This window comes from Coregonus clupeaformis, chromosome 16 (assembly GCF_020615455.1).
Source record: "Coregonus clupeaformis isolate EN_2021a chromosome 16, ASM2061545v1, whole genome shotgun sequence".
In the NCBI taxonomy this organism is placed as follows: domain Eukaryota; kingdom Metazoa; phylum Chordata; class Actinopteri; order Salmoniformes; family Salmonidae; genus Coregonus; species Coregonus clupeaformis.
The window spans coordinates 52,970,150-53,080,177 of NC_059207.1; the positions used below are offsets into that span (position 1 = coordinate 52,970,150).

The 110,028-nt window shown below is 44.3% G+C and overlaps 3 protein-coding genes across 6 annotated transcripts; 1 reads left to right on the forward strand and 2 right to left on the reverse strand.

The window, feature by feature from the left end:
- Positions 1 to 35,406: 35,406 nt before the first annotated feature.
- On the reverse strand, positions 35,407 to 85,383 carry LOC121585165 (SEC14-like protein 2). Of its 2 annotated transcripts, XM_041901552.2 has the most exons (12): positions 85,034 to 85,383; positions 83,986 to 84,061; positions 66,786 to 66,829; positions 59,111 to 59,173; positions 58,734 to 58,922; positions 52,843 to 52,938; positions 52,654 to 52,714; positions 52,080 to 52,163; positions 51,160 to 51,266; positions 41,652 to 41,791; positions 39,864 to 40,033; positions 35,407 to 37,329 (listed from the first exon to the last, which is right to left on the reverse strand). In XM_041901552.2, exons 1-12 carry the CDS (start codon positions 85,085 to 85,087, stop codon positions 37,094 to 37,096), a joined length of 1,320 nt encoding a protein of 439 aa, XP_041757486.1. In that variant the 5' UTR covers positions 85,088 to 85,383; the 3' UTR covers positions 35,407 to 37,093. The 2 variants fall into 2 exon arrangements, with proteins under 2 accessions (XP_041757486.1, XP_041757487.1); XM_041901553.2 differs by lacking the exon at positions 66,786 to 66,829.
- Positions 85,384 to 86,232: 849 nt separating this feature from the next.
- Positions 86,233 to 94,064, forward strand: rnf215 (ring finger protein 215). 2 transcript variants are annotated; one of them, XM_041901555.2, is made up of 10 exons: positions 86,233 to 86,608; positions 86,872 to 87,033; positions 89,961 to 90,032; positions 90,283 to 90,368; positions 90,509 to 90,563; positions 90,712 to 90,816; positions 91,082 to 91,198; positions 91,369 to 91,494; positions 93,402 to 93,504; positions 93,784 to 94,064. In XM_041901555.2, the coding sequence occupies exons 1-10, from the start codon at positions 86,366 to 86,368 to the stop codon at positions 93,804 to 93,806; spliced, it is 1,092 nt and encodes a 363-aa protein (XP_041757489.1). In that variant the 5' UTR covers positions 86,233 to 86,365; the 3' UTR covers positions 93,807 to 94,064. The 2 variants fall into 2 exon arrangements, with proteins under 2 accessions (XP_041757489.1, XP_041757488.1); XM_041901554.2 differs by having other exon boundaries at positions 93,402 to 94,064.
- Positions 94,065 to 95,218: 1,154 nt separating this feature from the next.
- ascc2 (activating signal cointegrator 1 complex subunit 2) lies at positions 95,219 to 109,079 on the reverse strand. 2 transcript variants are annotated; one of them, XM_041901556.2, is made up of 19 exons: positions 109,001 to 109,079; positions 108,389 to 108,512; positions 107,891 to 108,049; positions 107,572 to 107,745; positions 107,156 to 107,285; positions 106,976 to 107,043; positions 106,668 to 106,781; positions 106,230 to 106,342; positions 105,929 to 106,003; positions 104,954 to 105,058; positions 104,702 to 104,770; positions 104,391 to 104,465; positions 103,704 to 103,968; positions 100,542 to 100,738; positions 100,201 to 100,320; positions 99,722 to 99,949; positions 99,407 to 99,497; positions 97,265 to 97,359; positions 95,219 to 97,107 (listed from the first exon to the last, which is right to left on the reverse strand). In XM_041901556.2, exons 2-19 carry the CDS (start codon positions 108,473 to 108,475, stop codon positions 96,930 to 96,932), a joined length of 2,343 nt encoding a protein of 780 aa, XP_041757490.2. In that variant the 5' UTR covers positions 108,476 to 108,512; positions 109,001 to 109,079; the 3' UTR covers positions 95,219 to 96,929. The 2 variants fall into 2 exon arrangements, with proteins under 2 accessions (XP_041757490.2, XP_045081722.1); XM_045225787.1 differs by having other exon boundaries at positions 108,389 to 108,535; positions 109,001 to 109,057.
- Between the last annotated feature and the right edge of the window lie 949 nt (positions 109,080 to 110,028).

Here is a 110,028-nt window from a genome sequence, read left to right on the forward strand (position 1 = left end):
CTGCACTGTTGGAGCTAGGAACACAAGCATTTTGCTTCACCCGCAAATACATCTGCTAAAAATGTGTATTTGACCAATAACATTTTATTTGATTTTATGCCTACTGTAGATTCAAATTATTTGTTTCAGGCGCAAACCTCATGCTGTCGGGTGAGACACATGAAGCTCAGACTATTTTAGGAAATATCTTCTTGAAGTGGAATAATATTTCCAGAAGCTGCTGGGTAGGTACTTTGCCTTGTTTATAAGCATATTTATTGCTAGATTTATGAGCGTTATGTTTCCACCATTACTACAGAGAAAATTGCTTGTTTTTACCAGTTCAAAAGATTAACCATATTTTTTTCACATTGACGGGCCGCATTTTACACATAAACCGCGTTGTGGGCCGTTCTCGCGAGCCGCTAAAGCTGATGCGAATGTCCAGTGCACCATATTGTATCGAGGTGCCTGCCGACCTAAGTCAGCTGTAGCCTAACGCAGCTTACACAATAAATAACTAATATTGGTAGCCATCTAGACGTCACCGTGACATATTCAACTCAATGGGGAGAGCATAAATGGACAGTGTCCTCCTTAGCTGTCTTAACCCTATGTGATTCGGTTCACTTGGCTCTCATTTGCGCGACATAAATCATTGTTTTGTCGGCCAGGATTGTCCATACTGCCTCTCGTGCTAACAATTTCTTTAATTTATAAAACATTGTTCCATAATGTTCACTTTACCAGTAATTCGCAAACATTTGGTGGCACAGCTAGAAAGGAAATGTTGTGAGTCTGGTAAAATATTCTGTTATATTGTGTAGGCTATAGCAATGTTGTATTAGATTGCTAGGGTTTGAAGTAGGTGTATCTAGCTGCCTTATTTGTATTTGTTCAATGTATTTGTTTTGCCCTGGCTGTGTGTTTCGGGTCGTTGTCATGCTGGAAGACCCAGCCACGACCCATCTTCAATGCTCTTACTGAGGGAAGGAGGTTGTTGGCCAAGATCTCGCGATACATGACCCCATCCATCCTCCCCTCAATACGGTGCAGTCGTCCTGTCCCCTTTGCAGAAAAGCATCCCCAAAGAATGATGTTTCCACCTCCATGCTTCACGGTTGGGATGGTGTTCTTGGGGTTGTACTCATCCTTCTTCTTCCTCCAAACACGGCGTGTGGAGTTTAGACCAAAAAGCTATATTTGTGTCTCATCAGACCACATGACCTTCTCCCATTCCTCCTCTGGATCATCCAGATGGTCATTGGCAAACTTCAGATGGGCCTGGACAGCTTGAGCAGGGGGACCTTGCGTGCGCTGCAGGATTTTAATCCATGACGGCGTAGTGTGTTACTAATGGTTTTCTTTGAGACTGTGGTCCCAGCTCTCTTCAGGTCATTGACCAGGTCCTGCCATGTAGTTCTGGGCTGATCCCTCACCTTCCTCATGATCATTGATGCCCCACGAGGTGAGATCTTGCATGGAGCCCCAGACCGAGGGTGATTGACCGTCATCTTGAACTTCTTCCATTTTCTAATAATTGCGCCAACAGTTGTTGCCTTCTCACCAAGCTGCTTGCCTATTGTCCTGTAGCCCATCCCAGCCTTCTGCAGGTCTACAATTTTATCCCTGATGTCCTTACACAGCTCTCTGGTCTTGGCCATTGTGGAGAGGTTGGAGTCTGTTTGATTGAGTGTGTGGACAGGTGTCTTTTATACAGGTAACGAGTTCAAACAGGTGCAGTTAATACAGGTAATGAGTGGAGAACAGGAGGGCTTCTTATTTATTATTTTTTATATTAAAGAAAAACTAACAGGTCTGTGAGAGCCGGAATTCTTACTGGTTGGTAGGTGATCAAATACTTATGTCATGCAATAAAATGCTAATGAATTACTTAAAAATCATACAATGTGATTTTCTGGATGTTTTACCTATGATAAAAATCACAGACCTCTACATGCTTTGTAAGTAGGAAAACCTGCAAAATCGGCAGTGTATCAAATACTTGTTCTCCCCACTGTATATGGAGGGTACGGGGCAACAGAAGACGAACAGCAGAGGGGCTAAGAATCTTGGAGAGGGTTGATAAAACGGGGTGAAAGTTTGTGGGACTCTATCCAGAGGGGCAGATCCCGAGTGGACAGCCATACCCTCTGCCCGAGATGATAACGGAGAGCCGGGGTCCGGTGGCGGTCCGCTTGTCATCGATACCAGGAGGTGGTCTGGAGAAGAGCCGACCGGGCTCTCTTCCAGGTACGGCAACAATGGCAGATGAACATCTGGGCCGAGGGTATGCTGACCTCTTCCTCTTGCTCCGGGAAGAGTGGGGGATGATTATCCTAGGGAGCGTACTCTTCTGTTGAAAAACAAATGATAGTCCCACGAAGCGCAAACCAGATGGGATGGTGTATCGCTGCAGAATGCTGTGGTAGCCATGCTGGTTAAGTGTGCATTGAATTCTAAATAAATCACTGACAGTGTCACCAGCAAAGCACCCCCACACCATCACACCTCCTCCTTCATGCTTTATGGTGGGAAATAGAGATGCGGAGATCACTGTTCACCCACACCGCGTCTCACAAAGACATGGCGGTTGGAACCAAAAATCTCAAATTTGGACTCCAGACCAAAGGACAAATTTCCACCGGTCAAATGTCCATTGCTCGTGTTTCTTGGCCCAAGCACGTCTCTTCTTCTTATTGGTGCCCTTTAGTAGTGGTTTCTTTGCAGCAATTCGACCATGAAAGCCTGATTGAGAGAAATCAACTGTACATTTCGGTGTTCCTCAAGGTTCCGTTTTAGGACCACTATTGTTTTCACTATATATTTTACCTCTTGGGGATGTTATTCGAAAACATAATGTTAACTTTCACTGCTATGCGGATGACACACAGCTGTACATTTCAATGAAGCATGGTGAAGCCCCAAAATTGCCCTCGCTAGAAGCCTGTGTTTCAGACATAAGAAAGTGGATGGCTGAAAACTTTTTACTTTTAAACTCGGACAAAACAGAGATGCTTGTACTAGGTCCCAAGAAACAAAGAGATCTTCTGTTAAATCTGACAATTCATCTTGATGGTTGTAAAGTCGTCTCAAATAAAACTGTGAAGGACCTAGGCGTTACTCTTGACCCTGATCTCTCTTTTTGACGAACATATCAAGACTGTTTCAAGGACAGCTTTTTTTCCATCTACGTAACATTGCAAAAATCAGAAATTTTCTGTCCAAAAATGATGCAGAAAAATTAATCCATGCATTTGTTACTTCTAGATTAGACTACTGCAATGCTCTATTTTCCGAGCTACCCGGATAAAGCACTAAATAAACTTCAGTTAGTGCTAAATACGGCTGCTAGAATCCTGACTAGAACCAAGAAATTTGATCATATTACTCCAGTGCTAGCTTCCCTACACTGGCTTCCTGTTAAGGCAAGGGCTGATTTCAAGGTTTTACTGTTAACCTATAAAGCGTTACATGGGCTTGCTCCTACCTATCTTTCCGAGTTGGTCCTGCCGTACATACCAATACGTACGCTACGGTCACAAGACGCAGGCCTCCTAATTGTCCCTAGAATTTCTAAGCAAACAGCGGGAGGCAGGGCTTTCTCCTATAGATCTCCATTTTTATGGAACAGTCTGCCTACCCATGTGAGAGACGCAGACTCGGTCTCAACCTTTAAGTCTTTACTGAAGACTTATCTCTTCAGTAGGTCATATGATTGAGTGTAGTCTGGCCCAGGAGTGTGAAGGTGAACGGAAAGGCTGGAGCAACGAACAGCCCTTGCTGTCTCTGCCGGGCCGGTTCCCCTCTCCACTGGGGTTCTCTGCCTCTAACCCTGTTGCAGGGGCTGAGTCACTGGCTTGCTGGTGCTCTTTCATGCCGTCCCTGGGAGGGGTGCGTCACTTGAGTGGGTTGAGTTACTGACGTGATCTTCCTGTCTGGGTTGGCGCCCCCCTTGGTTTGTGCTGTGGTGGAGACCTCTGTGGGCTATACTCGGCCTTGTCTCAGGATTGTAAGTTGGTGGTTGGGGATATCCCTCTAGTGGTGCGGGGGCTGTGCTTTGGCGGAGTGGGTGGGGTTATATCCTTCCTGTTTGGCCCTGTCCGGGGTTTCTTCGGATGGGGCCACAGTGTCTCCGGACCGCTCCTGTCTCAGCCTCCAGTATTTATGCTGCAGTAGTTTATGTGTCGGGGGGCTGGGGTTAGTTGGTTATACCTGGAGTACTTCTCCTGTCTTATCCAGTGTCCTGTGTGAATTTAAGTATGCTCTCTCTAATTCTCTCGTTCTCTCTTTCTCTCTGAGAACCTGAGCCCTAGGACCATACGTCAGGACTACCGGGCATGATGACACCTTGCTGTCCCCAGTCCGCCTGGCCTTGCTGCTATTCCAGTTTCAACTGTTCTGCCTGCGGCTCACGAAACCCCTACCTGTCCCAGACCTGCTGTTTTCAACTCTAAATGATCGGCTATGAAAAGCCAACTGAGAGACCTGAGCCCTAGGACCATACGTCGGGACTACCGGCCGTGGTGACTCCTTGCTGTCCCCAGTCCGCCTGGCCTTGCTGCTATTCCAGTTTAAACTGTTCTGCCTGCGGTTATGGAACCCCTACCTGTCCCAGACCTGCTGTTTTAAACTCTAATGATCGGCTATGAAAAGCCAACTGAGATTTATTCCTGATTATTATTTGACCATGCTTGTCACTTATGAACATTTTTGAACATCTTGGCATGGTTCTGTTATAATCTCCACCCGGCACAGCCAGAAGAGGACTGGCCACCCCTCATAGCCTGGTTCCTCTCTAGGTTTCTTCCTAGGTTTTGCCTTTCTAGGGAGTTTTTCCTAGCCACCGTGCTTCTACACCTGCATTACTAGCTGTTTGGGGTTTTAGGCTGGGTTTCTGTACAGCACTTCGAGATATTAGCTGATGTAAGAAGGGCTATATAAAATAAAATTGATTGATTGATTGAATGCCAAGAGTGTGCAAAGCTGTCATGAAGGCAAAGGGTGGCTATTTGAAGAATCTCAAATCAAAAATATATTTTGATTTTTTTAACACTTTTTTGGTTACTGCATGATTCCATATGTGTTATTTCATAGTTTTGATGTTTTCACTATTATTCTACAATGTAGAAAATAGTTTAAAAAATTAAGAAAAAACCCTTGAATGAGTAAGTGTTCTGTGTATATTTTAGCAATTACATTTACTCTTCATATTTACGTATATTTAAAACCAAATACTTTTAGACTTTTACTCAAGTAGCATTGTACTGGGCGACTTTCACTTTTCTTGAGTCATTTTCCATTAAGGTATCTTTACTTTTACTCAAGTATGACAATTGGGTACTTTTTCCACCACTGTTAATTTGAGCGGGATGCTGCCGGAACAGGATCCGGCACCTCTCAGATTTGACCTAGTTTGTTTCGGCACCTATTTTCCCGGCTCCGGTACCTCACGCAGCCTTATTTATACCATTTGTTTACTGTGTTCATTGTAAGCAATCAGAGTTAAATCAAGTTGCCTCCTGGTTATTTCTCCTGCCTCCCAGAAAAAACATAATGTAAAAGTGCAGTGATCCTTCTGTGCAATCATCCTAATCCTTCCACACTGATTTCAGACCTGCTTTCTAATTTGTACAAATAGGTTATGTGGCGGGCCGGCGAGGTAAGTATCTGATCTTGAAACAGGTCTTGGCAGTGGTGGTCAGCTAGTGAAGAGGTCCCTACGTAATCACGTCACGTAGCCTAGGCTAGTCGTCTCCCTACTGAATTTGAAACTGAGGGAAAGCCAAATCAAAAATAAGAAAAGGCAATCAACTTTTATGAACCCGAAACGAGCCAGAGAACTGTCAGTGCCGGATGAGAGGAGTGATAAGCAAACTACTCCTGATGGCAATGCCTTAGCTAGCAGCGCTGCTTATCCCGCCAGTTCAGCATCACCACCGGCTGTACAAAGCTGGGCTGTACAACATGCAAAAAGGTAGGGAGTTTGGGCCTGGAAAAAACTGGAGGGATGAAACTAGCAAAAGAGTGGGTGGAATGTACAGTAACATCCTCTGCCTCCGACGTAAAAAAGCAACAAAGAGCCCTCAGAAAAAAGGTTTTTGAACATGCCCAAACCAAGGCCCATTTAGCGGCAGCAAGCATTGTAGACAAGGCTAAAGAGGACACCTTAACACAGGTTGTAGTTAACGCTCAAAATAAAAACAGACACTACAGCCAGAGATTTCCGAACAGCAAGGAGGCTAAATGTCACAGACCTGCTCACGGTTTTGAGCAAGAAATAGACTGTCGGGAATTAAATGGACTTGACATGGGGAGAATTCTCCATTCCATTGTTGCTTGCTCCAACATTTACATTGACATTTTAGTCATTTAGCAGACGCTCTTATCCAGAGCGACTCACAGTTAGTGAGTGCATACATTTTTCATACAACATACAGCAACATATTTCATCCGAAATGAAGCGAAAACTTTTTGAAAGAATAGTACAGTGCTCTCCCAAAATCAGCCTAATGCTCGAAGAGGCTACTAAATTAGTTTGAATAAAAAGAGTGCCTTGATTGTATACATCCGACTTCAGCTGGCAGATATGGACGTACCAGCAAAATCTTTTGTTGATCTTGTGGAACTGGAAGATTTATCTGCTGGGGGAATTGTCCATAATCTGTTATCTGCATTAGAGGGTGTAAAGTTTACTGAGGACTTTCTCTCCAAAACCCTTATTGGAGATTGGAATTACGTGTGATGGTGCGTCTGTAATGCTGGGACGCAAGAGCAGAGTAGCAACAAGGCTCCAGGCTCTCTTCCCTAATATAACTGTTTGGCACTGCTCGGCACACAGGTTTGAGCTCGCAGTAGGCGATGTGGTAGAGATGGGAGCTATCAATCATTTAAAAATATTTATGGACAAGCTATATGCACTTTATAGCGTATCCAATAAAAACCGAATGGAGCTGAGGGAGCGCACAGAGTGTTTAGACATTCAGCTGTGCAAAATCAGCAGGATCTTCGACACTAGATGGGGGGCATTCAGTTTTAGAACTGTAGTGTCTGTGTGGAAACATTACCCGGCTCTTCACAAGCATTTCACCACAGTTGCTGAGGATGCCTCCCGCGACGGTGTGACCCGTCAGAGCTATAGTGGCCTTGCCATGTGCATATCACAACTGGCCGTGATTGGGAGTCCCATAGGGCGGCGCAAAATTGGCCCAGCGTCGTCCGGGTTTGGCCGGTGTAGGCCGTCATTGTAAATAAGAATTTGTTCTTAACTGACTTGCCTAGTTAAATAATGGTAAAATAAAAATTATAAAATTATTTAAATTAAAAAAAGTAATATCCTTGCACGCGTTTGTTAACAATCTAGAACTATCTGAGTTGTCACTCGAGCTCCAAAAGAGAGACTGCACAATTATTACTGCACACAGAGCAGTCACCAGGGAAGCAAGGGTGTTCAGTGCAATGGCAGAGCAGCCAGGCCGACACACACAACTCAGCCAGAGAGGGATTCAGGAGAACTCTTTCCAAGGCGTCAAACAATGGTGGAAGACCCAGCATTTTTCAAGACCTTGGCGAGGAACATGGAGGCTAGAATGTTCTCTCAAGGAGGACGGGCGGTGGACAATACAGGATACAGCTAGTTCATGGAGGAGCTGAAGGTGCTTTAAGCATAGTATATGTTTGAGACGTGATGGTGGCTGTGTGAGAAGCATGCCAGTATGTCTCACATAACTAGAATGAGATTCACTTTCTATGATCTCTCTCCCTCTCTGCTCCGATAGACATGACCCTGAACTCTCATCTCTCAAGCGTTGCACTTAATCATTTATTTAGACTCTATGCTGTAGGCCACCAAAATATTTGGTGCGAGAGAGCGAGAGTTGCACCCCTTCTCAAAAAACCAACACTCGATCCCACTGATGTCAACAACTACAGACCAGTATCCCTTCTTTCTTTTCTTTCCAAAACTATTGAGCGTGCCGTCTTTAGCCAACTCTCTTGCTATCTCTCTCAGAATGACCTTCTTGATCCAAACCAGTCAGGTTTCAGGACTGGTCATTCAACTGAGACTGCTCTTCTCTGTGTCACGGAGGCTCTCCGCACTGCTAAAGCTAACTCTCTCTCCTCTGCTCTTGTCCTTCTAGACCTGTCTGCTGCCTTTGATACTGTGAACCATCAGATCCTCCTCTCCACCCTCTCCGAGCTGGGCATCTCCGGCGCGGCTCACTCCTGGATTGCGTCCTACCTGACCGGTCGCTCCTACCAAGTGGCGTGGCGAGAAGCTGTCTCCGCACCACGTGCTCTCACCACTGGTGTCCCCCAGGGCTCAGTTCTAGGCCCTCTCCTATTCTCCCTATACACCAAGTCACTTGGCTCTGTCATATCCTCACATGGCCTCTCCTATCATTGCTACGCTGACGATACACAACTCATCTTCTCCTTTCCCCCTTCTGATAACCAGGTGGCGAATCGCATCTCTGCATGTCTGGCAGACATATCAGTATGGATGACGGATCACCACCTCAAGCTGAACCCTGGCAAGACGGAGCTGCTCTTCCTCCCGGGGAAGGACTGCCCGTTCCATGATCTCGCCATCACGGTTGACAACTCCGTTGTGTCCTCCTCCCAGAGTGCGAAGAGCCTTGGCGTGACCCTGGACAACACCCTGTCGTTCTCCGCTAACATCAAGGCGGTGACCCAATCCTGCAGGTTCATGCTCTACAACATTCGGAGAGTACGACCCTGCCTTACACAGGAAGCGGCACAGGTCCTAATCCAGGCACTTGTCATCTCCCGTCTGGATTACTGCAACTCGCTGTTGGCTGGCCTCCCTGCCTGTGCCATTAAACCCCTACAACTCATCCAGAATGCCGCAGCCCGTCTGGTGTTCAACCTTCCCAAGTTCTCTCACGTCACCCCCCTCCTCCGCACACTCCACTGGCTTCCAGTTGAAGCTCGCATCCGTTACAAGACCATGGTGCTTGCCTATGGAGCAGTGAGGGGAACGGCACCTCCGTACCTTCGGGCTCTGATCAGTCCCTACACCCAAACGAGGGCATTGCGTTCATCCACCTCTGGCCTGCTGGCTCCCTTCCTCTGCGGAAGCATAGTTCCCGCTCAGCCCAGTCAAAACTGTTCGCTGCTCTGGCACCCCAATGGTGGAACAAGCTCCCTCACGACGCCAGGACAGCGGAGTCACTCACCACCTTCCGGAGACATTTGAAACCCCACCTCTTTAAAGAATACCTGGGATAGGATAAAGTAATCCTTCAGCCTCCACCACCCCCCAAAAAAAAAAAAAAAAAAAGTGTAAAGTGGTTATCCCACTGGCTATAGGGTGAATGCACCAATTTGTAAGTCGCTCTGGATAAGAGCGTCTGCTAAATGACGTAAATGTGCCCTTGAGCAAGGCACTTAACCCTAATTGCTCCTGTAAGTCGCTCTGGATAAGAGCGTCTGCTAAATGACTAAAATGTAAATGTAAAATGTATTTGATCAACTTCGAAATACTGTTTTACAAAACAGAGAGAGAGACAGGCTTTTGGCACGAGTGCATCGGCCATCCTACCTGTAGTTGATCGATCACAGCCTTGAACCACGTGACTTCCGTCTCGCTTCCGCATTGTCTCCGTGCTGCTGTGCTGTTTGTTGCTACTTGGCTACCTGCCAAACTATTCACGTTTTACTTTTAATAAACGTTTAATCAATCTCTGTGTTCAACAAATTTACCAACTTTTTAGTTTTGTCCTCACTCATCTTTTTTCGTTAAACTTTTTCACCCCGGACGTTTTAATCCCGAGACAGAAGAGTCATTTTCCTGTGCGTTTTAGCTGCCAATTTTACTTTATTTTCCATTTTTCCATCGCAACTTTTTTCCCTTATTCAACTTTTTCACGCTTTATCTGGACATGGTTCGTCAACATCTTCAACATCCGAAGCTAAGTAGTAACATTAACATGATGTCTTCTAATTGCAGTCGCTGTACTCATAATATACAGGAGAACGATCGCCTTACGGCGAGAATAGCTGTGCTACAAGCCCAGCTTCAGACGCAATCGTTAGGCAAGGGTAATGTCAGTGTAGGAAAGGAAGAAACAGCGTCTGTGCCACCAGTAAGTACAGACAGTAACGTTAGTATAAATCCCCCGCACAGTCCCGCGAGCCGGACAACTTTCTCATGGCTTCTGGAGGGAAATACTGTTGGAATGCTCAACTGGTGTCGCTCATTCAGCCGACAGAAACCTTCAACCGGTTTTCCCCATTATGTAGCGAGTCGGAGTCTGAGTCTGAGTCTTCTCTTGTCTCTACTCCTCCCGTTACGGGGTCTGAGACGCTCGAAGGCTCCCACCATTAGCTCTGACAAATTGAAAACCCTAGTCATTGGCGACTCCATTACCCGCAGTATTAGACTTAAAACGAATCACCCAGCGATCATACACTGTTTACCAGGGGGCAGGGCTACCGACGTTAAGGCTAATCTAAAGATGGTGCTGGCTAAAGCTAAAACTGGCGAGTGTAGAGAGTATAGAGATATTGTTATCCACGTCGGCACCAACGATGTTAGGATGAAACAGTCAGAGGTCACCAAGTGCAACATAGCTTCAGTGTGTAAATTAGCTAGAAAGATGTGTCGGCATCGAGTAATTGTCTCTGGCCCCCCTCCCAGTTAGGGGAAGTGACGAGCTCTACAGCAGAGTCTCAGCACTCAATCGCTGGTTGAAAACTGTTTTCTGCCCCTCCCAAAAGATAACATTTGTGGATAATTGGCCCTCTTTCTGGGACTCACCCACAAACAGGACCAAGCCTGACCTGCTGAGGAGTGACGGACTCCATCCTAGCTGGAGGGGTGCTCTCCTCTTATCTACCAACATAGATAGGGCTCTAACTCCTCTAGCCCCACAGTGAAATAGGGTGCAGGCCAGGCAGCAGGCTGTTAGCCAACCTGCCAGCTTAGTGGAGTCTGCCAATAGCATAGTCAGTGTAGTCAGCTCAGCCATACCCATTGAGACTGTGTCTGTGCCTCGACCTAGGTTGGGCAAAACTAAACATGGCGGTGTTCACCCTAGCAATCTTATTAGGATAAAGACCTCCTCCATTCCTGCCATTATTGAAAGAGATCGTGATACCTCACATCTCAAAATAGGGTTACTTAATGTTAGATCCCTCACTTCAAAGGCAGTCATAGTCAATGAACTAATCACTGATCATAATCTTGATGTGATTGGCCTGACTGAAACATGGCTTAAGCCTGATGAATTTGCTGTGTTAAATGAGGCCTCACCTCCTGGTTACACTAGTGACCATATTCCCCGTGCATCCCGCAAGGGCGGAGGTGTTGCTAACATTTACGATAGCAAATTTCAATTTACAAAAAAAAAATGGCGTTTTCATCTTTTGAGCTTCTAGTCATGAAATCTATGCAGCCTACTCAATCACTTTTTATAGCTACTGTTTACAGGCCTCCTGGGCCATATACAGCGTTCCTCTCTGAGTTTCCTGAATTCCTATCAGACCTTGTAGTCATAGCAGATCATATTCTAATTTTTGGTGATTTTAATATTCACATGGAGAAGTCCACAGACCCACTCCAAAAGTCTTTCGGAGCCATCATCGACTCAGTGGGTTTTGTCCAACATGTCTCTGGACCTACTCACTGCCACAGTCATACTCTGGACCTAGTTTTGTCCCATGGAATAAATGTTGTAGATCTTAATGTTTTTCCACAAAATCCTGGACTATCGGACCACCATTTTATTACGTTTGCAATCGCAACAAATAATCTGCTCAGACCCCAACCAAGGAGCATCAAAAGTCGTGCTATAAATTCTCAGACAACACAAAAATTCCTTGATGCCCTTCCAGACTCCTTCTGCCTACCCAAGGACGTCAGAGGACAAAAATCAGTTAACCACTTAACTGAGGAACTCAATTTAACCTTGCGCAATACCCTAGATGCAGTTGCACCCCTAAAACGAAAAACATTTGTCATAAGAAACTAGCTCCCTGGTATACAGAAAATACCCGAGCTTTGAAGCAAGCTTCCAGGAAATTGGAACGGAAATGGCGCCACACCAAACTGGAAGTCTTCCGACTAGCTTGGAAAGACAGTACCGTGCAGTACCGAAGAGCCCTCACTGCTGCTCGATCATCCTACTTTTCCAACTTAATCGAGGAAAATAAGAATAATCCAAAATGTCTTTTTGATACTGTTGCAAAGCTAACTAAAAAGCAGCATTCCCCAAGAGAGGATGGCTTTCACTTCAGCAGTAATAAATTCATGAACTTCTTTGAGGAAAAGATCATGACCATTAGAAAGCAAATTACGGACTCCTCTTTGAATCTGCGTATTCCTCCAGGGCTTAGCTGTCCTGGATCTGCACAGCTCTGCGAGGGCCTGGGATCGGGAGAGACACTTAAGTGTTTTAGTACTATATCTCTTGACACAATGATGAAAATAATCATGGCCTCTAAACCTTCAAGCTGCATACTGGATCCTATTCCTACTAAACTGCTGAAGGAGCTGCTTCCTGTGCTTGGCCCTCCTATGTTGAACATAATAAACAGCTCTCTATCCACCGGATGTGTACCAAACTCACTAAAAGTGGCAGTGATAAAGCCTCTCTTGAAAAAGCCAAACCTTGACCCGGAAAATATAAAAAACTATCGGCCTATATCGAATCTTCCATTCCTCTCAAAAATTTTAGAAAAAGCTGTTGCGCAGCAACTCACTGCCTTTCTGAAGACAAACAATGTATACGAAATGCTTCAGTCTGGTTTTAGACCCCATCATAGCACTGAGACTGCACTTGTGAAGGTGGTAAATGACCTTTTAATGGCGTCAGACCGAGGCTCTGCATCTGTCCTCGTGCTACTAGACCTTAGTGCTGCCTTTGACACCATCGATCACCACATTCTTTTGGAGAGACTGGAAACCCAAATTGGTCTACACGGACAAGTTCTGGCCTGGTTTAGATCTTACCTGTCGGAAAGATATCAGTTTGTCTCTGTGAATGGTCTGTCCTCCGACAAATCAACTGTACATTTCGGTGTTCCTCAAGGTTCCGTTTTAGGACCACTATTGTTTTCACTATATATTTTACCTCTTGGGGATGTTATTCGAAAACATAATGTTAACTTTCACTGCTATGCGGATGACACACAGCTGTACATTTCAATGAAACATGGTGAAGCCCCAAAATTGCCCTCGCTAGAAGCCTGTGTTTCAGACATAAGGAAGTGGATGGCTGAAAACTTTTTACTTTTAAACTCGGACAAAACAGAGATGCTTGTTCTAGGTCCCAAGAAACAAAGAGATCTTCTGTTAAATCTGACAATTCATCTTGATGGTTGTAAAGTCGTCTCAAATAAAACTGTGAAGGACCTCGGCGTTACTCTTGACCCTGATCTCTCTTTTTGACGAACATATCAAGACTGTTTCAAGGACAGCTTTTTTCCATCTACGTAACATTGCAAAAATCAGAAATTTTCTGTCCAGAAATGATGCAGAAGAATTAATCCATGCATTTGTTACTTCTAGGTTAGACTACTGCAATGCTCTATTTTCCGGCTACCCGGATAAAGCACTAAATAAACTTCAGTTAGTGCTAAATACGGCTGCTAGAATCCTGACTAGAACCAAGAAATTTGATCATATTACTCCAGTGCTAGCTTCCCTACACTGGCTTCCTGTTAAGGCAAGGGCTGATTTCAAGGTTTTACTGTTAACCTATAAAGCGTTACATGGGCTTGCTCCTACCTATCTTTCCGAGTTGGTCCTGCCGTACATACCAATACGTACGCTACGGTCACAAGACGCAGGCCTCCTAATTGTCCCTAGAATTTCTAAGCAAACAGCGGGAGGCAGGGCTTTCTCCTATAGATCTCCATTTTTATGGAACAGTCTGCCTACCCATGTGAGAGACGCAGACTCGGTCTCAACCTTTAAGTCTTTACTGAAGACTTATCTCTTCAGTAGGTCATATGATTGAGTGTAGTCTGGCCCAGGAGTGTGAAGGTGAACGGAAAGGCTCTGGAGCAACGAACAGCCCTTGCTGTCTCTGCCAGGCCGGTTCCCCTCTCCACTGGGGTTCTCTGCCTCTAACCCTGTTGCAGGGGCTGAGTCACTGGCTTGCTGGTGCTCTTTCATGCCGTCCCTGGGAGGGGTGCGTCACTTGAGTGGGTTGAGTTACTGACGTGATCTTCCTGTCTGGGTTGGCGCCCCCCCTTGGTTTGTGCTGTGGTGGAGACCTCTGTGGGCTATACTCGGCCTTGTCTCAGGATTGTAAGTTGGTGGTTGAGGATATCCCTCTAGTGGTGCGGGGGGCTGTGCTTTGGCAGAGTGGGTGGGGTTATATCCTTCCTGTTTGGCCCTGTCCGGGGTTCTTCGGATGGGGCCACAGTGTCTCCGGACCGCTCCTGTCTCAGCCTCCAGTATTTATGCTGCAGTAGTTTATGTGTCGGGGGGCTGGGGTTAGTTGGTTATACCTGGAGTACTTCTCCTGTCTTATCCAGTGTCCTGTGTGAATTTAAGTATGCTCTCTCTAATTCTCTCGTTCTCTCTTTCTCTCTGAGAACCTGAGCCCTAGGACCATACGTCAGGACTACCGGGCATGATGACACCTTGCTGTCCCCAGTCCGCCTGGCCTTGCTGCTATTCCAGTTTCAACTGTTCTGCCTGCGGTTATGGAACCCCTACCTGTCCCAGACCTGCTGTTTTCAACTCTTAATGATCGGCTATGAAAAGCCAACTGAGATTTATTCCTGATTATTATTTGACCATGCTTGTCACTTATGAACATTTTTGAACATCTTGGCATGGTTCTGTTATAATCTTCACCCGGCACAGCCAGAAGATGACTGGCCACCCCTCATAGCCTGGTTCCTCTCTAGGTTTCTTCCTAGGTTTTCGCCTTTCTAGGGAGTTTTTCCTAGCCACCGTGCTTCTACACCTGCATTACTAGCTGTTTGGGGTTTTAGGCTGGGTTTCTGTACAGCACTTCGAGATATTAGCTGATGTAAGAAGGGCTATATAAAATAAAATTGATTGAAAAAATTGATTGATCACCAGTGATGGGTGAGTCAGTGAAACTGGAATGACAAGAGTGTGCAAAGCTGTCATGAAGGCAAAGGGTGGCTATTTGAAGAATCTCAAATCTCAAATATATTTTGATTTGTTTAACACTTTTTTGGTTACTACATGATTCTATATGTGTTATTTCATAGTTTTGATGTCTTCACTATTATTCTACAATGTAGAAAATAGTAAAAATAAAGAAAAACCCTTGAATGAGCAGGTGTGTCCAAACTTTTCAATGTGTTTACACAGAGGGAAATGCAGAAGTATTTTATTTTTCGCTATGATCATCTCGTCAAAAATGTACGGTTAAAAACTTAAACAACTGATTATCATGACAATTTGGCCTACGGGGGGAAACTTCTGGACAGCAGTTGTGAGTAGCCTGATTTTCCATTCCATATTGGCCATTTTACTTTGACCTTTCCTGATTTTAGGATATGATGTTTGTTAACATGCCATATTCACATCAAAGTTTTTTTAGGTTAGGGTATTTGATCGGAGAAACGTGTATGATGTAAAAAGTGTAAGTCTCATGACATTGTCACACATTTTATCTCCAGCCTTTAGGCTACAGAAAAGGCCATATACTCTTTCTACCATAGGCTATAGGCTACATGATTTATGTTTCATTGAACAAAAATATAAATGCAACATGTTTTATGAGCTGAAATAAAAAATCCCAGAAATGTTGCATACGCACAAAAAGCTTCTTTCTCTAAAATGTTTTTTTTAATCCCTGTTAGTGAGCATTTCTCCTTTGCCAAGATAATACATCCACCTGACAAGTGTGGCACATCAAGAAGCTGACTAAACAGCAGGTGCACCTTGTGCTAGGGATAATAAAACGCCACTCTAAAATGTGTAGTTTTGTCACACAACACAATGCTTCAGATCTCATGTTTTGAGGGAGCGCGCAATTGGCATGCTGACTGCAGGAATGTCCACCAACATCGTTTTAGAGAATTTGGCAGTACGTCCAACTGGCCTCACAACCGCAGACCACATGTAACTACGCCAGCCCAGGACCTCCACATCCGGCTTCTTCACCAGCTGATGAAACTGTGGGTTTGTACGACCAAAGATTTTCTGCACAAACTGTCTGAAACCGTCTCAGGGAAGCTCATCTGCGTGCTCGTCGTCCTCACCAGTGTCTTGACCTGACTGCAGTTCGACGTCGTAACCGACTTCAGTGGGCAAATGCTCACCTTCGATGGCCACTGGCACGCTGGAGAAGTGTGCTCTTCACGGATCCCGGTTTCAACTGTACCGGGCAGATGGCAGACAGTGCATATTGCGACGTGTGGGCGAGCGGTTTGCTGATGTCAACATTGTGAACAGAGTGCCCCATGGTGGAGGTGGGGTTATGGTATGGGCAGGCATAAGCTACGGACAACAAACACAATTGCATTTTATCGATGGCAATTTGAATGCACAGAGATACTGTGACGAGATCCCGAGGCCCATTGTCGTGCCATTCATCCGCCTCCATCACCTCTTATTTCAGCGTGAAAGTGCAAGGCCCCATGTTGCAAGGATCTGTACATAATTCCTGGTAGCTGAACATGTCCCAGTTCTTCCATGGCTTGCATACTCACCAGACATGTCACCATAGAGCATGTTTGGGATGATCTGGATGGACGTGCACAACAGCACAACCCCCCCCACCCCGGATGTCGCCGGCCAGGAGGAACACCACGAGGACGAGGAACGGGCAAGTCAGGGCGGCGACGGTGGAAGTCCCAAATTAGGTTGGGGTCCAGAACGTCCCCAGCCGGAACCCAGCTCCTCTCCTCAGAACCATACCCCTCCCAGTCCACCAGGTAATTGAGCCGTCCCCAACGGAACCTGGAGTCCAGCAGGTCCCTCACCGCATATGCCGGACTCCCTTCAATGTCCAGGGGCGGAGGAGGCATACCCGGGGGACGGCATATGCCAGAGGACCAGGAACCACCGGCCTGAGGAGAGACACATGAAAAGTGGGTGAGACATGGTAGTGAGGGGGAAGGAGCAGCCGGTATGATAGCTAATTTATCCATCCGGAGGACCTTAAACGGCTCCACAAACCGGGGACTCAGTTTCTTGCAGGGCAGGTGGAGAGGGAGGTTTTTTGTGGACAGCCAGACACAATCCCCAGGCTGGAATACAGGGGCCTCACCGCGGTGGCGGTCGGCTTGGTCCTTCTGCCGACGAATGGCCCTCTGGAGATGGACATGGGCGGCGTCCCAGACCTGTCCGGCCCTGTGGAACCACTCGTCGACAGCAGGCGCATCGGTCTGGCTGGGTGTCCAAGGGGCCAGGGCCGACTGGTACCCCAGGACGCACTGGAAGGGAGTGAGCCCCGTGGAGGAGTGAACAAGGGAGTTCTGGGCATATTCTGCCCAGGGAAGAAACCTCGCCCACTCACCCTGCCGGTCCTGACAGTGGCAACGAAGAAATATCCCCAGCTCCTGGTTCATGTGCTCCACCTGCCCATTTAACTGAGGCCTATACCCGGAAGTGAGGCTGGCCGTGGCCCCGATCTTCTCCAGGAAAGCCTTTCTCACTCGGGAGGCGAATTGGGGGCCACGGTCCGAGACAATGTACTCCGGAAGTCCATAATGCTGGACGACCTGTTGGAACAGGACCTCAGCGACCTGGAGAGCAGAAGGAAGTCTAGTTAGTGGCAAAAAATGGCATGATTTGGAGAACCGATTTACGACCACCATGACTGTGGTGAAGCCGTCAGAACGTGGAAGGTCGGTGAAAAAGTCTATGGATAGATGTGACCAAGCTCACTGAGGCACTGGGAGAGGAACTAGTGTGCCTGCCGGGGCGTTCCGAGGTGTCTTCGTTTGGGCACATACGGAACAGGAGTTGACGTAGCGGGAGACATTAGAAGCCAAGGTGGGCCACCAGTATCTTTGGGCTAGAGAATGCAGGGTGCACGTAATACCAGAGTGCCCTGCCGTAAGGGTGGTGTGTGCCCAGATCAGCAGGCGGTCACGGACACTGGTGGATACATACACGTGCCCTGGAGGGACGTTGGCAGGCGCTGGGCCCTCCTGAGACACCAGGCGGCTGTCCTCATCCACATCCCAAACGACAGGAGCAACGATGAGAGACGGACGCAGGATAGGATCCCCCAGATCCTTCCTTTCTCCGGTATGGTGCATTCTGGAGAGTGCATCAGCCTTCACATTCTGGGATCCTGGGCAGTAGGACCGAATGAATTGGAAGCGAGTAAGAAATTGGGCCCACCTGGCTTCACGAGAGTTCATCCGTTTCGCTGCCCATATGTGCTCCAAATTCCGGTGGTCAGTAAGAATCCGGAATGGATGGACTGTGCCCTCCAGCCAGTGTCTCCATTCCTCCAGAGCGAGGACCACCGCCAACAGCTCCCTGTCTCCAACTCCATAGTTCCTCTCTGCGGGGGTAAGCTTTTTAGAGAAAAAGGCACAGGGATACATTTTCTCTGGCTTACCGTGCCGCTGGGAGAGGACCGCACCCACGCCCTCCTCCGATGCGTCCACCTCCAGGATGAAAGGACAAGATGGATCTGGGTGTTTTAGGATGGCCGCTGTGGTGAACCTCTTCTTCAGCCTCTTGAAGGCAGCGTCAGCCTCAGGGTTCCAGGCCAGCTTCTGAGGCCCACCCTTAAGGAGGGAGGTGAGCGGGGCGGCTATGGAGCTGAAGGACCTGATGAAACGCCGGTAGAAATTAGCGAAGCCCAGGAAGCTCTGTAGGCCCTTGATGGTGGTGGGAACTGGCCATGACCTGACGGCATCCGTCTTCACTCCTACCATGAACACCCCCTGAGGACTGATCCGGTATCCCAGGAAGGAGATGGCCTGTTGGTGGAATTTGCATTTCTCCCCCTTCACCAACAGGCTGTGTTCCCGAAGGCGGAGTAGGACAGTTCGGACGTCCCTGATGTGCTCCTCGAACGTAGCTGAGTAGATCAGGATATCGTCGATGCACACCACCACATGTCTACTCAGCATGGCATATTATATTATTATTTATATTTATGTCCTGGAACACGTCATTGACGAAGGACTGGAACACAGAAGGTGCGTTGGCGAGGCCGTAGGGCATGACGCAGTATTCTTAGTGGCCTGAGGCAGTGCTGAATGCCGTCTTCCACTCGTCTCCTTCCCGGATTCGGATCAGGTTGTAGGCACTCCTCGGGTCCAACTTGGTAAAGTACCGGGCCCCTCGTAGCTGCTCGATGGCCGACCGAACCAGAGGGAGGGGGTACCGGTACATGGTGGTGACTGCGTTCAGCCCCCTGTAGTCAATGCATGGTCTCAGTCTTCCGTCTTTTTTGGCCATAAAGAAGAAGCTGGCGGATGCAGGAGAGGTAGAGCGTCTGATGAACCCCTGTTTCAGGGTCTCTGCCACATACTTCTCCATGGCCTCAGTCTCCGTCATGGAAAGGGGGTAAATGCGACTCTTCAGGGGATGTTGTCCCTCCAGCAGCTCAATGGCGCGTAGGGAGACACGTAGTCTTTAATGAAGAGAAGACATCGGAGAGATCTGCGTACTCACGTGGAATGTTGGGCTGGAGGGTGGACTCCGGACTCTCCACTGACGTGGAACAACAAACCACCGGCAGGTGGACCAGGCTGTGATCCTCTTGGTGCTCCAATTGATGGTGGGGTTGTGTAGTCTGAGCCAGGGCAATCCCAAGACGATCCGGTGAAGGGGTGATGTAAAGATGAGGAATGATAGCTCCTCATGGTGTTCTGGTAGTGTGGGAATGGTAATGGTGATGGGGAGAGTGACGTGCGTAATGGTGCCTGATCCAAGGGGTTTATTGTTCAGTGAGGTGACGTGTAGCGGAGATGGCAGTGGCACGGTGGGCAACCCCCATTCAGAGACCAGCTCCCTATCTATAAGGTTCCTCGCTGATCCGGAATCTATCATTGCGGTAGAATAACCAGTCACCGTTATGGGAACTAAAAACAATGGTTTTGTGATAGGAGCTGACGTAATACTTAAGGAGTGGCGACAGGTAGTCATACCGCCTAGATAGGGAGCCGCCAGGAGATCTGTGGTCCGTGATGGTGTAGGGGGTGCTGCCCACCTCCATGGGTGAGGACTCGGAAGCAGGGTGGCTTCCATAGCTCAGCTGAGGTGAGCGTCGAGGCCCCAGGAGGTGTTGGGAACGCCGTCTCTCTCTCAACATGTCATCAAGACGGTTGGACGTGGTGATGAGGGTATCAAGGTCCATCTCGTCATCCCGAAATGCGAGTTCCATCTTGATGTCCTCCCGTAAGCCTCTCCTGAAGGCCGTGTGCAGAGCACGCTCATTCCAGCCGGAAGACGCCGCCACCGTGCGAAAGCTCAGAGCGTACTCGGACGTAGTGTCCCAATGAGTGACAGAACACTGAGCCAATCATGGCACAACTAGAGAACATTACCAACCCCTACGCTCTGTCTTTTCCGCTGGCTGCCCCACCACCACAGAAAGCACTGAACTAGGTTGAAACACCTGCATTTTGGAGCTGCCTTACTCAAGAAAGCAAAAAAGAGACCATGTTTGTATGTGGCTTTATTATCTATTTTTTTTACATTGTTTGCAAACTGATATGTGACACGTATTAATCCCAAAATAACATGCAATATTTCATTTTGTAAATTTTATCAAACTGCCCCACCTGCCCTGAATGACGGGTCGCCACTGTTGCCGAGCACTGGAAATGACACAAGTTTGATCTACCAAGTGTGGCAGGTTGTTGGCAAATGCTTTTCCAGAAAAATGGCCGGAGAATCCAATCCGGTCGAGTTATCGCGTGTGATGCAACACGAGGAATCATGGCGGAAGTGAATGACAAGAGAAGCGTGTCGAGTGGAGTTGGAGAAGAGGAATGGAATACAGTAGTGTCGAAGATAGGAATGAGAAGCAAAAAAGTGTCGATAAATGAAGGGGATTTATTTTTGGAATGCGATTTTTTGATGAGGATGTTCATCTGGGAGATCCGTTTGGGGTCTCGAAGAGGGTGAATCATATGTTGGGAAAAGTTAAATCAATCAGAGTGACCAGGAGTGGGCTAGTCCTGATTAATTGTGTGTCAGAGGAAGAGGGCAGTGGGCCTTACAAGTAGGGCACCTGTTAAGGGAGTCATCTCCGTGGTGTTGATTGAAGTTAAGGAGGAAAACCTAGACGAGAATCCCAGGTGTGGTTGCTTGACCAGGTGTGGTTGCTTGAAGAAAGGAACAAAGTTTGTCAGTTCTATCGTTTTTTTTAAATGGCGAGAACCTCCCTACGCATCTAAAGCTGGGTTATATGAGGTATGCAGTAAGAGCTTTTGTCCCCAAACCATTACAGTGTAAACATTTTAAAGGATTTGGCCATTTTTCAAGTGTGTGCAGATGGGTAGAGCAACCAGAAGATCGGAGTGAAGAATGGCTGTGTTGCAATTGTGGTGGGGATCATGTTCATAATATAATATAATAATAATATGCCATTTAGCAGACGCTTTTATCCAAAGCGACTTATAGTCATGTGTGCATACATTTTTACGTATGGTGGTCCCGGGGATTGAACCCACTACCCTGGCGTTACAAGCGCCATGCTCTACCAATTGAGCTACAGAGGACCACATGGAGTTCATGTTGTGCCCTGTTAGGGTGGAGGTGGCAAAAGTTAGGGCGGTCCTATTCACAAAATAAGAATTACAAGGGTTATTGGCGATGGAAGATGTGCCACCCTCCCAGGCTCCTGAGCCTGTGTAGGGATCAGACATGGATGATTGATTTTAACAGATGAAGCAAGGAGCATGTTGAGTGATTTTCTGGTAGACAGTATGAATATTTTTATCCAAATCCTTTTTGCCATTTGGGATCTTTTTATTTTCATCCTGGTCAATTGGTGGCGACAATATACCTTTTTGCGTGTAGTTCGCTATAAAACCCAAAGAAGAAGAAGAGCCTAAATTGTCCTAAATTGAAATCAACAATGGAACAGTAAATTGCATTTTTTAACGCCAAGGGAATCTCTGCTGCGTGCGCCTACACAACCTAGAGATGAACTGCCAATGGGGAATTCACATTGTCTTTGGGTCACCGAAGTGAACTGTGTCCAACACAATGATGCAATGTGGTAAATCCTGCAGAGTCCTTGTATTGCCAGCAGAGCATGTGAGCTGTGTTGAGCAGTTGGAAATCCAGCTCAACGCTCACGTATTTGAATAAACATGAAAAGGTGAATGTAAGAAGCTAACATAATTTCAAATAGGCTACATGTCATATTAAACAGCATATAAACACAAAAAAATATGAATTTAGGCTATATTATTTCAATTTATTCAAGGCTATAGCCTACAAAGAAATACATTGTGAAGTATTTGTGAAGAGTGAGACACAATAGACTGGTAGGGACATAAAGGGCTCAGCATTTAAACAACTTTTTGTTAAATCATTATAGTCTATAAATTGTGCATAAAGGAGGTGGCTTACTTAGAATGAAATACAAATTAAACTAAAAAATGACTTATTAGTGCTTTTTTAGAATTCATTTTTAGAAACACCAGTTTGGCCAGTCTGTGGCTTCAGTGACTCTGCGATGGTGCCTGGAGAGCCGCCCAGCAGTGGAGAATATCCTCTCCACACTTGCAGAGCCACTGGGGATGCTAGGCACCCTTCGGGACACTCTTGCCAGGCTGGGCAGAGATGCAGAGTTGTTTTTTTATTTTTCTATAGGTAGGCCTAAAGGTTTTTAGGGAAAATAACCCAATCAAAATGGAAAGCTCCTTGAACGTGGGAATATACCAGGTTTATTGGGCCAAAATTAATTATGGCCCACTGTATAGATAACAGAACGAAAACGAATGAAACTTTTAAGAGATCTGATTTTTTGTTTATAAATACTTTGCTACAATGACACACTTAGTTACCTATCAACCTCGTTCCTTTCTTTTAGCATGTTCACATAGTAAGTAGGCTACACCATCATGCTTTTCGGAAATGTGTCTTTTCAGATTCCACAATCATTCTTTAGTTGTCGACACTACATCACCGTACTCCCTCTCTTGCTCTTGGTCCTCATCTTTGTAAGTTACCTTGATTTAGCACCTGTGTGTTTTATCAGTTTATTTATGAAAATATTTAGTGAACTCCATGACAGTAGCTAAAGCAAGGGGCTATAGCAGCACACAGGTAGACTACAAATGCATGCTGGGCCAAGCATGCCCTGAGCTCTTGAAGTGAACGCTACTGGAGCAAAATTGGAGCGGGCGAGAAGCCCGACGGTCCAGCGTTTGGGAATCTTGCTCTGTGCTCCAGTCAAATTGGGTACACTCTGCTCCTTGCTCCGCTCCAGCTCCTCTCTGCTAACATACTCTGATCGCCAGCGACTGGTTGGAATGGCCATGGATGGATTGCACACCGTGGTCTGGCAGTAAGTCAGTTTGATAAGAAAACTAGCTATAAGTTAACATTTTGGATGGGGATGTCTTCATAAGCTACCTGGATAGATTAACAGTAGACTACAATTTGAATATGACAATGCCCACATTGGGAATAGCCAATAATGTCTGTCTTAATTTCTGTTATGGCTGTAAAGTCAGTCAATAGGTGAAATTAATTACTTATCAATCATAAGTTATGCTGTATTTATTTCATGACCACTTTGGTTTTCTCTTTGTTACAGGTGCAATAAACACCAAAATGATGCTCCGCTCCGGAAGTGGTGTGAGATAGCGGTTGAGCTGAGATGTATACTGCCCTAGCCACTCCTCGCCATTACCTCCACAGCATCACAGACCACCAGGAGGTGCGTGACAAAGTACTTCATGATGCAGGACTGCCTGGAGGGGGTAGAAATCCTGAAGAGAGGCAACATCCGCCTGGCTGTGAAGAGTGTCCCTAGACCCAGAGAAGACCTTCTCCTGGCTGTGTGAGGAGCTGGCTTCGAAGGGACCCACCGCTGACAAGACGGTCATATACTGGTACAAAGACTGGTCAGTGAAGAGCAGAAGAGAGCGCTACAAATGTGTAGCTCAGTTGGTAGAGCATGGTGCTTGCAACGCCAGGGTTGTGGGTTTGTTTCCCACGGGGGGCCAGTATGAAAAATTTATGCACTCGCTAACTGTAGGTCGCTCTGGATAAGAGTGTCTGCTAAATGACTAAAATGTAAATGTAAATGAAGCTGGAGGACATGTTCATAGACATGGCTTTTACAATGCGCTGGAGTACGGAGCATCAAACCAAGCAGAGAACAAAATCACCTTCTTCAATGAAGTGCTGAAAGCCAGCCCCATCCTCTTCACGTTTGAGGACCTTCTCTGCAACATTCAGGTGACCGTGATGAGGCAGGCACACAAAGTTTACAAAGTACTTCAAGAGGCCTTTGACCTTGAGGACTCAGACTTTTAATATGGGTGTAAAAAGATGAAGAGGAGGATCACATTGAGAACTATGGAATCGATGCTCTGGGAGTGTTCTGAAGCATGGAGCCAGCAGGAAACTAAAAACTGTTGTTAATACAGTACTTTAACATGTTCATTTGTATCGTAAGTACAGGTTCATTCAGACATTTGATTTGCACAATATTATGTGCATACCACAAGTCTAGGTAACAAAGACTACAAGTTAGGCAAAATGTTGTATTTTTCTTGTTCTCACCAGAAGAGTTATGGAAAAGTCAGAAAAGTTGGACCAAATTACTAGGAGACTGAGAACTCCGTTCTGTTGGTAAAACAGTAATAAGAAATTCATTTGTACAATATGTTATGTAAAAGTTTATGTACTTAATTTTTGGATCAAGTTATATTGTATAACCTAGATGTAGGCCTATAGAAAGAATACAGCATATAGCAGTAAATGTATTTACTTTCTTACTGGAAAAGTGATGGCAAATTAAGAATATTTGGACCAAATTACTTTATAATTTTTCTTCAATATAGGCTACAACTCGTTCTTCCTTTTATTTTGTTGATAACCAATAGGCAATCATTCAGGTATAAACATTCAAATCATATTGCTTCAGTGTTGATGTTGACTTCTTTACTATGTTTTATACATTGTTTATCCTAGTCACTTCTCTGGCTTTTTTTTAACCATCTTCGATGGGTTGATCACACTGGTTTTGATACTCCACATTTGTTTTTCCTTGACAAGTCGTTCATAAGCTTGATAATAAAGGAGTTTAAATTATTATAATTACTATTTGTTTAAATTTATTTCAAATTTCAGTCATCATTCATGTATTTTTCAGACCACATACTTAGGGAAGCTTTTTGGATAAATGTTCTTTACTTTCTTGATCTCACCAGAAGAATGATGTAAAATTCAGAAAATGCAGCTGATTCATTTGTTCAATATTTTACAAAAACGTTATCTTCTGTTTAACCTTTCATTGTACAACCAGTATATATAGAAGACTGCATATTTAGGCAGTTGTGCATCTTTATTTGTCACCTTTAGGCTATTTGAAGCATATCTTTGAGTAAAAAAATAATAATTTACATCTTATCATCCGGTGAATGATAATGGCAAGGAGAAGTAATCAACATTTTTAAATGAATAGATTTGGTAGATCGGTTTTCATTATGTAGCACTATATTGGATCACTCCAATATGGTATCCTTCCGCGCGGCAGGATACATTCCGAGTAAGAATTTCAGATTAGTCCCGTGTACCGGGTAGTGCTGCGGCTGACCCCCTTAAATAGCTGCACTACTTCCACCTCTTCCTTTTCTTGGCTCATTCCAGAGACGATTCGCTTGGTAAGAAAAGGGGGGAAAAGGGGGATACCCAGTCAGTTGTACAACTGAATGCATTCGTTACAGCCTCATTGCTCCGCCCTCAACATCCGGACTTGTCTCCATGCTGTTGTGCTGTTTGTTGCTACTTGGCTATCTACCAACCTTTCCGGTTTTTACTTTTAAATACATTTACCAACGTCTTAGTTTTTTCCTAACTCAAATTTTTTCATTCAACTTTTTCACCCGGAAGCTTTATCTGGACTTGATTCTACAGGACCTCCACCAGCTAAGTAGTAACATTAACACTATGCCATCTAATTGCAGTAGCTGTTTTGTAATATACAGGAGAAATATCGCCTTATGGTGAGGATAGCCGTGTTGCAAGCACAGCTTCAGACGCAATCGTTAGGCAAGGGCAATTTAAGTGTAGGAAAGGATGAAACAGCGTCTGTGCCACCAGTAAGTACAGATAGTAGTATAAATCCCCCTGCACAATCCCCACAGCCGCACAATTTTCTCAAGGCTTCTGGAAAGAAATGTTGTCGGCATGCTCAACCGGTGTCGCTCATTCAGCTGACAGAAACGTTCAACCGGTTCTCCCCATGAAGCAATGACTCGGAGTCAGAGGCCAAGCCTTTTCAGGTCTCTCCTCCACCCGTTATGGGGTCTGAGCCGCCGAAGCCTCACACCATTAGCTCTGACAAATTGACAACCCTAGTCATTGGCGACTCCATTAACCGCAATATTAGACTTAAAAAGAATAATCCAGTGATCATACACTGTTTACCAGGGGGCAGGGCTACTGACGTAAAGGCTAATCTGAAGATGGTGCTGGCTGAGACTAAAACTGGCGAGTGTAGAGAGTATAGGGATATTGTTATCCACGTCGGCACCAACGATGTTAGGATGAAACAGTCAGAGGTCACCAAGGGCAAAATAGCTTCAGCGTGTAAATCAGTTAGAAAGATGTGTCGGCATCGAGTAATTGTCTCTGGCCCCCTCCCAGTTAGGGAGAGTGATGAGCTCTACAGCAGTCTCACAACTCAATCGCTGGTTGAAAACTGTTTTCTGCCCCTCCCAAAATATAGAATTTGTAGATAATTGGCCCTCTTTCTGGGACTCACCCACAAACAGGACCAAGCCTGGCTTGCTGAGGAGTGACGGACTCCATCCTAGCTGGAGGGGTGCTCTCATCTTACCTATGAACATAGACAGGGTTCTAACTCCTCTAGCTCCACAATGATATGGTGCAGGCCAGGCAGCAGGCTGTTAGCCAGCCTGCCAGCTTAGTGGAGTCTGCCACTAGCACAGTCATTGTAGTCAGCTCAGCTATCCCCATTGAGACCATGTCTGTGCCTCAATCTAGGTTGAGCAAAACTAAACATGGCAGTGCTCGCCTTAGCAATCTCACTGGAATAAAGACTTCCTCCATTCCTGTCGTTATTGAAAGAGATTGTGATATCTCACATCTCAAAATAGGGTTACTTAATGTTAGATCCCTCACTTCCAAGGCATTCATAGTCAATGAACTAATCACTGATCATAATCTTGTTGTGATTGGCCTGACTGAAACATTGCTCAAGCCTGATGAATGTATTGTGTTAAATGAGGCCTCTCCTCCTGGTTACACTAGTGACCATATCCTCCGCGCACCCTGCAAAGGTGGAGGTGTTGCTAACATTTATGACAGCAAATTTCAATGTACAAAAAAAAAAAGACTGCGTTTTCATCTTTTGAGCTTCTAGTCATGAAATCTATGCAGCCTACTCAATCGCTTTTTATTGCTATTGTTTACAGGCCTCCTGGGCTGTATACAGCGTTACTCACTGAGTTCCCTGAATTCCTATCAGACCTTGTAGGCAGATAATATTCTCATTTTTGGTGACTTTAATATTCACATGGAAAAGTCCACAGCCACTCCAAAAGGCTTTCGGAGCCATCATCGACTCAGTGGGTTTTGTCCAACATGTCTCCGGACCTACTTATTGCCACAGTCATACCCTGGATCTGGTTTTGTCCCGTGGAATAAATATTGTGGATCTAAATGTTTTTCCTCATAATCCTGGACTATCGGACCACCGTCTTATTACGTTTGCAATCGCAACAAATAATCTGCTCAGACCCCAACCAAAAGCCGTGCTATAAATTCTCGGACAACCCAAAGATTCCTAGATGCCCTTCCAGACTCCCTCCACCTACCCAAGGACGTCGGAGTACAAAAATCGGTTAACGACCTAACTGAGGATCTAAATTTAACCTTGTGTATTACCCTAGATGCAGTCGCACCCCTAAAAACAAAAAACATTTGTTACAAGAAATTTGCTCCCTGGTATACAGAAAATACCCGAGCCCTGAAGCAAGCTTCCAGAAAATTGGAACGGAAATGGCGCTCCACCGAACTGGAAGTCTTCCGACTAGCTTGGAAAGACAGTACCGTGCAGTATCGAAGAGCCCTCACTGCTGCTCGATCATCCTATTTTTCCAACCTAATTGAGGAGAATAAGAACAATCCAAAATGTATTTTTGATACTGTTGCAAAGCTAACTAAAAAGCAGCATTCAACAAGAGAGGATAGCTTTCACTTCAGCAGTGATAAATTCATGAACTTCTTCGATTAAAAGTTAAATTACGGACTCCTCTTTGAATCTGCGTATTTCTCCAAAGCTCAGCTGTCCTGAGTCTGCACAAAACTGCCAGGACCTAGGATCAATGGAGACACAAGTTTTTTATCCTGTATCTCTTGACACATTCATGAAAATAGTCATGGCTTCTAAACCGTCAAGCTGCATACTGGACCCTATTCCAACTAAACTACTGAAAGAGCTACTTCCTGTGCTTGGCCCTCCTATGTCGAACATAATAAATGGCTCCCTATCCACCGGATGTGTACCAAACTCACTAAAAGCGGCAGTAATAAAGCCTCTCCTGAAAAAGCCAAACCTTGACACGGAAAATGTAAAAAACCATCAGCATATATCGAATCTCCCATTCCTCTCAAAAAAGTTTGAAAAAGCTGTAGCGCAGCAACTCACTGTCTTCCTGAAGATAAATGATGTACACGAAACGCTCCAGTCTGGTTTTAGACCCCATCATAGTACTGAGACTGCACTTGTGAAGGTGGTAAATGACCTTTTAATGGCTTCAGACCAAGGTTCTGCATCTGTCCTCGTGCTCCTAGACCTTAGTGCTGCTTTTGATACCATCGATCACCACATTCTTTTGGAGAGATTAGAAACCCTAATTGGTCTACACAGACAAGTTCTTGCCTGGTTTAGATCTTATCTGTCGGAAAGATATCAGTTCGTCTCTGTGGATGGTCTCTGTGTAAGTTTCTGCGTTCCTCAAGTTTCAGTTTTAGGACCACTATTGTTTTCACTATACATTCTACCTCTTGGTTTCATTCGGAAACACAATGTCAACTTTCACTGCTATGCGGACGACACACAGCTGTACATTTCGATGAAACATGGTGAAGCCCCAAAATTGCCTACCCTGGAAGCCTGACTTTCAGACATAAGGAAGTGGATGGCGGCAAATGTTATACTTTTAAAAACATCTGCTAAATGGCATATTTAAACTCGGACAAAACAGAGATGCTAGTTCTAGGTCACAAAAAACAAAGAGATCTGCTGTTGGATCTGATAATTAATCTTGATGGTTGTACAGTCGTCTCAAATAAAACTGTGAAGGACCTTGGTGTTACTCTAGACCCTGATCTCTCTTTTGACGAACATATCAAGAATATTTCAAGGACAGCTTTTTTCCATCTTGGTAACATTGCAAAAATCAGAAACTTTTTGTCAAAAAATGATGCAGAAAAGCTAATCCATGCTTTTGTCACTTCTAGATTAGACTAATAATAATAATAAATAATATGCCATTTAGCAGACGCTTTTATCCAAAGCGACTTACAGTCATGCGTGCATAAATTTTTTGTGTATGGGTGGTCCCGGGGATCGAACCCACTACCTTGGCGTTACAAGCGCCTTGCTCTACCAGCTGAGCTACAGAGGACCACATTGCAGACTACTGCAATGCTCTACTCTTCGGCTACCCGGATAAAGCACTAAATAAACTTAAGTTAGTGCTAAATAAGGCTGCAAGAATCCTTACTAGAACCCAAAACTGTGATCATATTACTCCAGTGCTAGCCTCTCTACATTGGCTTCCTCTTAAGGATAGGGCTGATTTCAAGGTTTTACTGCTAACCTACAAATCATTACATGGGCTTGCTCCTACCTATCTCTCCGATTTGGTCCTGCCGTACATACCTACAGTGAGGGGAAAAACGTATTTGATCCCCTGCTGATTTTGTACGTTTTCCCACTGACAAAGAAATTATCAGTCTATAATTTGAATAGTAGGTTTATTTGAACAGTGAGAGACAGAATAACAACAAAAAAATCACGAAAAACGCATGTCAAAAATGTTATAAATTGATTTGCATTTTAATGAGGGAAATAAGTATTTGACCCCCTCTCAATCAGAAAGACCTACACAAGGCTGGAATGGGCTACAAGACCATCGCAAAGCAGCTTGGTGAGAAGGTGACAACCTTGGTGCGATTATTCGCAAATGGAAGAAACACAAAAGACCTCCCTCGGCCTGGGGCTCCATGCAAGATCTCACCTCGTGGAGTTGCAATGATCATGAGAACGGTGAGGAATCAGCCCAGAACTACACGGGAGGATCTTGTCAATAATCTCAAGGCAGCTGGGACCATCGTCACCAAGAAAACAATTGGTAACACACTACGCCGTGAAGGACTGAAATCCTGCAGCGCCCGCAAGGTTCCTCTGCTCAAGAAAGCACATATACAGGCCCGTCTGAAGTTTGCGAATGAACATCTGAATGATTCAGAGGAGAATTGGGTGAAAGTGTTGTGGTCAGATGAGACCAAAATCGAGCTCTTTGGCATCAACTCAACTCGCCGTGTTTGGAGGTGGAGGAATGCTGCCTATGACCCCAAGAACACCATCCCCACCGTCAAACATGGAGGTGGAAACATTATGCTTTGGGGGTGTTTTTCTGCTAAAGGGACAGGACAACTTCACCGCATCAAAGGGACGATGGACGGGGCCATGTACCCTCAAATCTTGGGTGAGAACCTCCTTCCCTCAGCCAGGGCATTGAAAATGGGTCGTGGATGGGTATTCCAGCATGACAATGACCCAAAACACACGGCCAAGGCAACAAAGGAGTGGCTCAAGAAGAAGCACATTAAGGTCCTGGAGTGGCCTAGCCAGTCTCCAGACCTTAATCCCATAGAAAATCTGTGGAGGGAGCTGAAGTTTCGAGTTGCCAAACGTCAGCCTCAAAACCTTAATGACTTGGAGAAGATCTGCAAATAGGAGTGGAACAAAATCCCTCCTGAGATGTGTGCAAACCTGGTGGCCAACTACAAGAAACGTCCGACCTCTGTGATTGCCAACAAGGGTTTTGCCACCAAGTACTAAGTCATGTTTTGCAGAGGGGTCAAATACTTATTTCCCTCATTAAAATGCAAATCAATTTATAACATTTTTGACATGCGTTTTTCTGGATTTTTTTGTTGTTATTCTGTCTCTCACTGTTCAAATAAACCTACCATTAAAATTATAGACTGATCATTTCTTTGTCAGTGGGCAAACGTACAAAATCAGCAGGGGATCAAATACTTTTTTCCCTCACTGTATACGTACGCTACGGTCACAAGACGCAGGGCTCCTTATTGTCCCTAGAATTCCTAAGCAAACAGCTGGAGGCAGGTCTTTCTCCTATAGAGCTCAATTTTTATGGAATGGTCTGCCTATCCATGTGAGAGACGCAGACTCTGTCTCAACCCTTAAGTCATTACTGAAGACTCATCTCTTCAGTAGGTCCTATGATTGAGTGTAGTCTGGCCCAGGGGTGCGAAGGTGAACGGCAAGGCACTGGAGCGACGAACTGCCCTTGCTGTCTCAGCCTGGCCGGCTCCCCTCTCTCCACTGGGATTCTCTGCCTCTGACCCTATTACGGGGGAGGAGTCACTGGCTTACTAGTGCTCTTCCATGCCATCCCTAGGATGGGTGCGTCACTTGAGTGGGTTTAGTCACAGACGTGACCTTCCTGTCCGGTTTTGCGCCCTCTCTGGCTCGTGCGGTGGAGGAGATCTTCATGGGCTATACTCAGCCTTGTCTCAGGGTAGTAAGTTGGTGGTCTGTTGATATCCCTCTAGTGGTGTGAGGGCTGTGCTTTGGCAAAGTGGGTGGGGTTATATCCCGTTCTACTAGACGAGTAGCTACATCGTGGGCACTGCTCCAAGGAGTTCCCCTCAATGACATTTGCGCCTTGGCCTGTTGGGCATCGTCTAGCACCTTTTTCTCGGTACTATCAATTGTCAATTATTGTTGCCCCCACCAATAAGGTCGGAACGGCTGTGCTGGGTGTTGACTCTGCTTCCCTGAGTGAGGACGGAGGGACATAGCAACTATGACTGCCCTGAGCTCAGTCCTACGGGACTTTGCACTCTGTCTGGCCCTTACCTAGTTCACCGATTAATCTGGTATTGTGATACCATATTGGAGTGATCCAATATAGTGCTACATAACGAAGGTTACGTATGTAACCACAGTTATGTGAGCTATTGAATCACTCCAATCCTTTTTGTCTGTGATCACGGCGCCTTGAAAAGGACACAAGGTGGATGTAGTGCGGCGGCAGCTATTTAAGGGGGTCAGCCGCAGCACTACCCGGTACACGGGACTTCTTATTCGGAATGTATCCTGCCGCGCGGTATTTGATACCATATTGGAGTGATCCAATAGCTCACATAACCGTGGTTACATACGTAACATTCGTTATTTTGACCTCCCCACATTATAATTGGAAGAGGAAGTGTAAACTCTAACATAGAGCATGCCTATAGAGCTTGCCAGCTTGTAGTCCTAAAACCCGGACTGTCATTTTTCCACAGATAGAAGAAGGAGAGATAGGAGTGGGAAAAAGGTGCTCTTGCATTGATAAGCACACCAAAGCGGCATTAACAATAAGTAGGCCTAATAAAGACGGCACTTCTAAAAGCCTATTTCACACCATAGCCTGCTGAATTTGCAAGATAACTTTTCTTTCATTTAGCTTTTCAAATGAAAATGTGGCACTGACTCGCCCATGGATGGATGTTTCAGCATTGTCTCAATGAAGAGTTGGGTGTTCGACTAGCCATGTGTGACATTCATGCACAGTTACAAGCCTGCTAGAGTTAGCGGCAAGCGGACAAGCAGTGTCCACCGTCGTAGTACGGATGAAGCCTGACCTGGAATGTGAAGCGAACTGAAGCTGGCTAGCTTTATAAAAGCTTGAGTAGATCTAGCTTGCTTCGTAGTATACCACTCATTTAGGACATATTTTGCAGAGTTGTTGTGTATGCTAGTTTGCACCATTGCAGAAAATGAAAGAAAACCTGGAGTAAAAACAGAATTCTGTTTTGCCAGAAGTGTGCTCTATACATAAAATCGAGTCGATGAAGGCATTACAACTTCTCTGCTTGAACACTCTACTAAAAAAAGAGACGTTTTGAGTGGGCACCTTTGGAGCTCCGCCCAAGCAAGGCATTTAATTTGTTTGACGTGTTGCGAGGCGTCACTGATTTACACCGGGTTTCCACCCATTTTTAGCTACTTTCTACCACCGACATAACCACTGCCAAGAGCAGCTGTTTAGCTGGTTAAACAAAGGTTAGCAAAAATGAATGTCCAAGTCAAGAAAGCTTACCAGCAGCCAGTGACACTTGCCACACTTGTCGCTTATTCGTTTTTAAGGAAGGCAGCATTTTTGACAAGACTATGGTTACTAACGTAGGGCCTGATTCCGACCTGAGTTAAGCACGCATAAATGGAAAGTAATTCCCTTTTCATGCACTTTTCTCTCTATGTGTATTCTGACCTTGAACTTAAGCATGAGAATAGCATGCTATTCATTCACCCACTATTCGTTTGGGGTGGAGCTCAAATAAATGAAGGTGTGGCGGAGGTGTGTCTACAGATATGCCGTATTCTGACCTTTGACTTAATTCCCTAATAATTCCACCACATTTACGTACGAGGAAACCATGAATAAGGTCTAGCGAACCTACCGGTTCCAAGTGGGAAAAGCATCTATTAAAATGTTTTCGATAGAAATAACACCATTCTCCATTCACTGCAAGACCTATTGATAAGCGCTAGGTAAATGAGTAATCCGTTTGGATAAGGGAATTATAAATATAAATATAAATGACACTTGTTTTAGATATATTTCACCTTACAATCGCTGGAGACAAATGTGAAACCAGTCATATGGAAGCACACTGAAGCATATCAACGTTCCCACAGTACAGTTTATGAAATGCTGTGCCATTATGCAGAATTTAAATTGTAAGGTCTTAACTTGCAGGGATGGGCACTCTCGAATGTCTTAATTATAGGCTACCCCGACTTTCTCTGTTTCCTATTTCTATCATGTAAAAATGTTTAGCCATTATCAGTACTGACCTTTAGTAGGCCTAATAACCACACAGTCAACTGCCAATTTGCAGTTCCCTTCAGCTGCTATAACCTACATTATCATTCAATTGAATTACATTGTTTCGTTTACCTTCATTTGTTTCCTCTGTGAAGCCGTCACCACCATGTGGTTGTTGATGAGGATCATTAGTGAAAGATAATATTTAAAAAAGCCTGAACCCCGCAGCGCCGCTTGTATGGGACATCAGTGAAGACCTGTAGTCTATGGTAGAGAGAGAGCTGGAACAATGCAGATATGCAGAGATGGAGTGTACAAAGATGGTGAGGGTTAGGCTTAAAACAGGCGATGAAAGGTTTCATAGGAAAGCTGAGGTGCTGAGAGAGAAAGCTGGGCAGATAGACCAGCTCAAGTAACACAGAGATCCGCTAAGGAAAGTGCTGATGTCTGTTAGATCTGGGGAAAAGGAGGAGGAGGCGCGGTGCAAGGTACTGGAGACATTAAAACATTAGCGCCTAAGTCACTCAATTATATGAGTAGTGGTAACTTAGACACGCGCAGTAGTCATACTAACTTGATTACAATAAGTTATACTTAGTAAATTCCTCATAATATACAGTGTGTCAACATTTTTGGTGCTACTTACTTCATTGAGAAAATGATTTAGTTTTACTTAATCTAATTGTGTTTAATCATCTTGAAATGTAATGAGTTAAGCCAGTTGTAAAGTTTTTTAGAAAATGAAGTTAGTAGAACATATAATTTGTTTTCTGTAGAAAGGCGAGCATATATATTTGATTATGTATTGTTGTGATTCTGCTGTGTATTATGTGAGATATTGCTGTGCTGTATCCATGGGGATGTCTTATGTTTCGTGCCCATGGACTGCAGATAAAAATTTGCTATGTAGCTAAATCTGGTTCAAAATAAAATACTAATTAACTACAAAATAATGTTTTAAAGGTATCTGTCCCTAATCAAATAAATGCTTAGAAAACTAACTGTCTTACAATAGATACAACTACTAGAGAAAGACACAGACATACCTTTGCTTTTGTAGACTAAGGTACTATCAGGGCTCTAAAGTGCGATCACTTTGTACCGTACTGTACGTCCAAGTACCTGTTTAGTTAGTATACAGTATATTCAGTCCCCAGGCTTAATTGTTACCACATCTGCATATAGGTTAGACAGAGAAAGAGAGCCGGCTATTGTACGAGATTCATTCAAGTTGATTCAATCATGTATATTATTTTGCCAATAGATTGATACAGCTCAGGCTTATTTCTGTTATATTAGATATGCACTGACTCTACATGAATTCTACCAAAATAAATGACATGTTTCCAATTTTAACTAAAGAAATGAAAGACAAACGTTCACAAAAAGATAACTATTGAAATGTTTTGGAGTGGAGGTACTGTTCCCCCTACTCATTACTAAAATACATAAAGGTAACATAAATGATCTATTGAACAGTGAGCACAAACCAACGTCAATTAATGCTATAATAGCTAGCTACATTCCATAATTTTCACTGTGCAAAATACTTCATCAAGATGCTGGCAGAACACGACTTCAATCAATATACAGTACAATTTACAGATTACATATAATAGAGCGTTTGGAGTGTTTCAACTGCCCATAAGGGCCAGTTCGTTTAGTGCTGCACATTCTTTAAACACACTGACGTATTTAAGGCAAGCATTTACCAGGGCATGTATGTCTCTTGTTGTTACATATAGATATACAGGAATAGGTTTGCAAAATTCCGGTAATTTTCCCAAAATTCCTAGGTTTTCTAGATTTCTCAGTTGGAAGATTCCCGGAATCAGGAGGGGAATAAGCAGGGAATCCAGACCACCAACCAGGATTTCTGGAAAACCTGGGAAAGCTACAGGAATTTTGCAAATTGCAACCCTATACAGGAACAAACTGCTGTTGTAAGTTAAACAACAACATGGAATGTAATTCTAGTGCAATAATACTTAATGATACAGATTTTGGACAGTGGATATTAGCATTCTCAAAGATTTTTTGCCTTTCGTGTTCTAACATTTAAAAGCCAAAATATAGTTTGTTTTCCCTGAAAATAAAACTACCGGTATGTCAACATATGAATTTGAGCAGAACTTTGTTGATTGTGAAAAGAAAAGACATACTCAAAATGGCCTAATTTTGTCTTGACTCATAAATCATGACAGACAGGAGAGGAAGATTGAGAGCGAGAGGGTACATCTCAAACGTATTTCCTTATTCCTTGCCTTTTGAGAAGGATGTTGAGGAATCAAGGACATGAGAAATCAAGGAAACACTTTTGAAATTCACCCAGTGTGTGAGAGCGAGAAATAGAGGGTAATGCTCATAATGCATTGTTGCCACAGAAAATAGATTCTACTGAACAGATGGTTATGTGGGGGAGTGTTGACAAAATAAATATCTCCTGAGGTCTTGCTGCTCTGCTCTCTGCATTGCAAAATAATACACCCTGAACCCTCAATGACATTCAGATATACTATACTTCCTGGTCTTTAAAATAAAATAGATTTTTAAAAGCCATAAACTTATTGTAAAATGTTCAAGTGTTTGAATACATCTCCTCCATTCCAGGGACCCTGAGTTGTGGACTTGTTAATCTTCATTGTACGTTCTAGCTCTGGCCCAGGGCGTTACGCGTGGCTTGCTGATGTTGAAGTCTCAGCATCAGCAAGCCGCATGTAACGCACTGGACCAGAGCAACATACGTTCATTCGTGAGCAGCACATGGAATGGCCGATTGTCAGATGAAGTACCTCAGTGCTGACCAGTGGAGTCTGTTTCAGTGCTTTCAGGTCTGACTTCACTGACCATGGTGGGGCTGAGACTAGCTCTAGCTCAGTAATGTCTGTCACAATTAGCTGCTGGCCCCAGATTCTGACCCACCCTGGTTATTCGGAGACTGCGATTGGCTGCTGGCCCCAGATTCTGACCCACCCCGGTTCTTCGGAGACTGCGATTGGTTGCTGGCCTCCACTTGTGAGCAAGCCCGTTTCTTCGGAGACTGAGATTGGCCTGGGAGCAGGACCTCGACGGTGAAGCTGATGCGTTTGGACTGGAAGACACTGTAGGTGTTGTCGAACCGCAGCACATCTGAAGAAGAAAGAAAACAACATGGATGTCACCTCAGTCAAGTCCTACACCTTTACTCCAGGCCCTTGTCCTCTTTGTGTGCCTGTATGCCAGGCCTGGATCTTATTTGCCCAGTTTCTAGACCTGAGTGGAACTTGGGTCTAGTCTTATACAGTGAGGGAAAAAAGTATTTGATCCCCTGCTGATTTTGTACGTTTGCCCACTGACAAAGAAATGATCAGTCTATAATTTTAATGGTAGGTTTATTTGAACAGTGAGAGACAGAATAACAACAAAAAAATCCAGAAAAACGCATGTCAAAAATGTTATAAATTGATTTGCATTTTAATGAGGGAAATAAGTATTTGACCCCCTCTCAATCAGAAAGATTTCTGGCTTCCAGGTGTCTTTTATACAGGTAACGAGCTGAAATTAGGAGCACACTCTTAAAGGGAGTGCTCCTAATCTCAGCTTGTTACCTGTATAAAAAGACACCTGTCCACAGAAGCAATCAATCAATCAGATTCCAAACTCTCCACCATCGCCAAGACCAAAGAGCTCTCCAAGGATGTCAGGGACAAGATTGTACACCTACACAAGGCTGGAATGGGCTACAAGACCATCGCCAAGCAGCTTGGTGAGAAGGTGACAACAGTTGGTGCGATTATTAGCAAATGGAAGAAACACAAAAGAACTGTCAATCTCCCTCGGCCTGGGGCTCCATGCAAGATCTCACCTCGTGGAGTTGCAATGATCATGAGAACGGTGAGGAATCAGCCCAGAACTACACGGGAGGATCTTGTCAATGATCTCAAGGCAGCTGGGACCATAGTCACCAAGAAAACAATTGGTAACACACTACGCCGTGAAGGACTGAAATCCTGCAGCGCCCGCAAGGTCCCCCTGCTCAAGAAAGCACATATACAGGGCCATCTGAAGTTTGCCAATGAACATCTGAATGATTCAGAGGAGAACTGGGTGAAAGTGTTGTGGTCAGATGAGACCAAAATCGAGCTCTTTGGCATCAACTCAACTCGCCGTGTTTGGAGGAGGAGGAATGCTGCCTATGACCCCAAGAACACCATCCCCACCGTCAAACATGGAGGTGGAAACATTATGCTTTGGGGGTGTTTTTCTGCTAAAGGGACAGGACAACTTCACCGCATCAAAGGGACGATGGACGGGGCCATGTACCCTCAAATCTTGGGTGAGAACCTCCTTCCCTCAGCCAGAGCATTGAAAATGGGTCGTGGATGGGTATTCCAGCATGACAATGACCCAAAACACACGGCCAAGGCAACAAAGGAGTGGCTCAAGAAGAAGCACATTAAAAAGGTCCTGGAGTGGCCTAGCCAGTCTCCAGACCTTAATCCCATAGAAAATCTGTGGAGGGAGCTGAAGTTTCGAGTTGCCAAAACCTTAATGACTTGGAGAAGATCTGCAAAGAGGAGTGGGACAAAATCACTCCAGAGATGTGTGCAAACCTGGTGGCCAACTACAAGAAACGTCTGACCTCTGTGATTGCCAACAAGGGTTTTGCCACCAAGTACTAAGACATGTTTTGCAGAGGGGTCAAATACTTATTTCCCCTTTAAAATGCAAATCAATTTATAACATTTTTTACATGCGTTTTTCTGGATTTTTTGGTGGTTATTCTGTCTCTCACTGTTCAAATAAACCTACCATTAAAATTACAGACTGATCATTTCTTTGTCAGTGGGCAAACGTACAAAATCAGCAGGGGATCAAATACTTTTTTCCCTCACTGTAACATACACCCACCTTGCTAATTATTTGCTGACAGTTCCTATGCTTGATTGGCGACACTTTTCCCACGTCCGACCTTACATCCGTAATCGGTAGGTCGTAGGTTCTGATTAGGAAGTCGTCCTTTGCGTCGCTGAGCAGTGCCCAAGTAAGAATTAAATCTAATTGATATATGCTTCCACCCCCCTCCAAATCAAAATCAAACATGGATTCCATGTTATGTTCTCACTTTGCACACATGTCTGTGTTTCACACCTTTTTGTCTAGCTAATCAGCCTTGCAGACAAGAAGTAGAATGGAGTGTGTGTGCACAAACATTGGTTTTGAGTTGGAGGTGAGGTGGTAGCATCTAACAATTGGATTAAAATATTTCCTGTGCACCGCTTGGTGATGCAAACAATGCATTCTTTATCAGAACGATCCACCGACCACGGACATACCCTCCGAAGTGGGAAAAGCGTCACCCAACAGGCAAAGACACAGATATGTAAATAAGTTGCAAGTTGTTATACTGGTAGCCGGAGATCCAATCTCTGTCTAGTACCACTGGGCTAGGTTCTTATGTGCCCCTGCCCAAGTCTCCATGTGTCACTGTACCCCTGTTCGAGCCCACAGTAGGGCTTTTCACACTACTGAGCCTAATCAAACCAAGCTTTAACGTTGCTGGAACTATTTTCTTTTTTAAATACTCAAGCCAGCACAGTTTGGTTTGGGATGGCACGATAGCGTGAAAAGGGTATATGTTTAGTAATCCCTTATGTGTCTCTGTCTAGCTGCCCTGTACTCACAGACTCCAGGCTCACTGCAGGTGAGAGAGCCGTCTTCGGGGACCAGGTGGGCGTTGTATCTCTGGCTGGGAACCACCTCCTGCATCTGCCCTGCATTCTGCCTCTCTCCCATCTTCCCCTTCATAAACACCCCAAAGCCAATGTCTGCCCCATCACTAGAAAACTGCCACCTGCATGTGGGGAGATATTATGTTATATAAAGAGATGTGTTATATTTTATATAAAGGGTTTTCTGTATTGATGTAATATATTTTCCCTTTTTAGTTCAGACTAAACGTAAAGTAAAGTGAGGGACAGATAAATAGTAAGAGAGAGGGTAACAGGAGAGGAAGATAAAAAGAGAGAGCAGAGGTGTCAAACATACGGCCCGGATACGAACTCAATATACTTTAGAATGACTAAAACCAAATCGAAACTGTGTGGAAATGATAATGGACCTACGTTCATACAGTTTCTTAACTGTGTTCAGCTGGCTAATAACCACCAAAATGAAAGCTAGACAGTCAGGGAGCATCAAAAATTCCCAAACAATTTTTTGCAAATTTTAATGGCGAGGAAGTATAACCAACATAACCAATTTTCAGTGTGGCCCTCCGGACATCGTTGAATGCGTCCCCCTGACTCACCGGCATAGAATTGTTCCGAGAGCCGATCCGTGACCCGCCAAACAACATCAATTAATTTAATAGTTTTTATGACTCCAGAGTAGCAGGCTATTATTCCCCTCCCTGCATGAATTAATTTATATGCATGTCTAATCAACATTTGGATAAAATGAAACTTTGCCATGAAACCATGCCAGAACGATATAATTACATTTTTACAATGAGATGTGGCACATTGACAATTAAAATTGCTCTGGAAAAGGGCCTTCTAATTAGCCTTCTTACCTAATGAACCTTACATAAGAAAACAAGACCTTTACATTCAATATTGTTTAGATCATTAAATTGTTTAATTTAAAAGTAGATAAACAATTCCCAGAATCGAATATAGCCTGCAAAAAAACATTTATTTGGTAGGCTATAACCTAGGCCTACTTAAACTTTAACCAGCGCACCGGTTTAAACTTGATATGGCCTGCGTATGGTCTAAATAAATGACTGAAGTAACGTAATAGTTATTTGATAATTAACTGAATTAGCCTATCGTAAATAAATACCCGTAAACAAATACCTACGTTGGCCATTTTCACATGAGCTATGCTAGCCAGGGAAAGTACACCTGGCAACGTATTCTCGTGTGGGGGGATACATTTCAGCACCACACAAATAATGGACAGTTCCCTGATCAACTGCATGCGTGGCTGGTAGCTTATATGTCTGCCTCACCACTCACCGAATGGAATTCGCAACACAATGCAACACTACAAGCTCCTGGGTTTGTAAAAAAAAATTAAAAATCTGGATTTAAAACGTTTACGACACTCAATATAATTGTTCTGAACCGCGAGCCGACCCGTGGGTTGAAAGAATGTTTTCATTCCACCCGCCAGCTGACTTTTTTGTAGGTCAACCACAGGGAACCATGGGTATCCGACTCGATGCAGGGCTACCCTATACTACATTTGAGTCATTTTTAGCAGACGCTCTCATCCAGAGCGACTTACAGTTTGTGAGTGCATACATTTTTCAATAAAGGGATAAAGAGATCGAGAGGAAAAGAAAGGTGGGGAAGGAAAGGGAGGCCGAGATAGAACAGGACAGAGTGGGGTTAGAGAGAGGTAAGACAGAGGAAGAGGATGGGAGAGAAAGAGAGTAATAGCGGTAGTAATAACTGTCCACTCACCTGAGCACACAGCCAGGGAAGAGGATCTCATATTCTAGTTGCTGTGAGGAGCCACGGCTGACTGTTAGACACTGTTCATAGTCCACCTTCACTGACTCACGAACATAGTAGGACGTAGGCACTGTCCCTGCATAGTGGATCTTGAATACACACATATATAGACAGAGTAAGGATGTTGCGGGGTTAGCTGATAAAAAATGCTATGGAAGTCCGCAGGGACAATGTTAGGGAAGAACTTACGAGGAAATAAAAAAGAAAGCTTTACTTTCTACTACTATGAATCTACTGCGGTTACATGTTTTATCATAGGCTTTTGAGGTTCACATACTTTCAGTTTAGAAATAAAAGTCCAGAGTATCAGCCCCAGAGGTTTTATTTTGTAATTTATTTGCATAATAACAAGACTAACAATTGTTCTTCGACCACTGTCCTTACTGGCTAATGATCTTCCTAAAGAGCCTGAGCCCTCAGCTCAAGCAAACCAAAGATTTTGGAAATACTGACTGACCAAACACAGACAGATGAGTAAAAATGCTGGTTGCAGCAGTAATTGAGAAGCACCAACGGGAGGCAGTAAGGGACAGAAAGATGGGGTGGTTCACTTCAACCATAAGCAGAGGGCAATTAGCGTAGGTCCACAGTCAAATCACACAAGACCATTCATTACATGTCTAGGATAACACAGCAAGCCATGGGGAATGTTGAGCTGAGCACAGGTGCAGACACAAACAGGACCCTGATCCAAACGCATTTGTGGCACTGCCAACGGTAAACGTGTTAAAAATGATCTTTCAAATTTGACTGACCGTTGCATAAATCTGCCTGTACTGTACACACAGACCCCAGTCTTATCTCACTCTACAGTATATAGGCTATAAATGTCTGCACGACCTTCTAGTGCCTCACAGTCACAGCAGAAGTTGCAACATTCTACACATTGAATGTAGAACTACTAGAAGCTGTGGAAATCTTGAACCTTGACTGTGGCAGAATGTAGAGACATGTCAAAACTAATAAAATGTATCTGATGAGACTTTGGTCTTTATGAGGCCAACAAGGCCACTTTGGTCTGAGCCTCAGTTCTTCATATTCACAGAGAAGTCAAGAAGTAAGAATTGCCAGTCCCATATGAGCTACTACACAATTGCTTTAGTTTTTTCTTCCTCTTGATTGCTGTTTTATTTACTATAACTCTATTACTAATCACATGTATTGTAAGGGAAACTAAAACATGCTAGGTCTTGCAGTAGGCCTTTATAATAATGCAAACGCTATCCTTGACCCTATCCAAGTTGATGAGTGAGGGGAAACAAACTATGCCAGTCAGACTGCGTAGCCGGCCCATCAAAACTACACCTAAATGAAACTAATTTCACACATAATAAGATTTAGCCTATAGACAAGATTAAATTGACAATAGTCTGATGAGTGACAATATTATCAGTTGTCAAATTGTACATGAAGAGATGGGCACATCTTGTAATTGACAGATGCAAGGAATGGAGCATCACTTTATCAAAAATCTCCTCCTGCAGTTAAAACATTTTGATTTCTATATAGTATCAGACATATCATATTCTGCAGTTTCTATGACACTTACCTTTGTCAAAAAAATCAAAATTCAAGAGGTGCAGCTATATTTCAAAATTTCACTTTTTCCAAGAATATCTGTGCTGTTCATTCATTCAGCACATGACCACTCGCACATAAGTATTGCTCTGGCTATAAGACTAGTAATATAATAAAGTTTAAAAATGCTATTCTTTTTTCTTTTAAATACATTTTCTTATATTCACAATGTTTCTTTAGACCTGCCAAAAACGAAATTATAATGGACTTCTTTGTGATGGACTTGAACTAGTGGTTTTTCGTTTTACTTGTAGCCTAGAGTAACATAAACTGATGAAAATGCTATTATGTTCTTTGAAATAATAGTTGTTTTAGTATTCTAACGTTAGCTAAGGCTTTTATAAACACAACCAAATGATTATTATTCAGTGTCACACCCTGGCTCTGGGGACTCTATATGTTGAGCCAGGGTGTGTAGATTCTATGTGTTTATGTTCTGTGTGGGAGTTCTAGTTGTGGTATTTCTATGTTGGCCAGAGTGGCTCCCAATCAGAGGCAACGAGTGTCAGCTGTTGCTGGTTGTCTCTGATTGGGAGCCATATTTAAACAGTCTGTTTCCCTTAGTGTTTGTGGGATCTTGTTTCCGTTTGGTTTGTTTCTGTGTTAACCGTAGGACTGCACGTTTCGTTTATTGTTTTGTTGTTTTATTATCACTAAGGATAATAAAGTTAAGTATGTTTGCAACTAACGCTGCGCATTGGTCTACTCCCTCTAACGAGCGTGACAGAAGATCCCACCATACCAGGACCAAGCAGCGTGTCCAGGAGCAGGCAGCCTGGACGTGGGAGCAAATATTGGACGGGCAGGGGTCCTGGACCTGGGAGGAAATCCAGGCCGGGATGGATCGCCGTCCATGGAGTGAGACGGTAGAGGCGCGACGGAGAGAGGAGCAACGGCGTCAACAGTGTCATCGTCGGACGGACGAGAGGCAACCCCAAAAAATTGTTTAGGGGGGGGGGCATACGGCATGGGCGACGGGGCAGCAGGAGGCAGCTACAGGGCGTAGTAGGAGGTTAGGTGAGGAGGCCACCAGGTTAAGGGGGCTATTGGCGCAGAGGGAGCAGGAGTTAGTGGTGCAGAGGGTGGAGCTATTGGAGGCGATAAGGGAGAAGGTGAGAATTGAGGCACGGCGAGAGGAACTCGGTAGGCAGCTGAGGGAGCGGAGGGTTATGACGAAACCCAGTCCCGCTCCTCACACCAAGCAAGTGGTGTGCGTCACCAGTCCGGTCCGGCCCGTTCCTGCTCCCCACACTAAGTGGATGGTGCGCGTCGCCAGCCCGGCCCGGCCTGTTCCTGCTCCTCGCACCAAGCCTACGGTGCGCGTCGCCAGCCCGGCCCGGCCTGTTCCTGCCCCTCGCACCAAGTGTACGGTGCGCGTCGCCAGCCCGGCCCGGCCTGTTCCTGCCACTCGCACCAAAGCTACGGTGCGCGTCGCCAGCCCGGCCCGGCCTGTTCCTGCCACTCGCATCAAAGCTACGGTGCGCGTCGCCAGCCCGGCCCGGCCTGTTCCTGCCACTCGCACCAAGCCAGGGGTGCGAGTCGTCAGCCCGGTCCAGCCCGTTCCTGCTCCCCGCACCAAGTCTACGGTGCGCGTCGCCAGCCCGGCCAGGCCTGTTCCTGCCACTCGCACCAAGCCTACGGTGCGCGTCGCCAGCCCGGCCTGTTCCTGCCCCTCGCACCAAGCCTACGGTGCGCGTCGCCAGCCCGGTCCGGCCTGTTCCTGCCACTCGCACCAAGCCTACGGTGTGCGTCGCCAGCCCGGCCCGGCCTGTCCCTGCCGCTCGCACCAAGCCTACGGTGTGCGTCGCCAGCCCGGCCCGGCCTGTTCCTGCCACTCGCACCAAGCCTACGGTGTGCATCGCCAGCCCGGCCCGGCCTGTTCCTGCCCCTCGCACCAAGCCTACGGTGTGCGTCGCCAGCCCGGCCCGGCCTGTTCCTACCACTCGCACCAAGCCTACGGTGCGCGTCGCCAGCCCGGCCCGGCCTGTTCCTGCCACTCGCACCAAGCCTACGGTGCGCGTCGCCAGCCCGGCCTGGCCTGTTCCTGCCACTCGCACCAAGCCTACGGTGCGCGTCGCCAGCCCGGCCCGGCCTGTTCCTGCTCCTCGCACCAAGCCTACGGTGCGCGTCGCCAGCCCAGCCCGGCCTGTTCCTGCTCCTCGCACCAAGCCTACGGTGCGCGTCGCCAGCCCGGCCCGGCCTGTTCCTGCCACTCGCACCAAGTGTACGGTGCGCGTCGCCAGCCCGGCCCGGCCTGTTCCTGCCACTCGCACCAAAGCTACGGTGCGCGTCGCCAGCCCGGCCCGGCCTGTTCCTGCCACTCGCATCAAAGCTACGGTGCGCGTCGCCAGCCCGGCCCGGCCTGTTCCTGCCCCTCGCACCAAGCCAGGGGTGCGAGTCGTCAGCCCGGTCCAGCCCGTTCCTGCTCCCCGCACCAAGTCTACGGTGCGCGTCGCCAGCCCGGCCAGGCCTGTTCCTGCCACTCGCACCAAGCCTACGGTGCGCGTCGCCAGCCCGGCCCGGCCTGTTCCTGCTCCACGCACCGAGCCAGGGGTGCGTATCGTCAGCCCGGTCCTGCCCGTTGCTGCTCCACGCACCAAGCCAGGGGTGCGCATCGTCAGCCCGGTCCGGTCCGTTCCTGCTCCACGCACCAAGCCAGGGGTGCGCGTCGTCAGTCCGGCACAACCCGTGCCTGGGTCACCGGTGCCTGATCAGGTACCGGTCAGCTGCTCCACAACGGAGCTTAAGCAATCCGCTCCTTCGATGTCCAGTCCAGCTCCAGCCAGCGGGGCCAGACCGGACCAGGGGCGCTACGGGGGATTATTGAAGGGTGGTGGTCAAGCCCGGGAGCCGGAACCGCCTCCGAGGAGGAATGCCCACCCAGCCCTCCCCTGTTTGGGTTTTGTTGAGGCGCGGTCGCAGTCCGCGCCTTTAGGGGGGGGTACTGTCACACCCTGGCTCTGGGGACTCTATATGTTGAGCCAGGGTGTGTAGATTCTATGTGTTTATGTTCTGTGTGGGAGTTCTAGTTGTTGATTTTCTATGTTGGCCAGAGTGGCTCCCAATCAGAGGCAACGAGTGTCAGCTGTTGCTGGTTGTCTCTGATTGGGAGCCATATTTAAACAGTCTGTTTCCCTTAGTGTTTGTGGGATCTTGTTTCCGTTTGGTTTGTTTCTGTGTTAACCGTAGGACTGCACGTTTCGTTTATTGTTTTGTTTTTATATTATCACTTAAGATAATAAAGTTAAGTATGTTCGCAACCAACGCTGCGCATTGGTCTACTCTCTACGACGATCGTGACATTCAGATAGCATACTGTATATGAAATGTATTTTATTATTATTATTTTATTTTTTAAAACATTTATATTAGACTGTTAGAATGTTGATGGTCATTGGCTGGAAGTGTCGAAAATTGGCTTTAGGCCTACGTTTTTCACTAGGACTTTGTAGAATTATACAAAACATATCCTTGACTCTATCTAAACAAATAACTATTGTTGTTATATTTTTACATGGATATATTTCCACAAATATTTCTTCATGCAATTAATGCGTTACAATTGTTTATGCACTATTTATCAAGTATTGGTGCTTATGTTTGCGCACCTTGCGGGTTGATATGCTTCTCATGCGTATGCTAAAGGGAACGCCTGGCAACGTTCTTTAGTGGGTACCAACAGGCTCAAAGGCCAGGCAGTTGTAGTGTTAAATGCTTAACAAAAATGGAGGGCAAATTTATTTTCAAGGTCATATAAACCATATTGCTAATAATAAATTATGACAATGGATTAAGTGCTATTGCTCCTACAGCCATTCTATTTGACTGTTTAGGACTGTTATATTGACTTTTTCTTTCATTTTTCTTCATTAACCATCCTAACTCATCAAGTCTGCTAACTAAACTGTAAAGGTCTGAAAATGGTTTCTTATTTTAGCTTTTACTTTATTTCTTTTTTAATACCTTAAGATCTAAAAAAAACATGCTGCTTAAGAGACTCCATGTTTAAGGCTGCCAATCCCCGTTATGCTGCAACCCTGTAATGATAGTGCATAGCGGGGGGAACAGGGGAGGGGGGGCCACCCACTGTTCTCACTATCTTTGATAAACACAGATATTAAACTGTTTTTCAAAAAGTTGTCGTCCCAATTTACCCAGATTGGAGACTTACCCAAATTGGTCCACACAACCAAAGCGGGTTTGTTAAAAAACTTTTAACCTTGGATAACCTCCGTCGACTATTACATACTGTATCTAAAATGCTTCATCAGAAACAACAGCGTGCCAAGTCATCCCAAAGGTGTTCGATGGGATTGAGGTCAGGGCTCTGTGCAAGCCCGGCAAGTTCTTCCACACCGATCTCGACAAACCATTTCTGTATGGACCTCGGTTTGTGAACGGGGGCATTGTCATGCTGAAATAGGAAAGGGCCTTCCCCAAACTGATGCCAAAAAGTTAGAAGCACAGAATCGTCTAAAATGTCATTGTATGCTGTAGCGTTAAGATTTCCCTTCACTGGAACTAAGGGGCCTAGCCCGAACCATGAAAAACAGCCCCAGACCATTATTCCTCCTCCATCAAACTTTACAGTTGGCTCTATGCATTCGGGCAGGTAGCGTTCTCCTGTCATCCGCCAAACCCAGATTTGTCCGTCGGACTGCCAGATGGTGAAGTGTGATTCACCACTCCAGAGAACTCGTTTCCACTGCTCCAGAGTCCAATGGGGGCGAGATATACACCACTCCAACCAACGTTTGACATTGCTCATGGTGATCTTAGGCTTGTGTGCGGTTGCTCGGCCATGGAAACCCATTTCATGAAGCTCCCGACGAACAGTTTTTGTGCTGACATTGCTTCCAGAGGCAGTTTGGAACTCGGTAGTGAGTGTTGCAACCGAGGAAAACAATGATTACGCGCTGCACGCTTCTGCTCTCGGCATTCACATTCTGTGAGCTTGTGTGGCCTACCACTTCACGGCTGAGCTCCTAGACGTTTCCACTTCACAACAACAGCACTTACAGTTGACCGAGGCAGCTCTAGCAGGGCAAAATTTGACGAACTGACTTGTTGGAAAGGTGGCATCCTATGATGGTGCTACGTTGAAAGTCATTGACCTCTTCAGTAAGGCCAATTGTACTACCAATGTTTGTCTATGGAGATTGCATGGCGGTGTGCTCAATTTTATACACCTATCAGCAACAAGTGTGGCTGATTTGAAGGGGTGTCCACATACTTTTGTATATACAGTGCATTCGGAAACTATTCAGACCCCTTGACTTGGAAGACATTTTATTCTAAAATTGATGAAATTGTTTTTTTCCCTCAACAATCTACACACAATACCCCATAATGACAAAGCAAAAACAGTTTTTTTTTTAAATGTGTGCAAAAAAACCCAGAAAACAACAGAAATATACACATTTACATAAGTATTCAGACCCTTTACTCAGTACTTTGTTTAAGCACCTTTGGCAGCTGGAGTTTCTCCAGTTCTTCTCTGCAGATCCTCTCAAGCTCTGTCAGGTTGGATGGGGAGCGTCGCTGCTCAGCTATTTTCAGGTCTCTCCAGATATGTACAATCGGGTTCAAGTCCGGGCTCTGGCTGGGCCACTCAAGGACATTCAGAGACTTGTCCCAAAGCCAGTCCTAAATTGTCTTGGCTGTGTGCTTAGAGTTGTTGTCCTGTTGGAAGGTGAACCTTCGCCCCAGTCTGAGGTCCTGAGCACTCTGGAGCAGGTTTTCATCAAGGATCTCTCTGTACTTTGCTCCATTCATCTTTCACTCAACGCTGACTAGTCTCCCAGTCCCTGCCACTGAAAAACATCCCCACAACATGATGCTGCCACCACCATGCTTCACCGTAGGGATGGTGCCAGGTTTCCTCCAGACGTGACGCTTGGCATTCAGGCCAAAGAGTTCAATCTTGGGTTCATCAGACCAGAGAATCTTGTTTCTCATGATCTGAGAGTCTTCTAGGTGCCTTTTGGCAAACTCCAAGCGGGCTGTCATGTGCCTTTTACTGAGGAGTGGCTTCCGTCTGGCCACTCTACCATAAAGGCCTGATTGGTGGAGTGCTGCAGAGATGGTTGTCCTTCTGTAAGGTTCTCCCATCTCCACAGAGGAGTGACCATCAGGTACTAGTCTCCTCCCTGACCAAGGCCCTTCTCCCCCTATTGCTCAGTTTGGCCGGGCAGCCAGCTCTAGGGGACCTTCAATGCTGCAGACATTTTTTGGTACCATTCCCCAGATTTGTGCCTCGACACAATCCTGTCTCGGAGCTCTATGGAAAATTCCTTCGACCTCATAGCTCAACTGTGGGACCTTAACATAGACAGGTGTGTGCCTTTCCAAATCATGTCCAATCAATTTAATTTACCACAGGTGGACTCCAATCAAGTTGTAGAAACATCTCAAGGATGATCAATGGAATCAGGATGCACCTGAGCTCAATTTTGAGTCTCATAGCAAAGGGTCTGAATACTTATGTAAATAAGGTATTTGTTTTTGCAAAAATGTCTAAAAACCTGTTTTCGCTTTGTCATTATGGGGTATTGTGAGTAGTTTGATGAGGATTATTATATTTAAAATCCATTTTAGAATAACGCTGTAACGTAACAAAATGTGGAAAAAGTCAACGGGTCTGAATACTTTACGAATGTAGTCATTATATTGGTTGCAAGAATTTTGTATAATAATTTGAAATATAAAAGACATGTGCTAGTGTAATCATACCTCATCTTTGCAGCTGTATGACCCAGTGGGTTAATAAACTTGGGTTTGAGCTTTTTTTTGTCATCCATTTGAGTTTTTATTCTGTTTGTTCAGAACCTAACAAATGGCATCTGACCAAATTACACAATAATTTAGTTCTGGGTTAACCGAGATTACCAATTAAGTCCCTGATCTAAACACTCCATAGAACCCCATAGGATAGCTACTAATGATAAAAGCTAAAGTTCCTGTTCAATCCTGTGTTGAAAGGCTAAATGACTCAGTTGAGTAAAATGGAATCATGAAGGTAGGGAGAATTTCAGTCCGAAGAATCTTAGTCTTCTGGAAGATTCCAAAAGGGAAAAAGGTTGGTCCTGGGTCATTTCCTGGGTCTCATTTGGGATGACAAAGACCTGTCCTCCTACTCCTCCTGCTCCTCTCCGGGTTAGGAAGACATCTCTACCTATGTATCTACAGAGACATCAGACCAAGGGTCAGTTTCCTAGGTAAGAACTTTTAAAATGTAACTGCATGAGTCTGCCCAAGCCGGCATCTAGATCCAACTAGCAACTTTTATGGCATCTATTGGCAGGTAGATGACTAATGGGCCATTGGGAGGTGGTAGCTGGCTGGCTGGCAGCAAGGTCACGTGTGGCAAGGCAGAATTGAACTGAAGAGCAAAAATAAGCAGATCCATGAGATATCCAAGTGGCATTGTCTACGAAAAATACCCAATCAGCAGATTGTACCTGTTGAAGCAGACTCAGAGGAAACCATCTGGAGCTCCTATAACATCTCAATGACCAGAAGGAACAAAAAGCCTGTCAAGACTCATTGTAAATTGCTTCATTATGCTATACAGCCCACAATCTCAATGGATCATACATACAAGTCCAACAGTCTTACAGAGATTCCACTGACCTCACTAGCAGCAGGATGTAGCGTAGGAACACTAGTCCTGCCTGCAGTATCTTGTGGTTGCATGCAGCAAAGCAAAGCTGCTCTCATCTCACAGCATGGCTTCTATATTGCTGCATTTTGAGTCCTTCCTACTGCAAAAGCCCTTAGGCAGGTGTGGAGCAACTACTAATAGGTGGCACTGCAAGCCCTCTCATTTCCAGGGGGGGTTATGAAAAAAGCATCCCACTTCCTGGTGGTGTGAGCTCACCTTGGTCCTACAGCGAGAGTCCCCATCCGGGTCGGTGAGTTTCCCTCCGTACGCAGCAGGAAGCTGCTCTGGGTCTATGTAGTTCAGCAACACCTCCTGCCAGTTGGCTGCAGAACAGACAGGTAAAGAGATAGAGAGACTGATGTTACCGTTTTACGTTTGAGTCATTTAGCAGACGCTCTTATCCAGAGCGACTTAGTGAGTGCATTCATTACCTTTATCTACCTGTAGGGTTAAGCTGTGTAGCGTTAGAGACGGTGCAACCATATACTGTATGTATTCACAATGTATGGAATGTTGCTACTGTAATATAAATGCCATGCATAGCATGCATAGAGCTGACATGATTCAGCATTCTAGAACAGTATATATATATATATAATTTTTTGTTGTTGTTTTTTTTGTACTTTTTACCCCTTTTTCTCCCCAATTTCATGATATCCAGTTAGTAGTTACAGTCTTGTCCCATCATTGCAACTCCTGTACAGACTCGGGAGAGGCGAAGGTCGAGAGCCATGCGTCCTCTGAAACACAACCTTGCCAAGCCATACTGCTTCTTGACACACTGCTCGCTTAACCCGGAAGCCAGCCGAACCAATGTGTCGGAGGAAACACCGTCCAGCTGGCGACCAAAGTCAGCGTGCATGAGCCCGGCCCGCAACAAGAAGTCGCTAGAGTGCGATGGTACAACAACATCCCGGCCAGCCAAACCCTCCCCTAACCTGGACGACGCTGGCCAATTGTGCTCCGCCTCTTGAGTCTCCCGGTCGCGGACGGCTGCGACACAGCCTAGAATCGAACCCGGGTCTGTAGTGACGCCTCTAGCACTGTGATGCAGTGCCACAGGCAGCTGTGCCACTCGGGAGGCCAGAACAGTATATTCTTATGGGAACATTCCAATGTAAATAAGGAAGTCTCACCCCCCAGGACAATGATCTTGTTGCGGGTGATCTCACTCAGGAAGTGCTTGACGAGGTTGTAGGCCACGGGGAAGAGCTTGGGGGCTGAGGAGTGGAGAAGAGAGAACAGTTTGAGAGATGTGAGACACACAACATAAGTAAGTTTACTACTGGGATACTAAGGTGTAACACCTCCCTCTGGAATCCTTAATTGGTGAAAATGCCACCTCCGTTTGGGATATTACAACAACAAAGAAGTTACTGCAAACAACGAACACAGTTTTTTTTTCCCTCTGACATCATTGCACGCGTGATAGAACAGCAGAATATGTACTGCATTTTTTTGAAACGCTGCCAGACACTCCTCTTCTCCGTTTCATCAACAAAACAAAGGCGCTGGGGCAAACAGTGGCTCTGTTTCCCCAAATGCGGATTCAATCTTTAAAAAGAGTCATGTCCATTATTCATGGTTTCTTTAGGATCTATCTTTTTCAAATGCACAGAGAAACGATAGCATGGTTTGTCTTCTCCAGATCATTTCTCCACATCCAGATATAATAGCTTGATATGATGATAAAGTGGTGTTGAAACGTACCTTTAATGACAAACAGTCTCTTGAGGCCCTCAGGGTAGTTGTCTTCAAACATGGTCAGGATCTGTAAGGATACAACACTTTGATCAAACAGTATCATCTCAGATCACTTTCCCCCTCTGGATTCAACAGAACAGTGTGTGTGTTTGAGAGAGAATGTGTGTGTGTGTGTGTGTGTGTGTGTGTTTGTACCTCTCCGTAAGTCTCGATGGCAGGCTTCCACAAGTGTTTGAGACCCAGACCCTCACAGTCATAGATCATAGTGATGGCTTCCACATGCCTCCCGAGCTGGAGGAGAGAGAGAGAGCGAGAGAGACGGAGAGAGAAAGATGGAGGGCGGAGAGAGAAAGCGAGCGATGAGAGGGAAGGCAGAAAACAGAAAGTGGAAGGGAGAGGAAAAGCATTAATAAAAGTACACTACATGACCAAAAGTATGTGGACAAAAAAGATGTTGGCTCTTAGATGGCAATCACCTAACTCTCTCCCAACTCACCAGTGGATACAGTTATGTTAGAAGTTATAACATTAGAAATATCGACAGCGAGAATGAATGGTGCTAGTCAAGGAATAATTGAGGCCTGGACAAATATACTTGACTCTGTGAAGAATAACCTAAGGTAAATACAAATAAACAATCTATATAGCCCAACAAATACACACATACACATTATATATATATATATATATATATATATATATTATTGTAAAGATTGGAGAATGATATTATAGAATTTATCTGTTAAGGGTTAACAGTTCAGGGTATGTCTCTTCCACATCCAAAATCATAACTCTCCCTCGCTCAAATAACTTTTCCCCAGTCTTACTGTATTCCACGTTGCAGCTAGTGGCCAACCCAGCAAAACGTCCTTCCAAATGTCCCACACGTATTTCCACAGGTGCATATATCCAAAGGTGAGTATTTCCCAAAGGTAAGTATCTCCAAATCCTTATATTCCTCCTGGAAGTGGACGTGCAGCACTCTTGTCCTCCAGAGAGCCCAGGTTGGAGACCGTGTCTCTTCCCTTCCCACACCTTCAGCTCATCAGCTCCTCATTTGTTTCAGCTGCGTGGGAAGATTGGCCATAGAGGGGTGGAGTTCCCGACCATGCCAGCAGATGGAGCCATAGCTGTCTGGGTTTGCAGCCCCCTCAGGGGATGTAACGTCCCTCCAGGACACAGCCTCTCGTGACATCACACATCCCCCTCCCTCGGGACCGACGTCCCCGTCGGGTAAAGGCAGCGAAGAAGGCATCACGCCGGGAGAGGGCGTCCGCATTGCCGTGGTGCTTGCACAGCCTGCTCTCTCTTCAACTCCTCCACCTCTAGGACCAGGGACTCAGCCTCCTGTTGTCTCTCCTTGAGTTTCTTACTGAACGCATCAGCCTTGGTTTTAGCAGAGTTTAGCTTCTGTTGAGCAGCTTTCAGTTCCTTCTCTCTCTCTGCCTCCGCATTCTTCATCTTGTTCTCCAACACCTTGTACTTCTCCTCTGCCTTCTTCTGGACCTCCCTTACTACTGCGCAGGGTCTCCTCACACTCCTCGATGGTCCTGCGCAGCCTCTCCAGCTCCTCCTGTTGCTTATGGAAGGAGCTCTGTTGGAGTTTAGCCTGGAGGATATCTAACTCTTCTGTCTTCATGTCTAACTGTTGCTTTAACAAACGATACCTCTCAGTGGTCCCCTTCAGACCAGACAGTTCTTTGTCCAGATTCTGTAGCTCCGTCTCTGTGTCGGTCTGGGCACCTGCCATCCCTATCAAAGCCCGGGCGGGAGTGAGTAACTCGGAGGATTGCACCGGAGCCTTCCCAGGATGAGTCTTGCCTCTCTCCGTTTCCGAGGTACTCGGGTTATCCTCTCCTGAGACTCTCTCCAGAGTGGGTAAAGGCTGGGCAGTCTCGTCCAATTAGGACAGGGACGGGGAGGGAATCAACCACCCCCGCCGTCGTGTGTATGGTTCCCCGTGTGCTGGTCATTGTAAGTTCAGTAATGGGGTATTCTCTGGTGTCCCCATGGACACAGGAAACTGGGAGGACTTTCCCCGGGGGTCAGACACGTTGGGCCCACCAAATTCTTACGCACCAGGGTGGCCCGGCTACCAGAATCCAGTAAGGCCTCCACATCATGGTGATTCACAGTTACCGGGCAGGTGGGGGGTCGATCTGGGCCGCCATCTACGACTCCCAAGAGCGAGGCAAAACGGTGTGTGGGTGCTGAGCTGGAGGACTCCGCAGTGGGCATAGGTTCATCGGCTGGTTTCCCACACTGCCAGGAGATATGTCCCATCTCCCCACACCGGTAACACTGTCGAGTTTCCCCCCTCCTGGTGTACTCTTCTTGGACCCGCCTGGTTTCTGGCTCCCCCCTGGAGCCGGGATAAGTCCTGACGTGGCTGGGTTCGAGACCTTGGGGTCCTTTGGACGGGTTCTTCCCATTTGTGGTGGGGCCGCACTCCTGGGGTCTTTTCGGAAGCATTCAGCATCTCCGCTGTGGCCTGGTACTTTTCCACAGCTTCCACGGTCAGATCAGCCGTGGTCAAGGCCTGTTGACTGATGAACCGTTTTGCCTCATAAGGCAGGGCGCGTGAGTAACGATCCACCACAACGGCCTCCACCACCGCCGCTGCTGTATTCCTCTGCGGATCCAGCCATTTCCTTGCGATTCGGACAAGTTCATGCATCTGCGCCCGAGGAGGTTGGTCTGGTTGGAAGGTCCAGCTGTGAAAGCGCTGGGCCATACCAAACTTTGTGAGTCCATATCTGCTGAGGATCTCAGACTTCAGGGCATCATAGTCAGTAACCTGGTCAGGGCCCAGGTCCCGGACAGCATTCAGCGCTTCCCGGTTAGAAAGGGGCTAACAGACCAACCCACTGTTGCTTGGGCCAGGCTTCCCTAGTGGCCGTGGCCTCAAATGCATGCAGGTATGCCTCAATGTCATCGGTAGCTCCCATCTTAGATATAAAGTCACTTGCCTTTATTGGGCGGGTATTTTGGACCACCCTCTGTCTCTGCAACTGCAATTCCTCTGCCTTCAGAAGGTTGGCTTTCTTTTGCTCCTCCAAGAGAGCCACGTTTGCTTGCATCTGGGCTTGCTGGCCAGCAACAAGGGCTTTCAATATGTCCTCCATTTCAGTCGGTGGGGAGCCTACGGCCAACTTGGAAAACTGGGTGATCAAACCTTCGGTATCCTCCTCTGACATGCACTATTAACGCTGGGCGTGCCCGTATTCTCCACCATCTGTGACGTCACGAGAGGCTACACAGCTTTCAGCGGGATTGCTCAAGTAGTGCAAGGAGACCAGGTTCAACCAAAACAAGGATTTTATTAAAGGTCTTGGGAAACTAACGAAATTATAACACAATTCTGTTCTCTGGTGGCTCTTTAAGGGTTAACAGTTCAGGGATGTCTCTTCCACATCCAAAATCATAACTCTCCCTCGCTCAAATAACTTTTCCCCAGTCTTACTGTATTCCACGTTGCAGCTAGTGGCCAACCCAGCAAAACGTCCTTCCAAATGTCCCACACGTATTTCCACAGGTGCATATATCCAAAGGTGAGTATTTCCCAAAGGTAAGTATCTCCAAATCCTTATATTCCTCCTGGAAGTGGACGTGCAGCACTCTTGTCCTCCAGAGAGCCCAGGTTGGAGACCGTGTCTCTTCCCTTCCCACACCTTCAGCTCATCAGCTCCTCATTTGTTTCAGCTGCGTGGGAAGATTGGCCATAGAGGGGTGGAGTTCCCGACCATACCAGCAGATGGAGCCATAGCTGTCTGGGTTTGCAGCCCCCTCAGGGGGATGTAACGTCCCTCCAGGACACAGCCTCTCGTGACATCACAATATATATATATATATATATATATATATATACACATACATACACACTACATACTCATTCAAGGGTTTTTCTTTATTTTTACTATTTTTTACATTGTAGAATAATAGTGAAGACATCAAAACTATGAAATAACACATATGGAATCATGTAGTAACCAAGAAAGTGTTAAACAAATAAAAATATATTTTATATTTGAGATTCTTCAAATAGCCACCCTTTGCCTTGATGACAGTTATGCACACGCTTGGCATTCTCTCAACCAGCTTCATGAGGTAGTCACCTGGAATGCATTTCAATTAACAGGTGTGCCTTCTTAAAAGTTAATTTGTGGAATTTCTTTCCTTCTTAATGCGTTTGAGCCAATCAGTTGTGTTGTGACAAGGTAGGGTGGGGGTATACAGAAGATAGCCCTATTTGGTAAAAGACCAAGTCCATATTATGGCAAGAACAGCACAAATACATTACATTTACATTTTAGTCATTTAGCAGACGCTCTTATCCAGAGCGACTTACAGGAGCAATTAGGGTTAAGTGCCTTGCTCAAGGGCACATCGGCAGATTTTTCACCTAGTCGGCTTGGGGATTAGAACCAGCGACCTTTCGGTTACCGCCCCAAATACGCAAAGAGAAACGACAGTCCATCATTACTTTAAGACATGAAGGTCAGTCAATATGGAACATTTCAAGAACTTTGAAAGTTTCTTCAAGTGCAGTCGCAAAAACCATCAAGCGCTATGATGAAACTGGCTCTCATGAGGACCGCCACAGGAATGGAAGACCCAGAGTTACCTCTGCTGCAGAGGATAAGTTAATTAGTTACCAGCCTCAGAAATTGCAGCCCAAATAAATGCTTCACAGAGTTCAAGTAACAGACACATCTCAACATCAACTGTTCAGAGGAGACTGTGTGAATCAGGCCTGCTGCAAAGAAACCACTACTAAAGGACACCAATAAGAAGAAGAGACTTGCTTGGGCCAAGAAACACGAGCAATGGACATTAGACTGGTGGAAATGTGTCCTTCGGTCTGGAGTCCAAATTGGAGATTTTGGTTCCAACCGCCGTGTCTTTGTGAGACGTGGTGTGGGTGAACGGATGAGCATGGAGGAGGTGGTGTTATGGTCTGGGGGTGCTTTGCTGGTGACACTGTCTGTGATTTATATAGAATTCAAGGCACACTTAACCAGCATGGCTACCACAGCATTCTGCAGCGATACGCCATCCCATCTGGTTTGGGCTTGGTGGGACTATCATTTGTTTTTCAACAGGACAATGACCCAGCACACCTCCAGGCTGTGTAAGGGCTATTTTACCAAGAAGGAGAGTGATGGAGTGCTGCATCAGATGACCTGGCCTCCACAATCCCCCGACCTCAACCAAATTGAGATGGTCTCGGATGAGTCGGACCGCAGAGTGAAGGTAAAAGCAGCCAACAAGTGCTCAGCATACGTGGGAACTCCTTCAAGACTGTTGGAAAAGCATTACAGGTGAAGCTGGTTGAGAGAATGTCAAGAGTGTGCAAAGCTGTCATCGAGGCAAAGGGTGGCTAATTTGAAGAATCTGGAGCTTTACACCACTCCAGCCGACATTTGGCATTGTGCATGGTGATCTTAGGCTTGTGTGCAGCTGTTCAGCCATGAAAACCCATTTCATGGCTGAGCAGCCGCACTTGGCGGTCCCGTTCTGTGAGCTTGTGTGGCCTACCACTTCGTGGCTGAGCCGTTGTTGCTCCAAGACGTTTCCACTTCACAATAACAGCACTTACAGTTGACCAGGGCAGCTCTAGCAGGGCAAGAATTTATGAACTGACTTGACTTGTTGGAAAGGTTGCATCCTATGACGGTGCCACGTTGAAAGTCACTGAGCTCTTCAGTAAGGCCATTCTACTGCCAATGTTTGTCTATGGAGATTGCATGGCTGTGTGCTCAATTTTATACACCTGTCAGCAATGGATGTGGCTGAAATAGCCGAATACACGAATTTGAACATATAGTGTATGTCAGATCTGTGACCATAGGTAGGGTTTTCAACAAGGATGACAAAGATTCTACAGGAACACTTCATCGGTGGAATCGAATCTCAGTAAGGTTGGTGCCAGGTGTTTTTCCTGGTCTTGTCAAACACACTGTATGTTCATGTACAACTCCTGGCCCTCCACATACAGTACTGAAACCATAGATAATGGTCTCATTTATTTAAATGGGAATCCCCATTCTAGTAATTCTATTTCTATGAATGAAACCTTCCCATACCCTCTCAGACTGCAGGTCACACTCCTTCTGCAGCATCTCACAGTCTCTGATCTTAGACTTTATGAACTCCTGTTTAGAGGCAGACAGGAAGAGGCCCTTAGGGTCCACAGGGCCGATGACATCCCACCAGATGGGGCTTCCCTCCCGGTCGTACCCGCACATCCCACCAGACAGGTACTTCTCAATAACCTGGACACAAATACAATGGAAACACACTATTAACACCATGGTAACAGACTAATACCATGGCACTATTATACAGTCAAATTTAAACTATTTCAGTATTTAGGCCTACCTGATATTTTAGGAATGGAAAAATACACAAATATAGTCTGCTAATAGGTAAATTGAATAAGGGTGATAAAAGACTGTCATACCTCTGGAGGCTGCCATTCTGTGGTGATTGTGTCTGCTTTCATGTGTTTCCTGAAGTCAAGGTGCTGGAAATAAATCATGACAGAACATGAATGGCCCTAATAGTTTTACATGTAATGGAATGAAATCTCTCTCACGCACACAAACACACTGTTTATGTCAGGAGAACAGTGACTATGGTGAGTTAAGTGGATCAGTAGGTTTAGACTGCCAGTGTGACTATTACCTGCATAAATCCCCCATCAGCATGAAGGGGATAATACATTACACACTTCAGGAAATGGTAGTGCTGAGCGATTAACCGACATTTGGTAATTTGTTGGGTTGTTAAACAACTAATTGACCGTCATTGGTTCAATTACTTGAATTACATTTAGTGATGTTTTTTTTTGTGAGCCCAACGCGCCGTTTCTCTAGAGAGATATCAAATCATTCACGAGAGAAATCAAGTCAAGAACTATGTGGGACGCTGGGCTGAAGGGAGTTGTAGTTTTCATTAAACAAATATTCAACCTAGTTGACCGCAGAAATGTGGTAATGAACTACAATGACCACATGCCATTGTGCCAGTTTTTTTACTCAGACAGACAGACAAGAAGAGTCAAAGCGAAAAGCTTCATTCTTGCCTAAATCTGTCTAAAATAAACACAATACGTTTCTATGGGATTATTTTGGACCTAAGCTTGTTGCCTTCCTTCCGGCCCTTGGGACAACAACTCCCATTGTTAGAGCGATCTCATCATTATATACAGATCTCTGGACCGATACACTTTTACACCTGCTAAGTTAGGTTAGATAAACACAGACCGCATAGACCGCATACGAGCAGAATGTACACAACACAACAGCGAGAGGGACAGAGACAGTTCGCGAAAGTATGCCTCATCTACTTTTAAGAACTAGTCAAATGATTTACTCAGACAGTTCTGCAGCATACTTAGGCAGGCTAGCTAAATAGGATGACTAAAGACAGTACAGTATGGGGAGCACATAACGATAGATGACCTGGCTGGCTGACTGGCTGACTGCAATGCTACTGCCTGAGCAGAGATGAGATTATTACATTAAGGAATGAAAAATAATAAAGTCATCAAATAAAAACAAAGTAATATACACTAATGAAATATTTTATTATTTCATAGTAATTTCCAATATTTTCAATGTTTTATCAATTGAACGTTCACTATTTTTGGCTTTGGAATTTCCATTAAAAAGCTCTAAAATCATTGTAATGTCATTATTTCATAATGCATTTCATGTTTGTGTTTTATAATCGAAAGCCGTGATAATTTTTTTATAATCGAACCGAAACTGAACCAACCTCAAAAAGCACAAATCACTCACATCAATCAATCAATCAATCAATCAATTTTATTTTATATAGCCCTTCATACATCAGCTAATATCTCGAAGTGCTGTACAGAAACCCAGCCTAAAACCCCAAACAGCTAGTAATGCAGGTGTAGAAGCACGGTGGCTAGGAAAAACTCCCTAGAAAGGCCAAAACCTAGGAAGAAACCTAGAGAGGAACCAGGCTATGAGGGGTGGCCAGTCCTCTTCTGGCTGTGCCGGGTGGAGATTATAACAGAACCATGCTAAGATGTTCAAAAATGTTCATAAGTGACGTTTTGCCTTTTAGATCATACAGTTGATATAAAACGTATACAGTGCCTTCAGAAAGTATTCATACCCCTTGACTTATTCCACATTTTGTTGTGTTACAGCCTGAATTCAAAACTGATTAAATTAATTTTAGAAATTTTAGCATATTTATTGAAAATGAAATACAGAAATATCTAAATTTACATAAGTATTCACACCCTTGAGTCAATACTTTGTAGAAGCACTTTTTGGCACCGATTACAGCTGTGACTCTTTCTGGGTAAGTCTCTAAGAGCTTTCCACACCTGGATTGCGCAACATTTGCCAATTACTCTTTTCAAAATTCTTCAAGCTCTGTGAAATTGGTTGTTGATCATTGCTAGACAACCATTTTCAGGTCTTGCCATAGATTTTCAAGTAGATTTAAGTCAAAACTGTAACTCAGCCACTCAGGAACATTCACTGTCTTCTTGGTAAGCAACTCCAGTGTAGATGTGGCCCTGTGTTTTAGGTTATTGTCCTGCTGAAAGGTGAATTCATCTCCCAGTGTGTCACGGATGCCGCCGAGGCTGCTCCTCCTCCTTGCTCGGGCAGGCTTCGGCGTTCGTCGTCCCCGGAGTACTAGCTACTACCGCTTGATGTTTTCGATGTTTGTTTTGTCATGTCTAGTTGGTACACCTGTTTCGTATTCTGTATTGATTATGTCACGTATAAGTTCACCTGTTTTATGTTTTGTCTTTGTATGTTATTGTCCGCGTGTCTTGGATGCATTGTGTCGGTGTTATACTCATCGTGTCTTTTACGCATATGGTGTTTTTCCCTCCAATGTTGGAGACGTTTATTTTCGTGCGTATTTAGTGTTCGAGTAAAGTCATCTTTACTTATCCTCTGTGTCCTGTGCCTGACTTCACCACCGCATACACATCGACCTTTGACACAGTGTCTGGTGGAAAGCAGACTGAACCAGGTTTTTCTCTAGGATTTTGCCTGTGCTTAGCTCTATTACGCTTCTTTTTTTATCCTGAAAAACTCCCCAGTCCTTAACAATTACAAGCATACCCATAACATGATGCAGCCACCACTATGCTTGAAAATATGGAGAGTGGTACTCAGTAATGTGTTGTATTGGATTTGCCCCAAACATAACACTTTGTATTCAGGACAAAAAGTGAATTGCTTTGCCACATTTTTTGCAGTATTACTTTAGTGCCTTATTGCAAACAAGATGCATGTTTTGGAATATTTTTATTCTGTACAGGCTTCCTTCTTTTCACTCTGTCAATTAGGTTAGTATTGTGGAGTAACTACAATGTTGTTGATCCATCCTCAGTTTTCTCCTATCACAGCCATTCAACTGTAACTGTTTTAAAGTCACCATTGGCCTCATGGTGAAATCACTGAGCAGTGTCCTTCCTCTCCGGTAACTGAGTTAGGAAGAACGCATGTATCTTTGTACTGACTGGTGTTGATACACCATCTAAAGTGTAATTAATAATTTCACCATGCTCAAAGGGATATTCAATATCTGCTTTTAAAAACTGTACCCATCTACCAATAGGTGCCCTTCTTTGCGAGGCGTTGGAAAACCTCCCTGGTCTTTGTGGTTGAATCTGTGTTTGAAATTCACTGCTCGACTGAGGGACTTTACAGATAATTGTATGTGTGGTGTACAGAGATGAGGTAGTCATTCAACAATCACTACCACTATTACCATGCAACTTATTATGTGACTTGTTAAGCACATTTTTACTCCTAAACGTATTTAAGCTTGCCATAACAAAGGGGTTGAAAACTTATTGATAGACATTTCAGCTTTTCATTTTTTCTTAATTTGTGCAATTTTTGAAAAACATAATGCGTTATAGGGTATTCAAATCAAATCAAATCACATTTCATTTGTCACATACACATGTTTAGCAGATGTTATTGCAGGTGTAGTGAAATGCTTGTGTTTCTAGCTCCAACAGTGCAGTATATCTAACAATTCACGAAAATACACACAATACACACAACCTCAAAGTAAAATAATGGAATTAAGGAATATATAAGTATTATAAATATTAGGATGAGCAATGTCGGAGTGGCATAGACTAAAATACAGTAGAATAGAATTCAGTACAAACATATGGGATGAGTAAAGCAAAAATATGTAAACATTATTAGAGTGACGTGTGTTCCATTATTAAAGTGGCCAGTAATTTCAAGTCTATGTATATGGGGCAGCAGCCTCTAAGGTGCAGTGTTACGTAACTATTTAACAGTCTGATGGCCTTGAGATAGCAGCTGCTTTTCAGTCTCTCGGTCCCATCTTTGATGCACCTGTACTGACCTCGCCTTCTGGATGATAGCGGGGTGAACAGGCAGTGGCTCAGGTGGTTGTTGTCCTTGATGATCTTTTTGGCCTTCCTGTGACATCGGGTGCTGTAGGTGTCCTGGAGGGCAGGTAGTTTGCCCCCGGTGAGGCGTTGTGCAGACCGCACCATCCTCTGGAGAGCCCTGCGGTTGCGGGCGGTGCAGTTGCCGTACCAGGTGGTGATACAGCCCGACAGGATGCTCTCAATTGTGCATCTGTAAAAGTTTGTGAGGTTTTTAGGTGCCAAGCCTCCTGAGGTTGAAGAGGCACTGTTGCACCTTCTTCACCACACTGTCTGTGTGGGTGGACCATTTCAGATCGTCAGTGATGTGTACGCCAAGGAACTTGAAGCTTTCCACCTGCTCTACAGCGGTCCCGTCGATGAGGATAGGGGCATGCTTCCACTGCTGTTTCCTGAAGTCCACGATCAGCTCCTTTGTTTTGTCGACATTGAGGGAGAGGTTATTTTCCTGGCACCACACTCGCAGGGCCTTCACCTCCTTTCTGTAGGCTGTCTCGTCATTGTTGGTAATCAGGCCTACTACTGTTGTGTCGTCTGCAAACTTGATGATTGAGTTGGAGGCGTGCGTCGCCACGCAGTCATGGTTGAACAGGGAGTACAGGAGGGGGCTGAGCACGCACCCTTGTGGGGCCCCTGTGTTGAGGATCAGCGAAGTGGAGGTGTTGTTTCCTACCTTCACCACCTGGGGGCGGTCCGTCAGGAAGTACAGGACCCAGTTGCACAGGGCGGGGTTCAGACCCAGGGCCCCGAGCTTAATGATGAGCTTGGAGGGTACTATGGTGTTGAATGCTGAGCTATTGTCAATGAACAGCATTCTTACATAGGTATCCAGATGGGATAGGGCAGTGTGAGGTGCGATGGCAATTTCATCGTCTGTGGATCTATTGGGGTGGTAAGCAAATTGAAGTGGGTCTAGGGTGTCAGGTAAGGTAGAGGTGATATGATCCTTATCTAGCCTCTCAAAGTACTTCATGATGACAGAAGTGAGTTCTACGGGGCAATAGTCATTTAGTTCAATTACCTTTGCTTTCTTGAGTACAGGAACAATAGCGGACATCTTGAAGCAAGTGGGGACAGCAGACTGGGATAGGGAGTGATTGAATATGTCCGTAAACACTCCAGCCAGCTGGTCTGCGCATGCTCTGAGGACGTGGCTAGGGATGCCGTCTGGGCCGGCAGCCTTGCAAGGGTTAACATGCTTAAATGTCTTACTCACGTCGGCCACGGAGAAGGAGAGCCCACAGTCCTTGGTAGCGGGCTGCGTCGGTGGTACTGTGTTATCCTCAAAGCGGGCGAAGAAGGTGTTTAACTTGTCCGGAAGGAAGACGTCGGTGTCCGCGACGTGGCTCATTTTCCCTTCGTAGTCCGTGATTGTCTGTAGACCCTGCCACATACGTCTCGTCTGAGCCATTGAATTGCGACTCCACTTTGTCTCTATACTGAGGTTTTGCCTGTTTGATTGCCTTACGGAGGGAATAACTACACTGTTTGTATTCGGCCATATTCCCAGTCACCTTGCCATGGTTAAATGCGGTGGTTCGCACTTTCAGTTTTGAACGAATGCTGCCATCTATCCACGGTTTCTGGTTCTGGTTTTAATAGTCACAGTGGGTACAACATCTCCTATACACTTCCTAATAAACTCATTCACCGTATCCGTGTATTCGTCAATGTTATTTTCGGAGGCTACCCGGAACATATCCCAGTCTGCGTGTTCAAAACAATCTTGAAGCGTGGATTCCAATTGGTCAGACCAGCGTTGAATAGTCCTTAGCACGGGTACTTCCTGTTTGAGTTTCTGCCTATAGGAAGGGAGGAGCAAAATGGAGTCGTGATCAGATTTGCCGAAGAGAGGGTGGGGGAGGGCCTTGTAGGCATCCCGGAAGTTGGCGTAGCAGTGGTTGAGTGTTTTAGCAGCGTGAGTACTACAGTCAATGTGTTGATAGAACTTTGGTAGCTTTTTCCTCAAATTTGCTTTGTTAAAATCCCCAGTTACAATAAATGCGGCCTCAGGATATGTGGTTTCCAGTTTGCATAAAGTCCAGTGAAGTTTGAGGGCCGTCATGGTATCGGCTTGAGGGGGAATATACACGGCTGTGACTATAACCGAAGAGAATTTTCTTGGGAGGTAATACTGTCGGCATTTGATTGTGAGGTATTCTAGGTCAGGTGAACATAAGGACTTGAGTTCCTATATGTTATCACAATCACACCGTGAGTGGTTAATCATGAATGAAACACCCTTGCCTTTCTTCTTCCCGGAGAGTATTTATTTCTGTCTGCGCGATATACTGAGAACCCAGCTGGCTGTATGGACAAAGACAGTATATCCCGAGAGAGCCATGTTTCCGTGAAACAGAGTATGTTACAATCCCTGATGTCTCTCTGGAAGGAGATTCTCACCCTGAGCTCGTCTACTTTACTATCCAGAGACTGAACATTAGCGAGTAATATACTCGGAAGCGGTGGATGGTGTGCGCGCCTCCTGAGTCGGACTAGAAGTCCACTCCGAATACCTCTTCTCCGCCGGGGGTGAATTGGATCAGCCACTGGAATCAGTTAAATTGCCCTGGGGGGTACAAACAAAGGATCCAATTCGGGAAAGTCATATTCCCAGTTTTAATGCTGGTGAGTTACTGCCGCTCTGATATCCTAAAGTTATTTCCGGCTGTATGTAATAACACAAAATATTTCCTGGCCTAATAATGTAAGAAATAACACACAAAAAAACTAAATACTGCAAAGTTGCTTAGGAGATAGAAGCAGAGCTGCCATGTCTGTCGGCGACTATTTCTTTTTCAGATTGTGTGTAGGCCAGTAAGAAAACATCTCAATTTAATCAATTTTAAATTCACGCTGTAACACAACAAAATGTGGAAAAGGTCAAGGGGTGTGAATACTTTCTGAAGGCACTGTTTGAACAGAGGGGGCCTGATCATAGTACAGCACTCCTACTTTATGAATACAGGCTCTGGCCTCTGGGACACACCTCCTGAGTCTAGTATAACATGTGCAAAGATGTGTAGGCTGGTTGTACTGTAAGACTGTGGCAAACAATCTCACGCCTAACAAAAATATGACATGACATAATGAACGTAGAGGGGGGAGAGAGGTATGTTGAGCCATTTTTTCACTATGTCAAGAGAAATATAGTATTCTTTTTTACAAAGACATCTACATACATTTTAGGATGTTGTGTATCCCCTCAAATAATCTGAATTAATGTAAACATAACCGTTTTGAAAATATAGCTTGTGCAAAAACAGTGGTCTCTTAGCACAACTTACCCCGGGTATGGGGTTAACTGAGCATAGGGACAGTGTAAGTTGAGCCGCCTCAATTCGTAGGCAAGTTCTATGCATTTGAGGCTCCTAAGCCCATTAAATTGGTCCCTGAGATTCTTGATATGTTTAGTAAGCTCAGACTCCATGTCATCAGACAAGACCTTGTGTGCCTCTGCTACTCTATAATAGCCTCTCTTTTGCAGGTAGACCCCTGCTTGTTTTACTTTTGTATACATGAGGCATGATCATTTCTGCTCTGTAACAATAAAAATGCAATATTTCAGATTACTGGCTGGATAAACCATTTGTCACACCAGGGCTACTCTAACGGTAGCAATTAAAATATACAACAGATCTAGTCATATACGTTTCAATAAGAGCAACATAGGAGAGGAGAGGGGGAGTGTTAGGCCTACCTTTCGAAGCATGGCTTCTGACTTATTGACATTGAAGTTCCTGGCTGTGAGGGGAGAGAGAAGAGAGAAGAAATGGAGAGAGAGAGAGAGAGAGAGAGAGAGAGAGAGAGAGAGTGTGAATAATATCCATGGTGCCATGGTTGTAGATCAGAGCTGATGGTGATTTTGTGTGTGTGTGTGTGTGTGTGTGCGTGTGTGTATGCTGTTATTCAACATGTAACATGTGCGGGACATTCTACTTGAGAAACACAGAGCATTTTGGTCCTCCACAGCTAACGTTATAAACATGAACATCAGATAACTAACTACAAGCAAACAAGTAGGAAATGACCCCAAGTCCCCTTTTCATTTATAAGAAGAGTCTTCAGTTTTACATCTGACCGGAGAGACACTGGGTGCGTCCCAAATGGCACTATTTTCGGTCATCCATGTGACTGTGCAATTGTTTTTAAATCTCTCTTTATAAATATGTACATGACTCACTTCTTCCTCACTTCCGGGTGTCAGCGAATGAACAGGGTAGGGCTGGTGGTGTCACCATAACAACAGACTATAGCTAGCATCCATTAGGGCTCCTTAAGGAGATTAAGAGCAGCCAGTCGCCTGACTGAGAGGCTTTCTTCCACTGTGTGCCAACACCTTACATCAGACTTCCCCTGTACAGTAGCAGCACTGTACAGTATTGACCCAGAAGGGAGAGAAGACGTTAAACAGCTTATCTAATACTCGAATAGCTAAGGTGATTAAGTGGCCAGCTGATAGCAGCGGTCAGTCAGTGGCCCTGTCCCAAATGGCACCGTATTCCATATAGTGCATTACTTTTAGACCAGAGCACTGTTTCAAAGTAGTGCACTATATAGGAAATAGGGTGTCATTTGGGATTTAGCCAGTCACACTTGCTGAGGAAGAGTGGTCTAGACAGACACGCCAATGACCATTACCTCTGATGGCGCTATGCAACTGAACTGAGATTGAGATGAAACCCTGAAGAAGGCAGCAAAGCTGTCAAAAAATATGTATTTTTTGTATCTGATAGAAGAAGAAGAATATGAAAAAGAAGAAGAAGAAGAAGAACCTCTGGGTTCACTCTGTCTTCCTGTCACATGGGTCACAATAGTGTCTGTCCCGAAATCTGTTGAAGTCTGCTATGATTACAGCTACATATCTTTATTCTCTGAACAAAACATCACTATGATTTTCCATGGCATGGCTCTTTCAAACAGCCGCTAGCGACTGGTGCAATAATTTGCATCAGATGCAAATATCTTTCTACTCCAACCTTCTCAGCCTTCTAAGAACCTCAGTGAAACATAAAAATGGTCTGGGGAACAGACGTTCACAGCGACAGGAATATAACTAGGAACATTCAGAGCAGAGAATCAGCAAACAGGCCCTCATTGTACATACTTGGATCTCCCTCTCTCCCCCTCCCAACGTGAATACACCATTTTGAAGTGTCCAAATCAACAGTTTGTGATATATTTGAAAACCTAAAAATGTACTATCTACACATACAGTGGGGTCTGAAATGATTGATACCCTCGATAAAGATGAGCAAAAATGACTGTATAAAATAAATAATTTAAATACTGAGCTAAATTGTATGCTCAAAAAAATTGGGAAATTATATTATTTTATACTAATACAATTGCTCAGAGAAAGAGATTTTGTTCAACAAGTAATACCTATTTTTCTCAAAAAGGTAGGGGTCAAAATCATTGACACACCTGTTTTCAATACCTTTCAATACCTCATCTTGCGAGGATAACGGCACTGAGCATTTTTCTAAAATGTTTTATGAGTTGGAGAACACATTGGGAGGGATCTTAGACCATTCCTCCATACAGAATCCTTCTAGATCCTTGATATCCTTCGTCTACGCTTATGGACTGCCCTCTTCAATTCAAACCACAGGTTTTTCAATGGGTTTCAAGTCCAGAGACTGAGATGGCCTTTGCAAAATGTTGATTTTGTGGCCAATTAACAATTTATTTATGGACTTTGATGTTCATGATGCTGTTGACCTTAACAAGGGCCCCAGGACCAGAGGAAGCAAAATATCCCTACAGCATCAAACATCCACCACCATATTTTACAGTAGGTACAGGGTTATTTACTGCTCATGCATTCTCATTCTGATGCCAAACCCACCACGTGTGCATACGGCAACTGCACCGTCCGGGTACGGCAACTGCCCTGCCCGAAACTGCAGGGCTCTCCAGAGGGTGGTGCGGTCTGCCCAACGCATCACCGGGGGCACACTGCCTGCCCTCCAGGACAACTACAGCACCCGATGTCACAGGAAGGCCAAAAAGATCATCAAGGCCATCAACCACCCGAGACACAGCCTGTTCACCCCACTATCATCCAGAAGGTGAGGTCAGTACAGACGCATCAAAGCTGGGCCCGAGAGACTGAAAAACAGCTTCTATCTCAAGGCCATCAGACTGTTAAATAGCCATCACTAGCCAGCTACCACCCGGTTACTCAACCCTGCACCTTAGAGGCTGCTGCCCTATGTACATAGCAGTGGAGGCTCCTCAGAGGAGGAAGGGGATCCTCCTCAGTGAATTTCATAACAATTGAAACTGTAAAACATTTAAAAAGTTATCCTTATTAGGTAAAACTATACTAAATATAATCATGTCACCAAATAATTGTTTATAACACACTATTTTGCAAAGAAGGTCTACAGTAGTCTCAACAGCACTCTGTAGGGTAGCACCATGGTGTTGCCGGAGGACAGCTAGCTTCCGTCCTCCTCTGGATACATTGACTTCAATACAAAACCTAGGAGGCTCATGGTTCTCACCCACTTCCATAGACTTACACAGTAATTATGACAACTTCCGGAGAACGTCCTCCAGCCTATCAGAGCTCTTGCAGCATGAACTGTCATGTTGTCTACCCAATCAAAGGATTAGAGAATTAATCTAGTACTGAAAGCATAAGCTACAGCTAGCTAGCACTGCAGTGTATAAAATGTAGTGAGTAGTTGACTCAAAGAGAGAGAAAAACAATAGTTGTACAAATTAATTTCTTCCAAAATGAAGGAGAAGCAAGAGAGAAATAGAGAGAGAGATTGTCATTTTTTTCCACTTTCAGTTTCACTTACTTAGCTAGCAAATGCAGCTAGCTAGTTTAGCCTACTGAAACACCCTGCTCAAACAGAGGGATGCTATGTTAGCTAACTGGCTATGACTTTCCAACACAACACTGGAACTCTTTCAAGTCAAGGTAAGCTGTGTTTTGGTATTACTAATTTATTGCCACCGGGGCCCGCTGGTGTAACTTCTTACTGACTGTACACTGTAACGTTACTACATGATTGTAGCTGGTTTACTAACGCGTTAGTTCTATTAGCTTTGCTGACTATGACATTATTTTAGCTAATATGGTGACAACGATGTAGGCTGTGTGTAGCGGTTTGGCTTGGAACGTTTTTTTTGCCAGGTCACATACAGCTGATGTGTTGTGCATTGAAGTCCACAAGCTAAGGGAAGAGGTGAGGAGGACAGATGCCAGAAGGAATACAACTTGGCTGCTATGAAAGTGAACAGTGTTTACTCGTGATCAGGGGTGTATTTATTCCACCGATTCTGTTGAAAAAACGTTTCTTAAACGGAAGCAAATGGAACAAAACGGGGATAAACATACCTGAATTTGTCCAATATAAACTCTTGCTTGCAACTGTTGGTCTAATGATTATACCCTAGATCAGCTAGAAGCATGCAAGAGTGTGCAAGGCGGTATTGAATGTCATTGTCTGTCACCTCAAATTTGTCTCTCGACCTGTGTGCACCTACGTTGTGAACTTTCATTCATAGGCTAGGTTGTAGCAACCTCATGATGGGTATAGGGAAAATTTGAGTATCATGTAGTAGCCTAAACCTATCGCTGTTACATTGAACTGGGTGAATGGAATATGAATGAGAGTCATCCAATATGCTGCAATAGAAATAAGGCTATGCTCATGAAAAAATTCATAATCCTCCCTCATCTTAAACGGCACTGAACGCCATTGGTACATAGACATGGAATCACTGGTCACTTTAATAATGGAACACTAGCCACTTTAATAATGTTTACATACTGTTTTACTCATTTCATATGTATATACTGTATTCTACTGTATTTTAGTTAATGCCACTCCGACATTGCTCATCCTAATATTTATTTATTTCTTAATTCCATTCTTTTACTTTTAGATGTATGTGTATTGTTGTGAATTGTTAGATACTACTGCACTGTTGGAGCTAGGAACACAAGCATTTCGCTACACCCGCAATAACATCTGCTAAATATGTGTGACCAATAAGATTGGATTTGATTTGAAAGAGTTCTATTTTCATGTCATCCAACAAATGTAAACGCCTGGACTAAACGGCATTGGCACTTGGACTGGAACCGGTGCTTTGGTCAGATGACATGAAAATAGAGCCTTCACTAGTCCAGGGGCGCTTCTATATAACAACCAAGCACACATAAAAATCCACAAAGAAATGGTTAATTGGCCATCTCAGTCTCCGGACTTGAAAACCTGTGTTTTAAATTGAAGAGGGCAGTCTATACGCACAGACGAAGGATATCAAGGATATGGAAGGATTCTGTATGGAAGAATGGTCTAAGATCCCTCCCAATGTGTTCTCCAACTCATAAAACATTTTAGAAAAAGGCTCAGTGCCGTTATCCTCGCAAGGTGCGGTATTGAAAGGTATTGAAAACAGGGGTGTGAAGAATTTTGACGCCTACCTTTTTGAGAAAAATTGTATTACATGTTAAACAAAATCTCTTTCTCTGAGCAATTGTATTAGTATAAAATAATATAATTTCCACACAAAAAATTGCATACAATTTAGCTCAGTATTTGGAATGATTTATTTTATACAGTCATTTTTGCTCATCTTTATCAAGGGTGTCAATAATTTCAGACCCCACTATGTGCCACAATAGTAATAATATTACTTGTATTTTTTTAAACAAGCACCTTATATATTGCATACGCACCAAAAACCCTGTTGGTTTGACTAGTGGCAATAAATCACTCATATCGATTAGGGGGGAAAATCAGGTTGAATGCGCTGCTGAAACTAACACAACTAAAAAAACATACGGAAATTGGAAATATTGTTAACATCACTGGTTAGAGGACAATCTGATGAAGACAGTCAGCTACATTTTGGAGTGATGCATTTTGATTTGGGGGTTACCAAAACGAAAAGAGAAACGCAACACTTATTTGTCAATCACTAATATCGATAAAGCGTTGAAATCAATAGAACAAGATGGGTGGAGTCATTTTGCACGTCCTGTTCAAACTAACACTACTGAAAAAACACACGGAATCTGGGAATAATATGTATATCACTGGTTAGAGGACAACTTGTAGAAGACAGCCAGCTACATTTTGGATTGTTGCATTTTGTTTCAAGTGGGTCGCCAATGCGGAAAGGTAAACGCAACACTATTTTGTTAATCACTCATTACGATATCACATTGAAATCATAATTGGTTAAAGAAAATTGTGATGAATAAAAAAGTAGACCAGTTACATTTAAGGACCAAAGGATTGACAGCCGTCCCATATAGATTGCAAAATAGTTGGGAAGAGATTTTTGACGTACCGATTCCATGGCATAGTGTTTATGAACTGATACGCAAAATGAAACGCTGGAATTATCATACAAAATTCTTGCAACAAATAGAATGTTATTTATATGGGAGATACAATCTTCCCAGCTCTGCAGAGTTTGCTGCGAAGAGACAGAATCATTCTATTTGTTTTGGTACTGTCCATTTGTAGCTTGTTTTTGGTCACAGGTCCAGGAATGGCTGAAGAATTGCAAAATGTACCTGCAGCTAACCCTGCAGATAGCACTACTGGGTGATCTGAAAATTCATAGTCAATCGATCAATAATATAATAATACTTTTAGCAAAAATGTTTATTTTCTATTTACAATCTGTAGAAACAATGACAATAGAAAGGTTCAGAACCTTTGTGAAACATCAATGTACAAAAAGATACGGCAAATAGAAATCCAATATGGATGGTGTAAAGAGATAGATAGGAGCGGTTGAATTGAGCTGAAGGTTGGGACTAATAACAACAAGATAACTAATGTAAAACATACTGTGTCCATTATACGTATATTGGTTATAGGGGTTAAGAACTTTTGTGAAAGAGCACAGTTTGAAAGATATGGCATATTCAAGCAAACCGGATGGACATCATGGAAATGATCGGAGAGGTTGAGGGTAGAGGAATTCCTGTTCAGGAGTAAAAACAAACAAAATAGAACTATTGTAAAATTGACTGTGTCAATAAAATGTATATCGAATGTATAAGATGGAAGTAGAGGCCTAAGCGTTGTTGTTCACTAGTTTACTACAATTAGGGGAGGGGTGGTATGGTTAGAAAGTAATAAAGGGAAATATATATTTTTTAAAGGATATGTTTATATAGTACTAGTCAAAAGTTTGGACACACCTACTCATTCAAGGGTTTTTTATTTTTTACATTGTATAATAATAGTGAAGACATCAAAACTATGAAATAATACATATGGAATCATGTAGTTAAACAAATCAAAATATATTTGAAATAACTGCTGGTCTCACGGCAATTGACCGTTAATTAACATAAACACGTTTAGAATCTCCTGGCTTCCACGCATAGCCTACAAGCCTACAAGCCACTACATTTTAAAAAGTATAATAAATCAATTTAATATAGCCTACACCATCACAATAAATCAATTCTTTATTTTAGACAGGTCTAAAGAAACATGATATGAAGAAAATGTAGCCGATTTCAGAAGAACAAAATAGCATATTCTGAGTTGTCCTTACATTAGGCCCTGATCTGGCTATGCCATATGGCTGTGGGCTACACTAGTTCATTTAGCAGACATTCCGTGGCATTATTTTATAGTATTTTATAGTATGAAGAATACAATAAACATAGCTGAATAAAATAGAAAGGATATTTTCTCCAAACGATTTCCGAGAGACTGCGCACATGCGGCTTTCTGTGTTGAGCAGTTAACAAAGAAACCGGTCCTCATATATGCTTAATTTAGTGTTATTTACACTACTTTAGGTGTGATACAAATGTTAGAATGTATTAAAAATCAAAACATATAACCTAAGGCTGCGTGATGTGACTTTGAAAAAAGTTGCATGAAAGGCATGAGCTCTACTCTGCTTCTTGTGCAGACTGCACACACTTCATTAGTCTCACATTCATAATTTGACAAGCACTTGATAATATTCTCACCCATCAGACTTTTCTTAATTTAATCTGGTCTTTACATATAGTCTATGGGTGGAATTACTTTTTATTTATAATGGCCCACAAAAAAAAACGTCATCCGTAGCCTGCACTCGAATAGCGAATGGAGGTTACGTGCAGTTATGTTTTTAATATGCAAGCATAGGCAGCACGTCCATAACGCTAGGGAAAGCTTTTCCTAAAGTAAATTGAATCCAGACCCTGTCATAGCCGGCCGCGACCGGGAGACCCGTGGGGCGGCGCACAATTAGCCAGCGTCGTCGCGGGTAGGGGAGGGAATGGCCGGCAGGGATGTAGCTCAGTTTGTAGAGCATGGCGTTTGCAACGCCAGGGTTGTGGGTTCGTTTCCCACGGGGGGCCAGTATGAAAATGTATGCACTCACTTAACTGTAAGTCACTCTGGATAAGAGCGTCTGCTAAATGACTAAAATGTAAATGTAAATGTAATTATATTGCCGAAATTATATGGCCACAGAGGATCATTAGCTTCTTTTTTTTTAAATAATTGTGGATTGTTTTAAATCGTATTGCCTACAGTCGGAAGGAAAGGCAGCACTCGCAATTTGGGCAGATTATTGTTGAGTTGCGACTGTCTTTTATTGCTGTTAAGAGAAGACAACGAAAATACTAATCTGTCTTTAAGTTATCAAAATTCTCAACTTAATTGAGTGAACAACAATATAGCCTATCTTGTTGGCACCAGTGGAGAGCATTGGTAATATTCCCGGTTAGTGCGCACTTTCACTATTTATCATTGTTGGGTCAGTGCTACTTTTTTTTTTACAATAATTTCCTCCTCCAATTTAAATGGACATCATATTCTATTTGTGTCTCCCCTTCTCGTAGGCCTATTATATGGACAACGTCGTTTTTATTGATCTGTTTGTCAGTGTCAGCAGAGTCGGCTACCCTGTAATTTGTCGTATTCAAAAATATTCTGCTAATGTCTCCAGTCATATAAAGTGTAGTAGAATTGCATGAAATATGTTTATAAAAGGTTTAGCCTAGGCCTACTCTATGCTATAGTCGCTCAGCCATGCAATGAACAGTATTTCTTAGCGAACAGTGATTGAGTTATATTTGTAGCCAAAACTATGACTAGCCAATCTACTCATCACATTACGAATAGTAATAGCTATCTTACATAAGTTTGCAAATGCGATGATGTATGGAATGCTTTATTATAAAGGTGCATTTTTATGGTGCTTCCCCAAACGTTAAACACACGCGCCTATGTATGCCAGGTTGTGAAGTGGGATTATTGTGCTTTATTTTAAGAATTGAGCAATAAATATAGCAGCACAAGAAAGTTAGGATCCTTTTTTAAATAGTGGCCAGTCAAAACTTCTCTGTTCGATTGCGATTGCGCAATGACACATCTTTCACTAGGCTCTGTAGGCTATGTGCTCTCTAACTGTGTTCCAGGGGTCTTGGGCCTATAGGCTACATTTTGAGTTATTTGGCCACTTTAGTTGTGATACAAACCTTATCAAAACATATAGGCCTATGGGCTAGGCTACATGATGTGGGCGACTATGATTAGAAAAAGTCACACAAAAAAAAGCATGTGCTGTTTCTTGCCTTACTGCCCATGTTGGGCATCATTCACAAGTGATAATACATAATTCACAAGTGATAATATTGTCACCCATCAGACTATTCTTAATTGAATCTTGACTTTACTTATACTAAATAATATATAGTTCATTCGGAAAGTATTCAGACCCATTGACTTTTTCCACATTTTGTAACGTTACAGCCTTATTCTAAAATTGATTGAATTATTTTTTCCCTCATCAATCTACACGCAATACCCCATAGTAACAAAGCAAAAACAGGTTTAGAAATTGTAGCAAGTTTATAAAAAAACGTATATATCACATTTACATAAGTATTCAGACCCTGTAGTCATGTACTTTGTTGAAGCACCTTTGGCAGCGATTACAGTCTCAAGTCTTATTGGGTATGATGCTACAAGCTTGGCACCCCTGTATTTGGGGAGTTTCTCCCATTTTTCTCTGCAGATCCTCTCAAGCTCTGTCAGGTTGGATGGGGAGCGTCGCTGCACAGCTATTTTCAGGTCTCTCCAGAGATGTTTGATCGGGTTCAAGTCCAGGCTCTGGCTGGGCCACTCAAGGACATTCAGAGACTTGTCCCGAAGCCACTCCTGCATTGTCTTGTCTGTGTACTTAGGGTCGTTGTCCTGTTGGAAGGTGAACCTTCGCCCCAGTCTAAGGTCCTGAGCGCTCTGGAGCAGGTTTTCCTCAAGGACCTCTCTGTACTTTGCTCCATTCATCTTTCCCTTGATCCTGACTAGTCTCCCAGTCCCTGCCGCTGAAAAACATCCCCACAGCATGATGCTGCCACCACTATGCTTCCCCATAGGGATGGCATTCATGCGAAAGAGTTCAATCTTGGTTTCATCAGAGAATTTTGTTTCTTATGGTCTGAGAGTCTTTTAGGTGCCTTTTGGCAAACTCCATGCAGGCTGTCATGTGCCTTTTACTGAGGAGTGGCTTCCGTCTGACCACTCTACCATAAAGGCCTGATTGGTGGAGTGCTGCAGAGATGGTTGTCCTTCTGGAAGGTTCTCCCATCTCCACAGAGGAACTCTGTCAGAGTGACCATCGGGTTCTTGGTCACCTCCCTGACCAAGGCCCTTCTCCCACGATTGCTCAGCTAGCCTGGGCGGCCAGCTCTAGGAAGGGTGTTGGTGATTCCAAACTTCTTCCATTTAAGAATGATGGAGGCCACTGTGTTCTTGGGGACCTTCAATGCTGCAGACATTTTTTGGTACCCTTCCCCAGATCTGTGCCTTGACACAATCCTGTCTCAGAGCTCTACGGACAATTCCTTCGACCTCATGGCTTGGTTTTTGCTCTGACATGCCATGTCAACTGTGGGACCTTATATAGACAGGTGTGTGCCTTTCCAAATCATGTCCAATCAATTGAATTTACCACAGGTGGATTCCAATCAAGTTGTAGAAACATCTCAAGAATGATTAATGGAAACAGGATGCACCTGAGCTCAATTTCGACTCTCATAGCAAAGGGTCTGAATACTTATGTAAATAAGGTATTTCTGTTTTAAATGTTTAATACATTTGCCAACATTTCTAAAAACCTGTTTTCGCTTCGTCATTATGGGGTATTGTGTGTAGATTGATGAGGAAACAAAAACATTTAATCAATTTTAGAATAAGGCTGTAACGTAACAAAATGTGGAAAAAGTCTAGGGGTGTGAATACTTTCCGAATGCACTGCATGTGTGAAATTAGTTCTGATTTAGAATGGACCATTATCATGCACTTGTCGGAACAGGGCAGAGGAAAAAAATATATGTAATCTATGCACTTAAATAGCGAATGGAGGACGCTTTTCCAGTGGTTCATTTTCATGCCAGCCAGGTAGGCTATACTCCTGTTGTAAAGTGAAGCAATGTGCTTAATATTAGGAAATATATATATTAGGCCTAACCTATAGAAAGCTGATAGGCTCCTCTTCTTTTTAATAGAGGCCATCAAAACTCTGTTTTCTCAAGCAATTGCATAGCCTATAGAAATGTTGCATAACATGAGCTCATGGGCGCTCATGAAGTGTTTGATTTGATATGGCATTTGCATTGATGTCAGAGTGATTAGAGGGACAATAGATTGCTAAGCGCCAGGCCATTAGCGACTGGCAGTTAGCAAGTTTGGTAGGCTACTAATGACCATCAGCAGCATCAGAGCACAGTTTTGGAGAAGCCTAGTTACTGTGACTAAATGGTCCGATGGCTTTTGACTGCGGTCATTACTCGTGACTGTCGATGTGGCGGTAATATGGTCACCGTAACAGCCCTAGTCAGTGCTAAATGCAATCCTTGGGACTCCCCTACCCTAAACCCCCCCTTACCATTTTACATTTCTACTTCAATGGGGTAGAGACGTCCCAAGGATCCCGGATAGCGTGGACCAAATCGGGTGTGCCTTTGGTGGTTCATCGATGTGTCATTCTGGTCATGTGCGCCGCGACCGACGTACACTACATGACCAAAAGTATGTGGACACCTGCTTGTAGAACATCTCATTCCAAAATCATGGGCATTAATATGGAATTGGTCCCCCCTTTGCTGCTATAACAGCCTCCACTGTTCTGCGAAGGCTTTCCACTAGATGTTGGAACATTGCTGCGGGGACCAATTCCAAGAGCATTAGTGAGGTTGGGCAGTTAGCACTATGCATTGGGGCAGGTAGCGTTCTCCTGACATCCTCCAAACCCAGATTCGTCCATCGGACTGCCAGATGGTGAAGCCTGATTCTTCACTTCAGAGTCCAATGGCGGCGAGCTTTACACCACTCGCCGATGCGCATGGTGATCTTAGGCCTGTGTGCTGCTGCTCGGCCATGAAAACCCATTTCATGAAGCTCCCGACGAACAGTTGTTGTGCTGACGTTGCTTCCAGAGGCAGTTTGGAACTCGGTAGTGAGTGTTGCAACCGAGGACAGATTATTTTTACGCACTACGCGCTTCAGCCCTTGGCGGTCCCGTTCTGTGAGCTTGTTTGTTGCTCCTAGACGTTTCCACTTCACAATAACAGCACTTACAGTTGCCCGGGGAAGCTATAGCAGGCCACAAACATGACGAACTGACTTGTTGGAAAGATGGCATCCTATGATGGTGCCACATTGAAAGTCACTGAGCTCTTCAGTATGGCCGTTCTACTACCAATGTTTGTCTATGGAGATTGCTCGATTTTATACACCTGTCAGCAACGGGTGTGGCTGAAATAGCCAAATCCACTAATTTGAAGGTGTGTCTACCAATGTTCCTCAAATTTTGGGGGGCACTGAGCAAATTGAACATTGTCAGAATTTTGTGGAACTTCCGGTGTTTCCAGTGAACACTGAGGCTGTACCCTTACAGTTTTAGACAGTAGCCAATAGTCAATATATATATATTTTTGTTGGTACTTTTACCAATTTTTCTCCCCAATTTCATGATATTCAATTGGTAGTTACAGTCTTGTCTCATCGCTGCAACTCCCCTATGGACTCGGGAGAGGTGAAGGTCGAGAGACATGCGTCCTTCGAAACACGACCCTGCCAAGCTGCACTGCTTCTTGACACACTGCTAGCTTAACCCGAAAGCCAGCCGCACCAATGTGTCGGAGGAAACACCGTCCAGCTGGCGACCGAAATCAGCATGCAGGCGCCTGGCACGCCACAAGGAGTCGCTAGAGCGCGATGGGACAAGGAAATCCCGGCCGGTCAAACCCTCCCCTAACCCGGACGAAGCTGGGCCAATTGTACGCCGCCTCTTGGGTCTCCCAGTCATGGCCGGCTGTGACACAGCCTGGGATCGAACCAGGGGCTGTAGTGACGTCTCAAGCACTGCGCCACTCGGGAGGCCCTTATTGTTGCTATTTGAGCATAATGTAGGCCTACCAACAAAACCAATTAAGCAAATCCCATAACATTTTCACATGGAAATAGGTTTTGATTTCTATGATATAGCCTACAGTAGTCTATACTGTATGTGGTGTTCAATACAGGCATACATTGCATGACACTTTAAAAAATGTTTTTACATTATGAAGGGCTTGAAATTAATTAATGATTTACTTGTTCTGTAACTTGGTCTGTAACACCATAGGCCAAATAGGTGACTGTAAATTGCTTTGTATTGTGTTGTATGATGCAAGAAACCTCTTTACAAAATAAAATATATTATTATTACCATACGGAGAAATAGACAATGTAGGCTACCCCTCAACCTTTTGGCTTATTTACATATTCAAGCATGTCTCAAAACACAACACTGACTCTTGAATTATGACATAAGCTTTTTACCCGACTGGTTTTTCAAAGACCGCTTGAAATGTAGCGTACACAGTTTTTGTTCTTGTAGGCAGCAGGAACTCCCCATTGTTGACCTATACTTATCTATAACTGGGCTAATAACTCGCTAACTAGCAAAGAACATCAACAGATGTGCACACACGCGACTCTGCGCTCTGATCTGAAAAGCGCATTCGCTCATGTGGGTGAAAGACCGCTCTTGGGCTCCCTCTGCCAATACAATTCAACTCCGTTGCGCTCTGCCTACAACAAAATCACAGACTCAATCTTGCAAAGATAGATTTGTTTTTGTATGTTGCATTGAAAAGGGGATGATATCATGTAGATTCGATCACAGAAAAAAACGTTATATACTATAACTATATAGCGCAAACTAATGGGGAGAACTCAGTGAAGTTCAATCTCTTCCGTCTCTGCACGGCAATGGCATTTCTTCTGCGCGGCAATCCTGGAACATTCGTGTCCACATACTATATATAGTGTAGCTAGTTCGTTAGCTAAGCTAGCCACTGTAGCTAGCCAGTGACTCTTCCAGTATATGTTGACGTCACTTCACAGGATTTGTTTTTGGACCGAAGCTGTAGAGATCTGTAAGGAATCCCACTTCTGTAGCCAAATATCTTATTCAGAAATATCTTTGCTTTTTAAGCATTCAATTACCTGGTGTGGTGGTTCATTTATCAGTTATACAGTTTAAAGCCGTTATTTTTGTGTTTTTGCCCAGTCGACCATTAAGACCAATACATTCTATGCAGTGAGTGCAGCTCTGATTATTAGCCTAGATCTTTATGATCTGCCAAGGATCAACACATTGTAACAAGCGCTTTCTAATTGCAAATAAAATAGGAATAGTTCTAGAACACCTGACAGACACAGACCATCAGTGGAAGGGCTAAGTGTATGTTAGGCTGCCATTACTAATAACAGATGCACGAGTCACTGTTTTATAGGTTTTATGCGATTAGCCCTAGATTAGTCCTAGATTATAAGGATTCAGAGAGCCTGCGTGAATCCAGTCTATTCCAATCTACAGCAAGGCATTCTTTCCAACGCCTGCCTCTCACTCGCTGTGTTACTACGACCCGTCACTCCACTAATCAACTCTAGACCACAGACCTCTCCCGCTCTCTCAGGCCCCGTAACTGTCACTTGCAACCGGGTGAAGAGTTTTAACAAAAGCTCTAACCCTGTTCATGTCCAAGCTAATCAGCTATTAGCCAGCTATTCAAGAGTTATTACAGTTACATACCAGCTATAAAGATAGCCCCATCTAACAAACCTTACAAACACCTTCCACCCCCAAACGAAAGCATTTACTGTAGCTACGCAGGTGTGGTAACTTTTCTTATGGTCAGTAACCGTTCGAAAACCAGTTGGTAACTTCTCTATTTGCAAAACCAAATTAAATCAAATTTTATTTGTCACATTCACGTGTTTAGCAGATGTTATTGCAGGTGTAGCGAAACGCTTGTGCTTCTAGCTCCGACAGTGCAGTAATATCTAACAAGTAACAACATATACCCAATACACACAATATAAGTAAGGAATGGAATTAAGAATATATACATATATGGACGAGCAATGACAGAGCGGCATGGACTAAGATACAGTAGAATATTATATAATACAGTATATACATATGAGATGAGTAATGCAAGATATGTAAACATTATTAAAGTGACTAGTGTTCCATTTCTTAAAGTGGCCAGTGATTTCTAGTCTATGTCTATATGCAGCAGCCTCTAATGTGCTTGTGATGGCTATTTAACAGTCTGATGGCCTTGAGATAGAAGCTGTTTTTCAGTCTCTCGGTCCCAGCTTTGATGCACCTGTACTGACCACGCCTTCTGGATGATAGCGGGGTGAACAGCAGTGGCTCAGGTGGTCGATTATCTTTTTGGCCTTCCTGTGACATCGGGTGCTGTAGGTGTCCTGGAGGGCGGGTAGTTTGCCCCCAGTAATGCATTGGGCAGACCGCACCACTATCTGGAGAGCCCTGCAGTTGCGGGCAGTGAAGTTGCCGTACCAGGCGGTGATACAGCCCGACAGGACGCTCTCAATTGTGCATCTGTAAAAGTTTGTGAGGGTTTTAGGTGCAAAGCCAAATTTCTTCAGCCTCCTGAGGTTGAAGAGGATCTGTTGTGCTTTCTTCAACACACTGTCTGTGTGGGTGGACCATTTCAGTTTGTCAGTGATGTGTACGCCAAGGAACTTGAAGCTTTCCACCTTCTCCACTGCGGTCCCGTTGATGTGGATAGGGGGTGCACCCTCTGCTGTTTCCTGAAGTCTACGATCATCTCCTTTGTTTTGTTGACGTTGAGTGAGAGGTTATTTTCTTGGCACCACACTCCCAGAGCCCTCACCTCCTCCCTGTAGGCTGTCTCGTCATTGTTGGTAATCTAGCCTACTACTGTTGTGTCATCTGCGAACTTGATGATTGAGTTGGAGGCGTGCTTGGCCATTCAGTCATGGGTGAACAGGGAGTACAGGAGTTGGCTGAGCATGCACCCTTGTGGGGCTCCTTTGTTGAGGATCAGCGAAGTGGAGGTGTTGTTTCCCACCTTCACCACCTGGGGGCGGCCCGTTAGGAAGTCCAGGACCCAGTTGCAGAGGGCGGGGTTCATACCCAGGGCCTCAAGCTTAATTACATTTACATTTTCGTCATTTAGCAGACGCTCTTATCCAGAGCGACTTACAAATTGGTGCATTCACCTTATGATAGCCAGTTGGACAACCACTTTACAATAGTTTATTTTTATTTTTTTATGGGGTGGAGTAAGGGGGGGTAGAAGGATTACTTTATCCTATCCCAGGTATTCCTTAAAAAGGTGGGGTTTCAAGTGTCTCCGGAGGTGGTGAGTGACTCCGCTGTCCTGGCGTCGTGAGCAGCGAACAGTTTTGTCTGGGCTGAGCGGGAACTGTGCTTCCGCAGAGGTAGGGGAGCCAGCAGGCCAGAGGTGGATGAACGCAATGCCCTCGTTTGGGTGAATGATGAGCTTGGAGGGTACTATGGTGTTGAATGCTGAGCTATAGTCAATGAACAGCATTCTTACATAGGTATTCCTCTTGTCCAGATAGGATAGGGCAGTGTGCAGTGTGATGGCGATTGCATCGTCTGTGGATCAATTGGGGCGGTAAGCAAATTGAAGTGGGTCTAGGGTGACAAGTAAGGTAGAGGTGATATGATCCTTGACTAGTCTCTCAAAGCACTTCATGATGACAGAGGTGAGTGCTACAGGGCGATAGTCATTCAGTTCAGTTACCTTTGCCCTCTTGGGTACAGGAACAATGGTGAACATCTTGAAGCAAGTGGGGACAGCAGAGTGGGATAGGGAGAGATTTAATATATTTTACATGTTTGATTGCCTAATATATCCGTAAATACTCCAGCCAGCTGGTCTGCGCATGCTCTGAGGACGCGGCTAGGGATGCTGTCTGGGCCGGCAGCCTTGCGAGGGTTATCACGCTTAAATGTCTTACTCACGTCAGCCACGGAGAAGGAGAGCCCACAGTCCTTGGTAGTGGGCCGCGTCAGTGGCACTGTGTTATTCTCAAAGCGGGTGAAGAAGGTGTTTAGCTTGTCCGGAAGCAAGACGTCGGTGTCGGCGACTTGGCTGGTTTTCCTTTTGTAGTCCGTGATTGTTGGAAGACCCTGACACATACGTCTCGTGTCAGAACCGTTGAATTGCGACTCCACTTTGTCTCTATACTGACGTTTTGCCTGTTTGATCGCCTTGCGGAGTGAATAGCTACACTGTTTGTATTCTGCCATATTCCCAGTCACCTTGCCATGGTTAAATGCGGTAGTTTGCGCTTTGAGACATACAAGTTTTAACTGTTGAATTGTTCAGTTGAAAATGAAATATCTGTTGCTGTGTAACAACGTCCATCAAAGATAATAATCACCTTCTTCAGTAGCCTATCTATCCCAACTCAACTGGACTGGAGAGTCAGACCCTACTCAGGCATGGTCTTAACAGCCTTGCAGCTCTCCTAGCAGAACAGATCATTCCAGCTCCAAGCCCACCGTGGTGAAGCAACAGGTGGTTAATTAGTCTGCCTTACCTCTGAGCCAGCGCAACAAGAAGTGGTCATGCTGAGCAGGAAGTAGTGGAAGAACATCCTGAATCCTCTCTCGAAACTGCCCAAGGATAAAACAGGGTGGCAGAGATAGAGAGAGAGGGGCAGCGAGAGAGAGAGGGGCAGTGAGAGAGAGAGAGGCAGTGAGCGAGGCAGTGAGAGAGAGAGAGAGAGAGGGAGTGAGAGAGAGAGAGAGAGAGAGAGAGAGAGAGAGAGAGGAGGCAGTGAGAGAGAGAGAGAGAGAGGCAGTGAGAGAGAGAGAGGCAGTGAGAGAGAGAGAGAGAGAGAGAGAGAGAAGAGAGAGAGAGAGAGAGGCAGTGAGAGATAGAGAGAGGCAGTGAGAGATAGAGAGAGAGAGAGAGAGAGAGAGAGAGAAAGGGCCAAAAGGGGTATAGGTGTATTAGTGATGATGCACACATGGGTTTAGTGGTAAACATGAAAGCAAGCATGTGAAATGAATTGTTATAAGAAAACCACAGCGACCTGCTGCTATATAACATGAAAGCTTCAGACTTGTGTGTGGAAGTTAATCTCTTAAAACAAAGCACATTGGTCACAGTAAGTTCAATAGAGTTTTTCAACTCACATCTCAGTTTCATTTCCTAAAATATATCAGATTAAACTAAAATCATACACAAGAACCAAACATTTCAAGGGAGATACATATACTAAATTCTTTACAGTAAACTGTAATTACATAAAAAAGTATTAATTATTAATAACATGAGAATTCATGTAATAATAGGCCTAGGGTAGATTTTAAACCCAGTTAGGTGGTTACATCATTTTAATCACCAATCAACCTTTGTGACCCGTATTACAGAGAAACCTCAGAAGGAAAAACTTGATAAAATACATAAATAGGTGACAGCGTATTCCAGCCATGACATCTTCCTACAGATAGTCATATTCCGTAACGTGCATTGCAGCCAAGATAGGAAGGTTCAAAGTTCCAACAGCATCGATGACCGTCAGATCGTCAAACAGAAATAAATGCGACACAGATACAGAAATATACAGTACAGAAATTCACCTCCTCCAATGCCTCAGCCTGCTTCGGATTTAGGTCGCCAACCCTGCCACTCATCACGTCCGTCAAAGCAAAACAAAATACAATAACAGTTTTTATTCTGTCAATGGAAGTTGAAGACCAGAAGAGGAAGCCACGCACTTTTCTGTCCTCGTCGCTGGACTGATCGCTCTGTGTGATGCTGCTCTACGAGGGCGCTGTTATCCTCTTCATCCCTGTCAGTCATTCGTAAAAACCAGTGACTGTATCAAAGACAGTACACTATGAAGATAGGCTAAAACTGCTTCTCCAGTAGAAATCCCCGAGCACATTTGTTGGCAATGTCATGGCGACCTTTCGCTCGGCAAGCGCAAGCGTAGAAACACTTATTCGGGTCTAACGGTCGTCTCGTGCCGAACTACGCATGTGCACGCCGTCAAATCAACGTTACTCAATATAAAGTTGTTTTTGACGAAAATGAAAACTTGTCAGTTTGTCACTTTTACGAGGTTGGAGTACTAACATGTCCAACTACGTAAGACATTGGCTCTAATCTAGGTTGTATCTTTAGATTTTTAGAAAATTAACAACTAAGGAATAATTTTTCACTTCTATCATTGACTTCTCAAACCCCAAACCCCGGCCTGGTCTGTTTGGTCTGTTTCTCAAGAGTTCCCGGAAGTCTTGCAATGTTGCGCCTCTGGGTTTAGAAACTCTGTGAACGTAAAAATGTAAACACGAGAGGACACGCCCATTTAAAGGGCCAGTATCCCAACCGGATCCTTTTTTTTTTTTTAACGGTATTTTAGGTAGGAAAGTCAGTTAAGAACAAATTCTTATTTACAATGACGGCCTACCCCGGCTAAACCCCGGATGACGCTGGACCAATTGTGCGCCACCCTATGGGACATCCTACTATGTCCAGCGTTCACACTTTGCAGTGGATTCATTCAAAATAATAATAAAACATACCATCGCAAGTTGTTTTATGCAACACAATAAAACTTGGGTTTGCATCAAAAAAATAAAATAAACATTAACAGCTACATACAATGCAGTGTCAGTCTACACCTTGCATTTGGGTCTCGAAACAAGCACAATACACAGCCTTCTTATTATTGTTATATATTCACTAAAACAATACTTTTCTCAATGTCCCAGTAGATGGCAGATTTGCAAGCAAACGTCAAACTCACACATCTCAGCTTCCTGTTCGACAGGAAGTAGTGTTCTTGCTTACATTTTCGGGGTCCAAGCCAAGTAGCACAATAACTTAGTGGTTCTGTAAAACAATGGTTGACAGTTGATAAGGATTATTTATTTTCAAGTAATTTTAATTTACGGGTTTTTTCGGCCATGTCTGCAAGCTGCTGCTGGTGCTATTTAACCGTGGTGTTTCTGGTCTCGGCTCCTTCGTTCTTGTCGTGTCTGCTAGTGAAGGGCGCTCAGGTCGCCTTGGTGGAGGTTCTGCTGAGAGAACGTCGGGACGTCAGCACCGTTCTACAAGGCGAGGTGCTCGAGGCGACCTGGGAAAGCAGCAGCGTCCCCGAAAAACACAATCAACAACAAGAGCATGATCTCGAAGGGGACCTCATATTAGTGAGTGATGTTACAGCTAGCTCTGCTAAGTAAAACCACTGCATTTGTATTTGTAACATGATATGGATCTAAACATTACTGTTATGAGAAAATAACACAGTGTATGTATACAGTAATTGATATTGTCAAGCAAAAGCTTCAAATGTGTTATGTTCACCATTGCATTTTGAATCATCAAGCATACAATGTCTGCATAGGATAAGTCTATATTACCCAGTAATAATCATATAATGACCCCAGTGTTTCCAATTGCCATTGGTCAGGTGCAGGATGAGGAGCCCCAGGTGAGCCGGGGCAAAGGTGGGGGTGTCCAAGCCAAAGACCAGGAGCCATGGATAGGTGTGGTGCCTGTCAAAGTGGAGGAGAGCAAAGCTTCCACTGCCGGGAACAGTCAGGAATCCTTTGCTGCTGCCGTTGTCAATAAAGTGAGTTCAGGGACAAAAAAAGACCATGATGTTGGGGATTTTCACGAAATGTAATCCATAGAATGATTCTTTGAAGGAAGGATTGTTGACATTTGTATCTAAAAGCATAATTGGCCTTAGCTAGGCCTCATTTAAGACTCCAAGAGTGTGCAAAGCTGTCATCAAGGCAAAGGGTGGCTATTGGAAGAATCTCAAATATAAAATATATTTTGATTTGTTTAACACTTTTTTGTTTACTACATGATTCCATATGTGTTATTTCATAGTTTTGATGTCTTCACTATTATTCTACAATGTAAAAAATTGTAAGAATAAAGAAAAACCCTTGAATGAGTAGGTGTGTCCAAACTTTTGACTGGTAGTGTATATTGTTGAACATAATATGCTCAGTGGTTCCCAACCAGGGGTACTAGGACCCCTGGGGGTACTTGGCCTATCCACATGGGGTACTTGAGAAGACTCATGAGACCATAGGCTTAAAAAATGCACATAAGGGGGTACTTCAGGGGTACTCAAATCAAAATCAAATCAAATTGTATTGGCCACATGCGCCGAAATACAACAGGTGTAGACATTTGTAAGTCGCTCTGGATAAGAGCGTCTGCTAAATGATGAAATTGTAAAAAATGTAAAATGCCTACTTACAGCCCTTAACCAACAATGCATTTATTTTTTAATAAAAAAGTAAAATAAAACATCAAAAAAGTGTTGAGAAAAGAAGAGCAGAAGTAAAATAAAATAACAGTAGGGAGGCTATATATACAGGGGGGTACCGGTGCAGAGTCAATGTGCGGGGGCACCGGCTAGTTGAGGTAGTTGAGGTAATATGTACATGTGGGTAGAGTTAAAGTGACTATGCATAAATAATTAACAGAGTAGCAGCAGCGTAAAAACATGGGGTGGGGGTGGGGGGGTGCAGTGCAAATAGTCCGGGTAGCCATGATTAGCTGTTCAGGAGTCTTATGGCTTGGGGGTAGAAGCTGTTGAGAACTCTTTTGGACCTAGACTTGGCACTCCGGTACCGCTTGCCGTGCGGTAGCAGAGGGAACAGTCTATGACTAGGGTGGCTGGAGTCTTTGACAATTTTGAGGGCCTTCCTCTGACACCGCCTGGTATAGAGGTCCTGGATGGCAGGAAGCTTGGCCCCAGTGATGTACTGGGCCGTACGCACTACCCTCTGTATTACCTTGCGGTCGGAGGCTGAGCAGTTGCCATACCAGGCGGTGATGCAACCAGTCAGGATGCTCTCGATGGTGCAGCTATATAATTCTTTGAGGATCTGAGGACCCATGCCAAATCTTTTCAGTCTCCTGAGGGGGAATAGGCTTTGTCGTGCCCTCTTCACGACTGTCTTGGTGTGTTTGGACCATGATAGTTTGTTGGTGATGTGGACACCAAGGAACTTGAAGCTCTCAACCTGTTCCACTACAGCCCCATCGATGAGAATGGGGGCGTGCTCAGTCCTCTTTTTTTCCCCTGTAGTCCACAATCATCTCCTTTGTCTTGGTCACGTTGAGGGAGAGGTTGTTATCCTGGAACCACACGGCCAGGTCTCTGACCTCCTCCCTATAGGCTGTACTCCGGGCAGAGCAAAAATTCAGTTGGTGATATAGTAACCGAAAAAGGTTGGGATCCACTGCTCTATGGGCATATCAAAGTTCAAGAGTGGGATCTCTGCTACTTTTAACGTTATGATCCAATTTGTAAGCATTACCAACAGTGAATGTGAAAATGGATTCAAAATTGTAAGCCCATAACTTTAAAACCAGCAGAGAGCACACTCTGGAACTTTGATATGCCCGTAGAGTATATTATGTTCAACATTATATTTCAAAAGAATTGCCACATTTTTCTACATTCATAAATGAATGTCAAGAAATTGTTATTGAAATAGAAATACTACTCATATTACAGAGCAAGTGGTAAAGCTTCATATGACACAAATTGTAGCTTTGTAGCGCCTACAGATTAAACATTATGGAGTCTTGAAGGAGGCCTGGGTAAGGCCGAAATGTCATAAATATGCCAACTTTGATCAATTATTTCTCAATTATGCATTTAAATACAAATGTCAAATATACAATGACTATACCAAACATTAGGAACACCTTCCTAATATTGAGTTGCGCAACCTCCCCTCCCCAATCCATGTCTCAATTCTTTAACCGGTCTCCTCCCCTTCATCTACACTGATTGAAGTGGATTTAACAAGTGACATCAATAAGGGATCATAGCTTTCACCTGGTCAGTCTGTCATGGAAAGAGCAGGTGTTCTTAATGTTTTGTATACTTAGTGTGTCAACAATCCTTTCTCCAAAGGATCATTCTATGGATTCAATTTAGTGATAATCCCCTAAATCTATTTTTGTCCTGGTTTTGTGAGGAATCACTCACATGGTCATGGGAAGAACAGTCAGTGCACTGTTTTGTTGAATAATTTGTATATTTGGTGAAAGAAGTGTTGAGACACACGACAAACTATACCCTGATCAGTGAGAGATCAACTTTCTGAATGTTGTATCTGTTCTTCAGCACCACAGAGTTTCACCTACGGTTGCAAAGGGAGGGTATATTACTGGACATTTACCAGGAAACTACCAGATGTTTTGTTTTAAATCAAGGATTTTATCAATGTAATCTATCACAAGATATCTAATGGCCCTTTTGGGTACTTCCGATTTTTACAGGTGTCTGTAATTATCTCTGGCCCTCTGTGGCCTTATCACATGTAAAAAATTGAATGACAATGCTGTAAAACGTTATCCTAAATATAAACCATCACCTTAGTGAATACTATTGGTGTTTAATGTGAGGGTTTCAGCATGAAACATCCTTTATTCTTTTACACACTTTTAACGCATGCAAATATATATCTGTGTGGATAAAGTAAGTCTGAAGTAAGTATAACCACTATCTCGCTTTGTTAGATGAAACGAGCGTTGGTCCTGGGGGCTTCTGCACTCATCATCCTAGCCCTCAATCAGAACACTGTCAGAGAGGTAAGAGTCATTTTCCTACACACTGGCTGTGTTAGTGCTGGGCTGGAGCAAAAGCCTGCACACCCTGTAGCTCTCCTGGACCCGTGTCGGTGCCCACTCCTATAGAGCATGACACCAATGTTGCTCTATAATTGTCAGCTGTTAGAGGAACCACTCCTCTACTACTGCTTTACAATACAACCCCCATAGAGATAGAACAATTATATATGGTCTATGACAACTACTATTCTCTCCTGGATTCTCCTTCTAGATGGATCTGTCCCAAGTCCTCTCTAAGCCAGTCATTGTCATCCAGACATCAGAAAATGTTACCAAGCTTATCGGAGCACTCCTCAGGTACCACAGTGATGGAAAACGAAACAATACTAGTCTACACAAGGATCCCTCTCAGTATAGCTTTGATCGTATGAATAGACTGTAGCATACTGACTAATATAGAGACACTGAGTGAGTTAACTCCGTGGTTTCTTTCATAGGGGCCTTCATGCTACTGCAAAAATCACATACAAGACTATTCTACAGGACAACTTGGTAAGATCATATTTTTGCCATAAACTTCATCACCTTAGAGAACAGCAAAAATAGTCAGTCGGACATTTCCAGTTTTCTATGCACTTTATTGTCCAGCTCATTTATTACTTTGGATGTGTGTAAAACCTCCTCTCTGGTGGTATTGTAGGGGGCCACCCTGACGTTGTGGTCCACGTGCGGTCTCTCCCGAGGTGGTCTGTATGGAGAGTGGCAGGGGGTCATCTGCACTGGAGAGACCAACTCACAGGTCCAGGTGTGAACACCATGGCATACTATCAAATGAATATAATGTATAATAGGGACAACAAAATACATGATCAATGACATTGTAACCAAAGTAGTCCATCGGAAGGTCATCTGAATTTTACACTACAACTCCTCACAGGCTAGAACTAGCAACTCACTGATCTGTGCAACTCATTGCTTTTTCATACATCTCTGTTGTGTGACAAGCGTAAACAAATGATTTAGAGGTAGGCTAACGTCAGTGCTCGGTCCTGTTATGGGTTGTCCTCCAGAAGTACCTGCATCAGCTGTGGAACACGGTCCTACTGGTGGCTCTTATCCTCTGTACAGGGGTCATAGTTCAGGCTCGATGGCAGTACCAGGACAACCAACTCAATGACGACCTGGAGGTAGAGCTTAAGCATTTTCCTCTTTTAATAATTCAGCAGGCACACTAATCTAGAGCAAATTTAAGTAAGCGCAGACACTGGACGACAGTATATCAGTGAGATGCTTCAAAGATAATAATGTAGAAACATTCACCATAATATTAATGACTTAACCATTCTGTCTCCTACAGTTCCCAAAACAGGACATCCTGAAGAGACTGTCGTCCCTGAAGACCAGGATGTACCGGTGGTGTGACCCAGCCCAGCTAGAGACCGACAACTGTGCCGTCTGTCTGGAACAGTTCACCAACAACCAGGTTGACTGACTGACTCCTGAGGGGTAAACTACAAAGCAGGATCAAGGAGTTAGCCAGCTAACTTGTCTAAATATTCTGAAATTGCATTATTTTATTTTTTTTTACAGATAAGCTTGAAATGGGCATGGTCGAATTGACTAAACAAAAAACACATATCCAAGTTTAGCTTTTTAACACTAGAACCGATGGGCCTCGAGGGACCCCCTTTCAAGCTGATGAGCAGTCATTCTGACTGCAACGTTCTAACAGTGTAATTCATACATTTCATATATTCTATCGCAAAAATAATCATTTAGTTGTGTTTATGAAGGTCTTAGGTAACATTAGAACACAATTATTTTTAAATTTAAAATAACACAATAGCATTTTCTTTATTTTGTTACTGTAGGCTATATGTAAAAACAAAAAAAACACACATTCAAATGTTCAATCAATTTTATTTGTGGAGTGCCTTAGTTACAACTATGAAACGGAAAGCATGTGTTGGAATGCGGTAACAGCTTATTTTTATTACGTCAAAATAAAATAAATACCCCAACCACCAAGACTCACGGTCAGCAAGACGTACGGTCAAATGATGAAAACATCAGTATCCTAAACATCATTATAAGCACCAAGTGTTCTTAATAAATAGTGAAAGTCGGCACAAAAGCAATAATTGCATTATAATGTGTCGATATGACAGCAGTCAAAAATAGTAAATTGTCAGCTCGTGCTTACATGGTTTGCGTCTTCACGCAGTGGCATCAGTCGGAGAATGTCCATGTCACATAAGCAACGCACTCACCAGCTTATGTTGTTTTTTGCTTGAGGTGTAGGGCCTGCTCTTTGTGATGACATTTTGTGCTGGTTGTCGTCCCATAGCATTGTCACCGGCTTGTTCTATCTATCCAAACGGTCCGTCCCTTCCTCTCTCACCATTTCATTTGGTGGTGGCGCGGGCACCTGCTCAGTGCGCTTTTTTGCGCTTAGGACTTGGAGGTGTAGGTTCAGGCTGAGGCTCAGAATCAGAAGAATAATCATCAGAGATGTCATGATTAATTTCTGAGTCGTTTTCATTTAGATTTTGTAGTAACGCAGCATGTGCATCCATTCGTCTTGGTCTTCTTGTCATTGTAAATTACGCATGCTCTCACTGTGTACTCCAAGTATGCCAGAGTAGACTGATAAGACTGCTTGGATTCGATGGACTGATATAGGGTATGTACCATTTGAAGATTATAATTAGAATAGATCAATACAATAGAATGGCCCGCCCTGTTCTTCATTCACAATTGGTGAGTACATAATTATGCATTGTTCGCTTCCCCTCACTCATCAACTCACCCATTCTCTCCCTTTCTCCCCCCATCATACTTTACTTCATTTATTTCATCTGTTGTTATGTGTGAAATTAATTTCAGTATAGTTTCATGACAGTTATCGGTGTGATTATCAACTGGGCACGGCACCTTCCAACTGTCGGGAGAAGGGGGGGAGCAGGCCCTACTGTCGGGAGGAGGGGCAACCTCCATGACATGGGTTATAACTGTTATAAAATGGTTATAACTCCAGTTCTGTTTGTGATATTAAGATTCTAACAGCGACAGTGTGCTGTTATAAAGACTTATTTAGGAAAAGTCAAAGATGGAGGGGGGCATAACTTTAAAAATGGCAGTAATATTTTTTTTAAAATTCATTAGCAGTCCAAATGACTGCTTTAGCAATTCTAGCGTTAATGACCAGAAAATCAACAGTTATTTTTGGCTTTTATTTAAAAAAAGTTAACTGGCCAACTAATTGATCCTGCTTTGTAGTATACCCCTCTGGAACTACATGGAAAGTAAGATGCATAAACATATACATTCTGTAAATTCGACTTTTAGACACAAGGGTTAGTAGTATGCTAACTCACCTGTGTGTTGCAGTGTCTTCGTGTGCTGCCCTGCCTCCATGAGTTCCACAGGGACTGTGTGGATCCGTGGTTGCTCCTGCAGCACACCTGTCCTCTGTGTAAACGCAGCATACTCAGTAAGTTATACACCTGTCCCCAGAGTAAACGCAGCATACTCAGTAAGGTTTACACCTGTCCCCACTGTAAACGCAGCATACTCTGTAAGTTATACACCTGCCCCCTGTGTAAACGCAGCATACTCTCTAAGATCTCTACTTGCCTGTACACTCAAGTGCAACTTTATTTGCCATATGCAATTAACACATTGGAAATCTAATGTAGCGCTGGTCATTGTATTTGGTACCCGGTTAAGTCAGCTATTCGCTTTAACTGTCATCTTTCCCTTCCATCCACAGGTAACCTCTGTAGAGACAGCTAATGGTAGCCTTGGCCCCCCTCCTCACTTCACTCTGACCAGGGCCCAGTTTAAAAAAACTTTTAATCTGGATCAGAATGATTTTGATTCTTTTTTGCTATCCAGGATTAGTTCGATCTGGCTGTTTTTGAGCCGGTTTTTCAGAAAAACAACCCCGGATAGGATCATTCTGATCCAGATACCACAATAGGGCGGCAGGTAGCTTAGTGGGTAAGAGCGTTGTGCCAGTAACCGAAAGGTCGCTGGTTCTAATCCCCGAGCCGACTAGGTGAAATATCTGTCGATGTGCCCTTGAGCAAGGCACTTAACCCTAATTGCTCCTGTAAGTCGCTCTGGATAAGAGCGTCTGCTAAATGACCAAAAACAAAACAATATCAAGATCACAGAATTTGGATTTTCAGTGCTTTGAACAGGCCTACACCTTGCCATCTACTGGACAAATTGTGGTACTACTTCTACACTGTCATAGGGAAACTGAGATGATTAAACTACATGAATAAAGGTACCTTGATCTAAATCCACCCTTCCAGTGGGATCAAGATAATCTAGATTTTTGGCATCAAAACTATCCTAATCACTACCTTTTTGAGTTTTGAAAAATGCAAAAAATGAAATGATTAAAGGTCTGATTGGATTTTCCAAATCCTTATCCCTATCCGGAGGATCATAATCACATTTTTCAGTTAAATGTTTTAAATAATTTTTTATCCTGTCTGATTGCCGAAATCCGATCAGATAACTTCTGAAAAACTGGGCCCAGAACATTGGGATCAAGTTTCGTCTTGTCGTTTTACGTGACTAGTTTTCAGTAGCAGTTCCAGACCTCACCTCTTCCTCCTGCACTGGATTGTGGGCCGGGGAGCTTCTCCCAGCAGTTGGCCTTCTTATTGGACGGTGATGACCTCTGACCCTTTGGGGACAGCCAATCCTGAAGCAGCTTCACTTATCTATGTGGTACTGTAAACCAAATGTTACTGTACCAGTACTATTGTTGAAACAAGCAGTACTTTCATCCTGGGATAACATACTGTACAATGTTGTTACTGTATTCTCTCCTACCCACCAACCCACCTCTCTCTGGCCGGTATGTCATGTGTATGTGTGATAGAGTACCAGTAAATACTGGTACCTCATGGTGGGACTGTCTATACATTTCTAGAAGGGCATTCTAATGTTCTGTGAATATGTGGTGGAATTCCATGAATGTTCTTTACAGGGAAATGAATGTTAAGTCTAAGGTGTTTTAATGTGAAAACCTAGCTAACGAAAGTCTTCTTTTAAGTAATATTTGCATGAATGTTCAATGCAATATGGTACAAAGCATGGTTAAGTGTGTTTCTAACTGGCATCAAAACACAATCATTTGTGGCCCATATTCCACCATTTCACAGGGTCAGTATAATCTAAAAAGTTAAAAAAAATTATAGATGTGGACTCATTTCAACCAGACTATTATTGTGTACTCTAAGGAGTATAATTTCAAAGTTTGTATTAATTCTGAATTAATAGGAATAAGGGCAGGGAGATAAAGAGAGAAAATTAAATTGTTAACCATACTTTTGTTAAACTCTATATAGAGAGACTGCTCTGTGAGGTAAATGCCTTTTTCACCAGATAACCAGAGTAGCAGAAGAGACAGACAAGTTACAAACACCCTTCAAAGACATCCACGCTTACGGTCTACTACTTGACAGTACTTATGTTATATTAATCCTTTATGTAGTCCTTATTAGTTATTTTATTATAAACCACAGTGACCTTGCAGAACTGAAACAGACTTGACCTTGGCTAAACAATGAGTATAGTATGGAAAGGTGAAAGGTCAAATGGAGCCACTTGGATCGCACTTCAACCATATCCCACAAGAGGATCTAGCAACACCTTATAGGGAAATGTGAATACTCTAAATGCTTCCTACCATCAGCTAATCACTAGAGAAATATAGCCGCACCTATGGTATCATTCAGCCATCGCTGCCACTTGAACACATTAAAGTCACCGCTCAGTTCGCACAGGAATACTCCATTGAGAAAAGCTCTCGAACCACAGTATTAAATGTATTTATTATTTTGTTTGTTTTTAAAGAGAACTTCAAAAAGCAAATTGTAATGTCCTTTTTTTTTTTTTTTTTTTTACAAAAATGCTCATAGATCTTTCTATATGATTCTCTTGTTATAAAGTAGTTGTGCATGGCGAGTCGTAGAAGCCTCTAGAAGCTGTTCGATGTCATGACATTTGTCCCCTCTTAGGCTACTCTTCCAAACACACACAGGACTGTGTTGTTATAACGGCTCACTTTTTGGGTTGAGGCTGAAACATGGTGGGTGGGGATTGGCTGGGTGAGGAGACATTAACTACCACACACACACACACTCTCTCACTTCGCTCAGATATTCCACACACACACGCTGCCACCTCTGGTCCTGGCCTGCCTGACGTTTTGATGTCTAGACCTGTATTTAACTGACAGGTTGTGGGTTCGTTGTTCTCCCAGATCCAGCAGACAGAGGTTTCAGTCTGACAGTCAGGCCGGTCGCCCTGCTTCTCTTGTCCCGTTGGCGTCTCCTCTCTCTCCTTTCAGTCGTATGTTTCTTGTTCATTTGCTAACGATTCCATCACTCCAAATCTTAATAAATTGATTTGTTACATGGCAAAAATAAATCTTGTTTGTCCTTCACTCACTCACTCCATTCAGTCAGCACTTTGCTTTAACTGAATCAATCTACAAATCATATTGGACAAACTGAAACTTTCAAATTCAAACATGTCTCTAAACATCCCACCAACAGGCCACTTGGCAACCAAAGTTCTGTTATCATTGAACTAATCATTTGTGGCCCTTTGTGATAGAAAATGGAAAACTAGAATGTTTTACCTAAAAGAGAACAGAAAAAGGTCAATAAAAATGGCCTGGTCGGTGAATCCCGGTAGAAAGATAATCTGACTGATGAAGAGGACTCTGGGAGGGGTCATCAATCAGGGCTCATGACCTTTGACCTCTGAGCCGAGAGTCTCTCTCTCTCTCTTTCCTTTTCTTCTCTTTTTATTTCTTTGCCACGTCGTCCCGTCTTGTACGCACCGTCCGGTAGGTCAGTTGGTGGGTCTCCATGGCAGCACTTATCATCATCAGGAGGGGATCATACCTTTGTTCCTCTTGCGGTCGGACATCGCCCTGCGGTTGTGGTTGGCTCCCCTGCTCTTATGGGCCTCCTTCTTGCGTCGGTCCAGAAGGGTCTCTGTAGACTGGCCCTGGCCTTTAGGTTTACCCACCACGTCTCGCTCTCTGGCAGGCTCCGGACGGTACCTAGGGGGAGGAGAGAGGGGTTCAAATGGGAAATGCACACATTTTTCATAAACAAACCTCAATTTAGGATGTCTTACAATGCAATTGTAAGACATGAAACAGAACTTAAGGGCAATATAAGACAGGGATTTAAGTTAGTGTGTGTGTGTCTCCGTACCCCTTCCTGTGTTGCATGGTAGCTCTCCTTGCCTCTGCCCTCTCTCTCAGCAGAGCTGGGTCCTGAACAAACTGGTCTCTCTTCACAGCACTGTCCTGAGAGAACACACCATGTAAAGGGTTAATGATACAACACATAATGACTGATCCATCTAAACAGCTTAACCTAGAAATAAGGACAACCCTACAGCATAGCCACTGGTTCAATTATGTCAAACCTAATATAACTAATCTGGATAACAAAACATGGTACATAGAGAGCCTTAGGTAGCTAGCCTGTAAAGCCACCTTGTGGGCAAGATGTTAAACAGCGCCAATAGATAACACTGACCATGCCCATATTGTTGATCATAATAAGAAGGGAAGCAACTGTAGAGTTAGAATAATAAAGAACAGGAATCAAGGGTGGCATTTCAGGAAAGTGGCAGGTATCGCTCTTAACTTGCATCATCACAGAGAAGTCCATAGCGGTTCGTGTGAACCAGCTTTGTTCTATACGAGTGGTCAACCTTTTCTGAGTCAAGATCACTTTTGCAGTTAAAAAGCAAGTCCAGATCTACCGCTCAGATTATTATTTTTAAACATGACTTACATTTTTTAACATTAATCTAATATAAACAGTTCTGTAGGAATGAGGTTTGTGCAGTAGGCCTAATACATTATCACAGCATATTGGCTATATGCCTGGCCTGCCAATATTGTTCTTCTCAGACCATATTATATTTCAAAACTCAAGCTTTGATAACAAAATAGATCAGTTGATGTAGCACTTGCGAGGCACAGCGAAGGATAAATTGAAATAATTAGCAAATAATTTGCTTTTTTATTTTACAGGACTGATGGTACCTGCATCTGATGGTCATGGTGCTTTCAAGACAACTGGGAACTCGGGGAGGGGGAAAACGAGGTCAAATCATGATGTCAGTGATCTTCAGGTTGGAAAGCGGAGCTCTAGAAAGATGCCAGTTTCCGACTTGGATGACCGCTCAAAACGATTTTTCCCAGTCAGATTTTTTGGGGAGTTCCCAGTTGTCTTGAACGCACTGAAGTCGGAAGTCTGAGATTTCAGAGTTCCCAGTTGTTTTAGTTCGGCATTAGTCTCAGCGGAGGGAGGTCCCTGCTCTCTCAATTTCCTCCGGTGAGACTGACTAGAGAGATGGGACAGTCTTCCACCTGATGGCGAAACTTGAGTCGCACCGCATCAGCCTCATGCACAAATTCATGCTGTTTCTATGACCAGAGAAAGTGAAATACTCCTCGATATTAACAGACACGACGAGCTGCTAATTCATAAAAACGCAGGGCGATCGATACACTTGGCTACTCATTCATTGCAGCAGGAGTGGAAGTAGGGAGAAGCGTGTTTTATGTTTTGTAATAGTGTTAAATAAACAGTGTTGTCAGTGGTGAATAAAACATTAAGACATGAACTCACTCATAGAAATAGCAGCTCTTTGCTGTATTCTTTGACAGTCTCTCTCTGGTCATTGGTTTAAAAGTTAAGAAATCTCAAGTAGGCTAGTATCAAATTTGCTGTGGCTGAGGTCGTGGAAGGGATTTGAGCTATCCGATTGGCCAGCGCAACAAGCGTACTCGATTTAGCCACAGATCTCCCAGTCCGCCGGGTAGGCGGAGTTAGTATTTTCAGACCAGTGAAATGGTTCAAAATAGGAACACTTTGCCTACCCGGTGTGCAGGGCTTCTGAATCAAGTGCACCTACCGCCAACAGGGCTTCTGAATCAAGTGCACCTACCGCCAACAGGGCTTCTGAATCAAGTGCACCTACCGCCAACAGGGCTTCTGAATCAAGTGCACCTACCGCCAACAGGGACTTCTGAATCAAGTGCACCTACCGCCAACAGGACTTCTGAATCAAGTGCACCTACCGCCAACAGGGCTTCTGAATCAAGTGCACCTACCGCCAACAGGACTTCTGAATCAAGTGCACCTACCGCCAACAGGACTTCTGAATCAAGTGCACCTACCGCCAACAGCGCAACACCAATAAGAAAACAAAGGCGCACAAGGCTTTATCGTTGGGTTTTCTACAGAAATGTTTGGTGATCGACTAGAAAGGCCTTGGAAATCGACCAGTCGGTGACCACTGTTCTATACAGGAAAATCAATTTCTATACACCCTACCTTCTCGTCCTCTTCCTCCCCCTCCTCTACATTCTCCTCCTGCATCTGTGGTCTGCCTCCCTGCCGAAGGACCTGAGGGATGGTGAACGGCCTGTGGGAGGGAGAGAGAGAGAGAGGTTGTGTCACACTCAATCAATAAATAAAGCCCTTTTTACATAAATGTGGTTCAACAACAGTAGTCACAAAGTAGCACCTTGGCAAGGACAAATCTCTTAGAGGGAAGAAAACTTGAGACTGAGCAACCAAACTCAGATGGGAGGCTCTAGTCTAAATTATTAGCTAAAATCTTAAAATCAGTAAACAGGTGTGTGTTACCTGCGATTGAGCAGGTTGGCGTCTCCGTCCAGATCATTGGCTCCTACTTGGTTGACGTCGTATGTGTCATCATACTCATCATCATAATCGTCCAGATTGTAGACGGCTCCTGATTCGCTGGGAGTCACGATGACCTCATCCACCACAGTCTCATAGGTCAGGTAGCGTTCCTTCTGCTCTGCTATGTGCTGCTTGTCATTTAGCAGGTCCCGCACACTCTCTCCTTTCCTGAAGGGAAACAACACAGACAGATATACAGAGATTACAGATCACACACAAATATACAGAGCTCAGGCTTTATTGTACAGTTCACTATTAACCTGGTATTCATCTAAAAATGACTTGGGAAAATTGTCATTTTGGGTGTGGTGTGGCGTAACCAGACAGAACAGGAAACGGTCTGTGACCGAGTCATCAGGAGGCCATCTTGGCCACAATTAACTTTGTCCCCAGGGGGAAAATAGTTGATAGCGTCTGACCTCCGGCCCTTCCAGACGCGGGTCATGTCCACCTGGTCTCTGTTGAAGACATCAAACTCATCATCGTCAAACACGTTGGACCTGGTGCTGAGGACAGGAGGCAGCTCCTCCTTTACCGGCCTGGAGAGAGGCGAACATCAACGTTAATACCTTTTTCAGACTACCCGACCCAAACCGTGCTGGCTCTGATATTTTCCTTTCACATTGTTATTTCCAGCACGGTTCCCACAACTATGATGGATGAATAACAAGGCCAGCGCAGCACGACTCAGCTTGTGCATCTGTGTTTGTCCACACACAGACACAAACCAACACACACACCCACCCCTCTCCCTCTCTACCTGGGCATGGCTCTGTCCAGTTTGTCCAGGTCAGGGTGTAGTCTGTCCTCTAGGATGTAGTTAATGACCAGTTCAGAGCTGTAATTGTACTGGTGGAGACAGGCCAGTAGAAATCCCTCTCCCAGGTCTGGTAGCAGGTCTCTGATGTGGGTTAACAGAGACTCCAGCTCCCCCGCACTGATCGTACATGCAGCACCCTGGACAACATAACACATATCAGACACGGAAACACACACTATTACAATTACAACAGCATCTACACAGGACTGAGGCTACTGTGTATTGTCTCATATAGGATAGGTAAGCTCTCAAAATGATTTGGTTATATTTGTGTATTATTTTGCCAGCTAAAATTACAAATCTGGAGGTCATACTTGCAAACATAAGCAACCATTTAAATGTAAACAGTTTCTCCTGTTCAAAATGCGTATCAGCCAATTAAAATCGTTGATTTACTTGCACGTGACAGAACGCTAAATTGTAACTGGTCCCATCAGATAACATGGCACACGTTAGCCCTAAGATTGCCCCACCAGGCAGTGATTATATCCTGGAACAAGTTCTGCATCAGTCAATTAAAATCGCCGATGTAGTTGGACGTGTTCCAAAAACGTGTTCACGGAAGCGTCCTTAACATACCCCCAACAGCACGTTCTGATCATCAAAGCAACTATCACGTGTATTTGACTGACTGGTCAAATTACTCTCTGTGTAAAGTGCCTAGTCCACATAATTGTCGCAGATTGTGGCAAGGGTTTGAATCTCACGAGTCCCCACATTTGAAATGTAGATCTACATGTATTGTGTTGAAAAGGGACGTAGCCAACAGCTTGAAAATGAAGATTAGGAATTAATTTAATAAGGAGCCATCTCTTTCTTCAGCCTTGCACACAAACACAACGCTATTGCCTAATAATCATATTGCATAAGCTATATTACATGGAGGTGTACACCTAAATGTAGGCCTAAAACGTTTTATGTGCATTTCCTATCATCTGCTTTGTCACATATACGTTACTTGAATTGAGGAGGATGAGCATTAAAGTGTACAGTAGGATTATTAGGTACACCATGAAAATGTATCACTCCTACAGACAGTGAGTCATGTGGCCGTGGCTTGCTATATAAAGCAGGCAGACAGGCATCGAGGCTTTCAGTTACTGTTAGATTTAACGTTAGAATGGGCAAAACCAGTGACCTAAGCGACTTTGAACGTGGTATAATCGTTGCAAGGCACGCCAGATCCAGTATCTCAGAAATGACTGCCCTCCTGGGCTTTTCACGCATGACAGTGTCTATGGTTTCCTGAGAATGGTGCCACAAACAGCTTGTTGATGAGAGAGGTCGAAGGAGAATGGCAAGAATTGTGCAAGCTAACAGGCGGGCCATAAACAGGAAAATAATGGCCCAGTACAACAAGTGGTACAGTTGAAGTCGGAAGTTTACATACACCTTAGCCAAATACATTTCAACTCAGTTTTTCACAATTCCTGACATTTAATCCTAGTAAAAATTCCCTGTCTTAGGTAAGTTAGGATCACCACTATATTTTAAGAATGTGAAATGTCAGAATAATAGTAGAGAGAATGATTTATTTCAGCTTTTATTTCTTTCATCACATTCCCAGTGGGTCAGAAGTTTACATACACTCAATTAGTATTTGGTAGCATTGCCTTTAAATTGTTTAACTTGGGTAAAACGTTTCGGGTAGCCTTCCAGAAGCTTCCCACAATAAGTTGGGAGAATTTTGACCCATTCCTCCTGACAAAGCTGGTGTAACTGAGTCAGGTTTGTAGGCCTCCTTGCTCACACACGCTTTTTCAGTTCTTCCAACAAATTTTCTAAAGGATTGAGGTCAGGGCTTTGTGATGGACACTCCAATACTTTGACTTTGTTGTCCTTAAGCCATTTTGCCACAACTTTGGAAGTATGCTTGGGGTCATTGTCCATTTGGAAGACCCATTTGCGACCAAGCTTTAACTTCCTGACTGATGTCTTGAGATGTTGCTTCAATATATCCACATAATTCCTCATGATGCCATCTATTTTGTGAAGTGCACCAGTCCCTCCTGCAGTAAAGCACCCCCACAGCATAATGCTGCCACCCCCGTGCTTCACGGTTGGGATGGTGTTCTTCGGCTTGCAAGCTTCCCCCTTTTTCCTCCAAACATAATGATGGTCATTATGGCAAAACAGTTCTATTTTTGTTTCATCAGACCAGAGGACATTTCTCCAAAAAGTACGATCTTTGTCCCCATGTGCAGTTGCAAACCGTAGTCTGGCTTTTTTATGGCGGTTTTGGAGCAGTGACTTCTTCCTTGCTGAGCAGCCTTTCAGGTTATGTTGATATAGGACTCGTTTTACTGTGGATATAGATACTTTTGTACCGGTTTCCTCCAGCATCTTCACAAGGTCCTTTGCTGTTGTTCTGGGATTGATTTGCACTTTTCACACCAAAGTACATTCATCTCTAGGAGACAGAACGCATCTCCTTCCTGAGCGGTATGACGGCTGCGTGGTCCCATGGTATTTATACTATTGTTTGTACAGATGAACGTGGTACCTTCAGGCGTTTGGAAATTGCTCCCAAGGATGAACCAGACTTGTGGAGGTCTACAAATATTTTTCTGAGGTCTTGTCAACGACCGGCAGTGAACTCAACAAAAAAGCTTGATGCGATGGGGTCTCGTGCACTATCGATTTCGAGTCAACCGCTTTAGCAGTGTGTGCCACCTAGAAGCGATGGTGATAATGGTAGCCTACATGACTGCTATTTGACAAATTCACCTGGCTCTTCTTTTTTTTACGCTGTACGATAAACGTACATGTTTTAAGGACTTCATTTATATTTTTTCCATAAAAGCACATTAATGTGTGTGAAACAGAAACGTAGGATTTTCTCATATGCGAAATTGTAAAAATGTTGTCTAAAAGTAGTAGCTAGAAGCCTAGACAAGGATGCATCAATGCAATATTGGCACACAACATTTTGTTACAGACCAATGGCCGATACGCATTTTGAGACAAAGAAAAGGTTTAAATTGAAATGGTTACTTATGTTCGCAAGTATGGCCCCATTATTTTGGAGGTTTAACTAACAAACTACATCACAGCTCACCCCACCCCATTTGCCCAAACTGGTATCTCCTAGTCAGAACTCACGTTGTCTCCTTTATGGGGCGTATCCAGCATGGCCCCAGCTCCTCTGGGGGTCTCCCCTCCTTCCCCTGGCTCTCTGATTCCCATCTCCCCCCCCCAGGCCCCTGCCCCAGCTCCACCCCAGGCCCCAGCTCCACCCTCTGCTCCCTGGCCGGTCAGCCCGGCGGAGGAGTGTGTCTGCTGGGGTCTGGACTGGGTTCTCCTCCGGCCCACGCTATCCCAGGCATCCTCCACTCCCTGGAGCAGATACGATGTCCTGGTCTCGTCTCTGACAGGGAGGGAGGGTTAAGGAAAGACAATGGGCAGTGCTGGAGGAAAGGGTGGTGGAGGTGTTATTATTTACATTTTAGTCATTTAGCAGACGCTCTTATCCAGAGCGACTTACAGGAGCAATTAGGGTTAAGTGCCTTGCTCAAGGGCACATCGACAGATTTTTCACCTAGTCGGCTCAGGGATTAGAACCAGCGACCTTTCGGTTACTGGCACAACGCTCTTAACCACTAAGCTACCTGCCGCCCCACTGCTCTAGGATGGATGGATTACGTTTCTTCCAATGAGGGGGATGTGTATGTTTCTATGACTCAAAGTGAGTGAGTGAATGAGTGAAGAGTGAATGGCTGACTGGCGGACTCATTGAGGAACATGTGTCTGAGTGGGCAAGACCAGTGAGACCATGTGGAGGAAGGATACAGGAGAGGGAAGGCCTGCTGTAGTAGACTGATATCATCAGCTATGGGGAACTGCTCATCGTAGTCTGATAGGAACCTGAGAGAGAGAGACAGCAACAAGGATGGCATCAACAAACTTTCTTTATCTCCTCAATGGACAAGCTCCAATCAGTTACACAACATTCCTAACAACAGCAGTCATCGTAAGAAAACTCTCCAGTATTAATTAGGTCAGGGATGCAATGGTCAAGAATATTGATTGATTGAAGACGTTTATGGCCCTTCAAAAGGTAATTCTTTCCATATCAGGAAACAAACAATTATGTACTGTACCTCTTCTCTGGTAGGAAAGTAGTGAAATGCTGTAGGAGTTCCTCCACAAATGTCTGAATGTTCTCTGAGCTAAAAACAAATTAACAACAAAATGTTCAAAGGCTGCGGGAAGGCTATGAGCAAACATGATCACCATACTAAAAGTAAAGATGAGTTTTAGGGATCCCCATTCCAGCATGAGGGTTTGGTAGGTGGATAAAGAAAGGATGAGAAAAGAGAAGAGCGAGAGATAGAAAGGCGTTTTGTTCTGACCCCTCTAGTATGGGCTGTAGACAGGTGTGTTGCAGCAGCAGGTGCGCCATCTCCACCATCCTCCTCCGGGCGTGACACACCCTCCTCCACAGGTCCTCCTGGAGACTGGCAGGGGGGCACGGGGGGGAGGGGGGGGTTCAGTCACTCACACACGGATGCACAATTGAACACGCACAAAACAAACAGTTCATACACAGTACCCACACACACACACACAAGCACACATGGTATATACAAGCACACAATTAATTGGTATATACAGCCTGAGACATTTGTGTGCAACATTGTGTAAATGTTCTTTATATGTCAGAATGTTTAATAAAATGACATTTAAAGTCGCTCTACCGGCTTGTCCTTCTGCTGCTAGAAAACAGACAGAATATCCACAGGATAGTGTTATCCAGACGACTTTCAGTACGCTGGTCTGTATATTGGTTTGTCCTTTCGGTTTTTATTTTCAATACTGCTGCAATTCGCACGTGACAAACACTTGCACAATAACGGCAAACACTTCAGGCTGATTGCGAAGAAAAGTGCTTCGGTCGACTACATTCGGCTATTGTTTGCATATTGTGCGCAAAAAGTTGGGTAAACAACACTTTCCTGTGGATACTCCATCTCCTACCGCCAAAAGAACCAACAGCATGTACAACCGGTAAAGTAACCTCAAACATAATTGTATTTAACATTCTAGCTTGTAGAGACTATTGTGTCTTCTTTACAGCGACTTCTTTCAGACTGATGGCCCCGTGTAGCTCAGTTGGTAGAGCATGGCGCTTGCAACGCCAGGGTTGTGGGTTCGTTTCCCACGGGGGGCCAGTATTTAAAAAAAATTATGCACTCACTAACTGTGAGTGTCTGCTAAATGACTAAAATGTCAAATGATGTCCATGGAGTAACCATGGTAACAATTTGACGTTCAGGAAAAAAACACACACACACACAGTACACACACGTCTACAAACAGAAACACACCTATTGTCATCAAAGTTTCTTTTCCTCACAGCCTTCTCTATGTCAGGCACAGCCACCTCGTAGAATGAGGCTAGTCTGAGAAGAACGAGAAGGTACATTTTGAGCAAAAGTGATCAACTCTGACAAATGCAATATTGAAAGAAACAAATGGTCCACCACTGTGGAAGCAGTGTAGTTGAATAGTGGGGGTGGGAAACAAGTGAAATACTGCTTGTTCTTGGCTGTATATGTTTATCAAATACATTCATTTAACCTGTTGAGATATCTGTGTGAGTGGAAGGTGTGTATGCGAGCACTCTACCTGTTGAGGAAGCTGTGACACTGAAAGGTGGAGCAGGCAGCAGGGAAGATGTCCAGGAAGGCCTGGATTGTGGTACAGGTATCACACAGATACAGCACCAAATCCACTAGGTCCTGGAAGAGGAGGCACAACCAGTCAGAACTGGTCAGAACCAGTCAAAAATGATAGTTACAACCAGTCTAAACTAGTCACTCCCGTACTAGGAGAACGCCAACTCATTGAGGAGATGGAAGAGGTTTCACAACCAGTCACAACAATCAGTTAAAACAAACCGGTGACTCATTGAAGAGATTTTAAACTTCAGCTGGTTTTAAACTTCAGCTGACATGTTTTAAAAAAAACAATCTCTGACAAGCAGTGGACTTTACATTATAACTGTGGTCTATCTTTTCGGTCATGGTGTAAAAGGCAGGTGCAGTGTGTTTATCATTACAGTACCTGTTGACTCATGGTCATGGCGGTGGGTCGGCCGTGTGAGCTGAGCTTCAGAGGCTCGATTGCTGTGGTTCCTTCACACTGGAGACCACACTTAGCAAGGATAGTGTCCAAAACCTGGGAAGAGACAAAGAGCAAGTCTGAAATGGCACCCTATGTTCTCCAATGTGCACTACTTAAAAGTTGCAGGCTGCGACATCTTAAAATGCTGTGACACTAAATTGGAAGTGAGGTAAAATGTCAGTGTCACCTAGATTATGTTCAAAGAAAACCTTTTGAAATGGAGTGTATTAAATGGTTGTGCTTCTTACCTGTAGGACCGAGGGCACCGCCTCATCCAGGTCTCCATAGTAACTCGGCTGCTGGATGAAGATGTTTTCTGGAAGATAAACAAGACATTGATGTCATTTATTGAAAAAATGTCATCTGTTCTAGATCCATTTGAGCAGGTAAAGTGCTACACCAGACAAAGGGCCCGTTGCTGAGCTCACCTATCATCTTATGGAGCAGCTGAGAGTTTCCTTTCCCAAACAGAACACACAGGTCCAGGATCTTGGGAATGTCGAACAGGAAGTTGTCGTAAATGATCTCTCCAAACACAGTCGGAGTTATAAAGCTCTCCTGAGAGTGAAGAAGAAACAGGAAATAAAAGTTATGTTCAGTAAGACAATTCTCCTCTCAATAGAAGAGTCAGACAGAGAATAATTCATGTTCCAAAAATTCTTAGCCTCTAACAGTTAAAGCTGTTTAGTTAAAAACTTGTCTCTGACCCCGTCTAAACACGGTTATCCGCTTTTAAATGACAGGTATCTGGACATGCAAAAGACAGTTTCTCCATTCAACAACACTACATCATTGCCTTGTCAGAAACAGACAGACCCCCAGGCTACCTAGACAGCAGTGGTACCTTGGACTCCTTGTGCGTGGCCATCCTGAGGAAGGTCATAAAGACGGCTCGGTGGACGCAGCGCTGCATGTCAGCAACGGCCGGGGAGGAGGGCAGTGAGGAGGGGTCTAATCCCCGAGGGGCGTGGCGTAGGTAGGAATCCAGACACTTCTGCAATGACTCATCAAACATCACCTGGGGGAGAGAGAGAGAGAGAGGGAGAGAGAGAGAGAGAGAGAGAGGCGTGTTAATGATGGACCCAATGGGTTTAGGTTAATCTTGGTCAAGGTCAAAACCTCCCGTCTCTACGTTATGGTGTATGACAGCCACAGTGACTGACCTGGCACCAGAACTTGTCATGTGGCAGGGCCAGCAGCCAGTCCAGGTCCTCAGTGATGAACTTGCCATGCTCCAGGTACTCCTCCACCTGAGCAGGGGAGCTGTCCTCGGGAGGGGGCATATAAGGCACGAAACACCGCTCCTCCTTCCTGTCTGGATGCTGCCATGGCAACACAACAAGGACAGTGGGCAATGGTTCAGTGACACGTCCTCAGACTGAGGCAATCAGACAACACACTGATATTATATAGCTTAACTTCTACAGTTGAGAGAAACATATACTAGAGTGGGGTTATGATGAGAAAACAACTAGGACAGTGACATAGGTCACATAACCAAAGGGAATATGCACACTTCGATGATAGCTTACAGTAGCAAACTCTTACTAATGCAGATACTGTAACACAAGGCAGTTCGTTTGTGATGTGAAACCACAGCAATGGACAATAATGTACCCGAGGAAGCAGTGTCAGATGGTTTATAATGTTGGCTGTCTTACCAGGGCTGGCAGGGTGCGCTCCTTTCCCAGGGGCCCAGTAGCCTCTGTCACCTGTTGCTCATCAAGCGGTATCATAGCACACGCCATCGTTTCTTTTCACTCTTTCAAATTCAAGTTGATTCTTCTAATAGAGAAATGGATTTCGTACTGTATGAAATGGATAGGACACACATCCAAATAGTTAGCTAGCCTACCTGCTAGTTATGTTTGACGAATCCCAGTTTAGCTAACAGCTGGGTTAGTTCAAAATCGATGAAGCGAATTAAGATAGCTAGCTACAACCGTTAAGTATGAGTCAGTAATGTTACCTAACTAGACAGCGCCGGTGTGTAGTTTGCCGCTGACAGAATGTGCATTAATAATCTAGCTAGTGGCTACACCAAATCAAAGTGGCACTGGCAAAGAAAGACATAACTAGCTAACTTAGCTAATGAAAGACAGTTAGCTAGCTGGCATGAGCTTTTGATCTTGCCAATCAGACAGCTGAGCCACAAGCGTTGGCTAGCTTGGTTGCTAGGAAGCTTAGCCACAACGCGTTAGTTAACCTAATCACATAATGTTAGCTATTTTATCATCATATGTAATTGTCAATAAGCACAACGATAAACTCACCTCTTATTTTATATAATGTTTGGCTCTTTCAAGCCATAACGAGCCACTCTTCTGTTTTGCAAGTGAGGCGAGCCGGAAGTGCCAAAGCACTTTTACATTGCGCAATGCGCACGCGCAGCCACATGTCCGTTTGGGGTGACGCAAATGACGTACATCCTGGGTTGGATAGCAGAGAGGAAGAAAATTGGTGGATAGCCAAATTAGCCATTTGAGGCATTAATGGATTCTTCAGAAATCTTTCATATGCGAATGTCATGCATAATAAAGGAGGCAAATGATGAGTTGTGCCACATTTGTCAAAGCTTCCAGCTGACACAGCCAGAAGAGGAATGGCCACCCCTCAGAGCCTGGTTCCTCTCTAGGTTTCTTCCTAGGTTCCTGCCTTTCTAGGAAGTTTTTCCTAGCCAAGGTGCTTCTACATCTGCATTGCTTGCTATTTGGGGTTTTAGGCTGGGTTTCTATACAAGCACTTTGTGACACCTGCTGATGTAAAAAGGGCTTTATAAATTAGATTGGATAAGATTAACGCCAGGGTAGTAGGTTCGATCCCCGGGACCACCCATACGTAAAAATGTATGCACACATGACTGTAAGTCGCTTTGGATAAAAGCGTCTGCTAAATGGCATATTATTAATGTCACCTTATATAGTATGACTTTTCTTATAAATTATTTGTGAAGCATTAACATAGTGCTTATGAACACCCTATAATAAGGTGTAATTGTAAATTGTGCAACAAAGTAATGAGCCATGAGAGTTGATTTAGGAAAATTGTTTATAAAAAAAAGACATGTTCCCAGTTCCACAACACATTGCAAAGGCTGATGACGAGGTTCCCAAAAACGTACAACACTTCCCTGACACCAATATTCACAGGAGTCGGACTTCTTTCCAGCATATATAAATAATGTCTTCAAATAGTCTAAAGTCAGTTAGAGAGTAACACACAATTAGGTGTTTTAGACAGCAAAATCCTGTAGAAACGTTAGGTGGAAATGTGTGTTGACTGTATGCATTCTGAATTGAGA

Coding starts and splice junctions, on each gene's coding strand:
- LOC121585165 (XM_041901552.2), bottom strand. CDS start 85,087: ATGAGTGGCAGGGTTGGCGACCTAAATCCGAAGCAGGCTGAGGCATTG. Junction 66,830..83,985: donor CTTGTTGCGCTGGCTCAGAG/GTAAGGCAGACT, acceptor CTCCCCTCACAG/CCAGGAACTTCAATGTCAAT. Junction 52,715..52,842: donor CCATCGAGACTTACGGAGAG/GTACAAACACAC, acceptor GTATCCTTACAG/ATCCTGACCATGTTTGAAGA.
- rnf215 (XM_041901554.2), top strand. CDS start 86,366: ATGTCTGCAAGCTGCTGCTGGTGCTATTTAACCGTGGTGTTTCTGGTC. Junction 86,609..86,871: donor TCGAAGGGGACCTCATATTA/GTGAGTGATGTT, acceptor GCCATTGGTCAG/GTGCAGGATGAGGAGCCCCA. Junction 90,817..91,081: donor AGACCAACTCACAGGTCCAG/GTGTGAACACCA, acceptor GTTGTCCTCCAG/AAGTACCTGCATCAGCTGTG.
- ascc2 (XM_041901556.2), bottom strand. CDS start 108,475: ATGGCGTGTGCTATGATACCGCTTGATGAGCAACAGGTGACAGAGGCT. Junction 107,746..107,890: donor ATGACAAGTTCTGGTGCCAG/GTCAGTCACTGT, acceptor TCTCTCCCCCAG/GTGATGTTTGATGAGTCATT. Junction 97,108..97,264: donor ACCATGCAACACAGGAAGGG/GTACGGAGACAC, acceptor TCCTCCCCCTAG/GTACCGTCCGGAGCCTGCCA.